This window comes from Aotus nancymaae, unplaced genomic scaffold (assembly GCF_030222135.1).
Source record: "Aotus nancymaae isolate 86718 unplaced genomic scaffold, 86718_ANA_hifiasm-v0.15.2.pri h1tg000007l, whole genome shotgun sequence".
Taxonomy (NCBI): Eukaryota; Metazoa; Chordata; class Mammalia; order Primates; family Aotidae; genus Aotus; species Aotus nancymaae.
In genome coordinates, this window is record NW_026988418.1 from 3,386,230 (window position 1) to 3,508,125 (window position 121,896).

At 42.7% G+C, this 121,896-nt stretch overlaps 2 protein-coding genes across 6 annotated transcripts; one reads left to right on the top strand and one right to left on the bottom strand.

The window, feature by feature from the left end:
• Positions 1-57,833: 57,833 nt before the first annotated feature.
• On the top strand, positions 57,834-86,699 carry CAP1 (cyclase associated actin cytoskeleton regulatory protein 1). Of its 5 annotated transcripts, none has more exons than XM_021672116.2 (13): positions 57,834-57,937; positions 73,504-73,625; positions 74,287-74,390; positions 76,076-76,153; positions 78,521-78,664; positions 78,766-78,851; positions 80,528-80,633; positions 81,829-82,006; positions 83,690-83,874; positions 84,168-84,291; positions 84,441-84,523; positions 84,846-84,989; positions 85,463-86,699. In XM_021672116.2, the coding sequence occupies exons 2-13, from the start codon at positions 73,514-73,516 to the stop codon at positions 85,544-85,546; spliced, it is 1,428 nt and encodes a 475-aa protein (XP_021527791.2). In that variant the 5' UTR covers positions 57,834-57,937; positions 73,504-73,513; the 3' UTR covers positions 85,547-86,699. The 5 variants fall into 5 exon arrangements, with proteins under 5 accessions (XP_021527791.2, XP_012294456.2, XP_012294460.2 ...); XM_012439033.3 differs by having other exon boundaries at positions 57,849-57,955; XM_012439037.3 differs by having other exon boundaries at positions 57,849-57,955; positions 74,290-74,390.
• On the bottom strand, positions 85,929-118,677 carry PPT1 (palmitoyl-protein thioesterase 1). The gene is made up of 9 exons (XM_012439041.3): positions 118,534-118,677; positions 113,339-113,448; positions 112,987-113,114; positions 112,261-112,331; positions 110,384-110,486; positions 94,418-94,508; positions 92,626-92,724; positions 90,637-90,708; positions 85,929-88,231 (listed from the first exon to the last, which is right to left on the bottom strand). The coding sequence occupies exons 1-9, from the start codon at positions 118,655-118,657 to the stop codon at positions 88,109-88,111; spliced, it is 921 nt and encodes a 306-aa protein (XP_012294464.2). The 5' UTR covers positions 118,658-118,677; the 3' UTR covers positions 85,929-88,108.
• Between the last annotated feature and the right edge of the window lie 3,219 nt (positions 118,678-121,896).

Consider the following 121,896-nt stretch of genomic DNA (forward strand, 5'->3'; position numbering starts at 1 on the left):
GATCAAGACCTGTCATTCTTCTAGTTATACTCGTTTTAGTAGTCTATAAAGAGCAAGCCTTTCCTGGAGCACTATACACTGGGGTCTGTTGAGGGGGAGTGGGGGGGACAGCGGGGGTGGGGAGTTGGGGAGAGATAGCATGGGGAGAAATGCCACATATAGGTGAAAGGGAGGAAAGCAGCAAATCACACTGCCACGTATGCACCTATGCAACAATCTTGCATGTTTTTCACATGTAACCCAAAACCTAAAATGTAATAAAATAAAAAAAAAAAGAGCAAGCCTTTATTTTGCTTTTGTAATTAAAAAAAAAAAAAAACCTCCTTACTTTTCACTGTTTTATTGAGATATAATTTACATTCAAGACGTTGGGCGCAATGGCTCACACCTGTAATCCCAGCACTTTTGGAGGTCAAGGAGAGTGGATCACCTGAAGTCAGGAGTTCGAGACCAGCCTGGCCAACATGGTGAAACCCCCGTCTCTACTAAAAATACAAAAATTAGCTGGGTGTGGTGGTTCGTGCCTGTAATCCCAGCTACTCAGGAGGCTGAGGCAGGAGAACCACTTGAACCTGGGAGGTGGAGGTTGTAGTGAGCCGAGATCATGCCACTGCCCTCCAGCCTGGGCGATAGAGTATGACTCTGTTAAAAAAAAAAAAAAAAAAGTACATTCAGGAAAGTACACAAATCTTAACCATACAGCTCAGCTTTTCCAAATGTATACACCATGTAACCTCTACCTGGCTCAAAGTATAGAACATTTTTATCTCCCTGGAAGGCTCCCTTGCCTTGTTCAATCACTACCCAATCCACCAGAGGTACCCACTATTCTGATTTCTATCACTATATATTAGTTTTGCTTATTCTTGAACTTCTTGTGAATGGAATCTTATAGAATGATTTTGTGTCTGGCTTACTTTCTTTCAACATAATGTTTCTGTGATTCATTCATGTTGTTCTGTACAGGCATAGTCCTTTTATTTTTATTATTGCTGATAGTATTTTATTGTATAAATATATAACAAATTGTTTTGTTATCCTGTTGATGGATATTTGAATTCTGTCTAGTTTTTGGCTATTATGAGAAAAGCTGATATGAACATTCTTGTACAGGTCTTTTAATGGATATATGAGCTAATCTTTCTTAGGTATGTCTGGATGTGGACTTGCTGGCTCATAGTATAGGTATATGCTTGGCTTCATAGGAAACTACCAAATCATAACATGACAGTTCCAGTTTCTCTACATCCGCAGCAACCCTTCATAATGACAGTGTAAAAGCATTTTTTGTAGACATTTTTCTTTTTTGAGATGGAGTCTTGCTCTGTTGCCAGGCTGGAGTGCAGCGGTGAGCGATCTCGGCTCACCGCAACCTCCGCCTCCTGGGTTCAAGCAATTCTCCTGCCTCAGCCTCCCAAGTAGCTGGGACTACAGGCGTGCACTACCACGCCCAGCTAATTTTTTGTATTTTTAGTACAGACGGGGTTTCACCATGTTGGCCAGGATAGTCTCGATCTCTTGACCTCATGATCCTCCCACCTCGGCCTCCCAAAGTACTGGGATTACAGGCGTGAGCCCCTGACCCCAGCCACATTTTTCTAAATGTGTGTGATGCCTCATTGTGGTTTCAATTTGCAGTTCTTTGATGGGATATTATTTTAAGCACCTTTTGACATGTTTATTGGCCATTCAAATATCCTCTTTTCTGAAAAGTGTTTTCACGTCCTTTGATCATTTGGTTTTTTCCAGACATGTCCAAGGAACACAGACCTTTGCTCATTTTTTAATTGAATATTTGTCTTTTATTGGTTTGTAGAGGTTGGTTTTATGTTCCAGACACGATTTTTTTTTTAATCAGTGTATAGTTTATTTGCTTTCTTAATGATGTCCTTTGATGATTAGATGTTTTTTATTTAATTAAGTGTAATTAATCAGTTTTTCTTTAATAGTTAAGTGCATTTCGTGATTTAAGAAATCTTTCCCCAATATCAAAAAAATTCTATATTTTTATTTAGAAGTTGTTTATTATACTTTTCATATTTAGGTCTATGATCCACTCAAATTAATTTTTGTGTATAGTATGATTTAAGGGCCAGAGTTTATTTTTCTCTGTGCTTATCCAGTTATTCCAGTACCTTTGATTAAAAGGCTGTCCCGCCCCTACTTGATTATAGTGGCATAAATCAAGAGAACATGTATGTGTAGGTCAATTTTTGGACTCTATTTTTTTTTTTTTTTTTTGAGATGGAGTCTCACTCTGTCACCCAGACTGGAGTGCAATGGTGCGATCTCGGCTCACTGCAACCTCTGCTTCTCAGGTTCAAGTGATTCTCCTCCCTTAGCCTCCCAAGCAACTGGGATTACAGGCACGCACTACCACACCCGGGTAATTTTTGTATTTTTAGTAGAGACGGGGTTTCACCGTGTTGAGACCTCAGTTGATCCACCTACTTCGGCCTCCCAAAGTGCTGGGATTACAGGCACGAGCCACCATGCCCAGCCCTGGACTCTTTATTCTGTTCAGGTGATCTACTCAGCTATTCTTACTCCAGGAGTCCCCTGTCTTAATTGCTATAGATTTATAGTAAATCTTGGAATCTGGTAGTGTAAGTCTTTCAACTTCAAGGTTTTGTTTTGTTCTGTTTTTGAGATGGAGTCTTGCTCCGTCACCCAGGCTGAAGTGCAGTGGCATGATCTCGGCTCACTGCAACCTCTACCTCCCAGGTTCAAGCAATTCTCCTGCCTCAGCCTCCTAAGTAGTTGGGACTACAGGTGCCTGCCACCACACCCAGACTATTTTTTTTTTTTTTTTTTTGTATTTTAAGTAGATACAGGGTTTCACCATGTTGGCCAGGCTGGTCTTGAACTCCTGATCTCAGGTGATCCACCTGCCTCGGCCTCCAAAAGTGCTGAGATTACAGGTGTGAGCCACCACACTTGGCTGAACTTCTAGGTTTTTTGATTGTCCATATGTATTTTGGAATCAGCTTGTCCATATATGCATGTGTGCGTGCAGGCGTGCACACGCACACACAGACGCACAGAATGTACTGGGAGTTTGATTGAATTGCACTGAATCTATAAACTAATTTGGAAAAAAAGTGGTATCTTAACAGTACTGAGTCTTCTAATTCATAATGACTGTGTAAAAACATTTTTCTGCAGCCATTTTCTTTCTCTTTCTTTTCTTTTTTTTTTTTTTTTTTTGTTTCAATTGCCTCTCCCTTCACCCTTGAGAAAAAAATGCGATGAATTTTTTTCTTTCAGAGTAATTTCCAAGGAGGATTGTTAGGGGTGTGACTTGTGCTTAAAGCATGTGGATACACAGGGAGGGGAGCACTACACACTGAGGTGTGTTGGGGGGAAATAGGGGAGGGACAGTGGGGGGCGGGGAGTTGGGGAGAGATAGCATGGGGAGAAATGCCAGATATAGGTGAAGGTGAGGAAGGCAGCACATCACACTGCCATGTGTGTACCTATGCAACAATCTTGCATGTTCTTCACATGTACCCCAAAACCTAAAATGCAATTTAAAAAAAAAAAAGGATGTGGATTTAAAGTAGACAGAAGAATCAGTATATTCTCCTCAGCAGTGCCAATCCCAGTTCCCACACTGATCTGCTGTAAGGACATTGCTCCTATCCCAAGCCCCGTTTTAGTGGAGCAATTTGGAAACTGATGGGAATGTGAGGGGCTAATAGTAACCATGTCTTAACTAGACATGTGCTGGCCTGAGATACAACATTTTCTTCTGCCAGGACGTTGGGGCCCAATGGTGAGGGCTTTCCTTCTCTCTAAAATAGAGTTTAGATTCTGGCTTTGGAGTGAATCAGGAAAATGGCAGAATCTTTCAAATTCGCTTTCTTTTCTTTTCTTTTTCTTTTAAAGAAAGAAAGAGAAAGAGAAAGAGGGAGAGGGAACAGGAGTCTTGCTCTACTGCCCAGGCTGGAATGCAATCTAAAAATAGGTGTTAAAAACCTCTTTTTTTGTCGATAATTGTGCTTAACAGTGGAGACAGGAAGGAATAAGAGAAGAAAACAACAAACAGCCAACCAATATTTCATTAAGTCTGTGAAATGCTATGCAAATGCTGAAGAGTGATTTACTTCCAATTATGTGGTCACTTTCAAAATAGGTATAATGTGATACTGAGAAAAATGTATGTTCTGTGGACCTGGAGTAAAGAATTCTATAAATATTCACTGAGTTTACTTGTTCCAGGTCTGATTTCTAATCATAGATGTCCCTGTTAATTTTCTATCTCGTTGATCCGTCAAATATTAACAATGTGGTGTCAAAGTCTCCTGCTATTATTGTGCGGGAGTCCAAGTCTCTTTATAAGTCATTAAGAACTTGTCTTATGTATCTGGGTGTTCCTATATTGGGTGCATATATATTTATGATCATTGACTCCTGTTGTTGCATTGATCCTTTTTCCATTATGTAATGTCCTTCTTTGTTTCTTTTAGTCTTTGTTACTGTTAAAGTCTATTTTGTCAGAGACGAAAGTTACAACTCCTGTTTGCTTGTTTGTTTTTCTCTCCATTTGATTGGTAAGTCTTCCACCGACCCTTTGTTTTGAGTCTTTGTGTGTCCTTGCTTATGAGATGGATCTGGATACAGCGTACCGATGGGTTTTGACTTTTTATTCATTTTGCCTGCCTGTGTCTTTGATTGGGGCACTTAATCCATTTAAATTTAGGATTAATCTTGATATTTGTGAGTTTAATATTGTCGTTTAATGCTAGCTGGCTATTTTGCCCATTAGTTGATGTAGATTCTTCATTATGGAGATACTCTTTACCTTTTGGTAAGTTTTTGGGATGACTGATACTGGTTGTTCCTTTCTGTGTATGGTGCTTCTTTCAGAAGCTCTTGTAAAGCAGGCCTCGTAGTGATGAAATCTCTGAGTGCTTGCTTGTTGGTGAAAAATTTTATCTTTCCTTCATTTATGAAGCTTAGTTTGGCTGGATATGAGATTCTGGGATGAAAATTCTTTTCTTTGAGGATATTGAATATTGACCCCCACTCTCTTCTAGTTTGTAGGGTTTCTGCTGAGAGATCTGCTGTGAGTCTGATAGGCTTCCCTTTATGGGTAACCTGACCTTTCTCTCTAGCTGCCCTTAGAATTTTCTCCTTTATTTCAACCCTGGTGAATCTAACAATTATGTGTCTTGGGGTTGCTCTACTTGAGGAATATCTTTGTGGTGTTCTCTGTATTACCTGGAGTTGAGTATTGTCCTGCCTTACTAGGTTAGGAAAGTTTTCCTGAATAATCTCCTGAAGAATATTTTCCAGCTTGGATTCATTCTCTTCATGACATTCAGGTATACCTATCAAACGTAAATTAGGTCTTTTCACATAGTCCCAAAATTCTTGGAGACTTTGCTCACTCCTTTTTACTCTTTCTTCTCTAATTTTGTCTTCTCATTTCATTTCATTAAGTTGGTCTTCGACCTCTGATATCTTTTCTTCTGCTTGATCAATTCGACTGTTAAAACCTGTGCATACTTCGCGGAGTTCTCGTATTGTGTTCTTCAGTTCCATTAATTCACTTATATTCCTCTCTAAATTGTCTATTCTCGTTAGGATTTCGTCAAACCTTTTTTCAAGATTCTTAGTTTCTTTACATTGGGCTAGGACATGTTCTTTTAATTCACAGAAGTTTCTTGTCATCCACCTTCTGAAGCCTAATTCTGTTACTGGAACGCACTCGTTCTCCATCAGGCCTTGATCCCCTGTTGATGAGGAACTGTGATCCCCTGTAGAGGGAGAGGCATTCTGGTTTTGGGTATTCTCAGCATTTTTTACGCTGGTTTCTTCCCATCATTGTGAATTTATCCACCTGTCATCTTTGTAATTACCTACTTTCAAATAAGGTCTCTGAGTGGACGTCCAACTTGCTGATTCCCAGCACCGGAATCTGAGTAACTCACTGAGCCAGCTAAAACATCAGCTTTAAGATTGATGGTGCTTTTCTGCCTGGGAATCTCTGGTCTGGCATCCTTCTTGAGTCCCTTTTTCAATCAGCTGAATAGGCAACTCTGCCTTCCCGAAGCTCCAAACGTCGACCAAAAGGGGACCCAGTCCTGTTTACTCTGCACCAAGAACCGCCGCACCAGGGCGCCGGCAAAACCACCACGCCAGCCACAAGAGTCGCACTGGCAATCCGTGGGGCTCCTCCCCTGGGAATCTCCTGGTTCGTGAGCCACAAATATTCGTCTGAAAGTGTGGCATCCTCTCGTTCTCTGCGCTTTCACTGGGAGCTACAATCCTGAGCTGCTAGTAATCAGCCATCTTGGATCTCTCTCTCTCTTTCTCTTTTTCTTCTTTTGAGATGGTGTTGCATGCCTGCGGTCAGCCTCCCAAGTAGCTGAGGGCAGTGGAGCACAGTGGCCAGCGATCTTGGCTCACTGCAACCTCCACCACCCAGGTTCAAGTGATTTTCCTGCCTCAGCCTCCTGAGTAGGAGAATGCCTCATTCCACCATGCCCAGCTAATTTTTTGTATTTTTAGTAGAGACGGGGTTTCACCATGTTGGCCAGTGTGGGGATCCCCCACCAGCGTAGAGGCCCCTCCATGTCTCCGCCATGACGGGGTCTGAGCCCAGACACATTTCCCTCCACTGGGTGCAGTCGAGTGAGGTGGTGACAGGAAGACGTGGGAAATGTTAAGCTTACAGAGAGTCACTCTCAGTTCACTGCTCTTAGAGCATGACTGAGGTAATGCCAGCTTATTGTTTTTCTGTTGAAGTCCCTGTTCTGGGCTAGTTCTATGACTCTGTTTACCTGTAGTCACAGAAGCATTGAGATCATTCACTGTATTACTAGAAAATTGCTCCCTTCCTGATTTATTGCTTGCCCCCCTGTCTTAACGTCATTTTCTGTAACAATGGATAAGAGGATAAGAATCTTTTGTGACCTTTTGGTAAGCTCACATGTTGCCCCCTCCCTTGGTTACTTTGAACCTCCTTTGGTTACCTTGTAACTTTCTGTTTTTTCCCCTGATAATGATTCTGTAAGAAAACTGACGTCAGTCACTGTACGTAAAATCATATATAAACTTCTGTGCACAAAGAATAAATCGCTGATCTGAGCATAGCTCATTTCAGACCTCCGGACCCATCTTCTCTATCTCCCTTTTTTTCCGCGCACTCTCTCTTCCAGGTATTAGGACCCTCTTGCTGGTCAAGAGACCCCCGGCAGACGTGCCGGTCTCACGGCCAACGACAGGCCAGGATGGTCTCGATCTCTTGACCTCGTGATCCGCCCACATGAGATTCATTCATGTTGTTCTGTATCTTCATAGTTCTTTTATTTTTATTATTGATGGTAATATTTCATTGTATGAATATATAACAAATTGTTTTGTTATCCTGTTGAAACATCTGTCCATTTATTTAGGTCATGTTTAATTTATCTCAAGAATGTTTTATAGAAATGGGCATGGTAATGCATGCCTTTAGTCCCAGCTACTCAGGAGGCTGAGGTAGGAAGATCACTTGAGCCCAGGAGTTTGAGACCAGCCTAGGTAAAATAGTGAGACACTGTCTCTTGAGAGAGAGAGATAGAGAGAGAGAGAGAGAGAATGTTTCAGGTTGAAATCTTTGTTTTCTTTGAACATTTATTATAATTCTTTTTACACTTTTTGTAGAGGTAGGGTCTTGCTATGTTGCCCAGGCTCATCTCCAACTCCTGGGCTCAAGTGATTCTCCTACTTCAGACTCCCAAAGTGCTGGGATTACAGGTGTGAGCTACCACTCCTGGCCACTGGGTCACTATGTCACCCAGGCTACAGTGCAATGGTGTGGTCTCGGCTCACTGCAACCTCTGCCTCCTGGATTCAAGAAATTTCCCTGCCTCAGCCTTCCAAGTAGCTGGGACTACAGGTGAGTGCCACCACACCCGGCTAATTTTTGTATTTTTAGTAGAGACAGGGTTTCACTATGTTGGCCAAACTGATCTTGAACTCCTGACCTCGTGATCTGCCCACCTTGTCCTCTCAAAGTGCTGGGATTACAGGCATGAGCCACTGCGCCCGGCCTACTTGAACATCTTCCAATAGATTTATTCCTAGGTATTTGATATTTTTGATACTATTGTAAATGATATTGTTTTGTAAATTTCATTTTCTAATTGTTGCTAGTATAAAGAAATACACTTGTTTTGTATGTTGATCTTGTATCTAGTAGTCTTACAGAATTCACATATTAATTCTATGAAACCTCTACATTTTTAATTTTGAAAACATTTGCATTTATCTTAAAGTTCAAGCTAGTATCTTGATTATTTTAAAACATCCTAAGTTAATGCATGCATTGGCTGATGACTGCAATTCCAGCACTTTGGGAGGCCAAGGTGAGAGGACTGATTGAGCTCAGGAGTTTGAGACTAGGTTGGGCAACATAGTGAAACCCCATCACCACAAAAATTAGTCAGGCATGGTGATACATGCCTGTGGTTCCAGCTACTCAGAAGGCTGATGCGGGAGGATTGCTTGAGCTCATGATTGCACCACTGCACTCCAGCCTGGGCGATAGAGTAAGACCCTGTCTCAGAAAGACAAAAACAAAAACATCCTATTCTTTGACCGTCACCTTTTATCTTTCTGGCTCACTCTCTCTAATGCTCTGAATCCAATAATTTGTCAACCTCTTCATGACATCCAACCCATTGACCCTATCACCTTTTCATTGTCCTTTAACTTGTCATCTTACCCACCTTAGATTCCACAGTCTCATTATCGTCTCTTTCTTGCTCCCTTTCCCCTCCACAGATCTTGCCTAGATTTACTAGCCTAGATTTAAATCCAAAGCTCAGGCTCAATCTGATTGCTTTAGTCTATTCAGGCTGCTATAACAAAATGCCAAAGACCGAGTGGCTTAACCAGCAAGTATTTATTTCTCATAGTCCTGGAGGCTGGGAAGAGATGGGGTTTCACCATGTTGGCCAGGCTGGCCTTGAACGTCTGACCTCAAGTGATCCACCCACCTCAGCCTCCCAAAGTGCTGGGATTACAGGCATGAGCCACTGACCCCCTGCCGACAACAGCAGTTTTGATGTAATGGTAGGGGCAAAACCTCACTGTGTTTGAGTTCAATCATCCCCCTCTATAGATACCGCCCTATTTCTCTGCTGCCTTTTACAGCACTCCCTGTGGTTAGGGTAAGTGGATTGAAGTGGGCTCAAGGGAGAATGGGAGTAGAAAAAGTGGAGATAGGGCAGGGCACAGTGACTCATGCCTATAATCCCAGCACTTTGGGAGGCCGAGCCAGGAGGATTGCTTGAGTCCAGGAGTTCAAGACCAGCTTGGGCAACATGGTGAAACCCCTTCGCCACAAAAATTGGATTGAAGTGGGCTCAAGGGAGAATGTGTTTGCTAGCAGATTTTGTTCCTAGTGAGGACCCTCTGCCTTGCTTGCAGATGGCTACCTTCTCTCTTGTCCCCACATATTGGAGAGAGAGTAAACTCTGGTCTCTCTTCCTCTTCTTATAAGGACACTACTGCCATCATAGGAGCCCTACCCTCATAATCTCATCTAAACCTAATTACCTCCAAAAAGTCCTGCCTCTAAATATCATTATAATTGTGGTTAGGGCTTCAACATATGAATTTGGGGGGATTCTCAATCCAGTCCAAACTAGTGGTTGAGAAAAATACTTAATATTGACTAGTTTCACTCTAAATGGGCCAGTAATGCTGCTCATTTCCCTAATTGTTCGTTCTCCCACTCTCTTAGCTAACTATTTCAGTCTTTTCTCATCAAGCCCCCAAAGTCTCCTCCCTATTCTCACTCTCAACTGATTACTTTGCTTCCTTTTTATTTTTATGTTTTATTTTTGAGTCAGAGTCTAGCTCTGTTGCCAGGATGGAGTGCAGTGGCAGCATCTCGGCTCACTGCAACCTCTGCCTCCCAGGTTCAAGCGATTCTCCTGCCTCAACCTCCCAAGTAGCTAGGAGTACAGGCACTCGCAGCCACGCTCAGCTAATTCTTGTATTTTTAGTAGAGATGGGGTTTCAACATGTTGGCCAGGATGGTTTCGATATCCTGACATCATGATCTGCCCACCTCGGCCTCCCAAAGTGCTGGGATTACAGGTATGAGGCACCGCGCCCAGCCTTTGCTTCTTATTTCATTAGAAAAGCAATCAGAAAAGAACCTCTACCATTCTCCCACCACATCTACCTACCACCTGAATCTGTGCCCACATGTTCTGTTTTCCTGCTTCAACAACAAGAGAACTGCCCCATTTTCATCTAAGGCCAAACCTTCCACCAGTGCACCACATCCCATTTGCTGTCCTCTGTCCAAGCACTTTCCTTCCACGATTATTTTATCTGTCTCAAACCTTCCATCTTTCCCTCTCTACTGATACACTCTTGGGAACTTACAAACATGCTATGATATTTCCTGTCTTAAAAACCAAACCAATCTAAACTCTTCCCTTGACAGCACAGTCTTTTCTAGATACCACCCCATTTCTGTAATCCACTTCAAGAGCAAAACATCTCAAAAGGTTGAGTCTATCCTATCCTTCCTTCCTTTCTTTCTTTTTCTTTCTTTCTTTCTTCTTTCTTCCTTTTCTTTCTTTCTTTTCTTTCTTTCTCTCTCTCTTTCTCCCTTACCTTACCTGCTTCTTTCTTTCTTGACAGGGTTTGGCTCTGTCACCCAGGCTCTAGTGCAATTGCATGATCTCAGCTCACTACAACCTCTGCCTTCCAGTTTCAAGTGATCCTCCTGCCTCAGCCTCCCAAGTACCTGGGACTACAGGTATGCACCACCATGCCTGGCTAATTTTTGTATTTTTGGTAGAAGCAGGGTTTTGCCATATTGCATAGGCTGGTCTCAAACTCCTGATTCAAGCAATCCTCCTGCCTTGGCCTCCCAAAGTGCTGGGATTACAGGCATGAGCCACTGTGCCCTGCCCTGTCTCTACTTTTTCTACTCCCATTCTCCCTTGAGCCCACTTCAATCCACTTACCCTAACCACAGGGAGTGCTGTAAAAGGCAGCAGAGAAATAGGGCAGTATCTATAGAGGGGGATGATTGAACTCAAACACAATGAGGTTTTGCCCCTACCATTACATCAAAACTGCTGTTGTCGGCAGGGGGGCGGTGGCTCATGCCTGTAATCCCAGAACTTTGGGAGGCTGAGGTGGATGGATCATTGAGGTCAGGAGTTCAAGGCCAGCCTGACCAACATGGCGAAACCCCATCTCTACTAAAAATACAAAAATTAGACGGGCATGGTGGCGGGCACCTGTAATTCCAGCTACTCGGGAGGCTGAGGCAGGAGAATCACTTGGACCTGAGAGGTGGAGGTTGCAGTGAGCCAAGATCATGGCACTGCACTCGATCCTGGGCAACAAAGTGAGAGACTCTGTCTCAAAAAAAAAAAAAAGAAAAGAAAAGAAAACAAACAAACAAAAAATTGCTTTTGTCAAAGTCATCAATGACCTCCACATTGCAGAAACCAATGGTCAGTTGTCAGTCATCCTCTGACTTGTGCTGTCTGCAGTCCAGATGATGACTTCTTCCTTGAAATACTCACTTGATTATGCAGGGACACCCTTCTCTTTTTAACTTTTCTTCATTCATGACTTTTCCTCCCATCTTCCCAGTCTCCACCTGGACAGCCCAGGACCCAGTCTTAGACCTCTTCTCTTTACACTTGTTGCCTTTGTTGGTGGTCCTCAATTGTACCAGACCCAGTGACCCCTTTTATTTTATTTTATTTTCAGACGGGACACAATGGCTCATGCCTGTAATCCCTGCACTTTGGGAGCCAAGGTGGATGGATCACTTGATGTCAGGAGTTTAAGACCAGCCTGGGCAACATGGTGAAACCCTGTCTCTACAAGAAATACAAAAATTCACCAGGCATGGAGGCTTGTGTTTATAGTCCCAGCTACTTGGGAGGCTGAGGTGGGAGGATCATTTGAGCCCAGGAGGCAGAGGTTGCAGTGAGCTGCGATTGCACCATTGCACTTCAGTCTGGTGACAGACTGAAACCCTATTTAAAAATAAATAAAAAATAAAAGATAATTTATTTTATTTTTCTAAATCTTTTACCATAAAGAATTTAAAACATATATACAAAAGTAGAGAGAACAGTGTATTCCCATATACCTATCACCTGCATTCAATATTCGACAGTATCTCCCTTCATTTACTTTATTCCTTTTTCTTTGTCTTTGCCAAAGTATTGAAAGCAAATCCCAAGCATCATGTCATTTTACTCCTACATACTTCAATATGCGTTTCTTTTCTTTTCTTTTTTATAGACAGAGTCTTGCTGTGTCACCTAGGCTGGAATACAGTGGCATGAACATAGTTCACTGCAACTCCTTGGCTCAAAGTGATCTTACCACCTCAGCTTCCCAAGCAGCTAGAACTACTAGGTGCACCACTGTACCTGGCTGATTTTCTAATGTTTTTGTAGCGATGGGTCTTGCTATGTTGTCCAGGCTGATCTTCAACTCCTGACCTCAAGCAGTCCTCCCACTGCAGCCTCATAAAGCACTGGGATTACAGGTCAGTATCCAGGTCTTAAAGACATGGACCAACTGGGCGTGGTGGCTCATGCCTGTAATCCCAGGGCTTTGGGAGGCGGAGGTGAGCAGATCACTTGAGGCCAGGAGTTTGAGACCACCCTGGACAACGTGGTGAAACCCTGTCTCTACTAAAAATACAAAAAATTAGCTGGGCGTGGTGGCGGGCACCGTTTGAGACCACCCTGGACAACGTGGTGAAACCCTGTCTCTACTAAAAATACAAAAAATTAGCTGGGCGTGGTGGCGGGCACCTATAATCCCAGCTACTTGGGAGGCTGAGGCAGGAAAATCACTTGAACCTGGGAGGCAGAAGTTGCAGTGAGCTGAGATTGTGCCACTGCACTCCAGGCTGGGTGACAGAGCATGACTCTGTCTCAAAAAAAAAAAAAAAGAAAAACTACATGGACCATTTTCTTGCATATCCACAATGCTATGATTATACCTAATAGAATTTGAAATTATTTTTTGGTGTTACTTAATACCCAGTCTATAGTTACACTTTTCCTGATTCTCAGGTATGTCTTATTACAATGGGTTTATTCAAATTCGGATCCAAAAAAGGTCTACACATTACATTTTGTTGTGCCCTTAAAATCTTTTTAATTTTCAGCAGCTCTCCTCCCCACCCTTTATTTTTTATGCCATTGACTTATTGCAGAGACCAGCAGAATTGTCCTGTAGAATGTTCCACATTCTGGATTTACTCTCTTTTTATAACGAAGCTTTTGTAACTTGCCTCTTTCCTGTCCTGAAATGAAATTCAGAGATAATATAACTACTGTGTTTGTTAGAGCCTGGAAAAAACCAGATGGAATACTTAAATCAAGTCCAATTGAGGCCAGTTTAATGAAGGGATTATTGCCAAAGATGAGGGCAAAGTAAAGGGAACCAACAAGGAATTGTGGAACACTGGGGAGAGTATCTGCCCCCACTTAGGCCTGAAGGGCCAACATGAGGGAATGGTATCTCGCCTTGGCCAAATCCAACTGGAAGCCACTGGGCAAGCAAGCTGGTTGATGCCATCTGTAACAGTCAGTCTCCTGGGGCAGGAAGCAAGGGGTGGAAGAGCAGAGTGGATCCAGAGGGGCGAATGGAGAATATACCCTCCCACAATTATCTACATACATAATTTCCTTTTCTTTTTTTTAAATAGAGTTTTGCTCTGTTGTCCAGGCTGGAGTACAATGGTGTGATCTTGGCTCGTTGCAACCTCTGCCTCCTGGGTTCAAGCGATTCTCCTGCCTCAGCCTACCAAGTAGCTGAGATTACAGACACAAGCCATGATGCCTGGCTAATTTTTGTATTTTTAGCAGATAAGAGGTTTCGCCATGTTGGCTTGGCTTGGCTTGAACTTCTGGCCTCAGGCGATCCACCTGCCTTGGCCTCCCAAAGTGCTAGGATTACAGGCATGAGCCACCATGCCCAGCCTACATACATAATTTCCAATGAATGAATTTAATTTCCTAAATGTAATACCAGGAAAAATAAGAGGAAGTAAATGCATACAAATATATATTTGAAGATGTAAAAATTATGCACAACTTTTATCGGAAGCCCCGACGTAAACATCAGATGCTTGTAGTCATTCCTAGAATTGGTGTGCCTGTCAAAGTTGCTACATGCAAACCAATCTGGGAGAACTGGACTGGCAGCTCACATTCAGCAAGCAGTGTATTGTTGATTTTCTTAACAAAACAAAGCACCCTCTTTCATTAATTACGTGGAAGTGGTGTTCCTGGGAAACCCAGTGCATAGTAAAGCCATACGAAACTTTTGTTTCCTGTAGAAAACAGAGTTAGATTCTAGGTTGAGATAAATAATTAATAAATAATAACTGGCATCTCAAAAAGTATTTATTTTTAATTAATTAATTAATCTATTTATTTATTTCTCGACTCGGAGTCTTGCTCTGTCGCCCAGGCTGGAGTACAGTGGTGTGATCTTGGCTCACTGCAAACTCTGTCTTCCAGGTTCAAGCGATTCTCCTGCCTCAGCCTCCTGAGTAGCTGGGATTACAGGCATTGGCATCATGCCTGGCTAATTTTTGTATTTTTAGTAGAGACAGGGTTTCACTATGTTGGTCAGGATCAAATTCCTGACCTGAGGTGATCCGCCCACCTTGGCCTCCCAAAGTGCTGGGATTACAGGCATGAGCCACCACACCTGGCCTCAAAATGTACATGTCAAAACCAAAACCTTGAATCTACTCCCCAACAGATACACCCCCATCCTACTCTTCTCCCATATTTATTTTAGCTTACTATGTGGCAATTTAATTCTTCCAGTTTGGTCAGGCCAACATTAGACTGATTCCTGAGACCTGTTTTTTTTCATGCCCCATATCTGATCTATCAGTCAATTCAGTTGGCTCTACTTTCAAAATGCACTCCAATCTGATCACTTTTCATCATCATTGCCATCATTATCACTACTACCCTGGTCCCAGCTATTGTCATCTCTCCCCGAATGGTTACAACAGCCTCCAAAATGGCTTCTATGCTTCGACTCTGGTCTACTCTCTATTTGCAACATGCCAGCCAGTGTGATTTTTTTTTTTTAAAGACTGGATCTTGGCTGGGCATGGTGGCTCACGCTTGTAATCCCAGAACCTTGGGAGGCCAAGCCGGGTGGATCACTTGAGGTCAGGAGTTAAAGACCAGCCTGGCCAACATGGTGAAACCCTGTCTCTAATAGAAATACAAAAAATTAGTGTTTTTGTATTTTTAGGTGGCAGGCACCTGTAATCTCAGCTATTAAGGAAGCGGAGGCAGGAGAATTGCTTGAACTTGGGAGGAGAGGTTGCCAAGAGCTAAGATCATGTCACTGCACTTCAGCCTGGAGACTCTCAAAAAATAAATTAATTAATTAATTAAATAAATGGATTTCACTCTGTCCACCTAAGTTGGAATACAGTGGCGTGTGATCTGGGCTTACTGCAACCTCCACCTCCCAGGCTAAGTGATCCTCCCACCTCAGCCTCCCGAGTAGCTGGGACTTCAGGTGCCTGTCAGCTATAGAGATGTAGAGACAAGATGTCACCATATTGCCCAGGCTGGTTTCGAACTCTTGGACTCACGTGATCTCCCCACCTTGGCCTCGTGAAGTGCTAAGATTACAGACATGAGCCACCATTCCTGGCCATGTGATTATTTTTAAAATGTGAATTTGATCAGATCATGGCTCTACTCCAAACCCTGCAGTAGTTCCCCATTTCAGTTAGAGTTAGAGCTAGTCTTTGTCCTGACTGCCCAAGCTCTAGGGCACCCATTCCTGTTCACTCTCTGAGTTTGATTTTCTTATCCTAAGTATCTCTCAAATCTATCTACTTCCCTACATCCTCACTGCTACCATCTTAGTCAGACCATTATTATTTCTGACCTGGGTCAGTGCTATAGCCTTCTCAAAGTCTCCTCGTTTTTATCTTGCCTGCTTAAGTCTATTTTTCCTACTGTGTCTCTACTGATTTTTCTAAACACAGACCTGAGCACAGAGCTCCCCCTACTTAATACTTGTCATCAATTCCCCATTGTCCAAAGAATAAAGTCCAAACACTTAACCATGTCACCTCTACCCATCTGCTCTTTCTTCCTGTTATATTGGAGGAACTGAGCATGCTCTTAGCTTAGACCAGTCCCTCTACTTATGCACTGGAATCTCCCTCCCTTCCCCTACTTAGGGTCACTGTTTCTGTACTTATTCTGTTTTTTTTTTTCCTGCACCATCAGTTTTCCTATAGTACTGAGCTATTCTCAACAGTACAAAAACATGCTGCCTTATCTCCCATAATGAAAAAAAATAATAAGCAAAGCTTCTCTCTAGGTACTGCTCCATTTCTCTGCTCCCATTTACAGAACTCCCTGTGGCTGGGGTAATAAGCCCTGATACTCTGAAGTGCTGTTAGTTCAAAGGTAAGGGAACATGAAATGGGAAGTGGAAGATGTTAGTTGTAAATTCTGACTATGACCATGTGACCTGATACAGAAATAGAGGCCATTACAACTGGGCATATTTTCTTCTTCACTCTGTTGTATGGATTAGCCAAATTTTTCCTTTTATCTTTCTTCATTATCTTTTTTTTTTTTTTTTTTTTTTAAAGACAGAGTTTTACTCTTGTTGCCCAGGCTGGAGTGCAATGGCTTGACCTCAGCTCACTGCAACCTCTGCCTCCTGGGTTCAAGAGATTCTCTTGCCTCAGCCTCCTGAGTAGCTGGGATTACAGGCATGCACCACCACACCCAACTAATTTTATATTTTTAGTAGAGACAGGGTTTTTCCATGTTGGTCAGGCTGGTCTCGAACTCCCGACTTCAGGTGATCCGCCTGCCTCAGCCTCCCAAAGTGCTGGTATTACAGGCATAAGCCACCGTGCCCGGCCTCTTCACTATCTTTGACAGGAAGTATTGGTATTGGTTAACTTTGGGATTTAGTCTTTCACTCACAGGATATTGAGGTAGGGTTGTGACTCAACTAGAAGAATTAATAACTACCCTGAGATGGAACCAGTGACTATGGGGAGAGGGTACATACCTGTCTCAGTTTGCAAGGGCTGCTGTAATAAAATACCACAGACTGGGCCAGGTGCGGTGGCTCATGCTTGTAATCCCAGCACTTTGGGAGGCTGAAGCAGGCGGATCACTTGAGGTCAGGAGTTTGAGACCAGGCTGGCCAACATGGGGAAACCCCATCTCTCCTAAAAATAGAAAAATTATCCAGGCATGGTGGTGCATGCCTGTAATCCCAACTACTTGGGAGGCTGAGGGAAGAGAATCGCTTGCACCTGAGAGGTGGAGGTTGTAGTGAGCCCGAGATCCTGCCACTGCACTCCAGCCTGGGCAACAGCGAGACTCTGTCTCAAAAACAAACAAAAATACCACAGACTGGGTGGTTTAAACAATAGAAATCTATTTCCTCACAGTTCTGGAAACTATAAGTCTAGGATCAAGGTGTCGGCAGGTTTGCTTTGCCCCTGCGGCCTCTCCTCTTGGTCTTGACCTCCTCACCTCAAGTGATCTGCTTGCTTTGGCCTCCCAAAGTGCTGTGATTACAGGCATGAGCCACTGCACCTGCACCCAGCCCAAATTTCCTTTTTTTTGAGATGCAGTTTCACTCTGTCACCCAAGCTAGAGTGCAGTGGCATAATCTCAGCTCACTGCAACCTCCACCTTCCGCGTTCAAGCTAGTCTCCTGAATAGCTGGGATTACAGGGGTGTGCTACCATGCCTAGCTAATTTTGTATTTTTAGTAGAGACCAGGATTTACCACATTGGTCAGGCTAGTCTTGAACTCCTGACCTCGTGATCGGCCTGACTCAGCCTAACCAAAGTGCTGTGATTACAGGTGGGAGCCACTGAGCCCAGCCCAAATTTCCTCTTCTGATAAGGACAACAGTCAGATTGGGTTAGGGCCCATCATAATGGGCTCATTTTTGCTTAATCACCTCTTTAAAGGCCCTATCTCCAAATAGTCTTAATCTGAGGAACTGGGGGTTAGGGCTTCAACATAGGAATTTTGAGGGAATGCAGTTCAGAACATAACAACACCTTTATTTAAATGAGGAATAGGTGTTCCCGGGCCAAACCAAGGGAAGGGCTGCTGATTCTTGTGGCCCAATAATGAGATACAGATGAACTGGGAAAAAAGGGAGTTTATTTCTGTAACTGGGTACAGGGAGAAGGCCTGGAAAATATTGCCACACCTTCTCAAAATTACAGTTTCCAGAGCTTGTGTACCTTCTAAGCTATATGTCTATGTGTAAGTATGCATTCATCTAAAGACATAAGCAATTAACCTCTTCTAATCTACAACTAAGATCTGAGTCCTGAAGACCTTCCTGTAGAGCCTCAGTAAATTTATTTAATCTAAATGGCTCCAGGTGCTGGGGTGATTACCCTTATCTTGTTTCCTGCTAAGTCATGGAGGTTTGGGGAGTTCCCTCAGACTTTAAGAAAACTTATTTGTGGAGGTCTGGGGACTTTCTTCAGACTCCAGTGAAACTTTTTTAATCCTAAATGAGTCCTTTTAAGAATTGCCTCATTATCTTGTCATGCTGCAAGGCCCAAGAAAGGCTCAAATTCTTGGTGGGCTTTCGTCACATTCCAATCTTGGCATAAGGACGCTGGCTCTATCAGCCTTTAATATTTAACTTAACCCCTCAGTCAATGCTAAAACAGTTGTTACGGAGGTCTGGGTTAGTGAACTGGCCTGCCACATAGGTGCACCATATTAGGTAGAATCATTAATATTGTTGTTTGAAAGTTAAACATAGATAAAAGAGTGTATATGAATTTCACTGACTAGCCAAAGGTATAGACCAGGTATCTTCAATCTTTTGGCTTCCCTGGGCCATATTGGCAGAGAAGCATTATCTTGGGCCACACATAATATTTACTAACACTAATGATAACTGATGAGCTAAAAAAAAAAAAAAAATCTCATAATGTTTTAAGAAAGTTTACAAATTTGTGTTGGGCCACATTCAAAGCCATCCTGGGCTGCATGTGGCCCATGGGCAGTGGGATGGACAAGCTTGGTGTAGATCATACCAGATTGTTGGCATCTCTACATCATTCTCACTTCCTTCTATGCTTTCTCTTATATTTTGAGAGCTAGAAGCCTCAGAACTATATTTCTCAGCTCCCTAGACAGGGTTCTAGCCTGCATGCTGCAAATGAGAGGTGCTCATGTGAAATTTGGAAGGCAGAAGGAAAGGAGAGGCCATTATAATTCTGTTGGTGGTGAATAGACCTAGGGCTTCAGCAGATAGAGGATAAGGGTTTGGGGTGCAGCTTCCAGGCATCCTCCTATGAATCACCCACTTTGATGCCTTTGGCGGATGAGATCACTTAGTGGTGGTTTCTTGTGATTTCTGCACTTCCTCATTTCCTAAACATTAGCAGATATGTATTTCTGGCTACAGGATTGTTTGCAAAATACTTCTCAAAATAGAATATTATCACTACTAAGCCTTCTTCCTCTTCATCAATTACATGAGTGTGGAAGCCCTACTGGACAGGCCAAGTTGGAATAGCCTGGTTCCCCAACCAGGAGTAGAGGCATGCAGCAGTTTTCATACCAACCTCTGGGCTTAGGTTTTTACACTCTTCCCAAGGAAACTTCAACAGGTGGTTGGTTGTAGGACATATAAGGTGATGGGACAAGCATTGAACTTGGGATCAGACCTCAGTTCCAGGACCTACTATGTAATTGCTACATCAAGGGCAACACCTTTGACTTTTTGGTTCTTGGCCATATGGCCTGATACAGAAATACTGACTGTTAAAACTGTGTATATTTTCCTCTTTTCTTTTCTTTCTTTTTCTTTTTTCTTTTTTTTTTTTCGTATTTTTAGTAGAGATGGGGTTTTACCATGTTGGCCAGGCTGGTCCTGAACTCCTGAACTTAGGTGATCTGCTGCCTCAGCCTCCCAAAGTGCTAAGATTATAAGCATGAGCCACTACACTCAGCCTCTTTTTTTTTTTTGAGACGGAGTTTCATTCACTCTTTTTGTCTAGGCTGGAGTGCAATGGCGCAATCTCGGCTCACTGCAACCGCTGCCTCCCAAGTTCAAGCGATTCTCCTGCCTAAGCCTCCCTAGTAGCTGGGATTACAGGTATGCATCACCATATCTGGCTAATTTTGTATTTTTAGTAGCGATTTAGTAGGGTTTCTCCATGTTGGTCAGGCTGGTCTTGAACTCCCGACCTCAGACGATCTGCCCACCTCAGCCTCCCAGAGTGCTGGGATTACAAGCGTGAGCCACCACACCCAGCCTACTTTTCTCTTTTCTTTGTGGTGTATATGTTTGTATATATTAACCAAAATTTTGCCTCTCCTTTTCTTCACTGCCTTATATAGGAAGTATTGGTAGTGGTTAACTTTGTGACATATAAAATAGGAGCAAGGAGAAGAAAACAAACATGAATAAGAGATAGCATTTACATACTGCATTCTATGTTTCAGTCATTATTCTGAGATAGATCCACTCATTTAATCATCACAAAAACTGTATGAGAGGCCGGGCGCGGTGGCTCACGCCTATAATCCCAGCACTTTGGGAGGCCGAGGTGGGTGGATCACGAGGTCAAGAGATCGAGACCATCCTGGTCAACATGGTGAAACCCCGTCTCTACTAAAAATACAGAAAATTAGCTGGGCATGGTGGTGCGTGCCTGTAATCCCAGCTACTCAGGAGGCTGAGGCAGGAGAATTGCCAGGAGGCGGAGGTTGCAGTGAGCCGAGATCGTGCCATTGCACTCCAGCCTGGGTAACAAGAGCGAAACTCCGTCTCAAAAAAAAAAAACTGTATGAGAAAGCTACTATTGAGTATTATATTTTTGTCTTATACTTGGGAAAGCAGCTACTGATAAACTTACCCTGCTCACCCAGCCAGCCTATATCCTCACTGGGGCTTTTAATCATTAATCTAACCGAGCATGGTGGCTCACACCTGTAATCTCAATACTTTGGGAGGCCAAGGTAGGTGGGTCACTTGAGTTTAGGAGTTCAAGACTAGCCTGGCCAACATGGTAAAACCCCATCTCTACTAAAAATACAAAAAATTAGCTGGGCATGGTGGCATACACCTGTAATCCCAGCTACTCGGAGGCTGAGGTAGGGGAATCGCTTGAACTTGGGAGGCAGAGGTTGCAGTGAGCTGAAATTATGGCATTGCACTTTAGCCTAATGACAAGAGCAAGACTCTCTCAAAAAAAAAAAAAATACTGATCTATATGGCCTTTTGTTACATGAAAACGTGATAAATTGGTATTGATTTATAGTTTGGAAATGACTGATTTGGGATGTAGTGCTCTCTGTTCCAAGTTCTGTGGACTCCCCAAATGATGTAGAAACCCACTGGGACCGGGAACTAAAGACATTAGGGATCCTGTTGCATTTCCTCCTCTCGTAAATGGTTCTTCCTCTCCCTGCACACCACGACTCAGCTGCTCGTTCCACATGCAGGTAGTAGAGGCCAACCCACAGCTCCTGAGTATGTATCTCCTCCGTTCAACCTTTCCAGATTGAATTGGATATTCCTGATTCTAATTACAGATTTGTGTGTGTGTGTGTGTGTGTGTGTGAGAGAGAGAGAGAGAGAGAGCAAGACTGCTGGTCCAATCCACTGTGGCAGAGTCATGCAACACACACTTGGTATGTAGGACTGCCCACCTGGGAGTGAAGTGGACAGACACCTCAGGAAATGGGTGCTTCAGGTACTTTAACTCTCTTGATGGTAGAAATAGTTAGGTCCTATACCATTGTTTTCACCTGCTGAGGGACAGTAATATGTCTCTTTTGAAGGGAAAACCTCTTTCTGCTCCTGGATTGGTGTCTAGCTCAGCTATAGAAGAAGAGCCCTACTATACTAGCAGTCGGAAATCCTGGGATCAACTTCCAGTTCGCAATGTACCAGCTGTGTGACTTCAGACAAGTTATATAACCTCCCTGAGTCTCTGTGTACTCATTTCAGAAGAATTAGAAAATGCAAACAATTGTAACTAGAAAAGGAAAACCACACTCTTGGCCAGGCGCGGTGGCTCACGCCTGTAATCCCAGCACTTTGGGAGGCTGAGGCGGGCGGATCACGAGGTCAGGAGTTTGAGATCAGCCTGGCCAACATAGTGAAACCATCTCTACTAAAAACACAAAAATTAGCTGGGCATGGTGGCACATGCCTGTAGTCCCAGCTACTTGGGAGGCTGAGGCAGGAGAATCATTTGAACCCGGGAGACGGAAGTTGTGGTGAGCCAAGATCGAACCACTACTCTCCAGCCTGGGCAACAGAGTGAGAGTCTGTCTCAAAAATAAATAAATAAATGAAATAAAAGGAAAACCTCACTCTTTGTCCCCTTCTTTCTCCCTTTCTCTAGGCTCCTTTTTATGTAACACACATAAGCACAGACTGCAGGAGTCTAGGTTTAGTTTCAAAGCGTTGGCAGTGCCTTTCTGTCTTCGTGCAGAAAAGGGAGAAGTCATTTAAGAGGTAACTGACTCTTCAATAGACTTGCTTATTATCCCTAGCAGGCCTTAGAGAGCACAGTTTTGAAAGGCCAAGGATCAAAGAAATAAATACAACTTGTTCTGTATTGCAAAGAGAAGTCCCAACTCCATGGCGAGGCAGGCAGCTTTGCAAATGACAGAGACAGAGGGAGTGAGGTCGCTAGGGCAGGAACAATTTGTAAAGCCCAAGGGCGGAGAATTGTGTAAATCTCCAGGGAGAGGTAGGTGAGGAGGTGTTATATAGGACAGGTGTAGGAGGGGTACGTTCTTCCTGTTCTGACAGCTAGAGGTGGCAGGGCTGCCTCTATCCCATGGGGCCCCTTGTTGCAAGTTAGAAACAGGAGCCCCCACTCTGAGTGGCACAGCTCACAGTTTGATGAGAGGAGCGTGGGCCAGGCACCATGTGCATTGCGTGTTCCGTGGCCTGAGTGGCAGGCCTCACTGCAGATCAGCGGGCTGCAGAGGAACATCTCCCAACAGGCACAGACCCACATGGAGATGGAACAAGGACAATGCCCAGGACTCTCCCCACCTCCAGACACACTTTGTGGAATGAGAAAAGGAGAAACTAAGCACATAGGTTTTATGTGTGGCCCAGCTCTCTACCCTCTGAGATTACTTAAAATCGCCTCTAACCTCCAATCCCAAACCCCATGAAGGAAACCCATACCCTCTTTAAGGCTCCAGTGAATTCCCATGGATTACATTCTCACATGATCCCTCTGCTTTTGGGGTTCCTTCCACATATATCTCATTGCTTTCTCCAAGTTGTACAAATACTACTCATTAAGCATTCATATGGGCAGCATGTATTATGAAAGATTTGGAGGTGGAGGACAGGGAGATAATGAAGGAAGTGTTTAAATTGAAGTGATGTACACTTAAACTTTGCATAAGGATCAACTCCAATCTTGAATTTTTATCAGTTGTCCTATTCTAAGGCTTTCTCACTAACCTTTAACTCTGCATCTTTCAAAACGTTGTCGGCTCCCCTCTTTCCCCTTCCCATTTCCTCTTTCCTCTAGAACTGCCCTCTGTACCCCAAAGGTGTTTCCCTCTATTACATGGAGCAGTTTTGCTCTCTCCAGTTCTGAAACTCCAATTTGAATATTGAACCCATTGCATATTTAATGGAATCCATCCTCTGTAATATATATGATACAGTTGTAAAAACCTAAGGAAAAAAAGGTTGATTTTATTCAACCATGTAACTTGCTGGGGAACCTCCTCAGTTATGTGATAATTTTTTTTTTTTTTTAAAGACAGAGTTTAACTCTGTCGCCCAGGCTGGAGTGCAGTGTTGTGATCTCGGCTCTCTGCAGCCTCTGCCTTCCGAGTTCAAGTGATTCTCCTGCCTCAGCCTCCCAAGTAGCTGGGATTACAGGTGCATGCCACCACACCCAGCTAATTTTTGTATTTTTACTAGAGGTGGGGTTTCACCATGTTGGCCAGGCTGGTCTTAAACTCCTGGCCTCAGGTGGTCCACCCGCCTCGGCCTCCCAAAGAGCTGGGATTACAGGCGTGAGTCACCATGCCCAGCCAGTTACATGATAATTAATAAGTAGGAGGGAAGTACAGAATATTAGGCAAAATTAGAAGCAGAATGACTTTTAGCCAGACTGGAAACTTGAGTTGTGGCATGGATTTCCACACTGCTGGGAAACATATAATTTTCTGTGTACCTGTTTAATCATTAATATAGGGACCTTTTATTAACTTGATCTCTAAGTAGAAACTTTACAAAATCTTCAGTTTGCTAGACCCTGAAGTATGGAGGAGATGAAGCTGAATTTTTGTGAGATCTGGGGATTATGTCATTTTGGTGGGTGCTTTTTTTTGAGACGGAGTCTTACTCTGTCACCCAGGCTGGAGGGCAGTGGTGTGATCTCAGCTCACTGCAACTTCCGCCTCCCAGGTTCAAGCAATTCTCCTGCCTCAGGCTCCTGAGTAGCTGGGACTACAGGTGCACTCCGCTACACCTGGCTAATTTTTTATTTTATTTTAATAGAGATGGAATTTCACCGTGTTGCCCAGGCTGGTCGGGAACTCCTGAGCTCAGGCAATCTGGCTGGTGCTTTATTATGGTGAGTCTTAAACATAAAAAAATTACTGAAGGATATCTCAGTAAATCTTTAAGGTCCTGCTTTAGAGATGATGAAGGAGAGGCTACTGTTAGCACCTGGAAGGTGCTAATGTTGGTTAAGTGGCTTTGTACAATTTTACCTATAAATGGAGCTACCTAAGGTAACAACAAATCCTGGATATTTTGATTATCCTTGACTTGGGACGGAGGTCAAAGCAAAGGTCTCACTGTTTTTTTTTTTTTTTTTTTAGACAGAATCTCACTCTGTTGCCCAGGCTGGAGTACAGTGGTGTGATCTTGGCTCACTGCAACCTCCGTCTCCTGGGTTCAAGCAATTCCCCTGCCTCAGTCTCCCTAGTAGCTGGGACTACAGGCACATGCCACAATGCCTGGCTAATTTTTGTATTTTTAGTAGAGACAGAGTTTCTCCGTGTTGGCCAGGCTGGTCTTGAACTCCTGACCTCAGGTGATCTGCCCACCTCGGCCTCCCAAAGTGCTGGGATTATAGGCGTGAGCCACCCCGCCCAGCTGGTTTTTTGTTTGTTTGTTTTGATATGTAGTCTTGCTTTGTCACCCAGGCTGGAGTGCAGTGCGCGATCTCAGCTCACTGCTACAACCTCCACTTCCCAGGTTCAAGCAATTCTCCTTCCTGCCTCAGCCTTCCAAGTAGCTGGGATTACAGGCACCTGCCACCATGCTCGGCTAATTTTTTGTATTTTTAGTAGAGTTGGGGTTTTGTCCTGTTGGCCAGACTGGTCTCAAACTCCTGACCTAAAGTGATCTGCCCACTTCGGCCTCCCAAAGTGCTGGGATTACAGGTGTGAGCCACCACTCCCGGCCCCTTCTAGTTTAGTTCAATAAGTCAAGCTCAGTTCAATAAGCTGTGTTCCAAGAAGTTTAAATGCATCATGCCCAGACTACAAGCCCATATCTTCAGTGGAGAGAGACAAGGCCAAGTGGAACTATCTATTGCAAAGTGGTCTCTGTGCTGTTCTGTGAAGAAGCGATGAACAAGCGAACACGCAGTTTCATAATCAAGGTACCTAGGAATATCATTCCCAATGGGGTTTTACTGATATCCATGCAGCTGGCAATCTGTCAGAATTCTTAGGAAAGACTAAGAGCAGTGTTTGCTGAGTTAAGAGTATGGATGCTGAGGCCAGGCGCAGCGGCTTATGCCTGTAATGCCAGTACTTTAGGAGGCTGAAACGGGTGGATCGTGTGAGGTCAGGAGTTTTGAGACCAGCCTGGCCAACATGGTGAAACCCTGTCTCTACTAAAAATACAAAAATTAGCCAGGCGTGATGGTGCGCACCTGTAATCTTAGCTACTTGGGAGGCTGAGGCATGAGAATTGCTTGAATCCAGGAGGTGGAGGTTGCAGTGAGCCGAGATGGTACTACTGCACTACAGCCTAGGAAACAGCAAGACTCTGTCTCAGAAAAAAAAAAAAAAATGTATGGATGCTGAGTGAACTGGGATGTTTAGGACGGAAGATTTCTCATCCCATCAGCAACCTGATAACCTCACGCCAGCAAAATGGAGGGCCACAGGCGCTTTGCATTTGCTGCTCTCTTCCCCTAGTTCTTTATGTCACGGACATCCTGAATCTCCTATTCCTGGTAGTTGTCATAAAACCTAGGAAGAGGAACTGAAAGCTTGGTTTCAAACAGGTGGAGTCCCTTAGGAAAAAGAATAAAAAAGTATGAATACAAAAGTAGGTACAAGGCCTTGGAAGGGTGTTGTGCAAGTAAGGGCTTCTACATTTTAAGCTTCCTTAGCTTCATGGTAAACATGCCTCTAAGTCTGCCTGAAATTTGGGAAACTTCTTTCTGCCTGCTTTATTTCTGGCTGTCAGTCCTTCTGGAAGGCAATGTGGAAAAGGACCAAATTCCACCATATTCATTACTGCTGAATGGGTGGCATAACATCAGAGCAGAAAGCCTGGGTCATCACAGAAACCAGCCTTTCACTAGCTCATTAAAGGTCAACTTTGAAATGAGAGAAACAAGTAGAAATAGCAAGAATCTCTCCGGAAAACATCCGGGTTATTATGACTATTTGCTCAGCATTATGCTGATTGTTCAGAGGTTGGTTGTACTGCATTATGAAGTGTGGAAAAGAGCCAAGATGATTAGACCAAGCTCTGCTATTTAAAAGTTCCCTTGGCAGTAAGATCCCCCTCCTTTTTTTTTTTAATGTAATTTTCTAGGGATGGAATATCACACCATTTTTAATGACATGGCCCCTGGTTTCCTCCAGAATAGCCAGGGATGACACAGAGCCTATGTTTTCCAGCTGTCTTTTTTTTTTTTTTTTTAAGAAAGATTCTCACTGTGTTGCCCAGGGTATAGTGCAGTGGCTGATGTCAACTCACTGCAACCTCCGCCTCCAGGGTTTAAGTGATTCTCCTCCCTCAGTCTCCCAAGTAACTAGGATGACAGGCGCCTGCCATCACGCCCAGCTGCATTTCATATTAGTAGAGACGAGGTTTTGCCATGTTGGCCAGGCTGGAAGCTGTCTTTTAAATTGACCTGTGACTATATATCTGATGTGAACTGATTTGTATTTTGAAAAGTTCCCTCTAGCTGTTGTGTGGAGAGTGGGGACAAGAATAAAAGCAGGCAGATGAGTTAAGGAGCTATTGCAGCGGCAGAGGCAGGAGATGATGTGGGTTTAGTGTTGGTAGGTGGGACTTCTGAGAAGTGCTTGGATCCTGGATATCTTTTGAAGGGAGAGACAACAGGACTGCTAAAGAATTGAATGTGGGGTGGGTGGGGTAGGGGTTGAGAGATGGAAGGAAAAGAGGACACAACGTTGCTTCATAGAGTTTGGCCTGACCTAGTAGATGAAATAACATAAAAAAGGAAGATGGTCAGGTGCAGTGGCTCACGCTGTAATCCCAGCCCTTTGGGAGACTGAGATGGGCAAATCACTTGAGGTCAGGAGTTCAAGACCAGCCTGGCCAACATGACGAACTGCCATTTCTACTAAAAATACAAAAATTAGCTGGGCATGGTGGCTGGTGCCTGTAATCTGAGCTACTAGGAAGGCTGAGGCAGAAGAATCGCTTGAACCCAGGAAGTGAACGTTGCAGTGAGCCGAGATTGTGTCATTGCACTCCAGCCTGGGCGACAAGTACAAAACTCCATCTCAGGAAAAGAAAAGAGAAAAAAGGAGGATGAGGGCAAAACACATGCTTGAGAAAAGATAATCGAGAATTCTTTTTTCTTTTAAAGAAAAAAGAGTGAAATAGTTTACTAAATTGACTGAGTCTAATTCAAGAATTCTTTTTTGATCATGAAATTAACAGGTCTATGACTCTACAGTCTAAGGAATAGCTATTCTAAACAATGTAAATTTTCAAGTCCATCACTAAAATAGCCATCCATTAAAGACTAAGCTCTATAAATGCCAATGCAAATGGTATATTCATGGAAATAAATTTTATTTCTATTACCCTGACATAGAGAAATCCATGTCTAGTCAGTGTTACAACTAGGTCAGCATAACTAAATTCCACTTCCTCTGGAGACTTTCAGGGCTTAAAAATAACATATAAGAAGAAGTAAAACTCAAATAACCACTGTATTTGTAGGCCAAGCCATAATATGTAAAAGACAACTCTTGAGGTTTCATTATCAACAGTAGACAATTCTGAAAGAGAATTTCAAATAGGCAAGTCTGATTTATCTTCATTAATCAATTAATTTCTTTGGTTTTGTTACCATCTCATATGCAAGCAAAAAGTGCACTCAACTCCTTCCAAAAGGACACAATTCATGTTTGGTTATCACATCCATTCCTTTCCTGGTTACATTCATTCATTCAACACACATGTAACAAATAACTACTATGTATAGTGCTAGTTTGTGGGAACACAATTATGAGCAAGACAATCTCTATGAAGCTGGTAGTCTAGTTGGAGAGACAGAAAAGTAAACATACAGAACATTCAATTCAGCATCTACAGACTAGGTAATCTGAAAATGTTCTTGTAATAGTTGCATTTAGAAATGTTGGCCAGGCTCATGCCTGTAATCCCAAAACTTTAGGAGGCCCAGGCAGGTGTATCACCTGAGGTCAGGAGTTTGAGACCAGCCTGGCCAACACGGCGAAACCCCTTCTTTACTAAAAGTACAAATATCAGCCAGGTGTAGTGGTGTGCGCCTGTAATCCCCAGCTACTTGAGAGGCTGAAGCAGGAGAATTGCTTGAACCTGGGAGGCAGAGGTTGCAGTGAACTAAAATTGTGTCACTGCACTCCAGCCTAGGCGACAAGAATGAGACTCCATCTCAAAAAAAAAAAAAAAAAAAAGCTGGTCAAAATTTAAAGAAATATAGAATGAAGTTGGAAGAAAAAAATCTCCAAGGTCCAAAGTGAAGAAGGAGCCTAAACCAGACAGATAAATAGTTTATTAAAGAGATAGAAACTGATTGATTTAGAGCAGAAGAAATAGCTATGCTGGGGAAAGGGTATAATTCCAATAATCTAAAATATTCTAGGATATACCTAATGTGGCGGGAACTACACAGAGGCATGGACCAAGAGGTGAGAATCATTTGGTGCTACCTTGAAGGCTGAGTACCACAACCTACCTGGCAAAGCACTAAACCAACTGATGTGCTGGCCAATCAATGGCAAGAGAATGTGATTGGGTGGGGGATGGGAGAAGTCATAAATACCACGATCAGTTCCATGAATGAGGACTGTAGCTTCTTCTAGTATTCTTTCCTTGTTGCTTCATGGATGTTTTTTCTCTTTTATTGAGGTATAACTTACTTACAGTAATATGCAGAAAATCAGTTATATTTTTAAAGTAATTTTCTTTCTCTTTTCTCCTAGAATCGTGTGTGGTGTGAGTTGGTAATGGTTAAATTTGTAATTTTGTCCACAAATTGCAAACTATGGAGAGGGATCATGATGGAACTAGGAAAGAAATAAATGAACATGGGTTGTCTCCTTTTAAAAAGAAGGAGTTGAGTGTATCTTTTGTTTGAATCTGAGATAATTATGTTAGGCAGAGGCATTTTTAAAATTGTATATGGTATTTTAAAAAGTGAGAAGACGTTGCTTGGCAACCCATGGTTGGAATGCAGAGGACATCTGTTGTTTTTCTCTATCAGCATTCTACCTCTTTCTTTGGAGAACACCCCTCCCCCACTACACACTGGTTTGGTGGGGCTGTCAATCATGGTTCAGTGCCCTTCCCTACTCTGGGAATATACCGAATCCCAGCTAGACCAATTGGAAGTTATTTCTCTGGAAGAAAATTTTAGTGGGAGACAGGAAGACAGAAAACTTGAAGCTGATTCATTTTGGGGCAGTATCCTGAAGGGATTTTCTTTTTTTTCTGAGATGGAGTCTTGCTGTCTCGCTCTGTGGCCCAGGCTGGGGTGCAGTGGTGCCATCTCGGCTCACTGCAACCTCTGCCTCTCGGGTCCAAGTGATTCCCTGAAGGGATTTTCTATGTGTTTCTGTTACCTACATGTCCAGAACTGCCTTGATTCCTGTATATCTTAATACTTGACTGTTCACACTGTTCTTTTTTTTTTCCAAAGTGTATTTTGACTCTCTGAATTTTCATATTTTCTTTCAATAAATTCCTTTATGTTTTTTTCTCAAGTTAATCAGAGTTGCCTTCTGTTGCTTGTGGCCAGATAATTTTAGTTAGTAATCTCTTGGTATTAGCTCATTTAAAAGGGTCTCATTGCAAAGAGGACCCAAAAATGAGATGATATTTAGTGATCTAGTGTTTTCAACAAATGCATATTGTAATTTTCTCCCCAAGCATAACTGCACAGTATCTGAATTGGAAAAGGTTTTAGGCAGAGTACCAGTAATTCCTGACACAGTGCATTCAGGACCACTATCTGAGGTGTGGCCTCACATGCTTTGCCCTACAAAAGACTCCTGGAAGTGAAACTTACACAGGTTATGGTGTGAATGGTGCTGTTGGTATTGTGCAGTGTAGTGTCCTGTTACAGTCAGTCCCTGTTGCTGAATTTGGCTTTTTGTGCTAGCTTCATGCAGCTTCCTCCTCTTGAGTTTTCTCTCAAACACACAGTTGGGTTCCTTGCAATCAGTCAGGGTTGTACCAACCCATCAGATTAATTTGTATGTAGCTGAATCAGATGGTGGACAGAGACCAAGACTTTGTTTCTCAGGAAGTTCCTAGAAAATCAGTGGATACACTGAATGTTTGTGTACTTCCCAAATTCATATGTTGAAACTGTAACCCACAGTGGCTGTATATGGAGATGAGACCTCTAAGGAAGTAACTAAGGTTAAATGAAGTCATAAGTGTGGGACCCTATCTGATAGGATCAGTGTCCTTATAAGAGACACCAGAGGACGACCCCCACCCGTATTCATGCATGCATTGAGAAATGGCCATGTAAGAATATAATGAGAAAGTGGCTGTCTGCAAGCCAGGAAGTGAGCCCCTACCAGGAATCAAATTGGTTGGCACCTTGATCTTAGGCTTTCAAGCCTTTAGAACTATAGGAAAATACCTCTCTGTTGTTGAAGCCATGCATTCTTCATTATTTTGTTACGGCAGCTCAAGCAGATTAGACAGATTTAAATAGACATGTAGAGGTGGAGAGAAGGGTATTACTGGATTCACTCATTGGAAGCACTGACTCTCAAATTATATTCAATCTAGCCACCTTGCTACATATAAGGAAGTGGAAATTAATTGATTGGGCCTTTGTCGAGGGAAGGATAGACAGATGAATGAAAGATATGGAACAAGAGAGAACTGACTTTTTCTGTATTTTATGCTTTCTTTAACATATAACCCATAAATATCTTGTCATTGAAGCAAGATAATCATTACACTGCCAGCACCACATACACATATGTAAACATACAAGCATTAAAGTCATTAGAGAAATGCAAATCAAAACCACAATGAAATATCATCCCACACCCACTAGGATGGCTATAATTAAAAAAAAAAAAACAGACAATGACAAATGTTGGAGAGTTTGTGGAGAAACTGAAACCCTGATATGATGATGGTAGAAATGAAAAATGATGCAGCCATTGTGGAAAATAGTTTGGCATGTCCTCAAAAGTTAAACGTAGAATTACCATATGACCCAGTCATTCTTTATTTTTATTTTTATTTTTTTGAGACAGAGTTTCCCTCTGTCACCCAGGCTGGAATGCAGTGGTGCGATCTCAGTTCACTGCAACCTCTACTGCCCAGAGATTCAAGCAATTGTCGTGCCTCAGCCTCCAGAGTAGCCAGGATTACAGGCATGCACCACCATGCCCAGCTAATTTTAGTATTTTTAGTAGAGATGGGGTTTTGTCATGTTGGTCAGGCTGGTCTTGAACTCCTAACCTCAAGTGATCTGCCTACCTTAGCCTCCCAAAGTGCTGAGATTACAGGCGTGAGTCACCGACCTGGCCATGACCCAGTCATTTTACTCCTAGGTATATACTCAAGAAAATTGAAAATGTATGTTCATACAAAAGCTTATGTACAATATTTGCAAACTATTCATCCAACAAGAGATTGATATCCAGAATATACAAGGAACTCAAACAACTCAACCATAAAAAACAAATAATCCCATTAAAAAGTGGGCTAAGGATATAAATAGATACTTCAAAAGAAGACATACAAATGGCCAACAGGTATATGAAATAAATGCTCAATATCACTAAGCACCAAGGAAGTGCAAATCAAAACCACAATGAGATATCATTTTATTAAAAAAAGAATGATTGTTATTATGATTATGATTATTATTCTAAGGTCTTGCTCCATTGCCCAGGCTGGAGTTCAATGGCATGACCATAGTTCATTGTAGCCTTTAACTTCTGAGTTCAAGCAATCCTCCCATCTCAGCCACCCCAGTATCTAGGACTACAGGCATGCATCATCACACCTGGCCAATATTTTTTAAATTTTTGCACAGATGGGATCTTGCTATATTTCCCAGCTCCTCTCCAACTTTTGGCCTCAAGTGATCCTCCTGCCTCAGCGTCCCAAAGCACTGGGATTAAAGATGTGACCACCATGCCTGAGAATAGCTATTATCTTTTATTTTATTTTATTTTTTGAGATAGGATCTCACTCTGTCACCCAGGCTGAAGTGCAGTGGCACAATCATAGCTCACAGCAGCCTTGATCTCCCTGGTTCAAGTGATTCTCCCACCTTAACCTCCCAAGTAGCTGGGACTACGGGCATAAGCCACCACACCTAGCTAATTTTTTAAATGTTTTTATACAGCTGGAGTCTCCGCCAAGTGCAGTGGCTCACGCCTGAAATCCCAGCACTTTGAGAGGCTGAGGTGGGTGGATCACCTGAGGTTAGGAGTTCAAGACCAGCCCGGCCAACATGGTGAAACCCTGTCTCTACTAAAAATACAAAAATTAGCTAGGTGTGGCGGCATGTGCCTTGGAATCCCAGATACTTGGGAGACTGAGACAGGAGAATCACTGGAACCTGGGAGGCAGAGGTTGCAGTGAGCCGAGGTCACTCCACTGCACTCCAGCCTGGGTGACAGAGCAAGACTCCATCTCAAAAAAAAAAAAAAAAAAAAGACTGGCTGGGCTCGGTGGCTCACGCCTGTAATCCCAGCACTTTGGGAGGCTGAGGTGGGTGGATCACCTGAGGTCAGGAGTTTGAGACCAATCTGACCAACATGGAGAAACCTCGTCTCTACTAAAAATACAAAATTAGCCGGGGGTGGGGGGGGGTGGGCACCTGTAATCTCAGCTACTTGGGAGGCTGAGGCAGGAGAATCACTTGAACCTGGGAGGTGGAGACTGTGGTGAGCCAAGATCATGCCATTGCACTCCAACCTGGGGAACAAGAGTGAAACTCTGTTTCAAAAAACAAAAAGAAAAAGAAAAAGAAAAAAAAGAATATTCATAGCAGGTTGGGTGCAGTGGCTCACACCTGTAATCCTAGCACTTTGGGCGGCTGAGGCTTGCCGATAACTTAGGCCCAGGAGTTCAAACCAGCCTGGCCAACATGTCAAAACCCTGTCTCCACTAAAAATACAAAAATTAATCAGGCATGGTGGTACAAACCTTTAATCCCAGATACTCAGGAGGCTGAGGCATGAGAATCACTTGAGCCTGGGAGGTGGAGGTCACAGTGAGCCAAGATCACACCACTGCACTCCAGCCTGGGCGACAGAGCAAGACTCTGTCTCAAAGAAAATAAAAAATTATGATAAAAAAAGTTCATAGCAGCATTATTCATGAAACAACCCAAATGTCTATCAACTGATAAATGGATAAACAAAATGTGGGCCAGGAACGGTGGCTCACACCTGTAATCTCAGCACTTTGGGAGGCCTAGGGGGGCAGATCACCTGAGGTTGGGAGTTCGAGACCAGCCTGACCAACATGGAGAAACCCTGTCTCTACTAAAAATACAAAAAATTAGCTGGGCATGGTGGCCCATGCCTGTAATCCAAGCTACTCAGGAGGCTGAGGCGGGAGAATCACTTGAACCTGGGAGTTGGAGGTTGTGGTGAGCTGAGACCGAGCCATTGCCCTTCAGCCTAGGCAATAAGAGCAAAACTCTGTCTCAAAACTTTGTCTCAAAAACAAAAAGTGGTATATCCATAAATAAAATATTATATAGCCAAAAAGAGAGTACTGATATATGCTGCACCACGGACGAACCTTGAAGACATTACACTTAGTGAAAGAAGCCGAACACAAAAGGCCAGCTTTTTATGATTCCACTTATATGAAATGTACAGAGTAGGCTAACTCACAGAGACAGAAAGTAGATTAGTGCTTGCCAACTGTGGGGCAAGAGGGACAGGGAATGACTGCTAATGGGTACAAAGCTTCTTTTTGAGGTAATGAAAAATTTCTGGAATTTGACAGTGGTGATATTTGCACAACCTTGTAAGTATACTAAAAACCACTGAATTGTACACTGAAAAGGATGAATTTTGTAGTATGTGAATTATATTTCAATAAAGAAACCCAGAAATGATAGCAAACTGATTTCTATATTTATAGACCTTGGACAACAAGCCCTTTGGTAACACCACCCAGCTTTGCATTTTCTACCAAAATGTTAAGCAAAAAAATTACTCAGAGAACAAGGAGAAAGAGTTGGTTATAAATTTTGAAACACAAATTTAAAAAAAAATCTATATTGCATACAATGCTGACTATAAATGCAATGCAAAGTTCTGCAAAATGCAAACAATACCAAAATGTAAAATGCAGAAAGTTGCAGTTTCCTATAATCCTATTATAGGGGTTAACGTAATGCTAGCAGTTTAACAGATCAATCCTAACATCTCAAATACCTAATAAGATAAAATCTTGTCTTTTATCAGTGAATTCTAAATCAGAATTTTGCCCCTGTCAACTTGAAAGAATCAAAAGGATCAGGACCCATTTGTTGTTTTGTTTTGGGACAGTCTCACTCTGTCACCAGGTGCCAGGCTGGAGTGCAGTGGTGCGATCTCGGCTCACTGCAACCTCCGCCTCCCAGGTTCAAGCAATTCTTCTGCCTCAGCCTCCCGAGTAGCTGGGACTACAGGCATGCACCACTACGCCCAGCTAATTTTTGTATTTTAGTGGAGACAGGGTTTCACTGTGTTGGCCAGGGTAGTCTCAATCTCTTGACCTCGTGATCTACCCACCTCGGCCTCCCAAAGTGCTGGGATTACAGGCGTGAGCCACTGCACCCTGTCCAGAACTTATTTTAAAAGAGTTTATGCAGGCTGGGCACAGTGGCTCACACCTGTAATCCCAGCACTTTGGCAGACCAAGAAGGAGAATTGCTTGAAGCCAGGAGTTCAAGACCAGACTGGGCAACAAAGTGAGACTCTGTTTCTATTAAAAATAAAAATACGGCTGGGTGCGGTGGCTCACGCCTGTAATTCCAGCACTTTGGGAGGCCAAGGCGGGTGGATCACGAGGTCAAGAGATCGAGACCATCCTGGTCAACATGGTGAAACCCCGTCTCTAATAATACAAAAAATTAGCTGGGCATGGTGGCGCATGTCTGTAATCCCAGCTACTCAGGAGGCTGAGGCAGGAGAATTGCCAGGAGGCGGAGGTTGCAGTGAGCCGAGATCGTGCCATTGCACTCCAGCCTGGGTAACAAGAGCGAAACTCCGTCTCAAAAAATAAATAAATAAATAAAATTAAAAAAATAAAAAATAAAAACAAAAATAATTTTTAAAAAGGAGTTTATTCATTGAAAATTTGGAAATATCCATTCAGGAAACACAGAATCCAGAGAAATGGAGTCAGTGCTCTGAAATCAAAAGTTAAGGTCTTGTTTATAAAGGAAGGAAACAAAGAAATTTAACAGGATTATTTTTCATACAAAGCAGGTTTATGAATTAAACAATTCAATTAGTTAATTTGTTTTCTTTTCCTTATGGCTTGGTTTCATTCATTTTCTAATTTAAAAGAGTGTATGTAACACTCCACCTTAGACAATGTGGTGGTCATGAAGACTTTGTGTGAGAGAGGTAGGAGGAAATTAATCTATAATGAAGATCAACAGTGAAGCAGGACTAAAGGGAAGTACCCTTAAGTCATTTACAACATTTTATAAAATTATGTAGATAAGGAAGAAGGCTAATCTATAATCAGAGAAAAAATGTTTACAGCTACCTAGGTTACAGCCGCCTATCACATGACTCAAGCCTCATAAACACATTTCTTTAAAGTTCAAAAAAATTTAATGTTCCAACAGCTCAGTTTTTTTTTTTTTTGAGACAGAGTCTCACTCTGTTGCCCAGACTGGAATGCAGTGGCACAATCTTGGATCACTGCAACTTCCGCCTCCTGGGCTTACGACTTTCTTGTGCCCCTGCCTCCCAAGTAGTTGGGACTACAGGCATGTGCCACCATGTCTAGCTATGTTTTTTTGTATTTTTAGTAGTGACAGGGTTTAACCCATTTGGCCAGGCTGGTCTCAAACTCCTGACCTCAATTGATCCACCTGCCTTGGTCTCCTAAAGTGCTGGGATTATAGGCATAAGCCACCATGCCTGGCCCAACAGCTTAGATTTTGAATTACTTATTTCACACCACTGATCAGTAAATTGCTCTTCTCCAAGCAATGATTCAGAGACCCAGTTTCCTTCCATTTTCTCTCTCTATCTTGAACACACAGCTTTCAAAGTTACCACAGAAGGAGGAGCATGGAGAATTGTCCACAATTCCATTGGCCAGATTTCAGGCACATGGCCACAGTTATCTGCAAGAGAAACTGAGAAATGTAGGCTGATGAGTGGCCAGGCGGAAGAGGAAAGAGATTTGTTGAACTTTTGGCCGGTCTCTGCCACATTCATCTTACCAATAACTCTGTCAATAGTTTGTAGCAAAGTCCTCCACCTGTTTTTGGTATGCATATACTAATATATAATAACATTTTTAGGGAATCATACTCTGCATATTGGATACTATGGACTGGGTAGGCTGATTCAGATATGACCTACCCTTATTTAGTCGTCATCCATATACACTCAGAATTTAGAGTACACTGATTCAAATCTTGGTAACCTCAAGCGGACATTACGCATTGTTATGCTGATGTTTCTCATACTGACTCAGACGCTACTCAGCACACTCTTAGATGTAAGCCTGTGGGGATGAACAGTTCCAAGTCTGAAGAATTAAGGAGGGTTTCATAGCCCTGCTGAGGTTTATCTCCCTATGAAGTTGCTTTCTTTGCTCCTTCAAAAAAAAATTCAAATTCTCTGGCTTTTTATATTATATGTTGTTTTTATTTTAACCTCAGATGTGGTTAATCATTCTCTGCATTTCATGCCACATTACTGTCATTGGTCCATGCAATTCTTTTCCCACTTCTCCCCCCTCTCATATATATATATATGAGAAGTGGGCTACGGAACGAAAGGGAATATGTATATATATGCACACACACACACACACACATGCACACACACACAGAAAATAAGTGAAACCCAGCCATAAGGCAAAAGAAGACTTAATTGCTTTAATCCACAAACCAGCTTTGTATGAAAAATAAACCTGTTAAATTTCTTTTGTGTATGTGTGTATATATATACATATATAAACACACACACACACATTCTCTTTCATACCATAGCCCACTTCCTTTCTCTTCCATAGACTACCACTATAATGTGTTCAATATGTATCTTGGCATTTGTGTCTTGCAAAACGTATTTTACATGCAAATATTTTAAATTTGCAAGGTGGCTTGTGTTTATTACTTATTCTGTTTTTACTTTTTAAAATCAGCACTGTTTTTAAATTCAAGATCTATACATGTTGTTAAGGGTACATCTAATTCATTGGTTCCAATTGCTGTATGGTACTCCATGGTGTACTTTCAACACATTTTATAGATTTATTCTCTAAGTGATGGAAATCCAAATTGTTTCCACAATTATTAATCTGCCACAACACAAATCATGCTGCAATGAAGATTCTAGTCCTTTTCTTTCTTCTTCTTTTTTTTTTTTTTAGGCAGAGTCTCACTCTGTCGCCCAGGTGAGAGTGCAGTGGCACAATCTCGGCTCACTGCAACCTCTGCCTCCTGAGTTTAAGCGATTATCCTGCCTCAGCCTACTGAGTAGCTGGGATTACAGGCGCCCATCACCTCGCCCAGCTAATTTTTGTATTTTTAGTAGAGATGGGGTTTCACCATCTTGGCCAGGCTGGTCTTCTTTTTTTAACATGGAGTTTTGCTCTTTTTCACTCAGGCTAGAGTACAATGGCATGATCTCGGCTCACTGCAACCTCTGCCTCCCGGGTTCAAGCGATTCTCCTGCCTTAGCCACCTGAGTAGCCAGGATTACAGGCACTCACCACTATGCCTGGCTAATTTTTGTATTTTTAGTAGAGATGGGGTTTCACCATGTTGGCCAGACTGGTCTCGAACACTTGACCTCAGGTCATCCATCCACCTTGGCCTCCCAAAGTTCTGGGATTACAGGAATCTAGTTCATGCCCTTTTATGGACTTGGGTGGGAATTTCATTGAGATATTGACTCGAGAGCCAATTTACTTGATCATTAAGTATACAGACACACTATTTGACTATGTACCACCATACTGCCCTCTAAAGTGGTTGCACAGTCTTTATTTCTACCATGGAGTTCCTCTCTCCCCAACAATAGCTCTAATTTTTGCTATCAGATTGTTAATTTATCAAATTGTTAATTCTTTTTTTTTGTTTTTGATAATCGGTGTTGCTGTATATTTCTGCTGTATTATTGGGGTTGATATGCAGGACTTCCATTTCTTTCTTAGGCCAGGGACCAGCAAACTATGCCCCCCGCCCCAGATCAAATCTAGCCTGCCTCCAGGTTTTGCAAATCAAGTGTTATTAGAACATACTCACAACTGGCCTGGCACAATGGCTCATGCCTGTAATCCCAGCACTTTGGGAGGCTGAGGCAGGAGGACCACTTGAGGTCGGGAGTTTGAGGCCAGCCTGGCCAACATGGTGAAACCCTGTCTCTACTAAAAATACAAAAATTAGCTGGGCTTGATGGTGAGTACCTGTAATCCCAGCTACTGCAGAGGCTGAGGCAGGAGAATTGCCTGAACCCAGGAGGCGGAGGTTGCGGTGAACCGAGATCGCGCCATTGCACTCCAGCCTGGGTAACGAGCGAAACTCCGTCTCAAAAAAAAAAAAAAAGCTTTGTTAGTAGACAGCGCTAGAGGGACTCAGAGGAAAACGAATTTCTCCTCTTCAACCGTCCCCTTTCATCAGGATTTTGCATTATATAGGATTGCAGGATTTTGCAGTTTCTGTGGCATTGAGCTAGTAGCACATGGCTTCTCTAGACCTGCCTCCTACAGCACATAGCAGCCAGCAGCACTCCATGTCCTCCAACTCCCCCTGGCTTCCTCTTGGGTAGCTTTTTAGCAAATTTCACTGGTGTGACACCTTAGCAACTTCTCCACCATCCAGTGAAGAGGGTACCCCCTCTGCAGCATGTTTTGGAACTCAGCCCTGAGGGACTCTTCTTTGGGCATTCTAATCTTTCTCTTGAGGTAGTGGCTATTCCTTACATCTATGATACTTATATTCTTTAGGGTTTTCTTTATTTCTTACTACCCAATCCTCCTATTACTTTCATCTCTTGTTACATTTAATAGTTATTTGTGGCTGGGCACAGTGGCTCACTCCTGTAATACTAGCACTTTGGGAGGCTGAGGCGGGCAGATCATCTGAGGTCAGGAGTTTGAGACCATCCTGGTCAACATGGTGAAACCATGTCTCTACTAAAAATACAAAAATTAGCTGAGTGTGGTGGTGCATGCCTGTAATTCCAGCTACCCAGGAGGCTGAGGCAAGAAAATCACTGGAACCTGGGAGGTAGAGGCTGAGGCTGCAGTGAGCCAAAATTGTTCCACTGGACTCCAACCTGAATGACAGAGCAAGATTCCATCTCAAAAAAAAAAAAGTTCTTTGTATTACGCTTTCTGTTTCAAATTACTGAATGGTTTCTGTCTCCTGGTTGGACCTTAGCTGACATATTCTCCTGTTTGGACTCTGAGTCATATTCTCATTGATCCACAGTATACTTTTACTGTATATTAAATTCCCATATTTCCACATGAGTCTATCTCTGAGATCTTTATTTTGTTCTATTGGCCTATTGGCCTAATTTAATCTTTAATGAGATAATAAGTGCAAAATATCTACCCATTACCTAGCACATAGTAGTTACTCATTGAATGGTAGTGATAATGAACATGATAGACTACCTATCTTTGCCCTCACAAAGTACCCACCTAGGACCAATTATCTGGCTTTGGTTTAATTTTATGGGGTTGGAGAAGGAAGGCAGATTCAGTAAGGAGAGAAGACTTTATTGATTCAATCAACTTAGGAATGAATGAAAATCCAGGAATTGCTGGATTTTTCTGACTTTAAGCCACTGCTTTAGCCATCACCCCATAATTCACATTTATGTAGGCATTTACTCCCGCAATGATTCTAATAGAGCTGTTCTATAATTTTTGAATTTTCTTGGGCGTAATTAGAAATCATAAACCTATACAATGCAGTCTCATAGAGAAACTCTAGCAAATGCTCCAAGTGTGCACAGTACTTTTTTTTTACATTTTTGTTCCAAAAGGGAACTGTCTCTCACAGATTAACTGTAAATTATATATATATATAATCTCGACAGGTAGTAAAACATCTCTCATTCTTTATTTTATTTTATTTTATATTTTTTGAGAAAGAGTCTGGCCCTGTTGCCCAAGATGGAATGCATGGTGCAATCTCAGCTCACTGCAACCTCTGCCTCCTGGGTTGAAGTGATTCTTCTGCCTCAGCCTCCTGAGTAGCTGGGATTACAGCTTCCAGGTAATTTTTTTTTGTATTTTTAGTAGAGACGAGGTTTCACCATGATGGCCAGGCTGGTCTTGAACTCCTGACCTCAAGTGATCTGCCTGCCTTGGCCTCCCAAAGTGCTGGGATTACAGGCATGAGCCACCACACCCGGCCTGTCTCCCATTCTTGGATGGGAAGATTTAATATGTCCAGTCTACTGAAATTAATACATTTAATACAATTATAGTTATAAACTTAGTAACTTTTGTGAAATGGATAAAATAATCTCAAACTGATGTTGTAGATAGTCACCAGAGATAAACATCATCGATTTCTTCCTCCCTGATGTGAAGTTATCCTTCTCCTTGAATATCAGCTGGACTTAGTGAATGCTAGCTTGCTTAATCAATAGAATGCAGAGAGCCTGGGCAACATAGTGAGACTCCAACTCTATAAAAAATGTTGTTGTTGTTTTTTTAATTAGCCACACATTGTGGTGCACTGCTGTAGACCCAGCTACTTGGGAGGCTGAGGTGGGAGATCACTTGAGCCCAGGAGGTGGAAGCTGCAGTGAGTCATGATCATGCTACTGCATTCCAGCCTGGGAAACAGCAAGACCCTGCTTCAAAAAAAAAAAAAAAAAAAAATACAGAGGAAGTGTCATTCTGAAACGTCCAAGTTTAGATAACAAGAAATATTGCAAGTTCCAGCTGGATCTCTAGAAATGTTTGCTCTTGAGACGCTCCTCAGAACCCCACACACTAGAATGTGAGAATCCTAAGCCACATGGACAGGCTGCCTGTTGGCACTCTGATTGACAATCCTAACTAAGCCCCCAGTAGAGAACTAGCATCAACTTCGAGTTATGTGAATGAGCCATTCTGGATATCCAGCCCAGTGAAGCTTTCAGGTGACTCCAGCCCCAGCCACCTTCTAAGGGTAATTGCATGAGATCCCAAGTGAGGACTACTCAGCTGAGTTCAGTCAACCCACTGAAACATGAGAGGTAATCAATAATTGTTATAAGAACAATTGTTATAGTTTTCTATGAGACTGCATTGTATAGGTTTATGATTTCTAATGGGGTATAGATTGTTATAATAGTATTAGGTTGGTGCAAAAGTTATTGCAGGTTTTGCCATTAAAAGTGATGACAAAAACCTGCCAGTGCCATGGTTCACACCTGTAATCCCAGCACTTTGGAAGGCTGAGATGGGCAGATCACCTGAGGTCAGGAATTGGAGACCAGCCTGGCCAACATGGTGAAACCCTGTCTCTTAAAAAAATTAACTGAGCATGGTTGGGGGCACCTGTAATCCCAGCTACTCGGGAGACTGAGGCAGAAGAATCGCTTGAACCTGAGAGGCAGAGGTTGCAGTGAGCCAAGATCACACCATTGCACTCCAACTCGGGCAACAAGAGCAGAACTCTGTCTCCAAAATAATAATTATACATCAACGATCTTTTAAGAATCTGTAACTCGGCTGGGCGCGGTGGCTCATGCCTGTAACCCCAGCACTTTGGGAGGCCGAGGCAGGCAGATCACAAGGTCAAGAGATCGAGACCATTCTGGCCAACGTGATGAAACCCCATCTCTACTAAAAATACAAAAATTAGCTGGGCGCGGTGGTATGTGCCTGTAGTCCCAGCTACTCTGGAGGCTGAGGCAGGAGAATTGCTTGAACCCAGGAGGCAGAGGTTGCAGTGAGCCGAGATCACACCACTGCACTCCAGCCTGGCACCTGGTGATAGAGCAAGACTTTGTCTCAAAAATAATAATAATTATTATTATTATAAAAAAGTAATGACAAAAACCACAATTACTTTTGCACCAAGCTAATAATAGGTAACTGGAATAGATATTGATACAAGTAGTGTTATGCCACTGTGACAAAAACCTTAAACATGGGGCAGTGATCTGGGACCAGGTAGTTGTTGAAAGCTGGAAGGGCTTTAGGAGGCTGTTAGTGAAGATTTGAAGGATAGCAAGGAAATTGTTATTGGAGGCTGGAGAAAAAGCCACTACTATTACGTAGTAGCAGAATGTTTTGAAGAATGTCACCCATGGTAAAACATAAAATAGAAAGTATACTTAATGTTCTGATGAACTTGGCTAAGGCGATTTCTAGGTGGAATATTCAAAATGCCAACTGGTATCTTTTAGCAGTCAATGGTAAGGTACAAGAAGAGAAAGATAAACTAAAAAGAAAGATAAACTAAAACTTCTGCTTTCAAGAGGAATTTAGAGGGTATATAAAGTGCTCAGGACAATCTAGTGATCAAAAGTTTTTCAAAGGAAGAACAGTATGAAGTCAAGGGTGCAGCTGTGAGAACTTTTAAGACTTTAGAAAATTTTAAGTGCATATCTCATAGATGCTCTCAAGTAAATGAGGGGCTACTAAGAACATTAGAATGCTTCACAAACTCTTTTCCTACTCTTTTAAGAATCTTGGTCAGGTGTGGTGGCTCACGCCTGTAATCCCAACACTTTGGGAGGCTGAAGCAGGCGGATGGTCTGAGGTCAGGAGTTCAAGACCAGCCTGGCCAGCACGGTGAAACCCCTCCCTGCTAAAAATACAAAAAATTAGCCGAGTGTGGTGGTGGGCACCTGTAATCTCAGCTACTTGGGAGGCTGAGGCAAGAGAATCGCTTAAACCCGGGAGGCGGATTCTCACCACTGTACTCCAGTCTAGGCAACAAGAGCGAAACATCGTCTCAAAAAAAAAAGACAACTCAACTATCTGCAGTGATAGGGGCTATGGTTCATCCCACTAACCTCACTCATTCAAGTTTCTCCTCAGGAAGAGAGGTTTGTGAGAGCAACCTCTGCCTTCTGGGTTCAAGTAATTCTCTTGCCTCGGCCAAGTAGCTGGGATTACAGGCACCTGCCTCCATGCCCTGCAAATTTTTGTATTTTTTGGTAGAGACTGGGTTTCGCCATGTTGGCCAGGCTGGTCTTGAACTTCTGACCTCTAGTGATCCACCCACTTTGGCCTCCCAAAGTGCTAGGATTACAAGCGTTAGCCACCGTGCCCAGCCCCAAGTTTACATTTTAACTGAGTTTATTTGAGTAAAGAAAAACGAAACAAAACAAAGTCAAAAAAACCAATCTGCAAATCAAGCAGCCCTTCAAACCAGAGCAAGTTCAGAGAACTACAACCAAAAATATGACCAGACAGCATTTATGGTAACTGGAAGCCTGGTGTAAAGACAACTTAATTGGGTACAGCTTAAGCGCTTAATTGGTTACAGAGCCTCCAGCAAGTAACTGAAGCTCAGTTACTGTAGTTAAACTCCATTGACTTGGTTTGTTAGGCTGAGGGCAAGAACCTTGTTCAAATCAACAGCCTCCTGTAAATTTTAATTAATTAATTTATTTATTTATTGAGACGGAGTCTCAATCTATTGCCCTGGCTGGCGTGCAGTGGTGCAATCGAAGCTCACTGCAAACTCTGTCCCCTGGGTTCAAGTAATTCTCGTGTCTCAGCCTCTCAAGTAGCTGGAATTACAGATGCCTGCCACCACACCTGGCTAATTTTTGTATTTTTAGAAGAGATGGGGTTTTACCATGTTGGCCAGGCTGGTTTTAAACTCCTGACCTCAAGTGATCCGCCCACCTCAGCCTCCCAAAGTGTTGGGATTACAGGCATGAGCCACTGTGCCTGGCCATAAATTTTATTTAACATACGAAATGCCCAGAATAGGCAAATCTATAGAGACGAAAAGTAGATTAGTGATTGCCTATGGCTGGGCAGGGAGGGTTGTGGGATGCTATGGTCTGAATGTGTCCTCAAGATTCATATGTTGATACTTAATCACCAGCGTAATACTATGAAGAGGTGGAGCCTTTAGGAGATGATTAATAAGGGCATTAGGGCTGTTATAAAAGGCCTTGAGGGAGTGGGCTCCATCTCTTCTGCCATGTGAGAAGGCCCTCTCCAGACACCAAACACCAATGCTTTGATCTTGGACTTCCAAGCCTCTAGAACTGTGAGAAATATCTATTGTTTATAAATTATTCAGTCTCATGTATTTTGTTGTAGCAGCACAGGCTAAGACAGAGGTGGCAGGGGTGAGGGGAGACAGAGTGTGACCATTAATGGGTACCAGGTCCCTTTTTCGGGTGATAAAAATGTTCTAAGATTGATCATGGTAAAAGTTGTACAACTTTGTGAATATACTAAAAACATTGAATTGTATGTTTTAAATGGGTGACTTGTATGGTATGTGGATTATATCTCAATAAAGCTGAGAGATAAATATATCTAGGACCAGGACTTACTTGGCTTGAACATAAAACTATTTTCACTGCCAGGCTCTCCAGATGGCAAATGATTCTAAAATTAAGAAATGGCTCTGGGCAGAAGTAAAATCCAAGACACTGTCAGGAAAATATTATCTAAAAAACAAGTTAAAGGTTAAGACCTTTATAGAATGCTGTGTAGGATGCTTTATATAATCCATCAGATAGAAAAAAGTCTCTCCAAAGGTCTTAAGGATATTTTGGAGCACTCACTCAAAGGAAGGAAGTGCTTATCTCAAAGAGATTTGTGAGAGTAGCTTTTGTTGGAATGGATAATAAATTGATACATAAAGAACCCACAAATTTTCTAAGAGAATTGCTCTGGTAGAAGCATCATCAATTGGGACTAATGGGGACATAGACAGTAAAAAATGGAAAGATGCCTTTTATAGGGAGGAAGCAGGCTGAGAAAACTGCTCAGATACAAATTCGATTTTCTTATGGAATAGGAAGGATGATTCAGAGTGTAACCAAGAGCTCAGACACTGGAGCTGAAACCACAATGAATGATTCTCCAGCAAGTGGACTAAGTTCTAATCAACCTACATCTGTTGGATTTCAGGATTGTCTCTGCTGTATGCTTCCCATTTTCACTTGTTTTGAAGGGGAGCAACTCTAGCCTTTCCCAACATTGTATGCAGGATATATATAGGAGGCAGATAACTTGCCTCTTTAGTTTATGTATTTGCTATGTAGGAAAGGGATGGCAGAGAGAGACCAATTAGATAAATCAAGAGGCTCTTAAGATAGTTCAGGCAAGAGATGATGGTGGCTTGGAGTAGGTAGCAGTGAAGAAAATGAGTAAGTGGAAGAGATTCAGAATATATTTTGAAATTAGAGCCAATGGGCTTTGCCGATATACTGGAAAGGGGACATAAAAGGAATAGAAGAATTGAATCACATTCAACTCTTCAATCTTTAGCTTGAAGAGTTGAGCTAATAAGTCTCCCTTAAACCCCTTTTGTTTGTCCTCTTTCAGAGGAAATTTTTAAGCATGACCTACACTGCTCTCCCCAATTTCTCACCTCCCACTTCCCATTCCACTCCTATCTAGTCTCTGCCTACTACGAGTCTACAAAAAATGCTGCTGAAAATATCACCAATAGCCATCATGTCTTAAAATCCAACGGATACTTTTAAATCATTTTTACGTGATCACTCTATTTTATTTGGTACAGGTATCCGCTGCCTTTGAAATGTTTGTTCCCTGGCTTTTTTGAACCTTGTACTTTTCTGACTTTCTGCTACCTCTCTAATTACTCCTTTTCAATCTTCTTTTCTGGCCTCTAACTCTTCAAGTAGCTCTGTACATAGCTCTGGCTGACCCTTTTCTTGCCTTACCCTGTACTCTTTCAATCTTAGAACTCCATGGCCAGGTGTGGTAGCTCACACCTGTAATCCCAGCACTTTGGGAGGCTAAGGTGGGCAGATCACTTGAGACTGGGAGTTCGAGACCAGCCTTGCTAACATGGTGAAACCCTGTCTCTACTCAAAATACAAAAATTAGCTGGGTGTGATGGCACGCACATGTAATCTCAGCTACTGGGGGTGGGAGTGGGGCAGCTAAGGCATGAGAATCTCTTAACCCAGGAAGCAGAGGTTTCAGTGACCCAAGATTGCACCACTGAACTCCAGTCTGGGTGACAGAGCAAACCTCCGTCTCAAAAAAAAAAAAAAAAAACTTAGAATTCTTTTTTTTTTTTTGAGACGGAGTTTCGCTCTTGTTACCCAGGCTGGAGTGCAATGGTGTGATCTCGGCTCACCGCAACCTCCGCCTCCTGGGTTCAGGCAATTCTCTTGCCTCAGCCTCCTGAGTAGCTGGGATTACAGGCACGCGCCACCATGCCCAGCTAAATTTTTTGTATTTTCAGTAGAGACGGGGTTTCACCATGTTGACCAGGATGGTCTCGATCTCTTGACCTCATGATCCACCCGTCTTGGGCTCCCAAAGTGCTGGGATTACAGGCGTGAGCCACCACGCCCCGCCTAATCTTAGAATTCTTAAATCCACATCTCCTGGCCAGACTTGCCTTCTGAGCTTCGGTCCTGTATATTCAGGATATCTCATAGACACCTCAAATTGAACATGTCCCAAACAGAATTTATCACCTTTTCCCACCAACTTCCTCGTCCTCCAGTGCTCCGAGTGTCTGTAAGGAAATACCATCCACCCAGCTGCTCAAGCCAGAAAATTCAAAGTCTACTTGACTACTCACTCTCTCTCACATACATACTCACCCATAAAATATTAGTCACTAATTTCCGCCATTTCCACTTCCTGGATCACTCACTCTCAAATCTGTCCACTTCTTTTCATCTGTACTGCTGCCTCTGCAGTCCAAGCCATCATCATCTCTTGCCTGCACTTCTGCAACAGCCAACTTCTCTGGCCTCCTTGCATTCACTTTGGCCCTTCTTCATGCTATGGCTAGAATGTTCTTGTTCAAACACAAATAGGACCATGCATGTTTTTAGTTTAAAGTCCTTCAGTGATCTCCCTTGGAATAGATTCCAAAATCTTTAATATAGCACACAAGATTGTGCAGGATCTGGGCCCTGCTATTTATTTTGCCCAAGTCTCATCTCATTTCCCTTTATTCTCTGTGCTCAGCCACACTAATCTTTTCTCAATTCCTTGAACCTACCATGCTGTCTCTCACCTTTGGGACTTCATACTTTTTCTCTCTGCTCTGTCCTTTTGTCTGGCTAACTCATCCATCAGATCTCATATTAACTAGCATTTCCTAAGGGCATCCTGCCCTAATCCTTCCAGATTAAATCAGCTTACGCTGTTATGTTTCCTTAACCTTCTGAACTTCTGCTTGGCAGCACTTTGCTTATTATTCTTGTAATTATTTAGTACACTATTTGCTTGGTGTCTGTCTTTGTCACTAGATCGTTAGCTGCAAGATGACAGACTGTTCCTGTTTTATTCACCATTGTATCCACAGTGTTCAGTACTGCCTGGCATGCAGTTAGATGCTTACTAAGTGTTTGCGGTCTTAGGGCACAGCGAGGGAAGACTTAAGTAGCACTGGACTTTGGGCACAGGCTAGAATTGTCTGTGACTACACCCAACCCCCTGCTCCCCTAAGAAAACTTGTAAGAGTCAGGGGAAATGGAATTATTCTATGATTTCATGGACTGCCTATGACAACATGATAAAATATTCATTATAATTCTTATTAGAGTGAACAATTAGAAAAAAAACCCTAAATGTCCAACAACAGGAGAATGCCTTAATATAGTACATGAGTGGTTTTTAAAAAGTATTGTTTAATATAGTTAATCCTTAGGCTGGGCGCAGTGGTTCACACCTCTAATCCCAACATTTTGGGAGGCTGAGGTGGGTGGATCACTTGAGGCCAAGAGTTCGAGACCAGTTTGGCCAACATGGTGAAAACCCATCTCTACAAAACATACAAAAATTAGCCAGGCATGCTTGTAGCAAGTAGCTACTTGGCAGGCTGAGGCATGAGAATCATTTAAACCTGGGAGATGGAGGCTGCAGTGAGCCAAGATGGCACCACTGTACTCCAAGCCTGAGTGAAAGAGCAAGACTCTGTCTCAAAAATAAATAAATAAATAAATAAATAATAATAACGATGTAGTGAATCCTTCATTTTCAAGTAAAACACTGCATGGGGCCCTGATATGTAAAACGCATTAAAATGAAGCCAGTCGTTGTTTGAGGGATGGGACAGAACTTAATCTCTTGGGCCTCCCCAGCTTTCCTTTCTCTTTCCTTTTCCCATTTTTCTGTCTCTCTTCCCCAACATCTTTAAGGCTTTCCAATCCCTGCCCCATTCTCACTTTTAAAACCAGGGCATTATTTCTGTCATAAGTTTCCATGAGGCACTTCAAATGCTTTGTTGTGTTCTTGCTGTTAAACTGACTGTTGGAAACAGATGCTCGGTGTCACAAAAAAAATTAGCACTGAGACAAAGGATCTCTCAGTGAGGCGATCTTTACTTTCTGCAGAAAGGGTGCTCCTGTTAGCTATCTTGCCACGAGAGTACAATGAACAAAGGAAAAGCAGATATATTTATCTTTTACACATTTGGAGTTGTCTTTACTGCTGTGTCTGATTTCTGTTGGCTGGAGCTAGACCTCACAATCTAAAACTGAACCTGATTGGCTAATAACTTAAAACTTTCTTGCATAGGTAAAAGCAACGGAGAACAAGAAGGAAGGGGCATAGGCTGCAAGCTGGAACATGCCTGCAAGCACGCACATCCAGCACAGATATTTTGGTTAAAGTAGAAGGACATAGAATGTACTACGTGCCTGTGAGCATGTCTAACAGCTACATAGGATAGGGCTTAACAAAGAGATACTAGCAAGAAGGCTTTGAAGAAAGTTGGTCTTTAAAAGAGACTATTATTTCTAACATTTATTATTATTATTCTTTAACATGAAAGGAAACTTTGAAGAGGAACTTTTCTACTTCCTACACTGGCTCAGGTTGGTATTCTGCTACTTGTAATTTTATTTGGTTTTGCTTTTTGAGACAGGGTCTCACTCTGTCACCCAGTCTGGAGAGCAGTGGTGAGATCTTGGCTTACTGCAACCTCCACCTCCTGGGTTCAAGCAATTCTCCTCCCACCTCAGCCTCTGAGTAGCTGGGACCACAGGTGCACACCACCATGCCTGGCTGTTTTGTATTTTTTGGTAGAGACAGGGTTTCACCTTGTTGGCCAGGCTGGTCTTGAACTCCTGACCTCAAGTGATCCACCTGCTTCAGTCTCCCAAAGTGCTGGGATTACAGGAATGAGCCACAGTGCCCAGCTTGTTACTTATAATTTTAAAAAACCCTTAAACAATACTGTTGCAGCTTGTGATTCAGTTATGTAATAGAGCACTGGTTCTGGACTCAGAAAACTCTGGTTTCAAATCTAGGTTCTGACTTTGAACAAGTTAATCACTTTTTTTTTAATTACAAGCACGGTGGCTCACACCTGTAATCCCAGAAATTTGGGAGGCTGAGATGGGTGGATCATGAGGTCAAGAGATCAAGACCATCCTGGCCAACACGGTGAAACCTCGTCTCTACTAAAAATTAGCTGGATGTAGTGGCATGCACCTGTAATCCCAGCTACTCAAAGACTGAGGCAGGAGAATCGCTTGAACCCGGGAGGCGGAAGTTGCAGTGAGCTGAGATCGCGTCATTGCACTCCAGCCTGGTGACAGTGAGAGACCGTCTCAAAAAAAAACCAACAAAAAACCTTTTTAACTTCAGTTTTCCCATCTGCAAAGGGAATAATACCTAGCTTTCTCCATTCAAAAACAACAACACTAATATGTTAAAAGACCCCATACTGAGCAAGCTCTCAAGAAATGTTAAATAAATAAGATTAAAGTCTTATTCAGAACCTCCCCTATCCCCTCCAACTTGAAGGAGTGATTAACTGAATTCAGTGCAGCCAAAATTAGCAAGGCTGCCATCTTGTGGTGACTTACTGGCACATTGTCCAATGTCATTTAGCAGAGTTGAAGCAAGACGTTCTAGAAACCAAAACTACATGAAAGGATAGCTGACATACCAGAGAGGCATTGGAATAAAGATGATAACGAAGACTGAACTTTTAGAAACTGGCATATGCAGCAGAGAGTCAGAAAAAGGGACATAAAGAAGTGGCTGATGAAGGAGAAGCAAACAAATGTACAATAGTTCAGTGTATCACTCCAGCCAGAGTTGCCTTACATATTGGAGTTGATAATTAACATGATCTTATTTCTTCTCCTTTTTTGTGGGGGGTAATGGGTCTCGCTCTGTCACCCAGGCTGGAATGCAGTGGCGCAATCTCGGCTCTGCAACCTCTGCTTCCTGGGTTCAGGTGATTCTGCTGCCTCAGCCTCCCAAGTAGCTGGGATTACAGGCATGTGCTACCAAGTCCAGCTAATTTTTGTATTTTTCATAGAGGTGAAGTTTTGCCATGTTGGCCCAGCTAGTCTCAAACTCCTGACCTCAGGAGATCCACCCACCTCAGCCTCCCAAATTGCTAGGGTTATAGGCATGAGTCACTGTGCCGGCCAGATCTTCTTTTTTCAAGACTTCAGAAGCCATTAACAAAGCCAGCCAATACCATAATCCTTTTAATACCATTGCCCCCATGCCACAGCTCAACAGTGCTCCTTCTGGAGGCTCGAGGGGAGAATTTGGCCTTGGTCACATCACTGTGACCTCTGCTTTCATTGTAATATCGCTTCTTCTGGCAGGGTGCAGTGGCTTATGCCTGTAATCCCAGCACTTTGGGAGGCTGAGATGGATGGATCACAAGGTCAGGAGTTCAAGACCAGCCTGACCAAGATGGTGAAATCCATCTCTACTAAAAATGTAAAAATTAGCCGGGCATGATGGCGCACACCTGTAATCCCAGCTACTCAGGAGGCTGAGGCAGGAGAATCATTTGAACCCAGGTGGTGGAGGTTACAGTGAGCCAAGATTGGGCCACTACACTCCAGACTGGGTGACAGAGGAGATTCCGTCTCAAAAAAAAAAAAATTCTTAATTTAACCACAACTGCAAGTTCCCTTTGCCATATATGGTAAGGTAGTCACAGGTCCCAAATATTAGGATGTGCACATCCTTACAGCACCATTATTCTGCATGCCACAGTGCATTTTTCAACTCTACATTCAGTGACATAGCTTTGGTAGCTAATAATTGACTGTAGTGGGAGTATTTACACCACAAAAATTGCCAATTGCTACAAATCAAGGCTGTCCCCATGGAGAGCCTGATGTTAAATTTCACCTGCACTGGTTATGATGGTTAGCTTGGGTAAACAGGTATATTTTCAAGGTAAAAGAGAACTGTCAGTATACAATAGAGTGTAGAATTATGCATATAATCCAGAGAATACTAGGGGTACCTCCTCAGGATTCTACTAGGGATTCTCCTCAGGAGGATCACCTGTAAGACAGAGGTTGCGGTGAGGCGAAATTGCCCCACAGCACTCCAGCCTGGGTGACAGAGGGAGCCTCCATCTCAAAAAGAAAAAAAAAAAAGAAGAAGCCAGGTGAGGTAGCTCAAACCTGTAATCCCAGTACTTTGGGAGGCTGAGGTGGGTGGATCACCTGAGGTCAAAAATCCGAGACCAGCCTGACCAACATAGTGAAAAACCCCATCTCTACTAAAAATACAAAAAATTAACTGGGCGTGATGGTGGGTGCCTGTAATCTCAGCTACTCTGATGGCTGAGACAGGAGAATCATGTGAACCCAGGAAGTGGAGGTTGCAGTGACCTAAGATCATGCCATTCCACTCCAGCCTGGGAGATAGAGCAAAACTTCATCTCAAAAAAAAAAAAAAAAAAAAAGAAAGAAAAGAAAAAGAAAAAAGAAATAAAGTTCAGTCCATAGGCTACAGAATATTAAGGCAGGATTATTACAGAGAAAGAATGAACATTATTCAGAGATCCTGGACTTGTTGCTGGATGAAGTCACTGATAAGGATTTGAGATAATTTCTTTTTGGGGGGAAGGAGGTGAGTATAGACAGTACAATTTAGGTTATAAAAGGGAGGGTTGTTTTGGGGTTTTATTTTGTTTTTCGAAGTGTAAGTATAGAAAGAACGGTGTATTTTGATGTCAGGAAGTCACAAGAGTTTATTAGTGGACACCTATCATTCTTATTGGACACTCAGCATCTGTGTCCCCTTTGTATGTTTGAACAATATCCCAAACATGAGAGACAGAGAGTGAGCACGCACATTACACTGTCCAAGCGGCAGTGCTTACTTGTCATTTTCCTGATGTAGCGGACTTAGCCAATTCCATTCTCTTTAATTTGGGTTCCCTGATACAAGTAAGTTAGGGAAAGGAGAAAAGCTAATTTGGGTTTGTTAATGAGTGGTTACTTGTATGGACATTGGGCTCAGGCCCTCTAGGGACCCTCAAAAACACCATGAAATGCATCTCACATGTGTTCCTCTCAGGGACAAAAAAGCTGAAGTATTTGCTGTTAGATCTGGCTATGAGACAGGAAGCAGGGTGTGCTTTGTGGGTCCCTTAGAAAACGTCAGCTTTCCAATTTCAAACACTGCACATTCCTCTTCCTCTTTCCTTGATGGTGCTAGGGCTGCAGCAGCCAACTTGCAACTACAAGGGTAAGGTGAAGTGAATCACAGAAGAACCAGCTCTGACATTACTGAGCCAATAAAACTGCCTACCTTCATTTTTCTTATATGTGAGAAAAACTGACTTTAAAAAAAGTCACTACAGTCAAGTTTTCTGTTATCTGTGAGCAGAAGCATTCACATTCCTAACTGATTTATTTGGTCTCATTAACAGCCAAGGGCACAGGCCCAATTTTGCTTTTGTGGATTTATTTATTTTTCCTTGAGATGAGGTCTTACTATGTTGCCTAGGCTGGTCTTGAACTCTTGGGCTCAAGTATTCCTACCAACCTGGCCTCCCAGAGTGCTGGGATTACAGGCATGAGCCACTGTGCCTAGCCTAACTTTGAATCCAAAGGTAGCAATACAGGCCAGGTGCACTGGCTCATGCCTGTAACCCCAGCACTTTGGGAGGCCAAGTTTGGAGGACTACTTGAGGCCAGGAGTTCCAGACCAGCCTGGGCAACATAGCAAGATTCTGTCTCTAAAAAAAATACAAAAAGTAGCTGGGCATGGTGGCATGTGCCTGTAGTTCTCCTCCGGAAGCTGAGGTGGAAGGATCACTTGAATCCAGGAGTTCATGGCTGCAGTCAGTTATGATTATACCACTGTACTGCTGCCTGAGTAACAGAGCAAGATTCTGTCTTAAAAAAACAACAACAACAGGCAGGGTCGGTGGCTCACGTCTGTAATCCCAGCACTTTGGGATGCCAAGGTGGGTAGATCACCTGAGGTCAGGAATTTGAGACCAGCCTGACCTACATGGAGATACCCTGTCTCTACTAAAAATACAAAAAATTAGCTGGGTGTGGTGGTACATGCCTAAATCCTAGCTACTAGGGAGGCTGAGGCAGGAGAATTGCTTGAACCCAGGAGGCGGAGGTTGTGGTGAGCCCAGATCGCACCATTGCACTCCAGCCTGGGCAAAAAAAAGTTAGCAATACAAAGAAGCAGGGGCTGTGGGAAAACTTTCTGGGGATGGGGACAGTAGTAGTAGTAGTAGTTCTGGTGGCACCATCTAGTATGTTGACACTTTAGACCTTATTTTGCTTTCTGGTGGCCTTTGCCAGGGAAACAGACAATAGATTCTCTGTACTGAATAATAATTGTTAGTACTCATTGAGTGTTTACTGTGAGCCAAGTGTTTTATTAGTTTTCTGTCCTAATTTCTATCAGCCATTTAAGATGGGTATTAATATCTTCTCTGAGGTTAAATGAGGATAACTCCAAGATCACACAGTTTGTAAGTGGCAGAGTTGGAATTCAGTTTCACAGTGACCCCGAAGCCAGATCTTAATCATATTTTTATATTGCTGCTATTTCTTTTGTCAACTCCTAATTTTTGGACCTAAGACCCTATCTTAGGCTGAAATCTGGGGCCATACCCTTGGAGGGGAAGAAAGACAGGGTCACATAGACTGTTGTCTGTCATTAGCCCATTTGGCAGGGGGATATAGGATCTGCCCAAATGTAGACAGGCTCTGAGCCAGGTTGCACAGATGCAGGCTGTCCTCTGAGTCAATCTGGGAAAGGCTCCAGATGAACTGCCAGACTTCTGTGTCTGAAACCCTGAGAGATAAAGAGGAAGCTTGGGTGGCTCCCTCAGAGACAGAGTGATTCTGCAGGTTCAGAATGTGCCGAAATCCAGGCCATAACAAAGTGGTAATAATACATGAAGAGGGGGCACGTGTGAGAATCAATCAACTCTCTGCCGGCAATTCTTGGTTGTAAATTGATTAATTGCATTCCTTCTTCTCTTTCTCTTCCCAGGCTGGATTTTGAGGACTGAGGTTCAAAACCCCCAAACCCAGATCCAATCCTTTTCACACCTTCCATTTACCCACATGCTAAGACTCAGAGCCACCTTAGCCCCTCTCACTCTTTTTATTTAGTCAATTTTTACTATAAATGTTTATTATCAATTTTTGCCAAACAAGGACTTATTGAGAGGAAACAACTTATAGGAGAGGAAGATATTAAAATATAATTCCACAAATAATTAATGAGGATTCTAATACCTACCATGAAGGAAAAGCAGGATTGAATGAGAGTGTATACATGTGTCTTAGTTCATTCCTGTTGCTATAACAAAATACCTAGGCTAGGTAATTTATAAATAATATGAATTTCTTTCCTTTCTAGACTGGGTAATTAATAAATAATATAAATTTCTTTCCTTTCTAGACTGGGTAATTTATAAATAAAACAAATTCCTTTCCTTTCTCTTTCCTTCCTTCCTTCCCTTCCTTCCTTCTTTCTTCTTTCCTTTCCTTCCTTCCTTCTTTCTCTTTTTCTTTCCCTCCCTCCCTCCCTTCCTTTTCTCTCTTTCTTTCTTTCACAGAGTCTTGCTCTGTCACCCAGGCTGGAGTACAGTGGTGCAATCTTGGCTCACTGCAACCTCTGACTTCTAGGTTCAAGCAATTGTCCTGCATCAGCCTCCCGAGTAGCTGGGATTACAGGCGCCCAGCACCACACCCAGCTAATTTTTTGTTTTTTTAAGTAGAGATGGGGTTTCACTATTTTGGCCAGGCTGGTCTTGAACTCCTGATCTCAGGTGATCCACCTGCCTCAGCCTCCCAAAGTGTTGGGATTACAGGTGTGAGCCACTGCGCCCGGCTCATAGTGAAGCATTTTACAAAGCGGTTTCATATACATTACTGCTTCTATTTCTCATTATGGCCCCATGAATAATCCCCATTTGATAGATGAGGAAACTTTCTCCTTCTCCTTCCTGCTTCCTCTTCTGTCTCCTCTTCCTCTAGAATGCATGTATAGTTTATGTTCCTTCTGTCCCTAATCCAGAAAGAGATTTCGAAGAACTAAGGTAGAGTCAAAGATTATGTCCTAATAAAGTTAAGAGTTTGTGTGTGAGACAGTGTTTTTAAATGTCAATATTTAAAATATACTGACTTTTATACCGTGTATTTTTTTATGTTGTCATATTCTTTTAAACATGCTAGGAGTCATACAGTTAGGAAAAGGCCCAGTAACCCGTCCAAAGTAACCTGACCAAGACTGACCCCTGCTAGAGGGCCTATGCCAGCACTGGAACCCAGTGTCTCTCCAGATCCAGAGGCATTCACTGACTCGAATGACTCCAGTATGGTCTATCACAGGGGCTAAGCTCATGGGATTAGAGTCAGACAGATGTGTTTCCTTCAAAGTTTCAACGGTTACTTTCTGACCTTGGCAAGTTATTCAGCTTCCTCATTTGAAAACCAGAGGACATAATGGTACCTACCACCGAGAGTTGCTGTTAGGAGTAAATGAAAATACGCTTGAAGCACTCAGCATGGGGCTGGCAAGTAGTCAGCGTGCAGTAAATGGCAGCTGTTATAAGAATTTTATTTGTTGAATGACTCTAGCATATAACGCCTGCATTCAACTTGAAACACGGAGCTATCACAGTAGTTCAGCTGAAGGGGCGGGAACTGTGGCACTCGCCAATTTTTTCTAGAAATAAATCTTTGTGGGAGGATAATGACCGGTTGGAAAGCGTTTGAGTCTTGAGGGAACAAAGATCGGATCTCCAGGCCCAAGGAGCAAGGAAGCGAACCCTCCCCTGCGCGCGGCGGAACCTCCCTCGGACCGAGTAGCAGCCGCCTGGGCCCGCCTAGGCCCGCCTAGGCCCGCCTAGCCCCGGGCTAGGCTCTCAGAAACCGGATTTCAGCGGAGTGGGGTGCAGGATCTGCTCTAATTTTGCTCATCTTATTCTAGGAGACCACACCCCGCGCGCCAGGAGGAAGGGCTCCAAACCACAGGGCGGAGGCTTCCGCGCGGCCCCAGACCTGACCATCTATGGTCACAAAACACCGAGCAAACAGGAAGCAGGGCGAGAGCGGAGGGTTCCCTACCTTCCCGACCCCGGGTCTGCCAGCCGCGCTGGCGCTGGCCCACTGCGCCCTTACTGACCCCTACGCCCCACGCCCCGCGCCCAGTCTCCGCAAGTCCTCCCACAACAATGTCCAGACTAATTGCCTTCCCACGTCACAAATGGGGAAACCGAGGTACGCACGCCTAGAGACGGGAGGAGCTTGGCCTCGATCCCCACCGAGAGCTGACGGCCGCCCGGACTCCCGCCCTCAGAGAATGCTAGCCCCCAGTCCTTCCAAGACCCTTTGCAGACTGCAGCGGAAAGAAACCGGCCTCTGCCACTGAGACCAAACTGACAGAGGAACTGGCCACTCTGATGTCCTTTCGGGAGGGGAGCTTAGCCAGGGACTTTTGCCCTTCCCGGCCCGGGCCTCTGGGGGCGATTCCGGCTAGGTACCGCGGGACGAGGGCGTGGCTTCGCTTGTGAGCCCGCCCTCTCCGCGTGGCTCCCGCCTTGAGGGCGGGGCTCTTTCCCAAGTGCCCTCTGGGCGAGCCTGGCCGCTCTCTCCCGGGCGTGGCGAAGAGGGGCGGAGTCACGAGCGCGGCAATGAGACTTCCTGCCCATTCGCTGGCTAGCCTAGCGCTTTGGCCGGCGGCTCATTTCCGGTGGGGGTGCCGCGCCCAGTGAGGGCCCGGAAGTGGGTCGCGCGGAGATTGCTGGGCGGTTCTTGCCGGAAGTGGAGAGCGGCTGATCGCAGTCCGGAGGTGAGGCAGAACTCTGAGGTGAGGGTGTGCGGCTGGATAGGGACTGGGGTCCCCTCTGGGGCCCATCGGCCTCTGGTGTTGTTAATGGCCGTTCTGGCCTACGAGCGTGTCGTGAGCTCTGCGGAGGTGGCCGGGGCTGAGGCCCTCAGGCCGACCTGGACTCCTGGGTGCGGTCTCTTGAGGTGCGGCCGGGGTGAGCTGCTGAGTCCGGTTGCCCCGGGGAGGCCCCTCAGCTCGATTTCGCAGCGCTGCCCATCAGCTTCAGCGGAGGCTTGATTCTGAGGTGCTCTGACTGGAAGGAACCTCCGAGATCGGAGAGTCTTCCCTGTTCCCAGCTGACGCTCCCATTGCACTGATGGGTAAATTGATCCCCAGAGAAGAGGCTAGTCTGAGATATATAGCGAGTGAGGAAAAGAATCGGAATTATGATCCTGGTTCCTTAGATGACCAGCAGTTCTTTCCTGTTCCTCGGAACCTCTCTAACTTGGGATCGTCTTCCGGTTGGTGTTGCCCCGCAGGCTGCTGCAGGTTAAAGGCCACCCACTGCATGAAACCTTTTTTTCCCCCTCTTCCCAAATTGAGCCGTTTGGAATGCCTAGGGAGTTTTTAAAAGAGAGGCGGGCAAGTCCTTGTATTTACAGGCAGATAGCCTCCTTTTCCTCCTCAGCTGCTGCTCTTATTTTGAAAAGCCAGGCTAACTTTATTGAAGGCGTGTACTTCTGGACCTGAAATCAGACGGCTCAGGTTTGGTCTGGCCTCAATGCTAAGTGTCTGTGACCATAGGTGCTTTATTTAACTTCATTGAGCCTCTTTTTGTTCATCTTTTCAGTGGAGATCTCTGCTGACCCCACAGGATTAAATTCACCGTAACAAATTGTGTTTATTCTGTGCCAAGATTTTACCAGATGTGGGGAATGCAGTTTTAAAACAAAACAACATAGACCCTGCTCACATGGAGCTAGTAGTGTTTGCAGGGATGTTTAACAAGTAATTATAAAAGGGAAGAGCAAGGTGCTTTGAAAGTATGTAACGGGATACAGGAAAAGCCCTTCTGAAGAAGCAAAGTTTTTAAGATGAATTTTGAAGGATGAATAGGAATGCGTTCCAAGAGGGGAATGAGAACATTTGAGACAGGTTGGCATCAGAACTGTGTCAGTTGAAGCTCTTTGTGGGGATCTCTCTTCAAGTGAAAATTTAGCATTTACTAGACTTTATTAAGACCTTAATATGTATGAGGCACATTTTAATGAGACAGGCTTTGTGGCAGAGAATACAGTTGTTCTTATGGAGTTTACAGTGAGAGAGGAAATAGGCAAGTAACTGAGGGATGGCTTATAGTGTCATAGTGCATAGCACAGGGCTACAAGAGCATAGAGGAGAAATACCTGAGCCAGGTGTCCAGGCTTCCAGGAGGAAATGGGAGGTTAACTCTTGAAATATTTATTTAGCAACGTAGAGAACCTGGAAGAGGGATTTCCAGGCAGAGAGTACTACAGGTGCAAGGACCTGGAGAACTGGACAGGTGAAAGACCATGACTGGTTCAGTGTGACTGGAGTTCTAGTAATGGCTGGGAAAGTGGAGGAAGTGAAATGTAATCAGGTCAGTCATATGTGGCGGACATTGTAAGCAATGCTAAGAAATTTGGATCTTTACCCTGAAAGCTATAGAGATGCTTTGAAGGGTTTTATGCAGGAAAATGATGTCATCAGATTTATATTTTAGAAAGTTCAGTCTTTCAAGTTGGAATGGACCAGTCCCTGTGGGGAAGTAAACTGGTGGTTTGGAAGCTCTTGCTGTAGGCATGGCCTGAACTAAGACAGTGGGAATGGGAATGGTGAGGAAGGATCAGATTTGAACAATATTAAGAAGATACATTACAGGGTTGAGAAAGAGTAAAAAAAAAAAAAAAAAAAAAAAGTTGGAATCCATAGAATTGGAGGCTGATTATGGGAATTAAGAAGTAAGAGTAGCCTGATTACCTGGCTTTCTGGCTTAGGGAACTGGGTAATACCATTGAGATAAAGAGTATGAGAGGCAAATCAGGGAGGAGGTAAATTAGGGATATGACGTGGGAGTAAAAATGTATTTTAAATGTTTTTAGTTTGAGATGTTTGTAGCACATCCTGGCAAAGATGTCTGATAAGATGGGTCAACTAAAGGAAGCAGCAAGAGTAAAGATATGAGGGCAGAAGAGGGCCTAAATTGTTCAGTGCCATACTGGGGCCTGGAGTTTGGCAGAACACCAGACTGCAAAAAATAGATAGATGTCTGCCAGGTTGTGAAGGGATTTTTTTTTTCTTTTTTTAAATGGAGTTAAACTTTTGTTGCCCAGGCTGGAGTGCAATGCTCACCGCAACCTCCACCTTCCAGGTTCAAGTGATTCTCCTGCCTCAGCCTCCCGAGTATCTGGGATTACAAGCATGTGCCACCACACCTGGCTATTTTTTTTTTTTTTTTTTTTTGTATTTTTAGTAGAGACAGGGTTCTCCATGTTCGTCAGGCTGGTCTCGAACTTCCGACCTCAGGTGATCTGCCTGCGTTGGCCTCCCAAAGTGCTGGGATTACAGACTTGAGCCACCGTGCCCGGTTGTGAAGGGCTTTTAATGCCTTGTTGAATTTGTCTGAAGTTGATTTTGTGGTTGGCAGTTTGCTAATAGATTTTCCTGGGTCCAGCATAAATTTCTGGGCTCAGCTGGGTGGCTCACGCCTGTAATCCTGGTACTTAGGGAGGCTGAGGCGGGCAGATCACCTGAGATCAGGAGTTTAAGACCAGTCTGGCCAACATGGCAAAACACCATCTCTACTAAAAATACAAAAATTAGCTGGGCATGGTGATGCATGCCTGTAGTCCCAGCTACTCTGGAGGCTGAGGCAGGAGAATCACTTGAACCCAGGAGGCAGAGGTTGCAGTGAGCCGAGATTGTACCACTGCACTCCAGCCTGGGTGACAGTAAGACTCTGTCTCCAAAAAAAAAAAAAGAAAAAAGAAGTTGTTTCTTGCTTACTCCAGAAATACTTCCTCAGTTGGGTGGGCATAATTGATATCTCAGAGAAGTTTAAATAAAATGGTAGCAGTGAAAGTACTTTGTAGAAAACAGCCTAATGTGCAAACCAAAAGTGGTGATATTAAGATTCAGTGAGTATATTTTTGCTTTGGGAGGTTAGCTACTGAGTCTGTAAAATGTTTTGTTTCCAACCTGAGGAATGCTCTTTTATTCTCACCCTTTTTCCTGGTTGCAGTTATTTTTTAGCCTTTAAAAAGTGACTTCCTTGAGGCTGAGTTGGAGACTAGCCTGGTCAACATAGTGAGAACCCCATCTCTATAAAAAAAGAAAAAAAGTTGACTTCTTCCTTTCAGTTTTTTTGTGAAGCATTGTGAATCAAAGATTTTTTTTTTTTACTTAAGCAAATGTAAAGTGTCACTGGAAGTTGAACCTCTGGTTTGAAATTTAATGCTGAGATTTGAAATCTGAGAGTTCTAGAGCAGTATCTTACCCAATCCTAGTGATTATTGCTTTGAAATGTTGCCATCAGTTTCATTATTTGTGCTAACCTGGCTTTCATGACCTATACTTCAGCTTCTCTATGACAACCAGATTAATCTTTTAAAAGTGCTCTAATAAGTGTGAATACAAAACACATATCAGCTGGTACAGAAAAGAAGAAGAAAAAAAAGTTCTCTAATAAGAAGCATTTTCATCTTGTTTCTCTTCACTGACTTCATATTCACAGAGTCAATTCTAAATTCTTGTCCATCTTACCGAATTCTCCACAGATAGACCTTTATCTTAATTTTTATTATATGGTACAGGTGACTTTCTAATTTAGAAAGTCCTGAGCTAGCATTTTATTTGAATCTTTTGCACTTCCCTATGCTCTTTATTAAATTAGAACAGGGTTTCTCAGCGTTGGCACAATTGACATTTTTGGCCATATAATTCTTTATTATGGAGTTGTCCTGTGCATTGTAGGATGTTAAGCAGCATCTGTCTCTACCCAGTAGATGCTAATTACATTTCCTCAGTTGTGACAACCAAAAATGTCTCCTGGAGGACAGAATTGCCTCTGGTTGAGAATTGCTGCATTAAAAAGTATCATAGCTATGATTGTACAACGTCCCCAACTAAATTCTGTGAGGGCAGGCCCCATAGCCATACTTAGTGCAGTCAGTGGCACATGATTAGCACTCAGTACCTTTGCAATGATCGAATCATTTATTTTTCTTGAAGCCTCAAGAAATTATTGTTCCTTCAAGGAATTTCTGGGTGATCCTTAAAGGACTACTTGCCTCTTTTTCCCCCTGCAGAGTATGTGATTTTTTTTTTTTTTTAAGTTGAAGCCTCTCTGTTGCACAGGTTGGAGTACAGTGGTGCAGTCAAGGCCCACTGCAACCTCCACCTTCTGGGCTCAAGTAATCTTCTTGCCTCAGCCTCCTGAGTAGCTGGGAGTACAGTTTTTTTTCTTTCTTTCTTTTGTTTTTTGTTTCTTTGAGACAGTCTTGCTCTGTCACCCAGACTGGATTGCAGTGGTGCCATCTTGGCTCACTGCAACCTCTGCCTCCCGGGTTGAAGCGATTCTCCTGCTTCAGCCTCCTGAGTAGCTGGGACTACAGGCATACACCACTACTACACTCAGCTAATTTTTGTATTTTTAGTAGAGACAGGGTTTTGCCATATTGGCCTGGCTGATCTCGAACTCCAGGCCTCAACGGATCCACCTATCCCAGCCTCCCAAAGTGCTGGGATTACAGGCATGAACCACCACGCACCCAGCCAGAAGTTTCTTTTTTTCAGAGACAGGGTCTCGCGCCTGGGCTGGTCTCAAACCCCTGGCCTCAGTTGATCCTCTGGCTTCAGTCTCCTGAGTCACTGGGAGTACAGGAATGAGCCACCACACCCGGCAGATGTGATCTTAGAGAAATGCCATTGATTTAAGTACTAGAAGGAAGCTTCGTGTTGACAGTATACGTCAGCAGATTTCCCTCTCTGTGTTGAAAATATGTAAATGCCTGTTTTGTTAGTGTTGCTTACATTTAGAGTGCTTGGTTTTAGTGGACAGAAACTTATCATTTATTTTAAAGTTGCATATAGGCCGGACATGGTGATTCACTTCTGTAATCGCAGCACTTTGGGAGGCCAAGGCGGATGGATCACCTGAGGTCAGGAGTTCGAGACCAGCCTGGCCAACATGGCAAAACCCCGTCTCTACTAAAAGTACAAAAATTACCCGGGTGTGGTGCCATGCACCTGTAATCCCAGCTACTAGGGAGGCTGAGGCAAAAAAATCACTTGAACCCGGAAGATAGAGGTTGTGGTGAGCTAAGGTCGCACCACTGTATGATCTGTTCCAGCCTGGGCGACAGAGCAAGACTCCATCTCAAAACAAAAACAAAACACTAAAGTTGCATTTAGTTTATGGAGTATTCACATTCATTGTAGTTGATAAAATTGTACAGTCATGCATTGCTTAATGACAGGGATACATTCTGAGAAATTAGTCATTAGGTGATTTAATCATTGTGGGAGCATCATAGAGTGTACTTACACAAATTTAGGTGGTACTGCACATCTAGGCTATATGGTGTAGCTTATTGGTCCTAGGCTACAAACCTGTATAGTGCCTTACTGTATCTAATATTGTAGGCAGTTTATAATATAATGTAGGTATTTGTATATCTGAAGATTTTTAAAGTACAGTAAAACTATGATATTATAATCTTATGGGATCTCTAAAATCACATCTGCCGGGTGCAGTGGCTCATTCCTGTACTCCCAGTGACTCAGGAGACTGAAGTATAGGTCATGAAAGCCAGGTTAGCACAAATAAAGAAACTGATGGTAACATTTCAAAGCAATAATCACTAGGATTGGGTAAGATACCGCTCTAGAACTCTCAGATTTCAAATCTCAGCATTAAATTTCAAACCAGAGGTTCACTGTTGTATATGTGGTCCATCATTGACCAAAATGTCATTATGTAATGCATGACGCTAGTTTCATAGCTTCAATGCAGCTGCAGCATACACCATGAAATGATTTCTTCTTCATATACTATATGTTAACCTAATAAAAACAAAGTTCTAAAAATATGCTTCAGCTACAGTGCTGCTTTGTTTGCCTTATATTACCAGAACTTTTCCATTTCTTTGCCTTGTATTACCCAAACTTTTCCATTTGGCTGGAAAATAGTTGAAATGTTTACTGGAAGGAGCAGGCATGCTTTTTTTTGTTAGTTTTTGTTTTGTTTTGTGTTTTGTTTTTTCCTCCAGAGGGCATTGAAATTCCTATCCTTTAATTATAGACTTACAATCTTTCCATATTTCTACTTGCAGATGAATCATGGCTAACAACAAATGTCATCCTTGAATCTGTCTTTACGTATGAGAGAGGGAAATGCTGTTCTATTAAAGCAACTATTCAGGCTGAAATCAGCCAAGGCAGTTTTCCGTTATACACTATAAAACATATAGAAGTAGAAAGGAACTGCTGAATTGCTCTGTGAAATTAGTCTTTATCATATTCTTTGAACGTAGAAGAGAAGAGGACCTATGACCATACAGTTACCTGTTTGCCCTAGACATTGAAATAGCTACTTCCCAAATCTGATGTCAGTTTATACACGGATTTTACTCACTCCTGGGGTTTCAGATAGAGGACATGTGTAAGGAGGGAATAGGAGACAGGTGTTGATACTGGGTTGGATTCCTTCCCTCCCTAAAAGATAGGTCTTTTTATTTTTTTTTAGACAGAGTCTCTCTGTTACCAGGCTGGAGTGCAGTGGCGCCATCTTGGCTCACCTCCACCTCCCAGGTTCAGGCAATTCTCCTGCCTCAGCGTCCCAAGTAGTAGGGATTACAGGCATCTACCACCACGCCTGGCTAATTTTTGTATTTTTTAGTAGGGTTTAGACAGGGTTTCACAATATTGGCCAGGCTGGTCTTGAACTCCGGACTTTGTGATCCTCCCACTTAGCCTCCCAAAGTGCTGGGATTACAGGCATGAGCCACTACGCCCGGCCAGGTCTTTCTTTTTAAATCTAAACCTCAGGTGGCAGTGACTGAGGCACTAAATATTATTGGTTTAATCAGTGAAACCAGATGGTTAGAGAAGAACGGTGCCTCTTGATTTGGGTTAGATTTAGGTGGCATTTTATTTTCCTTTTTTAAATTTTTATTTATTTCTTTTCCCTAGACTGCTCAGCAGGAGGCTTTTTTTTTTATTTTTGAGACAGTGTCTTGCTCTTGTTGCCCAAGCTGTAGTGCAGTGGCGTGATCTCGGCTCACTGCAGCCTCTGCCTTCCGGGTTCAAGCAATTCTCCTGCCTCAGCCTCCTGAGTAGTTGAGATTACAGGTACCTACCACCATGCCCAGCTAATTTTTTTCCTTTTTTTTTTTTTGTTATATTTTTAGTAGAGATGAAGTTTCGCCATGTTGGCCAGGCTGGTCTTGAACTCCTGACCTCAGGTAATTCAACCATCTTGGCCTACATGCCATCTTTGCTAGGGCAAAGTGGTGTCTGTTAGTTGGTTCTAGGTTAAACAAGCCAACTTGTATCTTCCAGTAGCATTTGTATGTAGGTTTTACTTTGTGACATGTTAAAAGCTAGTGATAAGAATTTATTAGAAGTAGAACTAACTAATAGTTTAGAAGAGATACCCAAGTAGAGATTTTTTTTTAATTACGAAAGATTGTATGTTAAAAGAAAGTTTGGAAAACAGAGAGGTAGAAATTATCAAAAACCCCATCACCCAAATGTGACAAGTATTGTAAATTTTGTGTTTAAGTCTTTTTCCACAGTTCATTTAGCTATTCCCCTGTAATTAGAAGTCCAAGATAGATATAGATATAGCTAGATCGATAGATCTAACATTGCAGCAAACATCTCCATGCTTATCACTTTTCTCACATTGTGATTTACTTTCTTAGGATAAAACGTCAGGAACAGGATTACAAAATTAAGACCAAGAGAAGCATTTTGAAGCAAATACATTGGGCTACCATAGTAGACAGGCTGATTTGTATGGTTTTATTTTCAATTTTACTTAAGGATGTTGACTTAGAAGAACAACTAGGGTACAAAGTAGAAATCATTTTAAGCATACCAACTTCCTACTCAAGTAGAAATTCATGCTACTGGCTTAATTGCCTGGTGGGATGTGACAAGAACTCCACGAGTAACCTGGTTCCATTTACTTCTGAATGACTTTCTTGAGAATAGGCAGAAGGAATTGGGTTAAGTTGTTAGAAGTATGAGAGTGTGAAGCAGCTTTGGCAGGAATCACCGGCCATTTCTGATTTTTTTTTTTTTTGAGACAAAGTCTCTGTCACCCAGGCTGGAGTGCAGTGGTACAATCCAGCTCACTGCAACCTCTGCCTCCTGGGTTGAAGAGATTCTCATGCCTCAGTTCTGGCATAAGATGGTGTTTTTTAATAAGATTTGTAGGATTATAGACATGTACCACCATGCCTGGTTAATTTTTGTATTTTTAGTAGAGACGAGGTTTCGCCATGTTGGTCAGGTTGGTCTTGTACTCCTGACCTCAGGTGATCCACCCACCTTGGCCTCCCAAAGTGCTGGGATTACAGGTGTGAGCCATTGTGCCCGGCCTGGTTTTTTTTAGTTTTAAACCACAACAGACATTGCTGGAGAATCAAGCTCATAGTTTCTTTTTACTCTGCAAGATATCCCTCCAAGAACTTACCTAGTTGCATGACTTCATGACAGTTCTTTGCCAGTGATTTGCAAACATTGTCTCCAGTCTCGATTCTTTCCCAGGTTTTATTTCTAAATACTCACTAGTCATTTCCACTTATAAGCTTTGTCTTCTTTTCAAACGCAGCATATCCAAAACTGACCTCATCTTGTTGCCTTAACTAGACCATGCCAGAACCAATTTCTGCCTATAATGTCATTGTTCTTAAGGCCCCCATATTCGCAAATCTGGAGTCATCTTTGCCTCCCTTCTCTGAATGCTACTGTGCTCACAGTCAGTACCATACAGTTAGTTCTTGTTCTCAGTTTAATGCACACTTGTTTCATGTGACCTCCAAGGGCAGAACCAAGCTTCGTGGGTGGAAGTTGCAGTGAGGCAGATTTGCCTCCATATAAGGAAGAACTTTTTAATATTTGAGCTGTGTGAATGGAATGGACTGCCTCCAGAAGTCTTGGGTTCTCCATCGCCAAAGGGTGTTTGAGCAGAGGGTGTCTGACTAATTGCTAATTGAAAGGACTGTTCTGGCATAAGATGGTGTTTTTATAAGATGATTTCTAGAATCCCTCTAATTTTGAGAGTCAGCGATTCAAGAGAAGGTAGCTTTGTCTCTCTTACGAGACTCCCTTAGGATAGGGAAACTATTTTACCTTTCTTTTATATTCTGTACCGCACTTAACTGGGGTGCTGGTCTCTTAATTGCCTAAAGATGATTATTTACAGGTTAATTGATTCTTTTCATTTTGTTCCAGTATTTGGTTAGACACCAAATATTGTGGATTTTTTTCCTTTGAAATGTCTTTTGTAGGCCAGGGGCAGTGGCTTACGCCTGTAATCTCAAGCACTTTGGGAGGCCAAGGCGGGTGGATCACCTGAGATAGGAGTTCGAGACCAGCCAGGCCAACATGGTAAAACCCTGTCTCTAATAAAAATACAAAAATTAGCAGGATGTGATGGTACATGCCTATAGTCCCACCTACTCGGGAGGCTGAGGCAGGAGAATCACTTGAACCTGGGAGGTGGAGGTTGCAGTGAGCCACAGTCGTGCCACTGCACTCCAGCCTGGGCAACAGAGCAAGACTCCATCTCAAAAAATAACAATAATAATAAATAAATACAAATATCTTTTGTAGTAGCCTTATTTTACAGCTAGATGAATAATAGCTTTTAACCTAACTTTCTAGACCCTAATATCATCACTTGTCTCTAGATCCCATTGTGTTTATCAGATAGTACTTGTAAGCACTTTGCTTTCATCATATTATTCCTTCACTCAAAACCCTTGAATGGCTTCACATTTATCACAGCATCAAATTTAAATTTTCCCTGGCTTTCAGTGCCCTCCATAATCTGGCCCAGCTTGCTCATGCATCCTTGTTTCCCCTAATACTCTATGCTCTATGCAGGCTAACCCACTCACATTTTACATAGCCTGCTTGTTCTCCGTTTTTGCTTTTGACTTGCTCTGGAATGTCTTGAGTTTTTTCTCTTATTTTTTCAAGATGCCTCACTTTCCTCCTAAAACCAGACTACCACCAGTTCTCATTGATTTCTTCTGAACTCTCAGAGCATGTAGTAATTTACATAATTCAGAACTATAGCAACAACATCCTGTGAAGAAAAATCTGCAATAATAGGCTGATAATTTAACTTTCCCTAATCCAACTGGATATTTTCTTTTTTTTTTCCAACTGGATATTTTCTAATAAAACTTTTTAAAATATAGGCTGGGTGTGGTGGTTCACACCTATAATCCCAGCACTTTGGGAGGCTGAGGCAAGAGGACTGTTTGAGCCCAGGAGTTTGAGACTAGCCTGAGCAACATAGTGAGACCCTGTCTCTATCACAATAATAATAATAATAATATTAAGTCAGGCATGGTGGCATGTAGTTACAGTCCCAGCTGTTCAGGAGTCTGAGGAGGATGAGTTGAGGCCAGGAGGTCAAGGCTGCAGGGAGCTGTGAACATACTGCTGCACTCCAGCCTGGTCAGTAGAGCCAGACCCTGGTTTGTTTGTTTGTTTGTTTTTCCTTTTCTTTTTGTTGTTTTTTTTTTTAAACAAAACAAAAACTTTTAAAAATGTTATCTACAGTATTTATTCCATTCACATTTTATTTTGTTGTCCTAACCAATATGAGTGCTTCTGGAGGGTAGGGACCATGGGTCTTCTATTTCTTCAGTAGGTCCACAACGCTAAGCACTTTGATTTCATGAGCATTTTCTATGTGCCTAGTTTTTCTAGGTGCTGGGAGATAGGGTGAGTACAGGAGGTAGAATGGATAAATTCTCATCCTTCTGGAGCCTATATTTCAGTACATAATATACAGTGCTAACACTTTACATTTGAATTACATTTTGAAGCTTCTGAAGTGATTACTGTCATCTATGAAATCACCTCCTTTGATCCTTCTATCTCTGTGTGCTAGATGAGGATTATAATCCATTATGTGATTGTGTAAAGTTACACAGTTAGTATGTACAGCTTGAGACTCAGACCTCAGCCTCCTAATTTTATTTGGACTTGTGTAATTTTGACCACCTCTGTTTCTGAAGCTTTTATGATGAATGCTTAAGTAGTGGGAATCTGGACATTCATTTTTGGAGGTTTACATATAGTTCTTGGTTACTCACTGTGAGCCACTTTGCCTGGCTGATATTCTAACTCTTATCAGTCAGGATGGAGGCAAGAGGCATCTATTTATGAGATACACAAAATAGAGCCTATGGATTTTGATGACTGATAAGATGTTGTGGGGGAGTTTATGGGAATTCTTACTATTTTCCAGGACTGTGCCAAGCACTTTTACATGGATTTCTTCATTTATTCTCACTGAAGCCCTTTGGATTTTTCTACTTTTATTGTCTTCATTATAAAGATAAGAAAATTGAGTCTCAGAAAGTTTGATAACTGCTTATGGTCACAGAGCCAGTACATATTGTTATTCAAACCCCCAGTCTATCTGACTTCTGTAAAGAACACTCTTATCCACTATATAATACTGCCTAACAGTTTCCAGGTTACTGACTTGATCAATCCGGTGATTGATGGTAGTGCTGGAACAATGTTAGGGAAGATGATTTCTGTTTTTGGGCATTTCAGGTTGCCTTTGGAACATTGAGGTAGAGATGTCCAGGTGGAAGCTGGATCTAAAAAAAAAAAAAAATTGGCCGGGCGCGGTGGCTCAAGCCTGTAATCCCAGCACTTTGGGAGGCCGAGGCGGGTGGATCCCGAGGTCAAGAGATCGAGACCATCCTGGTCACCATGGTGAAACCCCGTCTCTACTAATACAAAAAATTAGCTGGGCACGGTGGCGCGTGCCTGTAATCCCAGCTACTCAGGAGGCTGAGGCAGGAGAATTGCCTGAACCCAGGAGGCGGAGGTTGCGGTGAGCCGAGATCGCGCCATTGCACTCCAACCTGGGTAACAAGAGCGAAACTCCGTCTCAAAAAAAAAAAAAAAAAAAATTTTTTTTTTTTTTTTTAATGTGACAGGGTCTCACTCTGTCACCCAGGCTGGAGTACAGTGGTATAATCACTATTCACTTCATCCTCAACCTCCTGGGCTCAGGTAATCCTCCCACATAAGCCTCCTGGGTAGCTGGGACTACAGGTGTGTACCACCATGCCCAGCTAATTTTTATATTTTTTGTAAAGATGGAGTTTTGCCATGTTGTCCAGGCTGGTCTTGAATTGCTGAGCTCAGACAGTTCTCCCCCCTCGGCATTCCAGAGTGCTGGGATGATAGTTGTAAACTATAGTACCTGGCCTGAATCTAAAATTTAATCCCAGATGAATGGCCTGAGCTAGATGGATATGCTGCTCTGGTAGTCTTTAGTCTGTAGGTGGTTTTGGTGCTACCACCTGGCAAATGGGCTGGGCGTTACTACAACAAAGGTAGTCAAAGGCTTAGGAGTATACATGACCACCTGAAGAATGTACATGTGTGTAGAGAGTGAGAGAAGTTATGTCTTTCACACAACTGAATCTCATTCTCTACACACACATGCAATGTCACACTTTAATTCTGGACATTGTTTTCTATAACATCTTAAATCTCATCTTATTCCCACCAAGACCAAAAAGACAGTTCCTGTTCTTTTGTATCTGGTTAGTGGTAGAATGAGATTAGCTATAAATGATAGCTGTATTGTCCTTTTTCATTTTACTTAGGTCAGACAGCAGAACTGTAGCTTGTTGAGCAGTGAAAGCTTACAAATACAAATGAAATATGGAAAAAGAGAGCCAAAGTCCCATGAAGCTCTATTATTAAGCGTTTAAGATTGGTAAATGTGGCCGGGCGCGGTGGCTCAAGCCTGTAATCCCAGCACTTTGGGAGGCCGAGGCGGGTGGATCCCGAGGTCAAGAGATCGAGACCATCCTGGTCAACATGGTGAAACCCCGTCTCTACTAATACAAAAAAAAAAAAATTAGCTGGGCACGGTGGCGCGTGCCTGTAATCCCAGCTACTCAGGAGGCTGAGGCAGGAGAATTGCCTGAACCCAGGAGGCGGAGGTTGCGATGAGCCGAGATCGCGCCATTGCACTCCAGCCTGGGTAACAAGAGCGAAACTCCGTCTCAAAAAAAAAAAAAAAAAAAGATTGGTAAATGTTCACAAACCCTGGCAGCCTCTAGAGATGTGTACTGTATCTCTCTGTTAACAGTGGTCTCAACCTGAAACATCCATGTATGAAGGAACATGTTTTATGACAGAACTGAGTGGTATCTATTCATGGAAGGTAGCTTGGGAGTTTATTGCATTCCTTGCCTTTTCCCCTGGGTTTATAGTGTGGTAGATTATATATGTGAGACTCTGTCCTTGATCAGTATGCATAATGGGAACAGGACAGCAATTCAGATATTAGTTGATGGTGTCCTAACATCAGGGAAAGTATGTTGTCTTCTTATGGTCTGCTCTATTTGTGAGTAGAACATAGACCTGGAGTCTTCTGCTGCTGCTCCAGGCCAGGGAATGGAAAGATTTGTTTGGTTGTCATTCTCATTTTTTTTTCTTTGATTCTCTGAAACAACACTCTGGCAAGTGATTGGGCCCACAGAGACCAGAGCCTGTACATGGAGAAGAATGGACAGAGATTATATTGTCTTCCTTACTTTATCTTGTGAGCCGCTTATCTCTTCCACAGGGAGGACAATGTGTTAACTTGAGATAATTCTGGCATGCTGTCATCTTTGAGGGAATCATAATTGCTGTGGTCATTTTAGGCAGCTTCAAGGGAGTTGAGTTCATTCAGCTTCAATTACCTGAACTGAATTCAGTTACCTGAATTGATGCTTTCATGAAATGGAATCTTTTCAAGTCAAAGCTTTGATTGAAATTTCACTGACTAGTTTTCATGAGATTACTTATGGTGTCAAGTACTTTATGTAGAGGTGCATTGACTGTGACTTATGGGCAACTTTTAGCACCCTTGTCCCTCTGGAGTTTTGGAATTCTATTTGTGAGGTTCATAACTTCATAAATATTTATTGAACACCCACTACTTGCCAGGTAGTAGTCTAGATTATGATAGAGTATATAATAAGGAACAAGCTATATAAGGTCCTTTCTCTCTTGGAGCTTACTTTCTTTAGGATATTAGACGTTGAATTAGGCTAGTTCAGATAAGATAGTACTTATGAAAGATCTGTAACAAGTTCTTTTGGATGTGTCTAGTGTCCTTCCCTATTGCATGTCCAGATCTTACTCATCTTCATTTGAAGGCTGGCTCAAATAGCAGCTTCTCCATCATATCCTTATCTGATCCTTCCAGCTGATATATTCCTCCCCTCTTTGAAATCTCATGCCTCTCTATCAGCAACTTTCTTATGTCACCTTAAAGTTTTTTTCTACTTGTTTCATAGTTGTTGAAACAATTTTTTTCATAGTTGTTGAAACATTTTTTTCTACTTGTTTCGTATGTTAAGTCTCCCCTACTAGACTATAAATTATTGAGGGCAGGTCGGGTACAGTGGCTCACGCCTATAATCCCAGCACTTTGGGAAGCTGAGGTGAATTACTTGAGGTCAGGAGTTCGAGACCAGCCTGGCCAACATAGTGAAACCCTGTCTCTACTAAAAATACAAAAAATTACAGGCACATGCCTGTAATCCCAGCTACTTGGGAGACTGAGACAGGAGAATCACTTGAACCCAGGGGGCGGAGCTTGCAGTGAGATGAGATCCTGCTACTGCACTTCAGCCTGGGTGACAGAGCAAGACTTGTCTAAAAAAAAAATTGTTAATAAAGAAAAAGAAAAAAAAAATTATTGAGGGCAGAGAAAATACTCTGTTCATCTTGGTTTTGGATATTTCACATGCAGGCAGCAGGATGTCATGGGAAAAAACACACTGAACTTAGAGCCATAAGATGAATTGAATACTGGCTTCTCTGTTCACTGGCTGTATGACTAGGCAAGTCATTGGACTTCTCTGAAACTAAGTTTTCTATCTCTAAGCATGTAGTAATTATCCTTTTGTTCCTGAATAGTTATCAGGAAGCTCAAACTGAGATAATGTATGGGACTATCCTTTGCGAATTCTAACTTTCTACACACTGTAGTGTAGTAAATATTCAGGAAGTATTTGAATGAGGAAGCATTTACTTTAGTGAACACCTTTTCCTGAGCAGTTCTCTTGCTTAATGAGGTCTTTTGATTTTGTAAATATGTTAGACTACTTATCTGATTTTTTTGTATTGCTCCATTTTGCAGATGACATCTAATTTTATTAAATTATTCTGTTCCTAGGATTGGCATCCTCTTCATCCACCTGTGGGTGACCAGGAATTTTCTGGTTTTTTTTCTTTGTAGGTGCTATGTAATATCTAAATAACAAATAACATTTGATTTGTTTCAGCAGTTGATACATTATGGCTGACATGCAAAATCTGGTAGAAAGATTGGAGAGGGCAGTGGGCCGCCTGGAGGCAGTATCCCATACCTCTGACATGCACCGTGGGTGTGGAGACAGTCCTTCAAAAGGTAAGCAGTTCACAGCCCTGCAGAATGCTTTCTTCGAGTGTCTTGGTCTGAAAATTTTCTATTATTCTCTCTCCTTTGGAGCTAACTTCCCAAAACACTTAATCTAGAAAGTTTATCTTTTGTAATTTATATTGCTGTGAACAGATAAGAGAGGAAATGACTTGTACATGGAGGCCTGTGGTTAAGTTATTTTAACACAAGAACTTCCTGCTAATGTGATATTTCCTGTTCTTTCTTTGGCAGAATGACTCCAGTGTAAGTCAAATGACGAGTGATAATAAAATTCCTGTCTCCAAATGATTGGCAAATTGGCCATTTTGCACATGTACCAATTGAAACATAGAATGTTAACACTAAAAGAAACCTTGGAGGATCATTTTGTTTATTTTCATTTTATAAATAAAGAAAATTAAGCTCGGAGAGGAAAAGGGATTAAAATCAGGGTCACACAACCAGTTAGTGGTGAATTGGACCTAGAATCCAGGTTTCCCTACTCGTGTTCCAGTATCCTCTTGACTATTACCTTGCCTCCGACTTCCTTTTTTTTTTTTTTTTTTTTCCCATATGCTGCTTACACAGAACCCACTTTCATATAGAAGCACATTTTAAGGAAGCCTCCTTCTGATGCATGGCTGATTCTTCATGGTGTGTTTGTCTTTAGCAGGAGCAGCTCCCTATGTGCAGGCATTTGACTTGCTGCTTGCCGGTCCTGTGGCAGAGTACTTGAAGATCAGTAAAGAGATTGGGGGAGACGTGCAGAAACATGTAAGGATGTTTTGCCTTTTTCCCCTGCTTTTAAGGACTGAGAGCTTTCTTCAGTCAGCCAAGGGGCTCATCCTTGGTTTAAGAGCCCCTTGAGAAGTTCCTCTTGGTTTGGGGCATTACACATACTCTTTTTCTTCTACCTGTACTGAGGAGTTCAGTCCAGCCATAGAAATGATTCCTTATATTTTTCTAGGCCCCTTGCTTTTGTCACATATTTACACAGAAAGCTTACTTCGTATATAAAATATGGTTCTGTTCATCTTTGTAGTGAAGAATATGCACCAGTTTGATCCCAATGTATTATATAATCAAACCTACAGTGGCTTATTTAAAGGAGTCATTATCATGACTTAGCATTTATAAAACTATGCTTGATAGTTATTAGTTATGCTAATGTGGGTTATTTTCACACTTACCCACAGCAGGAATATGAAGTAGGCAATGACAGGTGCCTTTCCACCCACCTTCCTTTATGCCTCCTGTGTCATCACCACCACGCCCCCCCGCCATCCCACACTCACATATACATTCTGCCTCTATTTTTGGAACCCAAAAACATTCCTGCTAGCTCACTGAATGATCCCTTATAAATAGTAACCATGTTTGGGATCTTCCTCACCTAAACCTTTCACCAAGACTGGCTGCTTGGCTTTTGGAAAATCTATTTGAGCCTCTCAAATACCATCTGTTGCCAATGGTCTTAGCTCTAGAGTGTGGGACTGGGACTTTAGTAAGGGTCTGGAGGCTTGCATTTTTACTTTATACAGTTCTATAACATTTGAAAAAACTTTAAAACATTTATCATTTGTATTTTAAAAATGCAAATCCAGAAAACAATAGATTACTTTCTTTGAATTTTTTGTATTTTAATAGTGCTTTAGTCTCATGTTTCTTAAATTCTTTTGACTGTGAATGACCCTTAGAAAGAAAGAACATATTTATAACTGAGATAAAAGTTTCACAAAATGATATTTATTTATTTATTTATTTTTCCACGCATATTCTGCTTATGTAGCAAAATGATATTTATACTACTTCTGCTGTACTGATTTTTTTTTAACTTTTTATTTGGAAATAACTTTAAGTTGGTGCACTACACTCATACTTTTTTTCTATTAAGCTCACTAAATTGATTTAGTTATTTATTAATGGGTCATGATATCTAGCATTTGAGAGATAGCTTTAGCCTAAAGGAGTAAATACCTTGAGAATTTTAGGCATAAATTTAGGGCTTTGCCTTTATTCCTGTCTCCAGTTTTTGAGAAAAGAAAGGGTTTTTTTTGTTTGTATGTTTGTTTTGGTGGTTGATTGTGTGTGTGTTTTTGTTTTTTGTTTCTTTTCTTTTTTTTTTTTTTTTTTTTTTTGGCCGATGTGAAATAGGAAGGATTTTTCACCGCACAGTATCACAATGCATGTGTAGTAGCTAAGATGACTTCATCTAAGGCCAGGTGATTATCTGATTAACTTCATTTCCAACTCTGGATTTGTATCACTTGTGAGTTCCAACAGGAACAGTAGTATATGTAATTCTGCTATCAGTCCCTGGAATCTGGAATACATGAGGAGGATAAAATGAAGTGCCTGGGTTGCTATCAGAGTACATGAAAGTAGAGGTTTCAGATTATTCTTATCAAGACCTCTCCAGTTATAACGTGTCATCAATAGCTGATTCTTCTTTCTGGCAGGCAGAGATGGTCCACACAGGTTTGAAGTTGGAGCGAGCTCTTTTGGTTACAGCGTCTCAGTGTCAACAGCCAGCAGATGTAAGTTCACTACTAGTTGGTTTTATTTTGGTTTGATGCTCAGGATGAGTTGAGAGATTTCTGTTAAGCTATTACCACATCTTAAAATAGACCTACTAGGCTCATGATGATATATGTTCATACCAGATTCCAGAGGTAGAGCCAGACTTCAAGTGCCTTAATGGGAATGTGGTGTTGAGTACTTAATGGTCTCTACTGGCTTTTTCTCTGTCATTTTGCATAGGACTGTGGTTGTCCCTGGGACTTTGCTTGCCTGCTCTTTGCTGAGCCCACATTCATCATAGTGTCTCCAAAGCCCTTTAAAGATGATTCTCTTGCTTCACTGTGGATGGGCTTTAGTAGTGCTGCTGTGGAGATCTTAAAACTCCTGCAGTATTGCTTCTCCTCTCATCCTTCACAGGTTGGGAGAATCTCCCTTTAATTTTACTCCCACCTCAAAATTTTATGATGCAAGATGTGAAAAGTTGAATTTAAATTCAACTTTTAGATTTAGATTTTTCTTGGAGGCAAAGATTATAGGTTTCCTTCTTTTGCATTTGGTTTTCCTAGTTACAGAGGAATAATAAAGCAAGTTGTCCTAAATGCTGTATTAAAACTCTTGACCCTCAGCATGCCTAGATAATATAAAAATAGTGCAAGATAATGTCAAAAAAATCCCAGCACTTTGGGAGGCTGAGGCAGGAGGATCACTTGAGGCCAGGAGTTGGAGACCAGCCTGGGCAACATAACAAGACCTTGCTTCCTCTACTAAAAGTTAAAAAATAAATAAATAAATAGGCAAGGTGGTGCGTGCCTAGAGTCCCAGCTACTTGAGGCGCTGAAATAGAAGGAATATTTGAGCCTAAAAGTTTGAGGTTGCAGTGAGCCATGAACATACCACTGCACTCCAGCCTGGGTGATAGAGCGAGACCCTGTTTCCAAAAAAAAAAAAAAAAAAAAAAACAATGTATATGTGTGTGTATATAATCTAATTCTAATATATAGAATTAGATTGTGATTCTTAATCTGCCCTGAATGGTTAAGATCTGAGAATTGAGATGTTCAGGAAATGGAGCTTTGGAGGAAGAGTGAAAACACAAACAAAATTCATCCATTTTGCTAAAGGTACCTGGTTGAATGCTAAGCCCCTAATTGTTTTATTTTATTTATGTTTAAAAACAAATTCTTTTTTTTTTGAGTCAGGGTGTTGTTTTGTCACCCAGACTGGAGTGTAGTATTGCAGTCAAAGCTCACTGAAGCCTTGACCTCCTAGGCTTAAATGATCCTCCCACCTTAGCCTCCTGAGTAGCCTTAACTACAGGTGTGCACCACTATGCTTGGATTATTTATTTATTTTTGAGGTGGGGTCTCATTCTGTTGCCCAGGCTGGAGTGCAGTGGCAGGATCTTAGCTCACTGAGACCTCCACCTCCCAGGCTCAAGTGATTCTCCCACCTCAGCCTCCCGAATAGCTGGGACTACAGGCATGTGCCACCATACCCAGCTGATTTTTGTATTTTTTGTAGAGATGAGGTTTCACCGTGTTGCCCAGGCTGATCTTGAACTCCTGGACTCAAGTGATCTGCCCCCCTCAGCCTCCCAAAGTGCTGGGATTACAGGCGTGAGCCACCCTGCCTGGCCCTAATTCTTTTTATTATTTGTAGAGACAAGAGTGTGCTGTGTTGTCCAGTCTGGTCTCAAACTCCTGGTCTCAAGCAATCTTCCTGCCTTGGCCTTCCAAAGTGCTGGGATTACAGGCGTGAGCCACCACGCCCAGCCTAAGCCCCCTAATTGCATTTGTTTCATCAGTTCTTTACTCAGCAGCTACTATATGGCTAGCAGTGCATTGAGGGCTTTAATTATGATAAAAGAGCTCTTGTTTTTGAAGAATTAATGAGAAAAACATTCACATGGATCCATTAATAGTTTGTGTTGGTGAGTGATAAAATGCCAAAATTGGTTATGCTGACAATAAATGCTGTAGAAGGCTGGTGTGGCTGGGGTTGGAGGGCCCTCGTGAAGCATGAGGAAAATTTGGAATCATGGAAAAAGAAGAGAATATCATTAGTAAGGCAAAGGAATGATGTCCTGAGTACGTCCTATGAGTGAAACAGAAAAGAGACAAATCACTGAAATGGAGGTATTGTGTTATAGCTGAAGTATGGGTCCTGATCATGAAGAACCATACAGTACATCCTGAGGACTTGGAACTCTATGAGGAGAATGAAATGATGAACAGTATTTTAGCCTTAGGAATCAGGACAGGACTGCTGAGGTTTATTTAGGTACTCACTAGCATCCATAGAGAATTCTGGCCTTCAGGATCAGAAGGCATAGAAACCTTTGTGGAAATATGTTAACCTGAATCTCTTCTTGCATCTTTTCCTAGAACAAGCTTTCCGATTTGTTGGCACCCATCTCAGAGCAGATCAAAGAAGTGATAACCTTTCGGGAGAAGAACCGAGGCAGCAAGTTGTTTAATCACCTGTCAGCTGTCAGCGAAAGCATCCAGGCCCTGGGCTGGGTGGCTATGGTGAGTACCGCAGATTCCTGGGCTGGGGGTGGGTATAGACTGTAAGAGGGAAGGCAATGGTTGGAGAGGTCCTGAGTCACTGACAGCGTCTCTCTTTCTAGGCTCCCAAGCCTGGCCCTTACGTGAAAGAAATGAATGATGCTGCCATGTTTTATACAAACCGAGTCCTCAAAGAGTACAAAGATGTGTAAGTTCAGCCTTTTCTTTTCTTTCTTTTTTTTTTTTTCTGAGACAGTGTCTTGTGTTGTCACCCAGGCTGGAGTGCAGTGTGCACGGTCACAGCTCACTGCAGCGTCAACCTCCCAGCTCAAGCAATCCTCAGTCCCCCAAGTAGCTGGGACTTCAGGCATGTTCCACCATGCCTGGCTAATTTTTTAATTTTTTTGTAGCGATGAGGTCTCACTGTTTCCCATGGTGGTCTCTAATGATTCTCCTGCCTTGGCCTCCCAAAGTGCTAGGATTACAGGTGTGAGCCACTTTGCCCAGCCAAGTTCAGCCTTTTCTCGAGGGGTAAAGGATAAACCCAGTTGGTTACTTGCTGGAGTAGCACTTTGGAGTTAATGAAGTTAACGTTGGAGTTAACGAAGGCTGCCCTTAGCCACTGTGCTGGTTTTATCTCAGGGCTGCTTTCTGGAGAGCTTTATAGATATTGGCTCATAGCTGCATTTGCAAGCAGGAAATGTTTCTGCTTCTACTTCTGCTTTCTATCCTTTGTTGGTAGAGGCCCTTTTAGTCTTCTGATCCTTACCCTTCTGGGTTTAGGAAGTTTTGCTGGCAATAACATGAACTAATCCTCTTTATATAAGATTTTGGTTTTTTGTTGAGAATTTGTTATTGCCCCAGTGGTGAAGGGTTCAGTAGGACTTAATAGAAATTTTTCATGCAGTCAGTTAAAGTGAGAGTAAGGCTGCCTAGCCAATGCAGGTATTAAGAGGGTAGTCATTGTATGTCTACCCACATATGTCTACCAGTCCTGACTTCTCCATTGCTGGTTTTGAGCTGGAATGATTACAGGCAAAATTTATTAAGTTGCATATCTACCCAAACCCTTCCTTTCTTCAATCCTTCATCAAGCAACAAACATTTATTGAGTAACTACTCTGTTTAAGGAATACTACACCTTCCTGTGAGTGAAATGTGTCCTGGAACAACAGGCACTTCGTTATCCTTCTAGCAACGTGGAATTAACATGACAGTGTTTTCATATATCCCACCATTACCCCATCACTTTACAGTTGAGGAAACTAGGTCTTAGGTTAAATAACCTTCCCAGATAATATACAAGAAGAGAGGGGACTTGAACCATAGGTACAGTGCTATTTCTATAATTTAATGCTAATTGTTTCCTCTTAAAGTTTTTAAGTTTGCTTTTGGTGGGGGTGAGCATGCTTTGATATAAGGCACTATCTCTTAGCTTAAGGCAGTTAAGTTTCTTAGTCTTAAGAACTTAGAGTTCCACAGTGATACTTAAGAGCTCTCCTCTCTACCAGAATGTCTGCTTTTATCAGTTTTACATATTAGGTTGTGTTTAAGGTCTATTTTGAAAAAGGTTTCAATAAGCAGCAGTGGTCAAAAGAAAAAAAGAAAAATGTTTTGGTACTTATAACAGTTTGAGAAACATTGCTATGAGAGACAGAAAGAGATAGAATCCAGACTCTCTATCTTAGTGGAGTTTGGTCTGATTAGGGTAATAGACTAGGCTATATATACATAGAAGCTTGTGATGAGAGAAAAGCTGCCATTGAGCAGAGCCTAGGGAACACCACAGAGAGGAGAATGTGAGCTCATAGGAAAGAAGGGTCTGGAATCACCATTGTAATGTACCCTAACCACCTGTGACAAGTTCTTCTTTAATCCTCCCAGGGATAAGAAGCATGTAGACTGGGTCAAAGCTTATTTAAGTATATGGACAGAGCTGCAGGCTTACATTAAGGAGTTCCATACCACTGGACTGGCATGGAGCAAAACGGTGAGTGAATCTTTCCTCCTTCCCTCCCTCGTACTCTTTCTCTCTCCAGGGTGGAGTCCACAGGTATCTTAGACTTGAGCACTACCAAAGTCTGTGAAGGAATGCTAGTTTTTTCAGTGGAGGGGAGAAAGAAAAGGGGGAGAAAGAAAGGGAAAAAAAGAGTAAAGGAAGCAAGAATCAGAGGAGAAGGAATATTTGGTAGTATTCAATTTCAATAAACATGTCAGGGACAGTGATTGATGCTGGGTGGGCAGACATAGTTGCATAGTTGCATAGTTCAAATGAGTTGCACTATTTGAAAACCCCCAGTACAAATCACCAAGGCAAATGCTATAATAAAGATACTAGAGTATGAGGAAGAGAAGAGTGCTTCTCACTAGGAGAGATTGTGCTTTGAAGGTATATACTCTTCTGTGAGACTTGAAGGAAGTGTAGGGCAGTGAGAGGTGGGATACTACAAAGGCAGAGCTTAAAAATAAATGCAGAGTAAGTGTAGAGATTGGTCATCTCTGGCTTTAATAAGGGGAAATGGTCAGATTTTTTGGAGAAAAGGCTGGAAAGGACGGTAGGCTGAGACTTTGGAATGAGGTAGTTAAGCAAGGGAGTGATAATGATCCAATTTGTCTTTAAAAGAGTCTCAGTATATAGGTTAGGGATAAGGACTCATGCTCAGATTATGAAAGTGATCATGGTGTTTGGGGGATAGTAGAAAAAATTTGCAGGAGATAGCACCAAGATAATAGAAAGATTTGATAAGACTGAAGAAGTTGGAATCCTCAAACAAGATTGAATAGTCTTGGATGGTAATGTCTTTCACTGAAATAGAGACAAGGGGATGATTATACCTAGAGGGGAGCAGACAGGAAATGATGAAATCAGTTCCAGACTTGTTGAATCTGAGGTACTGGTAACACACAAAGGAAGATGTCAAATAGGTTTATGGAAATAGTTTTTAGAGCTGGAATCAGGTGAGGTCAAAGACAAAATGTGATGGTCAAGAAATAGAACTGAGAGCTGGATCCTTGGGCAAGGATGAGAAGGCATAAAGCCAAGTTGGGTATGGGTAGGATGCATTAATCATTGCCTGAAAGGCTGTAGTGGGGACCCTATGTGTACTGGCCATATGTAGGGTGCTACTGGGAATGGTATAGAGGGGAAGAGAGGATGACGATGTTACCTGCACTTATCATTCCAGGGGCCTGTGGCAAAAGAACTGAGTGGACTGCCATCTGGACCCTCTGCTGGATCAGGTCCTCCTCCCCCTCCACCAGGCCCCCCTCCTCCGCCAGTCTCTACCAGTTCAGGCTCAGATGAGTCTGCTTCCCGCTCAGCGCTGTTTGCGCAGATTAATCAGGGGGAAAGCATCACACATGGTGAGTGAGCACTTTGACATGATCAGTCAGTACAGCAAATTGTGTGAGCCAGACTCCACCAACCAGAACCCAACAGCTAGTCTGCAAACCATAACCCCGGCTTGTGTGGGGGGTACTCATTTGTTGTGTCCTGATCCTTTAAGGGACAGCAAAGCTGGCTTAAATAGAAATTGAAAATGATGATCACAGTTGGAGGAAGCCCTCTGCCCCATGGGAAAGTGACTTAATATTAGGTAGCATATATAGAGTACCCTCTGTGCCAAGGCACAGAGCTGGCAGTTTTCCCCAGAGCTTTTTCTGTGGCACCACATGGCCTCTGGGAAGGCACTGTGTTAGGGAGTTAACTTCCTCAGAAGATGCATACTGATTACATGGAAAATTTGCATAAGAGTGACCTAATGTTGGTATAGAGAAAGTAGATACCCTTAACACAGCTGGTGGAAGTCTGAGTTGTCCAGCCCACTTCTAGGAATCTACCTACAAAAATATCTAAAGAAGTTTTATTCATAGTAGCTAAAAATGGTATAACCTAAATCCAACAGTAAGAGAAATGGTTAGTTAACTACCACATGTCCTCTTGATGAAATGTTATGCCACCATTACATTTTTTTCTACAGTGAACCATGTAATGTTTAAGAAAAAAATTAGTATGTAAATACAACCACGAGGAATAGTAGAGATAAAAAGGCCATTCGGTATTGGTTATACAGTTAACACAGATCAGGCCATGTTCAAAGCAAGGTGTGTGTCAGCCTGCTGTGGGAGATTATGGATTATTTTTCCCTTAAAACATAAAAGAAATATATATTTACTTTTATTTTCTATTTTATTTTTTTTTGAGACGGATTCTCACTTGGTCGCCCAGGCTGGAGTGTAGTGGCGTGATCTCAGCTCACTGCAACCTGTGCCTCCTGGGTTCAAGCAGTTCTCCTGCCTCAGCCTCCTAAGTAGCTGGGATTACAGGTGCACACCGCCAGGCCCAGCTAATTTTTTTGTACTTTTAGTAGAGACTAAAAATACACCATGTTGGCCAGGCTGGTCTCAAACCTCTGACTTGAGGTGATCCACTTGCCTCGGCCTCCCAGTGTGTTGGAATTATAGGCGTGAGCCACCGTGCCTCACCTAGAAAGCTATTTTTAGAAACTACAGGTTAACATGAGAAAGTTTTTAAGTGTCAATTGGTTGAACCAAATTTGTTTACAATGTATGATTATAACCAACAAAACCAAATATATAGAGAAAACAATATTGTAGAGCCGCAAATGCCAAAACTCACTGCGGGGGTGGAGGAAGTAGAGTTAGTTGTGGGCAGTGAGTTTTTTTTTAACTTTTACTGTCACTTATTTTTCCTCCCTTATTGCTTTAAAAACTACGTATTTGTCCATATATGATAGGTCTTTCTAGATCTTTCTCTGTTCATTTACATATCCTTATCCCCAACCCGCAATAGACACACATATTCCATGTTGTTTTTAATGGAACCATATAATTTAACCTTGGGGAGAAGAGAAATTATAAAAGAACTTCTCCAAAACTGCTTGCAAGAGAACACGTTTAAGGCTCTGGTTTTTGCTTTGAATTTTCTGTTAAGGATGTTTAACATGATGATAGCAGAAGCTGGTTATTATTCAGCTCAAAGGTCTGGTATGAAGGACAGGAACAAGGTAGCTGTTGTTCTTACAGCCCTGAAACACGTATCTGATGACATGAAGACTCACAAGAACCCTGCCTTGAAGGCTCAGAGTGGTCCAGTACGCAGTGGCCCCAAGCCATTCTCTGCACCTAAACCGCAAACCAGCCTGTCCCCCAAACCAGCCACAAAGAAGGAGCCAGCTGTACTTGAACTGGAGGGCAAGAAGTGGAGAGTGGTGAGTTAGAAATACCTGGACTGGGGCAGGTATTTTCATTTACTTATTTTATTTTTTTGAGATAGAGTCTGACTTTGTCACCCAGGCTGGAGTGCAGTGGTGTGATCTCTGCTCACTGCAACCTCCGCCTCCTGGGGACAAGGAGTAGGAACAGGGGATTAAATGGAGCTTAGCTAGATGAGGGTAGAGTTCTGGCTTTAATTACAAGAACAAAAAGTTTGGGATAGCCTGCTTTTTTTGTTGTTGTTCAGTGTGTGGTTTGTGATGAGAATCCTGGGATATCTCTTTAATAGGAAAATCAGGAAAATGTTTCCAACCTGGTGATTGATGGCACAGAGCTGAAACAGGTGGCTTACATTTACAAGTGTGTCAACACGACATTGCAAATCAAGGGCAAAATTAACTCCATTACAGTAGGTGAGTCCTTGTCACTATCCCATGAAAGCTCTGTCCCAGAACCTGAGAGGGCTAATACCACTTTAACCTACCCTATTCTTAAAGATTCTTAAATATATATTACTTTCCTTTAAAGTTATACTGTTGACTTGCTCCCTTTCTTCTCCTAGATAACTGTAAGAAACTTGGCCTGGTATTCGATGACGTGGTGGGCATTGTGGAGATAATCAACAGTAGGGATGTCAAAGTTCAGGTAACTCGATAATTTGGCTCCTTCCTTAGTCCCTGAGGAATTAATTGAAAGAGACATGGCAGACCCACAGATGTTGCTTTAGTGGGAATCTGATTCTACAAAGGCTGTAAGCTGAGCTGCTTTGGATGTGGCAGAAGAGAGGTTGGCTCTACAAGCAAGTTCTTTCCAGGACCCATCCCACCCCACCCAAGTATCCAGTGTCTTGTGCACCTGTGAGCTTTTCATGTAGTTGCTGAGTCACGTGAAACAGGAAAGCTTTTCCTGCAACTTACTGTTGTCCTCCCCAATGGCTGGGACTCAGTTCTCTTGGTTTACTCTGCAGGTAATGGGTAAAGTGCCAACCATTTCCATCAACAAAACAGATGGCTGCCATGCTTACCTGAGCAAGAATTCCCTGGATTGTGAAATAGTCAGTGCCAAATCTTCTGAGATGAACGTCCTCATTCCTACAGAAGGTGGTGACTTTGTAAGTTTCTTGATCTCTTTAGTAGTATGTTAAAAACAGAAGGGACTGAAGATTTTTTGCATTGGAGAAAGCTGTTTTATGAACATTCTGCACTGAGTAGGTAAAAACCCAATAATCCACACTAAAAGCACACAGAAGTGAGGTAGTCCAGTGTAGCAGAGCTCCAAGGGAAGGTGGTTTCTGCCTAAATGGAGCTCAAGGTAGCAAAAAAGAATGGGGATGAGCCATGGCACCTTGTCAAGCTGGTGCTATAAGGCCATATGTACTATCATTTACACCCCATAGACTTGATAGTCTGTCCAAGATCCCAGATCACTGAACACTAGAATATGGCGTGGCTCTGTGGCTTTTCTTCCACTACATCCTTCCCTGCTGCTGGGGTTAAGTGAAAGCAAGCATTGGGAGAGATGTGTGAGATTTAGCCCCAGCTCTTTCTCTTGGATTTAAACCTGCTGTCTCTTCTTTATTTGCAGAATGAATTCCCAGTTCCTGAGCAGTTCAAGACCCTATGGAATGGGCAGAAGTTGGTCACCACAGTGACAGAAATTGCTGGATAAGCGAAGTGCCACTGGATTCTTTGCCCTACCTTCACACCATGGGATAAATCTGTATCAAGACGGTTCTTTTCTAGATTTTCTCTACCTTTCTGCTCTTAAAACTGCTTCTCTGCTTTGAGAAGCACAGCTACCTGCCTTCACTGAAATATACCTCAGGCTGAGATTTGGGGTGGGATAGCAGGTCAGTTGATCTTCTGCAGGAAGGTGCAGCTTTTCCGTATCAGCTCAACCATGCCGCCAGTCCATTCTGAAGGAACTGCCAACCAGGACTGATAATGCATTTTAGCTTTGAGCTTTTGGGGGTTATTCTACCAACAAACAGTCCATTGAAAAGAAAAGAGTCCCAGGAATTAACAGATCAGAATGTTCACACTGGTTAATCTTTTTCATTTTTTTTCTTTTTTTTTTTTTTTTTTTTAGTATTTGTTCTGCTCAATGGTTAATCTTTTTCTAACAATGAGCATGAAGATAGCAGAAGCTGGTGTGTTTCCAGATGGTTCCTCTAACCAAACTAATTTTTTACTGTTGACAAGTGAGGCAAGGGTTGCACTGGACCAAAGGCTGAGGCTTGGCCATCTAGCATTCCATGCAAAATTGTTCCCTATAAGCATTCCTTTTATTCTCTATTCCATCCTGGGTCTGCCTCAACCATGACATAGGAGAGTTTCCGGTACTAGCTGCTGTGGCAGTGCCCTTCATCCAGGGCAGTTAAAGGAGCCTTGGACCCTTTCTTTCTCTGGGATTCCTGTCCAGCACCTTCCTACAGAGATGACTTAAAAGGAAAAACACACCATTCCAAGGAGTCTGGCATTTCTGAATCCTCCTTCCCTGCTAGGTGCCTGTCACCTGTCTTCACTGCCTCCTTTTCCCTGTCATGCTCATCAGCTATGGCTTCTGTCCAAGCACCTGAACAGAGGACTGAAACCTCCACTGCAGGCTGGTTTTAGGTCTTGATTTATGTAAGAATCTTGCACAACACAGCTAATGTAAAGTTCAGTTTTTTCCCTCTAGGACAAACACCAAAATATGCAACTTTTTTTGGTGGAAAGAGAGATTGTCCTGTGATTTCTACCCATTTCCTGAGGCCTGTGGAAATAAACCTTTATGTACTTAAAGTTATACAGAAAATAGAATAAAGTTAATACCAAACTTGCTTAGTTATTTACCTGTGATACTGGCTGTACAGAAATGTAAAAAATGTTGAAAAATAACACCAAGGATAAGAAACTACTCTTTATTTTAGACAACCTCATAAAATTATTTTCACATCTCCCTACTTCTTGCTCTTAATCCTCATCTTTTAGTTGAAGAATAAGGCCTGAGAGAGAGAAAAGAAAACCATATGGGTAAACTTATCAGCACCAACGTGGTTCTTTCATCAAGGCTTATCATCATTTCTCCAAACTGGCATTCTACAGAAATGTCTTCCAAAAAGCGTTAAGTTTTCACAGAGTGGGGACTATGATATCCATGCTCAAATAGGGTAGGAAATTGTAGATTAAGTTAGTTTTGTTTACTGTAACAGGAATTCTTAAGAGTCCTTAGATTATGGGTTGATCTCCAGAAGGAGAAAGGGAGTGTGTAGTATTTTCCAAGCTTTTTGAGCAAACAATTCTTTCTTTTCTCACAGAATACATCAGAAACAGTTTGGAGTATGCTGGTAAATATGTTTTGGGGATGGAAGTTAGAAAGCCTGATCTTTTTCATATGGTTCCTCCCATTCTCCGCTAAAGCCAGCAACACAGTAAGTTAACTTCAGCATCGAGACCACCAGTCATACTAAGAAAGGGCAGGTTGGTCAAGAATGGAATAGGAAGAACTAGCTGCCTCACTTTTCACTTTCATACCTACATTTTCTTCACTCCCTATCTAAGTTATACAAGATGTACATTTCCTCTCTTAAGCAACTTAATGGGGTGCTGCTTCCCTCCTTTTGTGACAAAGCAACTAATTCATCACTACCTGAGGAGACAGGGGTGCTGCAGAAGCATGACTGTAGGCCAGTGGGATTTGTCTAATAATTGATAAGATGATAGCACAGAGCAACATACTCAGAGAGGAAGGCAGCCTTAAGAAATTATGCAGAAATATAGCCAAGCAAGACTTCCAAGCACTGGTTAAATCACCAGCAAAAAAAAAGCATTATGTGAGTACCTCAGGCCTGGGTACCTCTTTGCTTGAAATATGGCAAGACTTGGAAAAATGTTTGCCCTTAGAATCTATCTCATTGCTTTAATTAGTTGTCTCCTTTGGGCCTGGGTACAGTTCTGGCATTGATCTGCAGCAGATTCAGTTTTTCTAAAACTGAGCTTGACCACATGAAAAGTTGTTTGTAAAACAATCTCCATGGTAATTAAACTTGCATTCAACACCATATGGTGATAGAAGACAGCAAAGGATAAGATTCAGATCTTAGATCTTTCCAAGTAGGGCATGTTAGATGATGATAAAAGGATTAGTTGCAAGCTGGATCTGAGCTCAGGCTTGGGCATGAAGGAAACTGTCTCCCATGTGGTTTGGAAGAGTTAGGGGCTCCCTGAGCTCTATCGTGAACTACGGGTTTCATTCAAGGAATGGTATGATGTGGGCATAAAACCATTCTTCAGACAGCTGAAGATGGTCCCCTTCTGTAGCTAGAAACACTAGCTGTCCTGCTTTGTCCATTTCCTTTAGCCCCAGGCGGTCCTGCAGAGGGAAAGGCCATAATTAGTCAAAAAGCTTAAGTTTTGGAGTAAATACATATGTTAACTTGAGATAAATATTGTCAAAATGCAGTATGTCCTGAGTATAAAAATTGAGGTTTATTTTCAAAAAATGCCAAAAAGGATCTCTCCCACTTTTTTCTAAGTATTAAAAATATATACAATTGCTCTATAGAGTTCTAGATTCTGCTTTTTGAAAAGCTGAAGACTACTGATAGATGGGCAAGCCATGGACAACACTCCCTCAGAATGCCATAGGTAAGTGGGACTGAGCCAAAGCTAGGTAATTTAAAAAAACATATCCAACCCTTAGGTAACAAACCCTGGGACACTTTCATATTCTGCAGTTGAAAACATCATTACCCATAGCCTAGGTGCTGGAGAACAACCTCTGGTTGGGAAGATAAGCAGTTATGACAGTGCCAGAATGGTGCTTCTGCTGTGGCCACCATCATGTTGAGTTTCACAATAAGGATGTTCTTAGCTGTAATTTCTCAAACTTTTTTTTTCTTTTTTTTTTTAAATCAGATCCCAGCTTCCCTTTTTACTTCACCACCCAAGTTGAGGCACCCAATGCAAAAGAAAAGCCAAGAGGAGACAAATGGCCTCTGAAATAATACGGAGGAATTCTAGTAGAAGGTGATTGTTTCAGATGTAGTATTATGTATTTTGGAGAGTCTGACTCCAATATAAAATCCTTAGGGCCAGGTGCAGTGGCTCACGCTTGTAATCCCAGCACTCTGGGAGGCGGAGGCAGGCGGATCACCTGAGGTAAGGAGTTCAAGACCAGCCTGGCCAATATGGCGAAACCCCATCTCTACTAAAAAAACAAAATATTAGGCATGGTGGTGTGTGCCTATAAGCCCAGCTCTAGTGAGGCCGATGCAGAAGAATCACTTGAACCTAGGAAGCAGAGGTTGCAGTGAGCTGAGACTGCACCATTGCACTCCAGCCTGGGTGACAGAGCGAGACTCCGTCTCAAAAAAAAAAAAGAAATCCTTAAACTGTGGAAGGCCCCAGAACTGGAGGTGGTGAAATACTGCAACTTCTGCTTAAGAAACAGGACCTACTGCTAAACAAAACTCACAACTCTAGTCCTGCTCAACATCCTGCAGGAGCTTCCCTTGTCAATGCATAATTTACAAACAGGATTTCACATCTATTAATGTTTAACCCCCTGGTCAGGAGTTCGAGACCAGCCTGACCAGCATGGGGAAACCGAGTCTCTACTAAAAATAAAAAATTAGCTGGGCATGGTGGTACATGCCTGTAATCCCAGCTACTGTGGAGGCTGAAGCAGGAGAATCACTTAAACCCAGGAGGCGGAGGTTGCAGTGAGCTGCGATCATGCCACTGCACTCCAGCCTGGGTGACAAGAGTGAAACTCTTGTCTCAAAAAAACAACAAAAAACCCAGTAACACCCCATTGGCCAGGCACAGTGGCTCATGCCTGTAATCCCAGCACTTTGGGAGGCCCAGGCAGGTGGATCACCAGGCTGGCCATGACCATCCTGGCCAACATTTCCACAACCCCATCTCTCCTAAAAATACAAAAGTTAACCAGTGGCATGCACCTGTAATCCCAGCTACTAGTGCGGCTGAGGCAGGAGAATTGCTTAAACCTGGGAGGCAGAGGTTGCAGTGAGCCAAGATTGAGGCACTGCACTCCAGCCTGGGTGACAGAGCAAGACTCCATCTCAAAAAAAAAGGAGGCCGGGCACAGTGGCTCACGCCTATAATCCCAGCACTTTGGGAGGCAGAGGCGGGTGGATCACGAGGTCAAGAGATCGAGACCATACTGGTCAACATGGTGAAACCCCGTCTCTACTAAAAATACAAAAAAAATTAGCTGGGCGTGGTGGCACGTGCCTGTAATCCCAGCTACTCAGGAGGCTGAGGTGGGAGAATTCCTTGAACCCAGGAGGCGGAGGTTGCAGTGAGCCGAGATCGCGCCATTGCACTCCAGCCTGGGTAATAAGAGCGAAACTCCATCTCAAAAAAAAAAGGAATGCCCCTATGTTTTCATCATGCATGGAGGCTTCCTGGATTTGTAGTGGCCTGCACCTCAGCAATGGCAGCTAGTTTTAAACCTTTTTATCAAAAGGAGGGAATCAGAGATGAGGTTTTTGTTGTTCTTGCTTGGAAACCATAAGGTTATAGTCAGGATGTAGTGGATTTCTGTAACCCAGTGCCTGATAAGCTAGAGCAACAATCAAGAGCCTAACAAGCTTCACCCATATTGGACATGAGTCAGGTGTTTCAGGAGTACCTAGTGCTCTGAGGTGTACGGGGCAGGGCTCAAACACCACAGAACCTAGCAGCTTCAGGAACTGGGAGCTGAAAAAGACAGCACCAACCTCCCAAAACAGCCTTCTCCCTGCCAGTTACCTGTGTGTACAAGGAGGTCTCCTGTAAGGGAATGGTTTCCTTGGCTTGGCCACTTCTGTAAAATCCAAACCACTGCAGGAGAGACAAAAGAAATAAGATCAGATCAGACACACAGCACATACTGCCAAGATAATTTGAGACTGGTTGGAAGCTAAGACTGCCAACAAAGTGAACCTCATAAAGCTGTAGCAAGAAGGAAAAATGGATAGGGTGCGTCTGAGTCATCTGATGAATTAATCTTTCCGAGGGGCTGCTTTCCACTCCCCCAGAATTTCTCCTTCCCACATTTATTAAGCAGTAAATGTGAAAAACTGTGCTGAGCTCTAGACATTCAAGGATGAATATGTAATCTGTTTCCAAAAAGCTTCCAGTCTAACAAGGCACAGTAACAATTCACTGTTGGGCACAGAGGTCAGCAAACGTTTCTATAAAGGCCAGATAGAAAATATTTTAGGCTTTAAGGGCCATATGGTTGCAACTACTCACTGCTGCCACTGTAACAAAAGCAGCCACAGACAGTATGTAAAAAGTAACTAAAACTGTGTTCCAATGAGGACACTGAAATTTAAATTTTACATAATCTATGTCAAAACACTTAAGTCGAAATAAATTTTACATAATCTTTATATGTCAAGTTTTTTCCCCCAACCATTAAAAAATGTAAAAACTATTCTTCACTTGTGGGCCACACCAAAACGGGTAGAAGGATGGACTTGGCCTGTGGGCCACAATCGGCCAACCTCTGGTGGTGTGACATAATGCGATGAGTGTTCTAACAGAGGCCGATGATTCCACAAAAGGGATTACATTCTGGCTGGTTGTGGTGGCTCACGCCTGTAATCCCAACACTTTGAAATCACAAGGTCAGTGTTCAAGACCAGCCTGGACAACGTGGTGAAACCCTGTCTCTACTAACAATACAAAAATTAGCCAGATATAGTGGCAGGCACCTGTAATCCTAGCTACTCGGGAGGCTGAGGCAGGAGAATTGCTTGAACCCAGGAGGAGAAAGTTGCAGTGAGCTGAGATCGTGCCACTGCACTCCAGCCTAGGTGACAGAGCAAGACTCTGTCTCAAAAAACAAACAAACAAAAGGGATCCCATTCTTTTTGGAATGGGATAGCATCCTGATCTTGACAGATGAATAGGAATTGTCAGGTGGAGAAGCCAAGGAAGGGCATTCTAGACAGAAAAGCATGAACAAAGGCATATAAGAGAAAAAGCACAAGTAGTACAATGTGGCTTGATCAAGAGTATATGAAGCATGCAGACAAGGAAGATTAGGCTGAAAAACAGGGCGAAGCCAGATTAAGGCAGACCTTGGAGGCCAAGCTTAGGAATTTATGTTTTGGGCTAGTGATTTTGAACCTTTTTTTGGGTCTCTGATCTCTGGAAAATAGATTAAAATTATAGACCCTTCTCCAGAGAATGCAATCACATAATTTTGCAAAGAATTTTGGGGTCAGGGGGTAGGAGATTATAACCTTCAGTGTCCCATTTACAGATCTTAGGTGAAGAACCCTTGTTCTACACAAAAATTGGTAGAGACTGAAGGTTCTTTCCCCAACAGGCAACTGTATTTTTTCATTTCATTTCATTTATTTTGTTTCATTTCATTATTTCGTTTCATTTTATTTTATTTTTGAGACAGAGTCTCGCTCTGTCACCCAGGCTGGAATGCAGTAGCATGATCTTGGCTCACTCAAACCTCTGCCTCCTGGGTTCAAGTGATTCTCCCGCTTCAGCCTCCTGAGGAGCTGGAATTACAGGCGGCCACCACTACACCCAGCTAATTTTTTTTTTGTATTTTGCGTAGAGATGGGATTTCACCAAGTTGGCCAGGCTGGTCTTAAACTCCTGACCTCAGGTGATCCACCTGCCTCAGCCTCCAGGAGTGCTGGGATTATAGGTGTGAGCCAATGTGCCCGGCCGGCAGGTATATTTTAATGTCATTTACTCTCCTGGCATGTGGCCTAAGTAGTGTCTCACCTCCGAATCGACAGGGTCCACAATGGAATCATTCAGGAATTTCACCATCACAAACTTCTTCAGGGCCATCATGTTTTTCTTGTAGGACTCGTTGATACCCTGAAAGAAAGGCCAGCAATACCTCAGGTCATTACCACCAGATACCAGCAGAGGAATTAAAGCCTTCCAGTTCTCTAATCTAGGACACCATGTTTCTTCCCCATTGGGTATGGGCTGTTTTGCAGCTTCCTGTCCAGGATATAACTGCACAGCTTTAAAAAAAAAAACAAAAAAAAAACCTTTATTTTAGACTCAGGGAGTACATGTGCAGTTTTGTAACAAGGGCATATTGTGTGATGCTGAGATTCGGGGTTCTGTTGATCTTTCCACCCAAATAGTGAACACAGTGACCAACAGGAAGTTTTTCAGCCCTGGCCCCTCCCTCTCAGCTTTTGGAGTCTCCAGTGTCTACTGTTCCCATCTTTATATCCATGTATACCCAATGTTTAGCTCTCACATGTAAGTGCAAACGTGGTATTTGATCTGTTTCTGTGTTCATTTGCTTAGGATAATGGCCTCCAGCTACATCCATGTTGCCACAAAGAACATGATTTCATTCTTTTTTATGACTGTGTAATATTCCATGGTGTATATGTACCACATTTTCTTTATCCAGTCCACCACTGATGGGCACCTAGGTTGATTCCATGTCTTTGCTATTGTGAACAGTGCTGCAATAAACACGAGTGCAAGTGTCTTTTTGGTAGGACAATTTGTTTTCCTTTGGGTATATACCCAGTCATGGGATTGCTTATACAGCTTTTTATTTTTATTTTTTTTGAGATAGAATCTCACTCTGTCACCCAGGCTGGAGTGCAGTGGCGTAATCTCGGCTCACTGCAACCTCCATCTCCTGGGTTCAAACAATTCTACTGCCTCAGCCTCCCAAGTAGCTGGGATTACAGGCAGCCACCACTATACCTAGCTAATTTTGTAGTTTTAGTAAAGACAGGATTTCACTACATTGGCCAGGCTGGTCTCAAACTCCTCACCTCAGGTGATCTGTCTGCCTTGGCCTCCCAAAATGCTGGGATTACAGGTGTGAGCCACCGTGTCTGGCCTTATACAGTCTTTTCTTACCATCCTACCTGACTGACATGCCCCCAACATGGCATACAGGTACAACTATGAATCTATACCATACTCCATAGGTGTTCATCACATGGGTGAGAGGCTTCTATCAGAGAAGGCCATGACAAGATAAGAAACTGCAGATTCCGGTAGCTGTGCTATACTATTCTGTGTTGTTTTTGTTTGCTTTGTTTTTCCCTTCAAACTGTTTAAAAACAAAAAAAAACAAAAGACTCTCCAGATGACTCTTAATATAAACTGAGCCATCTAGTTTATCAGAACCTCCCAAACCATGCTTGTGTCTAGGACATACTCAGTGCCTCCTGTAGTCTCTCTTCTAGGTAAATCTCTTGAGAAAATCTGCCCCCAACCTGATCCATCAGGAAAGCTTCCCTCACGAAGACAGCAGCTGTGAATTTCCACCTAGCCCAGTTGGCAACCTGCTAAGCTTATCCCACGTGTTTCAACTCTAGGAGAGGGAGAGAACTTAAGGGAGGAAAGGCAAATGAATTTCAACCTCCCTAAAAGGAACTGAATCTCAAAGGCACTGGCTCCCAAAAAACTGAACTTTTGTTTCCTAGGGTCTGCCCAGGACAATCTGGGTAAACACCGCTGATTTGTTTATGAGAATCTAAACAGAAAAAAGAAGGCACAACTATGGGAGCCGGGTTTAGGGGCTTACCCGCTCCTGATTTATATCTGCCAAGAAGATGCTGTGATTGCGATACACATCCTCCTTTATGGGGTCATGCCAGTATTCGGCTTGCACGAGGCTGTAGGGAAAAAAAAGGAATCAAGTGATCAAGCTGCATGTCAGTCAGTATGCCTGGAGCATGCTCAGTGCAAAGGCCACCAAGAAACTTTAAAAGGACAAAAGGCCAAAGTCCTCAAGTTCCAAGCCTTATACTTTAATAGAGAAGACAAGACTTGCACCTATGAAACTGTCAACAAGACACCTTCCTGAGACAAGGACTATTCAGCATAGTCCAGAAATTATCAAAGACTTAGGCAAAGGACTCATCAATATTTGCTTCCCCTAAGGCACTGGGGTTCATCATACTTATCATGCTGAAGTGGTTTGGCTGTGTCCCTACCCAAATCTCATCTTGAATTATAACTCCCACAATTCCCACGTGTCATGGGAGGTGACTGAATTATGGGGGAGGGTCTTTCCTGTGCTCTCTTGTGATAGTGAATAAGTCTGATGAGAGCTGATGGTTTCAAAGAAGCAAGTTGGGCTGGGCGTCATGGTTCATGCCTGTAATCCCAGTACTTTGGGAGGCTAAGGTGGGTAGATCACCTGAGGTCAGGAGTTCAAGACCAACCTGGCCAACACGGGGAAACCCTGTCTCTACTAAAAATACAAAAATTAGCTGAGCATGGTGGTGCATGCCTGTAAGCCCAGCTACTTGGGAGGCTGAGGCAGGGAGAATCACTTGAACCCAGGAAATGGAGGTTGCAGTGAGCTGAGATCACGCCATTGCACTCCAACCTGGGAGACAGAGCAAGCCTCCATCTCAAAAAAAAAATAAAATTAAATAAAAAATAAAATTAAGAGGGGAGTTTCCCTACCCAAGCTCTCTTCTTTTATCTGTCATCATGTGAGACATACCTTTTACCTTCAGCCATGATTATGAGGCTTCCCCAGCCACATGAAACTGTAAGTCCATTATAAACCTCTTTTATAAATTGCCCAGTCTTGGGCATGTCTTTATCAGTAGCATGAAAACAGACTAATACAGTAAACAGGCACCAGTAGAGTGGGGTGCTGCTGAAAATGTGGAAGCGACTTTGGAACTGGGTAACAGGCAGAGGTTGGCACAGTTTGGAGGTCTCAGAAGAAGACAAAAAAAAAAAAAGTGGGAAAGTTTGGAACTTTCTAGAGATTTGTTGAATGGCTTTGACCAAAAGCCTGATAGTGATGTAGACAATAAGGTCCAGGCTGAGGTGGTCTCAGATGGAGATAAGGAACTTGTTGGAAACTGGAGCAAAGGTGACTCTTGTTATGTTTTAGCAAAGAGACTGGCAGCATTTTGCCCCTGCCCTACAGATTTGTGGAACTTTGAACTTGAGAGACATGATTTAGGGTACCTGGTGGAAGAAATTTCTAAAGCATTCAAGAGGTGACCTGAGTGCTGTTAAAAGCACTCCATTTTATAAGGAAAGCAGAGCATAAAAGTTCAGAAAATTTGCAGCCTGACAATGTGATAGACAAGAAAATCCCATTTTCTTTGGTGAAATTTAAGCCAGCTGCAGAAATTTGCATAAGTAACAAGGAGCTGAATGTTAATCCCCAAGACACTAAGGAAATGTCTCCAGGGAATGTCAGGTCTTCAAGGCAGCCCCTCCCATCACAGGCCTAGAGGCCTAGGAGGAAAAAGTGGTTTTGTGGGCCAGGTCCAGGGTCCCTGTGCTGTGTGCAGCCTAGGGACTTGGTGCCCTGCATCCCAGCTGCTCCAGCCATGGCTGAAAGAGGCCAATGCAGAGCTTGGGCTGTGGCTTCAGAGGGTGCAAGCCACAAGCCTTGGCAGCTTCCACATGGTGTTGAGCCTGCAAGTGCACAGAAGTCAAGAATTAGGGTTTGGGAACCTCTGCCTAGATTTCAGAGGATGTATGGAGACACCTGGATGTCCAGGAAGAAGTTTGTTGCAGGAGCAGGGATCTCATGGAGAACCTCTGCTAGGGCAGTGCAGAAGGGAAATGTGGGGTTGGAGCTCCCACACAGAGTCCTTACTGGGGCACTGCCTGGTGGAACTATGAGAAGAGGGCCACCATGCTCCAGACCCCAGAATGGTAGATCCACTGACAGCTTCCACCATGTGCCTGGAAAAGCTGCAGACACTCAATGCCAGCCCATGAAAGCAGCCAGGAGGGAGGCTGTACCCTGCAAAACCACAGGGGCGGAGCTGCCCCAGACAATGGGAACCCACCTTCTGCATTAGCGTGACCTGGATGTGAGACCTGGAATCAAGGGAAATCGTTTTCAAGCTTGAAGATTTGACTACCCTACTGGATACTGGACGTGCATAGGGCCGGTAGCCCCTTTGTTTTGGCCAATTTCTCCCTTTTGGAATGGCTGTATTTACCTAATGCCTGTACCCCCATTGTATCTAGGAAGTAACTAACCTGCTTTTGATTTTACAAGCTCATAAGTAAGTAAGTAGAAGGGACTTACCTTGTCTCAGATGAGACTTTGGACTGTGGACTTTTGGGTTAATGCTGAAATGAGTTAAGACTTTGGGGAACTGTTGGGAAGGCATGATTGGTTTTGGAATGTGAGGACATGAGATTTTGGAGAGGCCAGGGTGGAATGATATAGTTTGGCTGTGTCTCCACCCAAATCTCATCTTGAATTGTAACTCCCACAATTCCCACCTCCCTCAGTGGGAAGTGACTGAATTATGGGGGCAGGTCTTTTCTGTGCTAGTCTCATGATAGTGAATGAGTCTCACACGATCTGATGATTTCATTTATTTATTTTTTTTTTTTTTTTTTTTTGAGACTGGGTCTCACTCTGTTGCCCAGGCCGTAGTGTAGTGGCACAATCTTGGCTCACTGCAACCTCTGTCTATTGGGTTCAAGTGATTCTCTCACCTTAGCTTCCCGAGTAGCTGAGATTACAGTCACACACCACCACACCTGGCTAATTTTTGTATTTTAGGTAGAGACAGGGTTTCACCAGGTTGGCCAGGTGGCTTTCACCAGGTTGGCCAGGCTGGTCTCAAACTCCTGACCTCTGGTGATCTACCCACCTAGGTCTCCCAAAATGCGGGGATTACAGGTGTGAGCCACCATGCCTGACCATGATCTGATGGTTTTAAGGAGGGGAATTTCCCTGCCTAAGTTCTCTTCTCTTGTCTGCCGCCATGTGAGATGTGCCATTCACCTTCCACCATGATTGTGAGGCTTTCCCAGCCACATGGAACTGTAGGTCCATTATAAACTTCTTTTGTAAATTGCCCAGTCTCCAGTATGTATTTATCAGCAGCATGAAAACAGACTAATACATGTACCTTCTAGTCATGGTGGCACATGCCATCCCCTCCCACAACTCTACCTCATCCTGCAAGACTCAGCTCAAACATCACCACCACTGGGTCTTCCTTTCCACACAATCATCTATCCCATCCATCTTGCCACCCTCACACTGGGATAGAGATGTAACCTCTCATTTACCACACTGTTGAGTGATGGTACATTTCGGTATTCTGGTATGTCATGTCATTTTCAAGTACAAGGGCAAGTATTTGGTTGTTATAATACTATTATTTCAGACACAGGTTAGCAGTTCTATTTACACTTACATACTTCCTTTCCAATCTCCCTCCACTTCCCCTTCCCTTCCAGCCCCCACCTCCTCAAAATGGGCACTGTTACCACAGGCCTCACATGGGGAAATGGGAAAATTCGAACAAACTCTCTATCCTAGGTTGGCAGAGACAGAAATCAAAATTTCTACAACATAAGCTCCCCAGCCAGAGTGGAAGAGCTGCCCAGAGGCAGTGGTCCTGAAAACCCCACTCCGTGGAGCAGGATGGCACTAAAGCTCAACAGAGCCAGCTATGCCAGAGAAGATGGAGCTCTCACTCCCAGGAGCAGATGAGACTGAAGTTAAAGAAAGCAGCAGTCAGAGTGACATTCTAGAATGTATTTATACATGTATTTGAAATCTTTTAAACGTTTAGAATGCTGAACACTTATAGAATACTATGCATACTGGTCTTGTCATTTCACTGTAGTATTGCTGTTGCTCACACGCAAACGTTGGCTTCCAGTCTCTCCCCTACAGACCTGTAAGCTCCTTGGCAAAGGGCAGATGCTCAGTAGTCAGTGTTTGCTGAATGAAATAAACTGATGTCAGTTGTCGGGCAAGATATGAAAGAAGCTGGTACTCAAGGAGGGGTAGGATTTAGATGTGAGGAGAAGGGAGGGTCGCCTAGTTAGAACAAGGGAAGGAGCTTCAGGGGTGGAAGGGTGACTGTACGCTGCTAAGCAGTAGGAATGCTGAGCACGCACACCTTTCACAAAGGCGACTGATCAAAGCTTATTCAAAAAAATTTAAGGGAATGAATACAAAAGTCTTTGGATCTTGCCAGGCCAGGTTTCTGGTGACCCAGAACGGCAGTAGGGAGGCCTTTTGGCAAAGGTTGAAAGAGAAGGAAGGCAATAGTCACAGGTAACCTTTTTGTGTGAGAAGAAAACAGCTAAGAAGGGGCAACAGGAAGAAGCGAGAGAGGCTTTGTTTTGTAAGAAGCCTGATGCACATGGGACGGCCAAGGGGAAGGACCTCGGGACAAGCAGAACTGGAGATGCCGCAGAAGCGGGGATGCTGTGTGAGTTGGGGGAGGCTCTTCAGAAGGCAGACGGAGAAACATGGGATTGTATTATCATCATCTCTTTTTTACCACTGAAGGGGCAAATTCAGAGACATTAAGCAACTCCCACTCCTCAGGCTACTCAGTCAGTTGTAGTAAAGGAAAAATAAGAGCCTAAACCTGTCCGAGTCCACACTCCTACCCACGCGCCACACTCAAGAGGCAGGAAAGGACAGCTCCTGTGGAACTTCCCAACTATGGACCACAGTGAGGCAAGCCTTTCCTGCCTTCTCTAGCAACTGTGGCTTAGAGATGGTAACACTTAGGCCAGACATGGTAGCCCATGCCTGTAATCCCAGCATTTTGGGAGGTAGAGGATGGCTTGAAGCCAGGAGTTTGAGACTAGCCTGGGAAACATAGCGAGACCCCATCTCTACCAAAAAAAGAAAAAGAAAAAAATTAGCTGGGCTTGGTGGTGTGTGCCTGTAGTCTATCTATTCGGGAGGTTGAAGCAGGAGAATCACTTGAGGCCAGTAGTTCGAGACCTGACTGGACATAGTGAGGCCCCGTCTCTACAAAAATATTTTTAAAATTAGCCAGGTGTAGTGATGCATGCCTGTAGTCCTTGCTACTCTGGAGGCTGAGGCAGGAGGATCACATGACCCCAGAAGTTCAAGGTACAGTGAGCTATGATTATATGCCACTGCACTCCAGCTTGGTGGGGGTCAGAGTGAGACCCTGTCTTTTTTTTTTTTTTTTTTTGAGACGGAGTTTCGCTCTTGTTACCCAGGCTGGAGTGCAATGGCGCGATCTCGGCTCACCGCAACCTCCGCCTCCTGGGTTCAGGAATTCTCCTGCCTCAGCCTCCCGAGTAGCTGGGATTACAGGCACGCGCCACCATGCCCAGCTAATTTTTTGTATTTTAGTAGAGACGGGGTTTCACCATGTTGACCAGGATGGTCTCGATCTCTTGACCTTGTGATCCACCCGCCTCGGCCTCCCAAAGTGCTGGGATTACAGGCTTGAGCCACCGTGCCCGGCCCAGAGTGAGACCTTGTCTTAAAACAAAAAACAAAAAAAACAAAAAACCAGCAAATGGTTAACTCTTGAAAAACACTTCCCATATACCCCAGGCCTTTTCCAGGCACTTTACTTATAGTAACCTATTTAATCCTTACAAGAATTACAAGAGGTACTAAGTTTACATACATTTATAAATGAGACACTAATAGTGAGAGTGATTAAGTAGCTTGCCAAAGGTCACACTGCTCAAAAGAACTGACCCAGAACAGGAATGCAGGCAGGCTAGCTCCAGAAGCCTTTTTTTTTTTTTTTGAGACAGAGTTTTGCTCTTGTTGCCCAGGCTGGAGTGCAACGGCACAATCTCGGCTCACTGCAACTTCCTTCCACCTCCCAGGTTCAAGTGATTCTCCTGCCTCAGCCTCTGGAGTATCTAGGATTACAGGCATGCACCACCATGCCTGGCTAATTTTTTGTATTTTTAGTAGAGATGAGATTTTACCATGTTGGTTAGGCTGCTCTCGAACTCCTGACCTCAGGTGATCCACCTACTTCAGCCTCCCAAAGTGCCAGGATTACAGGCATGAGCCACCATATCTGGCCCAGAAGCCTATTCTTAACCACTAAACTCCACTGTCTCTGCTGCATATGGGAGGCAGACTGCACCAGCTTTGTCAAACAGACTGGGATTGGAATCACAGGTATATTCTACCTCTCTAAGCCTGTGTTATAAAAATTAAACAAGATATGTAAAGCTCTGGTACTGTATCCATCCATGGTATAAACTTCTATAAAAGACAGTAATATTAGACCTGTCATTTTTTTTTTTTTTTTTGAGACAGTCTCACTCTGTTGCCCAGGCTGGAGTGCAGTAGTGTGGTCTCGGTTCACTGCAACCTTCACCTCCTGGGTTCAATTCTTGTGCCTCAGCCTCCTGAATAGCTGGAATTAGAGGTGCACACCACCAAACCCAGCTAATGTTTTGTATTGTTAGTAGAGACGGGGTTTCACCATGTTGGCCAGGCTGGTCTTAAACTCTTAATGTTAAGTGATCCATGCACCTCAGCCTCCCAAAATTCTGGGATTATAGGTGTGAGCCATGGCACCCAGCCTAGATCTGTCATTATTCTATTTTGTCCCTCCTCTGTTTCACTCTAGTGCAGCTACAGGTACAGTTTGCACAGAGGAGGGCTGTTCAGGGACCCAGCTGAGAAATGTAAGGCCTGAAGGAGGGCAAATGAAGAGCAGAAGAAGTGCTGAGGTGACGTCGAAACTCCCTAAGGAATTCCAATTGAAACACTGAGATAATTTTTGATGGAATTTGACAACAGAATTTTAAAATTCAGATGAAACAATAAAAGTCCAAGAACACCCAAGATTTGAAGAGGCAGGTAAAAGATGCTACAGTAAATAAAACAGTGTGGTAATGGGATAGAGACAGACAAATAAACCCATGGAACAGAAGAGCCCAGAAACAGACTCAAACACAGAATGCCCCAGGTAGATGAAAAGCATGAGAATGAAAAACAAAACTTTAAAAAAGTTAAAGGAAAATACAGGCGAGGAGAATAGCTTTGTGCATCTTGTGCGTCAATCAGATAGCTTGATAAATTTGACTGAATCCAAATTAAAAGCTGCTGTACTGGATGATGATTGTATAACACTGAATGAAATTAATGCCACTGAAGTATAAACTTCAAAATGGTTAAAATGAAGCACAGTAGGAGGCTGAGGAAGCTATTCAGGAAGCTGAGGCAGAGGACTACTTGGGCACAGAAGTGTAAGTCTAGCCCGGGTAACAGAGCAAGACCCTGTCTCTGTTTGTTTGTTTATTTGACTCTACACATAATACCTTTGACCATAGATCCTGTCCCTATTAAAAAAAAAAGTCAAAAGAAAGGTTAAAATGGCAAATCTTATGTTATATATGTTTTACCACAACTTAAGATAATTAATAATGTAATATTTACAATTCCAATGAATTATGCACTTTAAATGGATGAATTGTATGCTATGTGAGCTATATCTCAATACAGTTGTTAAAAAAATAAACAAACTTGCTATACCAAGAAAGACACCAAAAACAAAATTAAAAGACATATCGGCCAGGCACGGTGGCTCACCCCTGTAATCCCAGCACTTTGGGAGGCCAAGGCAGGTGGATCACTTGAGGTCAGGAGTTTGAGACGAGCCTGGCCAATATGGTGAAACCTTGTCTCTACTAAGAATACAAAAATTAGCCAGATGTGGTGGTGTGTGTCTGTAATCTCAGCTACTAGGGAGGCTGAAGCAGGAGAATCACTTGAACCCACAAGGTGGAGGTTGCAGTGAGCCGAGATCACACCATTGTACTACAGCTTAGGCTACAGAGTGAGACTCCGTCTCAAAAAAAAAAAAAAAAGATATATCAGACTAGGAGAAGGTAAATGCAACAGATAGATCTAACAAAGAGTCTTACTATAAAAAATGTGTGTGTGCATGCAATACAAACCAATGAGAAAAAGACAAACCTTCCAAAAGAAAAATAAGCAAGGACTATGTAGAAGCAATACACAGAAAGAGAAGGAGAGGCCGGGCGTGGTGGCTCACGCCTGTAATCCCAGCACTTTGGGAGGCCGAGGCAGGTGGATCACGAGGTCAAGAGATCGAGACCATCCTGGTCAACATGGTGAAACCCCGTCTCTACTAAAAATACAAAAAAATTAGCTGGGTACGGTGGCACGTGCCTGTAATCCCAGCCACTCAGGACGCTGAGGCAGGAGAATTGCCTGAACCCAGGAGGCGGAGGTTGCGGTGAGCCAAGATCGCACCATTGCACTCCAGCCTGGGTAACAAGAGTGAAACTCCGTCTCAAAAAAAAAAAAAAAGAAAGAAAGAAAGAGAAAGAGAAACCTGAGTGGCTAAAAAACTTGAACAGATGCTCAGCCTGACTGATAATCAACACACGCAGATTAGGATGTGTAACCGTTCTACATGCATCTAACTGGCAAAACATTTAAAAGACATAGGATCAAAAGTTAGTAAGAATGGAGAAAAATGGAACTCTCATACTCTTGGTGTGAATATAAACTGGTACAATCACTTTGGCAATATCAAGTAAAATTGAAAATGCATATACTAATAATTACTGAAATAACAGCAGCTAACACACAGCGAGTGTTTTCAAGGTATTGTTCTCAGCACTGTATGCCTATTAACTCATCTAATCTCTATAGCCCATTGTAGATTACTACCCTAAAATTATTGCCCTATTTTACAGATGATGAAACTGAGGCAGAGATATAACTTCCCCCAAAGTATTCAACACTGATAGAGCCTATGATGTGAATTCTCTTAGTAGATAAATTCTTGTCCATGGATGTTCACTGCAAACTGTTTGCTACATTGAGAAACTGGAAGTGCTGAAATGTCTGCAACATGGGGATTAACAAACTGTGGTGTAGTCATAGGACAGAATGCCAAGTGACAGTGCAGATGAATGAACTAGATGTGTAAGTAACTACACATTTAGATCTGAAAAACATAATGAGTGAAAAAATAATCTGCAGAGTAAAATGCACAAGGTATCCATTATATAAAAATCTAAGTATGAAAAATAATACTATATGTTGATTATGAATATGTACATATCTAATAGTAATTGGTTGGTTTTTTTTTTTGTTTTTTTTTTTGAGACAGGGTCTCACTCTGTCACCCAAGCTGGCACTATCCTGGCTCACTGCAACCTCCACCTCCTAGGCTCAGGTGATCCTCCCAACTCAGCCTCCAGGGTAGCTGGGACTATAGGTGCGTGCCACCATGACCCGCTAATTTTTTGTATTTTTTTGTGGAGACGGGGTTTTGCCACGTTGTCCAGACTAGTCTCAAACTCCTGAGTTCAAGTTATCTGCCTGCCTTCCAAAGTGCTGAGATTATAGGCATGAGCCACTGCACCAGGCCGTAACAGTAACATTTTTTAGTAAATAGAAACAATTTTCCCAATTTTTTGACAGTAATTTTAGAGAGACAGCAGAGAATGGGATCTGCAAGGGATAAGTTTAAGAATTCGATTTTATCTGAAATGTTTCAGTTCTTGTAGGCGGGCGCGGTGGCTCACGCCTGTAATCCTAGCACTTTGGGAGGCCAAGGCAGGCGGATCATCTGAGGTCAGAAGTTCGAGACCAGCCTGGCCAACGTGGCGAAACCCCGTCTCTACTGAAAACACAAAAATTAGCCAGGCATGGTGGCGCATGCTTGTAACCCTGGCTACTCGGGAGGCTGAGGCAGGAGAATTGCTTGAACCCAGGAGGTGGAGGTTGCAGTGAGCCGGGATTGTGCCACTGCACTTGCCTGGGTAACAGAGTAAGACTCCGTCCCCTACCCCAAAAAAACTCCCAGGTAAATATGATAATTAGTTCTAGGACCTACCTACTTAGTATAGGCAAACCTTGTTGAAATGAACTTTGCTTTATTGTGCTGTGTAATATTAAGCTTCTCAGATACTGCGTTTTTTACAAATTGAAGTTTGTGACCACTGTGTTGAGTAAATCTATTAACACTATTTTTCTAACTACGTGTGCTCACTTCATGTCTCTGTGTTACATTTTGTTAATTTGCACAATGTTTTAAACTTTTCATTACTAGTCTATCTTTTATGGCAATTGTGATCAGTGACCTTTGATGTTACCATTGGAATTGTTTTGGGGCACCACAAACAGATGGAGAACTTAATTGACACATGTGTGTGTTCTCTGCTCTACCAACCAGTTATTCCCCAACTCTCTCCCTCTCCTTGGGCCTCCCTATTCCATGAGACACAACAATACTGAAATTAGGCCAATTAATAACCTCACAATGGCCTCTAAGTGTTCAAGTGAAAGAAAAGCCACACATTTCTCACTTAAAATCAAAAGCTACAAAAGATTGAGTGTAGTGAGGAGGATAAGTGGAAAACCAAGAATACGCTGCAGCTAGGCCTTGTAAGCCAAACAGCCAAGCTGCAAATGCAAAAGAAAAGTTCTTGAGGAAAATTAGAAGTGCTACTTCAGTGAACACCCAAATAATAAGAAAGCAAAACAGTCTGATTGCTGATATGGAGAAAATCTGAGTGGTCTGAATAGAGGATCAAACCAGCTACAACATCTCTTAAGCCAAAGTCTAATCCAAAGCAATGTCCTAACTCTCTTCAATTCAATGAAGGCTGAGGGGAAGAGAGGTGAGGAAGCTGCAGAAAAAAACATGTGAAGCTAGCAGAGGTTGGTTTATAAGGTTCAAGGAAAGAAATCATCTCCATAACATGAAAGTGCAAGATGGAGCAGCAAGTGCTGATGTAGAAGCTGCAGTAAGTTATCCCGGAGATCTAGCTAAGATACTTGATGAAGGTGGTGACCATAAACAACAAATTTTCAGTGTAGATGAAACAGTCTTATATTAGAAGAAGATGCCATCTAGGACTTTCACAGCTATAGAGGAGAAGTCAATACCTGGCTTCGAAACTTCAAAGGACAGGCTGACTCTCTTGTGAGTGCCTAATGTAGCTGATCACTTGAAGTTGAAGCCAATGCTCAGTTACCACTTTTTAAATCCTAGGGCCCTTAAGAACTACACTAAATCTACTCTGCCTGTGCTCTAGAAATGGAACAACAAAGCCTAGATGACAGCAGATCTGTTTACAGCAGGTTTGCTAGTGACTATTTTAAGCCCACTGCTGAGACCTACTGCTCAGAAAAAAATATTTTTTTCAAAACACCATGGCTCAGCTGGGCATGGTGGCTCATACCTGTAATGCCAGCACTTTGGGAGGCCAAGGCAGGAGGATAGTTTGAGGCCAGGAGTTCAAGACTAGCTTGGGCAAGACCCCACCTCTACAAAAGAAAATTCTTTTTTAAATTAGCCAAGCACGGTGGTGCATGCCTACAGTCCTAGCTACTCAGGTGGCTGAAGTGGGAGGATGGCTTGAGTCCAGAAGGTGAAGGCGGCAGTGATCTGTGATCATACCACTGCACTCTAGTCTGGGCAACAGAGCACAACCTTGTCTCAAAAAATATTTTTTTAATTAAAAAAAGTTTAAAAACAAACTTAAAAAAATACATATTACAGCTCATTAAAAAGCACCTGGTCACTCAAGAGCTCTGAAGGAGATGTACAAAGATATTAATGTTGTCTTCATGCCTGCTATAACACACCATTCTACAGCCCATGGATCAAGTAGTAATTTCAACTTTTAAGTCTTACTATTTAAGAAATACATTTATAAAGTTGTAGCTACATAGACAGTGATTCCTTGGATGCATCTGGGCAAAGTAAAAGGAAAACCTGATGGAAAGGATTTATCATTCTAAATGCCATTAAGAACATTAACAGGCTGGGTGCCGTGCACTTTGGGAGGGCGAGGAGGAAAGATCAGTGGAGCCCAGGAGTTTGAGACTAGCCTGGGCAACATAAGTGGGATCCTGTCTCTACAAAAAATTAATAAATTAGTGGGGTGTAGTGGCTCATACCCGTAGTGGCAGCTGCTCAGGAGGCTGAAGTGGGAGGATTACTTGAGCCTGAGAGGCTGAGGCTGCAGTGAGCCATGATGGCACCACTGCATTCCAACTTGGGTGAAAGAGTAAGACTCTGTCTCAAAAACAAACAAACAAAAATTCACAATTCATGGGAAGAAGTCAAAATATCAACATTAACAGGAGTTTAAAAGAAGTTGATTCCAATGAATGGCTGAGGGATTCAAGATTTCGATGGAGGAAGTAACTGCAGATGTGGAAATAGCAAGAGAACTAGAATTAGAACCTGATGATGTGACTGAATCGTTGCAATCTCATAAAACCAACAGACAAGGAATTGCTTCTTACGGATGAGCAAAAAAGTGGCTTCTTGAGATGGAATCTATTCTTAGTGAAGATGCTGTAAACACTGATAAAATGACAACAAATAATTTAGAATAAATATAACATAAGCTTATATAAAAGCAGTGGCAGGGTTGGAGGATTGACTTCAGTTCTGAAAGATGTTCTACTGTGGGCAAAATGCTACCAAATAACATCAGATGCTACAAAGAAATCTTTCATGAAAGGAAGAATCAACTGATACGAAGTTCATCATTGTCTCATTTTAAGAAATTAGCACAGTCACCCCAACCTTCAGCAACCACCACCCTGATCAGTTGGCAGCCGTTAACATCGAAGCAAGACCCTCCACCAGCAAAAAGATGACTTGTTGAAGATTCAAATGATCATTAGCATTTTTTAGCAATAAAGTATTTTCTAATTAAGGCATGTACTTTTTAAAGACATAATGCTACTACACACTTAATAGACTATAGTATAGTGTGAACATAGCTTTTCTATGCACTGGGAAACCAATAAATTTGTGTGACTTGCTTTATTGCAATATTTGCTTTATCGTGGTGGTCTAGAACCAAATCCTCAGTATCTCCGAGGTATGCCTGTAGTTTATCACATTACTTTCTAACTTTTCTGGATGGTTGAAAAGTCTCTGAGAGAGCCTGAGTAGATGCCTCAATACTTCCAGAAAACAAAGTTGCAAATTCGTCAGCTGAGGGCAAAGACATGAGGAAAACTGGACAACTGAGGAAAAGCACTCTGAGATCAACTTGAGTGGGGTGCAAACTGCGAGCAGCACCCAGAGCAGACGTGGGGAGGGCAAGTTGCTATGAAAATTTAACAGGAAAGCTCTAGCTTCCCCTGAGCTGGTACAGGAGAAGATGGAGGCCAAGGCCAGGGCAACACTGAAATATGTGGCAGCGAGGATAGGGGTGGAAGGGTAGAGCGCGGGGCCGGGGATGGCAGGAAGCAAACTGGAGGAAAGAGAAGGCCAGGAAGGGCTGACAGCATTTGCAAAGGCAAAAGGGAACTAGAGGGTAGATTTTACATCCAGGAATGAGAAAGAGAACTGTTACACCATTCCTCATTGCCCCCACCATGCCAGGCCGGTGTTACTGTGCATATTAGGATATCATGTTTGCTTTGCTGAGGTTAAGTGATCTGAAGAATGTGGGAGACATTTTTTGGCGTTTCTGCCCAAGTCACTCCTACACTCTTCCTGCTCCGCCTACTGGTTTACAGGGAGGTGGGTATGGTTGGTATGCGTGGTCCCATTTCTCTGGCCACAACTAATGAGAGCAGAGGTGGACACCTCACCTGAGCTGGGGCATGGTCCCTTCTCAAATAATCTGAATCAGAACAAAGAGATTCTAGCCTCAGACTGAGACAATCTCCTAACAGAAAATTAAACACTTGGAAGTTGTGCAAGGCCACCTTCTATCATGTGGGTGGCAGGGGAAGCTAGTCTGCATGGACAGAAAGAAGCAGTGACAGAGAGAGAGAAGCAACAATGGCACTGGAGGGAGAATACCCTGGCTCCTCATGGCTCCCAATTCTTGATTCCAGGACCTATGAGGCCTTAGGCACCAAAACAGTATTACTTTCTTTTAAAATTTACTTTGGCTTGATATGGTTGCCTTCTTGCAACAGAATAGAATCCTCCTTAAACCAGGGGCAACCTGGGACAGTATCACAAAGAGAAAATGATTTCTCTTTGTTGCTTTAAGCCTTCACCATCTGCTCTGCTAAAACAGTTCTCACACTTATTCATCTGTTTGCTTGCTTTCGGAAACATATTGCTGTCTTTTATGATCTTTTATATCCTCTCTCCCTGTTCTCTCTGTCCTTGTGGGTTTATCACTTTTTATTCTTCTGCTACCACTTCATTAAAGTTTAAGGAGGAAGTGAAGATAAACACATCAATCTACCACTTTTAATTAGTATGGTTTTTTTCTTTTGAGAAAGAGTCTCACTCTGTTGCCTAGGTTGGGGTGCAGTGGTGTGACTTCAGCTCACTACAACCTCCACTTCCTGGGTGCAAGCAATGCTCCAGCCTCAGCCTCCCGAGTAGCTGGGACTAGAGGTGTGCACCACCATGCCCGCTAATTTTTGTATTTTTACTGGAGACAGGGTTTTGCCATGTTGGCCAGGCTGGTCTCGAACTCCTGGCCTCAAGTGATCTGCCCACCAGCACCTTCCAAAGTGCTGGGATTATAGGCATGAGCCACAACACCCTGCCCTAATCAGTATTTAGGTGTCCCTTGTCACATCCCACGGGCTGCTCACTTGGCATCACTAACAGAATTCCAATCAAGGGTTGTTTTGGTTCACAGAATAAAGAAATAGAAAGAAAGAAAAGTATAGGCTTTCTGGAGGCAACTGAGCAAGACTGAAAAGAAAGAGTAAAGGAGGAAGAATGAAGTTTAAACACCATGCAAATCCATGAGAACAGAGAATATGTAGAATATAAATAATTAGGTTGTGATTAGTCACAGCCAATTAAACCAGGCAAAGGGGAAAGCTTGGTGTGGCCTGAGGGCAAAAAAAGGAGGTAAGAGATACAGAGTATCTTAGTTTTTTGTAATAACCATTAGGTGTCACTGTTGACTCAAAACAGCTTTGTGGCTATGTGTGTCGCCAACGGGTGGGACGAGAAAAGACAGCAAGCTGTAGGTTGTTCCAACATGAGTCAGTCGCAAGGCTGTATCATGGAAAATGGTTTCAAGGATAATGAAGAGTTGCTATTTGACAAGAATGAGGCACTTGGAAAACCCACAGGATATTAGTTGATCCCAAACTCCAGCTATCATCTAGAGTACTCCAGACCTCCAGTCACAACTTCTAAGGATAGAGCCTAGGAATCCATTTTTAATGAATTTCCCAGTGGTTCTGATGCATAATTAAGTTTGGAAACAATTAAACAAGAATACACTCCAAAAGTAATTCTGCACCCTTTTTTAAAAAAAATTGATTTTAATAGAAACAGAGGTCACACTATGTTGATCGGACTGGTCATGAACTTCTGACTCTAAGCAATCCTCCTGGCTTGGCCTCTCAAAGAGCTGAGATTACAGGCGAGAGCCATTGTGTCAGGCTGGCCATGGTAACTACCCAAATACATTTGAGTAGTCGGGTACAGTTATATAGGAATAGCTAACGATATAAAGAATCTGTCCTCTAAATACCAATAATAATTCCTTCAGCTTAGTACTTTCTAAAGGCTTTCTGTTCGTTTTTTAAGGATGGAAATTTATTCTGTTACAAGTACAGTCTTCTTACATAGAAAAATGCCCTTGTTTTTCTTTCTTTGTTTTTTAATTAATAGACTTTTTGGAGCAAGTTTAGATTTACAATGAAATTGAGCAGATAGTACAAAAAGATCTCATTTGAATATCACAAGCAACTACTGCTGGAATCACTGTTAGCATGAAAGTCAGCATGATATTTTCACACAGTGACAGCTCTGTAATCTTTTCAGTTAACCATACATACCGTTCTTGAACAACTTTGGAGTAAGCCCCAGCATTCAGTGTTTTTCTGATGAAGTCGCAGATGTGCGAGCTCTCTCCTGGACATCGAGGGAGTCCAAAAACACCTACAGTAGTAGATGACAAATATTCATTCCTTCAATAATCATGTATCAAATACCTACTATGCACAAGGCACCGTGAGAAACAAAACAAACAGGTCCAAACTCTGATTTCATTCACTTATTCCTCATGAAAATAAAGTGCAGAGAACTAACACTATCACCAGCTTCCTCCTGGTGCTACTACACTCTTTCCTGCCTAAGGACCTTTGCACATATTCATCCCTGGAGGATGTGCTGTATCACATGGCTGGACTCATTCTCAGCTCTCAGGTCTAAGTCCTGGCAAGTCATATCTGACCACCTTATCTCAAATAGTACCCAGCCCCATTTCCTTCCCTTTCCCCAATTAGACTTCACCCTGAGCATTTTCATCAATAACGTTGTTTTGAGTATCACGAATAGTTCTAAGCATATATTGGCAATAAGTAGTTTAATCCTCACAACCACCATGTGGAGTAGACATCATTTGCCCTATGTCACATATAGAAAACTGTAAAACTGAATACCCTGTCCAAAGTTAGACAATAAGTGATAAGCCAGGACTCAGACACAGGCAGTCTGGCTCCAGAGCCCACTCCTTTAAGCACTACACCATGAGTGTGTCTGTCAAACAGTATTCTGTTGTTGTTGTTGTTTTTCCAAGAGATTGGGTCTTGCTATGTTGCCCAGACTAAAGTGCAGTAGCTATTCACAGGCACAATTATAGCACACCACAGTACCTCGAACTCCTGGCCTCAAATGATCCTCCACCCTCAGCCTTCCAAGTAGCAGGGACTACAGGTATACCACCATGTACCCAGCTATCCTCCACTCTAATATATATATATATGTAAGTATATATATATGTGTGTGTGTGTGTGTATATATATATATGTGTGTATATATATGTGTGTGTGTGTATATAGACATATATATATGTCTATGTATGTATGTATGTGCATATATGTGTGTATATACATATATTTTATGAAGGCAAGGACCTTGTCTGTCTTGTTCCTGGCATATAATAGGTTTTCAATAAATATTTGTTAAATGAATAAATAATAAAGCCATTTTTACCAATTTGCTTTTATATAATCCTTACACTTTTAAAAAGTATTTTCCTACCTATTATTTCACTTTATCCTCTGAAAAATTCCTATACGACAGGCAGGGCCATATTTTGGTTTCCTCCATCTGTGAGTGTAACCTAAGATACCAAATTACTTGCCTATGAGTAATAGTTAATTGGGTGAGTCCAGGTTTCCTGATTATACAGACTCATTCTGCTCCCATACTATACCAGCTAATAACTACACCCATCACAGCAGAGATAAAATTCCATTCTAAAGACACATCTTTCCTCAAAAGTATGTAATTCTGTCTAAATAGAAACCTGCTGTTTCTCAAAGGGTTTAAATTAATAGACAAAAGAGCTTACACACCATTCTTTGCCTAAACCTAAATTCAAAAGGATATCACCAAGTCAGAGAACGGGAAAGGTTACTCAATCTTCCTAACTCCTCAAGCACCACCTGCCATGTGGTTATAACCATCTCACTTCCATGAACTCATGTCAATGAAATTGGAGAGAAGTAGATGGCAACCTAGTGATCCAGGCCTCTGGAATCCTAAGTCTCTTCCTATGTCTCCATCAATGCTGGCTAATTTGTTAAAAGCTAGAGAAACAGGATTTTGCAAGGATGGCTGATGTTTTGTGCAAATAGAGTTCCTAGATTTTTAAAAATCAGGTGGTCACGTGGGTTAGAATAGAGAAAAAAGGAAGCAAAGACGTTACCTTGGTGCTGTCCCCCAATCGAGATCAGATTGATCATGGGAGGTGAAGGGCATCTCTGAGCCACTGCCCTCCTACGGAATAAAAGGGGGTTTTAGCTCCGACTGTCAGATGGAAATCTATCATCCACAATCAGCTTCACAGATTAAGCTACTCATCCTCTGTGGTTCCCCAAACCCAAAGAGTTTCAGGATTTTCCTCTGATATGGGCAAACACAAATCTTTCAACTTTCATATAAAATAAATTAAGTTCCAGCTGGGTGTGGTGGCTCACACCTGTAATCTCAGCACTTTGGGAAGCCAAGGCAGGTGGATCACCTGGGGTAAGAAGTTTGAGACCAGGCTGTCCAACATGGTGAAACCCTGTCTCTACTAAAAATACAAAAAAATTAGCTGGGTGTGGTGGCAGACGCCTGTAGTCCCAGCTACTCAGGAGACTGAGGCAGGAGAATTGCTCGAACCCAGAAGGTGGAGGTTGCAGTGAGCTGAAGTTGTGCCATTGCACTCTAGCCAGGGCAACAAGAGCGAAACTCCATCTCAAAAAAAAGAAAAGAAAAGGAAAGAAAAGAAATTAAGTTCCATAAAGCTTCTTACATGGGAACATTTTAGGAAATTTCCCTTCCAAGATAGGTGAGAATCTTGAAAGAACTGGAGGAGTGAACTCATCTGAATAAAAGAAAAAAAAATCAATTCCATGTAAGTCATACAATATAACAAAAAGGAGCTTACAGAAATTGGCCTCCCTGGGAGAATCCCATAGCATTGTAGCCTTGCTGCAATTTAGGATCCTTAGCAAGTATCTGACATACTGTTGTTACTTGGGAATTGACATTCAAGAAGAAGCTGTTCTCCACGTCCTAAAAAAGAAGCCAGAGAGAAGTGACAGGATGGGACTGAAAAAAAACCACTGGCATCTTCTCTAAGAGGTAACTCGTTTAGGTTGGTATCCTCATATGAGCCACTCAAGGGTGAAAGTATAGTTGTATGATTTGCTGCTAAAAACACAAAGCAAAGCATTTTAACAGTATAGGCTATGAAATCAGTCAGCAACCCTCAAAGAAACAGCTGTGAAGTGCCTTACCTCCATCAGGGTCTTCCCAATCTCTAAAGACAAGACGTAAATTCCAGGTATTTTCTTCTCAACCATTTTTTTAATAGCACCCATACTTAAGGGATTGCAACAGCTGTCTCCTAGCCAACAAAAAACAATGATGGAAACTCATGAGTCAAAACACCATTATTTATTGTTTAAAAACTTTGAGGGCTCGAAGAGCATTATCAAGAATGTGAAGACAATGTACAGAATGGAAGAAAATATTTGCAAAACATTTACCCAATAAGCGCTTAATATCCAGAATATACAAGGAACTTATAACTTATTTACAACTCAACAAAAAGATAACCTAATTTAAAAATGGGAAAATGACTTAAAAAGGTATTTTTCAAAGAAGATATACAAATGATTAACAACAGGCATATGAAAAGCATGTGAAATGCAAACCAAAATCACAATGAGATACATTATGCTAAGTGAAATAAGCCAGACTCAAAAGGTCACATAATGCATGATTCCTTTTACATCATAAATAGAGAATAGGCAAATCCACTGAGAGACAGAAAAGTAGGTTAGAGATTATCAAGAAGTAGTAGGAGGGGGAAATAGAGAGGGATTACTTAATGGGTATGGGTGTTTTTCTAGGGCACTGAAAAAGAGAGAAGTTTTGGTTGCACAACATTGCAAATACACAGGCCGGGCACTGTGGCTCACGCCTGTAATCTCAGTACTTTGGGAGGCCGAGGCAGGCAGATCATGAGGTCAGCAGTTCGAGACCAGTCTGACCAACATGGTAAAACCCCATCTCTACTAAAAATACAAAAATTAGCTGGGCGTGGTGGTACACTCCTGTAATCCCAACTACTCAGGAAGCTGAGGCAGGAGAATCCCTTCAACCCAGGAAGCAGAGGTTACAGTAAGCTGAGATCACTTCCCTGTACTCCAGTCTGGGCAACAGTGCAAGATTTCGTCTCAAAAAAAAAATAAATAAAAATTGCAAATATATTAAATGCCACTGAATTGTACGATTCAAAATGGTAAACTTTAAATGAATTTTCACTTCAATTTTAAAAAATTGAAGAAAGACACTTTGGAAGGCCGAGGCGGGTGGATCATGAGGTCAAGAGATCGAGACCATCCTGGTCAACATGGTGAAACCCCGTCTCTACTAAAAATACAAAAAATTAGCTGGGCATGGTGGTGCATGCCTGTAATCCCAGCTACTCAGGAGGCTGAGGCAGGAGAATTGCCTGAACCCAGGAGGCGGAGGTTGTAGTGAGCCAAGATCGCTCCATTGCATTCCAGCCTGGGTAACAAGAGTGAAAATCCATCTCAAAAAAAAAAAAAAAAAAAAAAAAAAAATCGAAGAAAGAACATTTTTTGCTTAGCTCCTATTCATCAAGTAGTAAGCTTCAAAAGTCCATACAGGAGCTGGGTGCCATCGCTCACATCTATAATCCCAGCACTTTGGGAGGTCAAGGTGGGCAGATCACTTGAGGTCAGAAGTTTGAGACTAGCCTGGGCAACATAGTGAGACCCCATCTCTACTAAAAATACAAAAATTAGCCAGGGTGTGGTGGTGCACACCTGTAGTCCCAGCTACTCAGGGGGGCTGAAGCAGGAGAATCTCTTGAACCTGAAAGGTGGAGGTTTTAGCGAGCTGAGATCATGCCACTGCACTCCAGCCTGAGCAACGGAGCAAGGCTCCACCTCAAAAAAAAAAAAAAAGAATTTCATATAGGCCAAGCATGGTGGCTCATACCTACAATCCCAGCGCTTTGGTATGACGAGGCAGAAGGATTGCTTGAGGCCAGGAGTTTGAGACCAGTCTAGGCAACATAACAAGACCCCATCTCAAAGAAACCAAAACGCCCATACAGGATAATTGAGACACCAAATTTACAAATGAAAAATAAGCAGAGGTACACATTCCCTTCTCCATCACAGGGTATATTTGGGGTAAACAAATACAAATTTTTCTCTTCAGGGCCACGACTAGGGTGAGGCGAATGAAGCATCTAGGACAGCAGTCCTCAACCTTTTTGGCACTAGGGACCAGTTTGGTGGAAGACAATTTTTCAGAACTGCTCCACTTCAGATCATCAGGCATTCATTAGATTCTCATAAGGAGTATGCAACCCAGATCCCTCACATGTGCAGTTCACAATAGGATTTGAACTTGTATGAGAATCTAATGCCACTGCTGATCTGACAGGAGGTAGAGCTCAGGGCAGTAAGGCTGGAAGCTCACCTCGTGCTGTGCTGCCCAGTTCCTAACAGATCACAGACCCACCCAGGGAGTCAGGGAGCCCTGCTCTAGGGCACAAAATTTAAGGAGGCACTCATTCACTCATTCTCAAGTTCATTTAAGTGCTAACACTGAACTTGAGAGAGAGTGCTGCCTTAAATTTGCACTTCAGGAGCCTCCTCACCTAGTTCCAGACTTGTTACTTCTTCTATTTCAAGGAACCAGAACTAGGAACAGGAAGCAAACTGGCTACTGAGTAGGAGAAGTGAACTGAGATCATTTCCCATTTTGAACTTACTCATCTCATTTTCAACCTGCAAGAAAACTTAAGAACCAATTTTAGAAGAAGGAAAGGCTATTGCCTAGAGAATCGTCTATTCCTTTTATTTCTCTCAAAACAACATTCTCCACACTGAGCTGTAATTGTAGGTTACTTAACTGCCTCTGCCTCCCCTGTAACTGACTGTGAGCTCTGGGAAAGCACAAAGCTCCTATCTTGTGTCCTCTTTTAACCCCGCTGTAGTAGCCCCAGGGCCTGGTGCAGAGCCTTGAAAGTTTGTCTATATTTGCTGACTCTAATTACTCTGAATATTTTTCTGTAACCCATCCCAATAAAGCTCTCACTCTCACCACTCTCCCAAAACTACTTTTATCAAGATTATTAATCATCTTTATATTGCTAAATCCAATAATCAGATGTCAGCCTTTATCTTCCTTGACCTATAAACATTTGATACAGTTGATCATGCCCCTCCTCCTGAAACATTTTCTTCACTTGGCTTCAAGGACACTGCACTTTCCAGACTCCCCTTCACTTCACTGGTTGTTCTGTCACAGTCTCCTTTGCTAGTTTCTCCTCATTTCCTCTACCTCCAAATGCAATGGAGTGCCTCAGGGCTCAGTCCTGTGTGTACACTCATTCCCTCCGTGAACTCACCCAGTCCCTAGGCTTTCATTACTAGCTGCATGCCAAAGACTCCCTACTTAAATCTCCAGCCTGTATCTCTGTCCTAGACTCCACATTCCAAATGCCTCTACAACATCTCCTGGAAGTCTCATGAGGATCTCATGTTTAGTAAGCCTAAAAGTAGACTTTTGATCTTTCCCCCACCCTAAATCAGCTTGTGCTACAGGCTCCCCTATCTTGGTAAAATGAAAACTTTACCCTTCCAATTGTCCAGGCCAAAACCTGTGGAGTCATCTTTGGCTCCCTTCTTTCTCTCTTATTCCAAGTCTGATCTGTTAGCAAATCCTATACTCTACCTTCAAAATCTATTCAAACCTTGACCACTTCTCAACACCTCTATTGTTACTCTACAGTTCCAAGCTATCATCATCTCTTGTTTAAATTATTGCAATAGGCCAGGTGCAGTGGCTCACACCTGTAATCCCAGCACTTTGCGAGGCCAAGGTGGGCAGATCACGAGGTCAGGAGTTGGAGATCAGTCTGGCCAACATAGTGAAACCCCATCTCAACTAAAAATACAAAAACTTAGCTGGGTGTGGTGGTGTGCACTGTAATCCCAGCTACTTGGGAGGCTGAGGCAGGAAAATCACATGAACCCAGGAAGTGGAGGTTGCAGTGAGCCAAGATCGTGCCATTGCACTCCAGCCCAGGCAACAGTGTGAGACCCTGTCTCAAAAAAAAAAAAAATTATTGCAATAGTTACCTAACCTGTCTCCCTGTGACTATGCATGACTCCCTACGATCTAGTCTCAATACAGCAACTAAAGTGAATCTTTAAAAATGCATCAGATCATGTCACTCATCTGCTCAAAAAGTTCCCCATGACACTCTAGCCAAAGTCCCTGCAGTAGTCTTACTAGGGCCAATAACATCTGTACCTGCCCCTCCCCTCCAACCTAAACTAACTTCTTCCCCTTACTCACTCATTTCCAGCCTTACCGATCTGAATGCAGTTCCCTGAACACACGAGACATAATTCCACATCAGGGCTTTTCCATTTACTGTTCCTCCTACCAGATAGCCAAGTGGCAACTGTCCTCATCCACCTCAGGTGTATACTCAGATGTCACTTTCTCAGTGAATTCTTTCCCAACTTTACTCTATAAAAGTGTAAGCTCTCACCTCCAGTCTTTATCCTAAACCCTGCTATATTTTTCTCCATTGCGCTATCATCATTTGATATATTACGTTTTACTTCTTAATTTATTTATAATCTGCTTCTCTCACTGGAGAGTGGGTTCCAAAAGAACAAAGAATTTAGTCTGTTTAGTTCATTACTGTATCCTTAGCACCTAGTAGGTACTCAATAACTGTGTTAAATGACTCTTAAGCATCCCAATCTGAAAATGCGAATCCAAAATCTGAAAGTTTTTCTGCCCAGACATGATGCCACAAGTGGAAAATTCCACACCCGACCTCCTGTGATGGGTTGCACAAGATGATTTTAAATATTGCATAAAATTACCTTCCAACTATGAGTATAAGGTGTATATAAAAAATAAATGAATTTCATGTTTACACTTGGGTCCCCCCCCAGATATCCTGTTGTATATATGCAAATATTAAAAAAAAAATCTGAAATACTTCCAGTACCCAGCATTTCAGATACAGGATACTCAACTTGTAAATGAAATGTAGGTACCTAACAAATCTCTGTGTGAAGTAATAAATAAAAGGGTAGATGCACCAGTCATGTAGCCAGCCGCAGCTCACCTAGCCTGACCAAGTGAAAGATGCGACATCCTAACACCACTACTGTGAAAATTAATCAAGGACAGCATGTAAAACCTCAACGCCGTGCGAGGCTCTCTCTAAGAGCTCGACAAAGGACGGCTCCTTCTCCTTCTCTCTTTCCAACGCAGAGTAGCCCTTCAAATCCTAAAACGTCGTGCCTGCCTCGTGCTGTGTGTCCAGGTCCTCGTCCTCCACACCCGCATTTTCCAGATGCGAACCCAGGCTAGGAGGAGAGAGAGTCGCCAAACCCTTTCAAACTTCTCACTCACTCACCCATCCCATGCCAGATCACCAACGGCAGCGGCGCCGGCGGGTCCAGATGCTGCAACACCCACGCAGCGCAGGTCCATGGCAGGAGAGCGACAGCCAAGAGCCACAGGCAGCCGGGCGACGCCATCTTCACTGTGTCACATGACCGCGAGCGCGAGACTCCTGGAACAGCGCTCCGCGCGCCTGGGCGTGGCCCCGCCGGTCGCTGACCGCATTCTGCGCATCCCCTACGCATCCCTGCCCTGGAGCTTTCAGTGCGACAGGTCCCCCGCCAGGCCCCGCTGACTGAGTGGGGCTCTGCGCTCTCGTAGACCGCCCTCCGCGGTGAATCAAAACAATTGCTAACATTAATTCAGAGCCGATCAGATGCTATCAGGTACTGTTCTTACAACTTTTAACTGATTCAATCCTCATAACAACGTTGTATGCACTTTTCCCCCTCTGACAGGTGAGGACACTGAGGCACTGAGAACTACCACTGAGTAAGGTGCCCAAGGTCACAGAGATAGCACATTGGTGGATCCAAAATCGTTGCTCTTCACCACTGCCCTGTACTGCTTTGGAAGAAACATGCTGTGTTGGAGGAAGAAAGGAAGGAGGGACAAGTTCCAGCCAGGACCAATCATGGCAGGGTGTGGGGTTTGTTCTGGATCTTCAAGGAAAGGTAGGATTTCAACAAGCAAAGATGAAATTCAGAAGGACTGAGGTGAGCTAAGGTAGACAAGAGAAAGATAACTGCATTTTCTAGAAATGTCGGGACTTCAAAACGGACCGAAAGCATATGTTGGATGCATAAGAGTGAGGGAAAAACCCATGACCACTTCCTGGTCTAATCTCAGCTGGATTATTTCAAGAGTCTCTCGTCAACAATTTCCCTTTTTCCATTCTCTCCAATCCATTTTATGCTCTATTGCCAGATTCATCTCTCAATCCACCTTCATAATCTCAGTTCCCTGCTCAAGTTTTTTTTGACAAAACATCAAAAAAAAAAATGGTTTAAATAGGGAATTTGTAAAGAAATTAGAGGGTATCCACTATACAATGGAATAATACGAGGCCAGTTTTATGAAAAGTGAGTACAGGGCAGGGCACAGTGGCTCACGCCTGTAATCCCAGCACTTTGGGAGGCTGAGGTGGGTGGATCACCTGAGGTTGGGAGTTTGAGACCAGCCTGACCAACATGGAGAAACCCCATCTCTACTAAAAATACAAAAATTAGCTGGGCATGGTAGTGCATGGCTGTAATCCCAGCTTCTCGGGAGGCTGAGGCAGGAGAATCACTTGAACCAGGAGGTGGAGGTTGCAGTGAGCTAAGATCATGCCATTGCACTCCAGCCTGGGTGACAAGAGTGAAACTACATCTTAAAAAAAAAGTGAGTACAGTCTGGGCAACATAGTAAGATCCCATCTCTAAAAAAACAAAAATTTTTTTTAATTAGCCAGGCATGGTGGTATGTGCCTGTAGTTCTAGCTACTGGGGAGGCCGAGGTGGGAGGATCACTTGAGTCCAAGAGTTTGAGGCTACACTGAGCTATGATCTCTCCATTGCACTACCCACTGGGCAACAAAGTGAGACCCTGTCTCTCTCAAAAAACAAAAATGAGGGAAATTTACACAAAGTGACATGAAAAATGTCCTTAATATATTGTAAAGGAAAAGTTGATTACACACCCATGGGAAACCCTTCTATTTGATGCCATTGGGACTAGTGGTTAGTTGTTAGTTGAAAAGTCTATTAAAATGCAGAATTGGGTTGGGAGGCCCAGGTGGGTGGATCACCTGAGGTCAGAAGTTCAAGACCAGCCTGGCCAATATGATAAAACCACATCTCTACTAAAAATACAGAAAATTAGCTGGGCGTGGTGGTGGACGCCTGTAATTCTAGCTAAGGAGGCCGAGGCAGGAGAATCACTTGAACCCGGAAGGCAAAGGTTGCAGTAAGCCAAGATGGAGCCACTGCACTCCAGCCTGGGCAACAAAAGCAAAACTCCGTCTCAAAAAAAAAAAAAAAAAAGAAGCAGTATCACAAAGCATTATATGATGCAGAATACAGTTTTGTTTTAAGAAAAGTAAGCTTATTGTATAAGCATTTTCTTTTAATCTAAGACTTACAAATGTAAATTTTTTCACCAATCTTTTGAAGTAGCTTTGGGATTTTTCTGTGAATATAGCCCTCTGAATGAAGTTTCCTGCCTTTAATGAACTATTTACAATTTCTTTAAAGGTTTCTTTAAAGTGGAGCAATAACTGAAAGACACTTGTAAAGCAATCTGAATGCAAAATTCTTTCTTTTTTTTTTTTTTTTTTGAGACAGAGTCTTGCTCTGTCACCCTGGCTGGAGTGCAGTGGCATGATCTTGGCTCACTGCAACCTCTGCCTCCTGGGTTCAAGCGATTCTCGCACCTCAGCCTCCACAGTAGCTGGGATTACAGGCATGCACCACCACGCCTGGCTAGTTTTTTGTATTTTTAGTAGAGACGGGGTTTCACCATGTTGACCAGGCAGGTCTCAAACTCCTGAGCTCAAGCAGTCTGCCCCCCTCGGACTCCCAAAGTGCTAGGATTACAAGCATGAGCCACCACAACAAGCCAAAAATCTTTTTTTTTTTAACTTTTATTTTTGGTTCAGGGTCACATATGCAGGCATGCTATATAGGTAAATTGTGTGTCAAGGAGGTTGGGTGTACATTTTATTTTGTCACTGGCATAAAGAACATAGTACCCAATAGGTAGCTTTTCAATCCTCTGCCTCCTCCCACTTCCACCCTCAGGTAGGCCCCAGCATCTGTTCCCTTCTTTGTGTCCATGTGTACTCAATGTTTAGCTCCCACTTATAAGTGAGAACATCTGGTATTTGGTTTTCTGTTCCTGCATTAGTTTGCTTAGGATAATGGCCTCCAGCTCCATTTATGTTGCTACAAAGGACATTATCTTATTCGATTTTATGGCTGTGTAGTATTCCATGGTCTATACCTACCACATTTTCTTTATCCAGTCTACTGTTGATGGGCACTCAGATTGATTCCATGTCTTTGCTATTATGAATAGTGCTATGATAACAAAATTCTTTCTTTTTGTGACAGAGTCTTGCTCTATTGCCCAAGTTGGAGTACAGTGACACAATCATACCTGACTGCAGCCTGGAACTCCTAAGATCAAAGGCTCCTCCCGCCTCAGCCTCTCAAAGTGCTGAGATTACAGGTGTGAACCACAGTGTTTGGATGTGAAATTATTCTAGATGGAAGGATTTCCACTTTCAGATTTCTGACCTGAGTTATTTTAACGAATTTTTAGCAACCTGCCTTTAACAAGCCTTTCCAATGCATTCAATTTAGTTTTCATAGAAACACTCTTTTATCTTTATGCT

Excerpts from the sequence above, each read along its gene's own strand:
- PPT1 (XM_012439041.3), bottom strand. The coding sequence starts at position 118,657 with ATGGCGTCGCCCGGCTGCCTGTGGCTCTTGGCTGTCGCTCTCCTGCCA. Across the intron at positions 110,487-112,260 it reads GATTGGGGGACAGCACCAAG|GTGTTTTTGGACTCCCTCGA; the intron begins GTAACGTCTTTG and ends CTACTACTGTAG. Across the intron at positions 94,509-110,383 it reads TCCAAAGTTGTTCAAGAACG|CCTCGTGCAAGCCGAATACT; the intron begins GTATGTATGGTT and ends TTTTCCCTACAG.
- CAP1 (XM_021672116.2), top strand. The coding sequence starts at position 73,514 with ATGGCTGACATGCAAAATCTGGTAGAAAGATTGGAGAGGGCAGTGGGC. Across the intron at positions 80,634-81,828 it reads GACTGGCATGGAGCAAAACG|GGGCCTGTGGCAAAAGAACT; the intron begins GTGAGTGAATCT and ends TTATCATTCCAG. Across the intron at positions 84,524-84,845 it reads GTAGGGATGTCAAAGTTCAG|GTAATGGGTAAAGTGCCAAC; the intron begins GTAACTCGATAA and ends TTTACTCTGCAG.